General features: G+C 30.1%; 4 protein-coding genes across 6 annotated transcripts; all 4 read left to right on the forward strand.

The window, feature by feature from the left end:
• Positions 1–3,286: 3,286 nt before the first annotated feature.
• Positions 3,287–97,890, forward strand: Oatp30B (Organic anion transporting polypeptide 30B). Of its 3 annotated transcripts, none has more exons than XM_065501765.1 (12): positions 3,287–3,581; positions 18,876–19,207; positions 80,470–80,827; positions 84,556–85,208; positions 85,279–85,743; positions 85,878–85,978; positions 90,236–90,428; positions 90,497–91,042; positions 91,110–91,524; positions 91,590–91,741; positions 93,016–93,139; positions 93,209–97,890. In XM_065501765.1, exons 3-12 carry the CDS (start codon positions 80,547–80,549, stop codon positions 94,182–94,184), a joined length of 3,906 nt encoding a protein of 1,301 aa, XP_065357837.1. In that variant the 5' UTR covers positions 3,287–3,581; positions 18,876–19,207; positions 80,470–80,546; the 3' UTR covers positions 94,185–97,890. The 3 variants fall into 3 exon arrangements, with proteins under 3 accessions (XP_065357837.1, XP_065357836.1, XP_065357838.1); XM_065501764.1 differs by having other exon boundaries at positions 3,287–3,525; XM_065501766.1 differs by having other exon boundaries at positions 3,287–3,502.
• Positions 97,891–103,323: 5,433 nt separating this feature from the next.
• On the forward strand, positions 103,324–105,565 carry LOC135951061 (interaptin). The gene is made up of 5 exons (XM_065500631.1): positions 103,324–103,489; positions 103,555–103,860; positions 104,801–104,946; positions 105,048–105,335; positions 105,405–105,565. Exons 1-5 carry the CDS (start codon positions 103,441–103,443, stop codon positions 105,513–105,515), a joined length of 900 nt encoding a protein of 299 aa, XP_065356703.1. The 5' UTR covers positions 103,324–103,440; the 3' UTR covers positions 105,516–105,565.
• A 23,614-nt stretch (positions 105,566–129,179) lies between these two features.
• On the forward strand, positions 129,180–130,130 carry Cpr30B (Cuticular protein 30B). Its single transcript, XM_065500267.1, has 2 exons — positions 129,180–129,191; positions 129,669–130,130. Exons 1-2 carry the CDS (start codon positions 129,180–129,182, stop codon positions 130,128–130,130), a joined length of 474 nt encoding a protein of 157 aa, XP_065356339.1.
• Positions 130,131–140,888: 10,758 nt separating this feature from the next.
• Positions 140,889–142,143, forward strand: LOC135950735 (DNA-directed RNA polymerase II subunit RPB1). Its single transcript, XM_065500268.1, has 2 exons — positions 140,889–140,900; positions 140,974–142,143. Exons 1-2 carry the CDS (start codon positions 140,889–140,891, stop codon positions 142,141–142,143), a joined length of 1,182 nt encoding a protein of 393 aa, XP_065356340.1.
• The last annotated feature ends 2,036 nt before the right edge of the window (positions 142,144–144,179 follow it).

Genomic DNA, 144,179 nt, shown 5'->3' on the forward strand with positions numbered 1-144,179 from the left:
ATTATTGAATAGATAAGTTTCGTAATTGAAAACACATTTTTGTTATTTTTTGTGTTTCAATTACGAAAATTATCTATTCAATAATTTTTGCATTTGAAATTCAACCAAAGGATAAATGGATTTACCCCGAAAGGTCGCGCTTTGTTTAATACAATTTCTAAATTGAATTTGATTGTGCTCTCGAGCGGAGAACCAACATACTGGCCTACTGACCCAAGCAAAATACCCGATGTCATTGTTTTTGCAGTTACAAAAAATTTACCAATGGAACTAATGCAGTTTAAATCTTCATTAGAATTATCCTAGGATCACGCACCCACCTTCGTTACTCTATAGAACCCCCGTGAAATAGTATTCCCGACTGGTCACTCTGTAATATCATGTACGAAAATAAATTGGTTGAAATATAGAAAATATATTAGCACACACATTACAGAAAATATATAGCTAAGAACACCAGAAGATATCGATATCTCATTCAAAAATTTTAAACGATACTGAAAAGGGAAGCCTGTTTGTTAGTCATCTAAAGAATGTATTTTCCCCAAACGTGTCAAACGACATAATAGAGTTACCACCTACTTTACCCCATATTACTGCTGCTGAACCACTTCGCTTTAAGATTTCAGAGATTAACAAGGCTATTGTTGATTTAAACTCCAAAAAATCACCTGGTATTGATAAAATCAGTAACAAGATGCTCCTCGAGCTACCCTAAATTGCATTAAGAATAATCCTATTTATATTTAATGCTATATTACGCCTTGAATATTATCCAACAGAGTGGAAGGTTTCTTTAGTTACAATGATAGCTAAGCCGGGAAAAGATCACAGTAAAGTCGAATCATATAAACCCATTAGCCTATTGTCAAATATATCAAAGTTATTCGAAAAACTCTTAATGCACAAGTTAAAGCCGATGGTGAATCATTTTGATTATATTCCAACAATTCGGATTTCGAGAAAAACATAACACCATAGAACAAACTCACAGGCTGGTAGATATCATATCCAAGACATTTGAAGAAAAAAATATTGTTCTGCGCTCTTCATCGACGTTTCGCAAGCCTTCGAAAGTATGGCATGAAGGATTATCTATTAAAATAAAACAATATTTACCAGTAAACACACATGATCTTCTAGAAAGTTATTTAAGTCATCGAAAGTTCGTTCTTAAAGAGGGAGACTTCATATGTTCACCACAGCCTATTGAAGCAGACGTACCCCAAGGAAGTATACTGGGTCCCTTCCTATATTTGCTATATACTTGTGATATGCCTACAAACAGTCGAACCCACATATCAACTTTTGCTGATGACACAGCTATACTAGCCATTCATGAAAACCCCCAAGAAGCATCTGTAATTTTACAAGACCATATCCTCGACATAGAAAGGTGGTTAAAACAATGGAGAATAAAAGTAAACGAGCAAAAATGTATACATCTTACTTTCACATTATCCTAATAAATAATCATATAATTAATCCAGGTAAGACCGACGTCTTACCTGGAAAAAGCATATAGATACAAAATTGACTCAAATTAAGTTAAAATTACTACAAATTTACTGGCTAATTGGTAAAAACTCGAGATTGAGTTTAGATTGCAAACTGTTGCTGTACAGCTCAATAATAAAACCCATATGGTTCTATGGAATTCAATTATGGGGCACGGCCTCAGCTTCTAATATTGAAAAAATTCAAAGATTCCAAGATAAAATATTAAGAATGATAACAGCAGCACCCTGGTATGTGAGAAATATTAATATTCATAAGGACCTAGGTGTCTTCCTGGTGAAAAATGAAATAGAAAAACAAGCGGAGTCATATTAAAGTTAAAAGTTAGAAGTTTACCCTAACCCACTTGCACGAACATTAATGAGAAGTAATGGCTACATGCGACTAAGAAGAAGGAATCCAACAGACCTGCGCTGATGATAGGATCTATAAATTAAACATAATTTTTCGTCCAACTGTGGTGGGACGTAAATAAAAATTAATATTTAAATTTAAGATTTGAACAAATTATTGATAGTTCACATTATTTTGTAAAGATACAATAAATAAAATATGAAAAAAAAAAATTAAATAACGCATATTCATTGCAACGCAGACATTTGTAATGGTAGAATTGTTTTTAGAACCGAAAACTCTCATAGTGAAGGATTTATTAATCATTAGTAATGCCCCAAGTCAATCTCCCTTCGAATAATTAATAAAAACTAAAAAAGATGGACAAATTTTGGATCATGGTGTGCCTAATGTCACACAACTTAAAACATATTCGATACATTCGTACACAGTGTTATTATTCGCCAATCAACACCTCCGTATTGAAAATTGGAAAAATGTACTGTCGGATGAAACCAAAATAAATTTGTTTGGGTCTGATGGTAAAATGCTTGTACGAAGTCTAATAAATAAATAATTTGATTCGAGGTACACAAAAAAGACCGTCAACAAGGTGGAGGTTCCATACTGATTTGGGGTTGTTTTTCGCCATCTGGCGTCGGTCCAATTTTTTTGGATTATATATAAAATGTGTGCAGTAGATTGCGTAGAGATACTTAAGAATCAAATGCTGTCATTTGCCGAAGAGGAAATGTGCTTCTTGTGTGGGATGTTATGCAGGATAACGATCCGCAGGACTTCTCTAGGCTTGCTAAGTTATGGTTTCAAGAGAACAACGTGCATGTCCTAGATTGGTCCTCCCAGCCGCCGGACCTGAACTCCATTGAGCATTTGTAGGGTCATATAAGAGTAAAAACAAAGGTATTCTATACCCCCAGAAACCTGTGATAATTTTGTTGGATCTATGCAACGCAGATGTAAGGAGGTAATTAAAATGAATATAAGATTGAAAAATGAACGTATGTTATGGATTAATTTTTTTTTTAATAAACATTTAAGAAAAACTGAAAACTAAATGTCATTACATTTATTTTTTCCAACACTGTATCTTGGTATATAAAAGTGCTATGTATTTCATTACACTACTGGTACTAATTACAAGAATATTTAATATCATCACTGATTTTATAATATTATTATTACAGCATGTTTGTTTCACATCACACTGCTTTTGAGGATACACAAAAAAATCTTACCACCACTACAGTTGTAAACAGCTGTTATTTAATTTTTCTCTTACTACTCATATGCAATCTCTTTAAAAAAAAGTATAAAATTTTCTCTTAAATTGTGTTGTAAAATTTTTAGGTCTTCTGTCTCTTCGCATACGTTGGTTATTCGTTGAGCAACACCAAGTTGGAAATGAAACGAAACAATTCATGTCAATTCAGTTTATTGGTGTTAACTCAGTTATTCGGTCGCAAAATCGGGACAAGAAAACGAAAATAGATTAAATATAAAAAACTAAATACCTATACCTATGTATAGAAAAAAAACAAAGAAAAATCTGTATGAATTTGAATAAATTTTTTCATTTATGATTTTTTTATTTTTGGTGTGAGAAATACAAAAGAATCTAAAGTGAACTGCTGTGAGTAAATGTGTATCTTTAAGGTATAAAAAAGTCTAGGTACTAAATCCACATGTAGATACTGCACGGCTGAGAGAGTGTATGTGTTAAAGTCTGAAAAATTGCTATTTTGCATCCAACCATCTATAAATCAATTACAAACGCAAAAAAAAAATGGAAAAAAGAAGAGGAATAAATTCATATTAATTGTATGATTTGTGAAAAATTCTGTGCGTTCTGTAGCTAGTTATTAGTTGGTGCCACAACTAAAAGGTCAATCACCTGAATATTTTTGTGCGAGTGTTTTAAATTAGTATCTGTGTATTTAGGTACGTTTGTGTGTGTGTGTGCCTGTGTGAGTTGTTGTTGTGTATGTGTTTTTGTTTGAAAACAAGTGTATCTCTAGAATTTGCTGTAAAATGGCACAGAATTGAAATTGGCAAAAATGAACAAAACAAAAATCCAAAACCAATAAGAAAAAAATCAATAAATTGAAAATATACCACAACATGAATACAAAAGACAACAACAACATAATACAAATACTGCATTCACAAACATGTCCTCGTTTATTGAGTTTGAAACATGTTTTTATTGAAAATATAAAAAGAAAAATATAATAAACATTATGTGGTTTAGTTCTTTGTTTGGTAAATTATTTACACAAGTGAATTTCAAAGTGTTGCAGAATACATAATATGAAATTAAATAAAATAGGAAATAAAATTGTTTCATTCATTTCATTTATGTATTTATGTAGTATGTGTTCAATTTGTATTTAAAATTAACAACAACAAAATTATATGTAATAATAATTACAACAACAGCAACAACATCAATAAGCAACGCCAACATCACCAATAATTTCTTAATTCTTTGTTTTATTTCTAGTTTATTGTTATTAAGTTACACATTGGCTCTAAAACAGATAAACTTAACTAAACACATTCAAACATAAGTACATATAACAGAAATCAACCCATCGAGCGACCAAACACTCAACCTACCAACCACACCGATCCACAACCATCTATCCATTCATTCATTCATCCAACTAAACAAACTTAAAACACCATGCCTTTTGCTTTCCGTCCGTCTGTTGTCTGTCTATCTTTCCATCTCCCCATCTGACATTAACAAACATCAACTACAACAGCATTGGATGGCAAGCATCACTGGGATGGAAATACCATTAAATTTAATTAAAAATACCTTTTCATCATCGAAAAAAATATTAGTGCCTCGCTTTATATTTAGTATATTTTTACTAAATTGGCTTTTATAAAAATAATTAAAAAAAATGGTATTTTTTACAATTTTGCCCACAGGGTCCACATTTCCTTCGGGGCTGGGAAATGCTTTGGGGATAAATAGGGAACATATCAAGGTTTTTAAAGCTGCTTCCCATTTTTTGATCCCAGTTTTGGGATATTAGAACATGTGGCCCAAAGTTCAAATTTTTTATAAAAAATAGGTCACTTTCCGAAGGGCGTAGGGGCGACATACTCGAAAAATGGGACATGTTTTATATACCAAAATGTTCTTCGTAAAGATACGTTATAGTAAAATATAAAATTGTTATATGTTCATAAAGAAAGTTTATTTTTAATAAAAAAAGAGTTAAGTCACCTATTTTTTGAATATATAAATTGAAAATCGTTTATTTTTGGATCCATAATTGATATTGGTCTGACATATTTCGTATGTTATTCGTAATTTAGTTATCTAACCAACAAAAAAATTCGAGTCCATTCGGTCCAAAAGTCCGATCTATATTTTTTAAAAAGGGGACCAAGGTATGGCAAAATTTTAGAATTTCAATTTTGAAATGTCTGTAACTCGTATATTATAAATGATAAATAGCACACAAGCATCTTTTTTCAAGATCTAGCCGAGCGCTTTCCAAAAATATATATGAAATCGGATGTTAAACAAAAAAACTGTACGCGTTTAAAAATTTTACATGTCGAAGGTACCCTACTTTGAACCCCCATAGTGCCGCCCCTGGATTAAACTCGAATGCTTCTTGGCTACGCTCAAGTCAAATTTTATCCCGATCGGACCAGCCGTTTAGAAATGCCAGATTTATTTCCAAAACATTTTGATTCTGCCCCACTGTGCAGCATTGGATGGCAAGCATCACTGGGGTGGAAATACCATTAAATATAATTAAAGATACCTATTCAGCTTCGAAAAAAATATTAGTGCTTCGCATTATATATTGTATATTTTTACTAAATTGACTTTTTTAAATTACTCTTTAGTATTTTATGATGAAACTTGAAAGTTTTTAAAATAATATTCCGAAAAAGATAGAGTTCATACGGATCTTTGCGCTTGATTAAGTTACTCGATATGATAAGATGTATAAACTATCAAACAAATCTTATAAAGGGTGATTGATTCATCGTGAGGTTTAATTTTCAATATGTTTTTTTTACAGATCACGCGTGACTCATATCAAACTACTTTGTCATTTTTGTTCAGTATCGTTTGGCAAGTCATCATGGAAAAACTCATACCACAATAGCGTTCGGCTATATTACAAAAATCAGCGTTCTGTGCGAATTGAAAATTCGGTGTTTTATCGTGAAATTTTGTTCAGTGATGAAGCAGATTTCTGGCTCAATGGATACGTTATTTCCATTTGGGCTGACGAGCAACCCGAAGAGTAACAAGAGCTACCATTACATTCATTAAAAACAACGGTATGTTTTATGGGCTGGTGGAATCATTGGTCTTCAAAAATGAGAAAAATAAGAATATTACCGTCAATGGTAAACGTTATCGCACGATGTTAACGGACTATGTGCTTCCTGACATTCAAGCGCATAGTCTCGGTGAGCTCTGGTTTCAACAAGACGATGACCTTGTTGAGAAGTCATTTTGGTGAGCACTTAATTTTATGTTTTGCTACTGCAAATTCGCCACCTAGATCGTGCGATATCACACCTTTGGACTATTTTCTCGGGTGATATGTAAAGTCTGAGTTCTTCAGGAGTAAGCCAGCTACGATTAACGCTTTGGAAGCCAACTATGATATGATAGATGCTTTCGTTTCCTTTTTGGACGATTGGTCCACACTTAATCTTAAAATCAGTACCTTTCCTGTGTTTGGATAGTTGGGTTGATTTGCCTCTCGTGGTACAAAGTTGACATTATTGTTTGAAAACCAATCAATGGCAATTTTTTCCATAGTTGCATGATTCCAAATCGGGCCAGAAATATTAAGACATTCTGTGCTGTTTTAAAAAAAGTAAAAACCGTTTTTATAGACACTCCGTAATATATATTTCTGTGTTTATCATGACAGACTTCACAAATAATTGGCTTCTTTTGCCACAACTGCAAATGGCTGCATCTTCAAGAAACTTCTTGGGGATTTTTGTTTTTTTTTTGTACGGTATTGTTCTTGAACATTACCTCATCCATCAGCTATATACAAATCTTGACCCGGAAGTTGTGAAAAGTCTGCCAGTACATCATCCCTTTGGCTCCACCCACAAAAGAATTAGTGCATTTAACATTACGAGCTGCTTTTCTGATAGAAGTGTTCGGTGCTCTTCGAAAGAGTTGTTCGACTTCTTTTGACTTTTTTTGATTGTTTAAAAATTACAATATACTAACTTTTCTGATCCCAATTTTCGCATCTTTTTAAATAAATATTTAGTTATTTTCTAATGAGTAATCAATCGTTATTCTCTAATTTAAAATTCATGAAACAATGATTTTCTGATTATTTGTTTGAGTTTGTACGAGACTTACGATGCCGATCATGAGCAGCTCGATCAATTAGTTCTATGAATATCTTAAACTTCGTACTATCAGGAAGTTCATAAAGCATTTATGCCTGGCAACGGTTGTGTGGTAGGGGACATGGGCTCAAATAACTAGTATGATCTTCGGGTTATTAAATAACACTAATGCCCATATTGGCCTACAGAATCTGCCGATAGGTGGTTCCTTAGATGGTTTCTAGGCAGATTGATCTCAAATAGAGTTCTCTGCAAATTGATATTGGCCCAAATTTTTCAGGTCTATTTGCACGTGGGTTCTCTTTCACATCTTTCCTTTGCATTTTAAAGTATGTAGTTTGTGTGAGATCAGTTATTATCCCTCATAAGAAGAAAGCCAAGATCAAGTCAGAATTCATTGGAAATTATGGTGGTGCCGGCATTTCAATGTCCCCGTTATCAGAAACCCACGCGAGCATAACCAATGAATGTCTCGTGTGGTGGCAAAAGTTTGAACACTGTAAGGGTTTTACTGGATAAGGTTTATAACCTCATTTGCAATGAGAACCTATCATTTGCCAAAGGATAAAGATTGCAAATTGCTTACCGTCTGAAGCCGGTGACTTGGAGGCCAAATTTGAAATAGGTTTCGAATTGTGGGAATATTTTCCACAATTTTTCAGGCGGAAATTTATGTAATATTCCACTGGCATAAAATATGCTTGAGGTGAAGGTATATGTTTGAATTAAAACATGTTATGCCGAAATATTGTATAAGTAAGGGAAGGAATCGTAGAGAACTGATAGTGATTGATTAATGATTGGATCTTGGTTAGTTAGAACCAGTTCAAATTCTAATACTTTACATGAAAAGAACCTTTAACATTATAGCGGCTTAAGGATGGATAAGTTGCTTTGTTGCAGGTATCGGAACTAAAAGTTCCTTTACGCGATCATCACATTTTACGACACACATTTGGGGTAGTATCATATTAAAGTGTGTTTTTACAGCTTCAACAACGCAAGAGGGCATTGTTTTATGTTTATATGTGATAGGGATGGCTCTCTTCATTTTTTTCAGTTTTCAAAAAACCATTCTACAAGCGGATTGGATATGTATTACTCTGTCCCAAAAGTTTTATCGTCTAAAACTGCTATAAGCAATTTTTTCTGTATTTGGACACAAAATTGGAATACATGAAATTGATTTTCATCACAATTGGGTAAGTGGGATTTTCTTAAGACACGGGATTAATGTGTTTCAAACAATTGACACAAATTTCCCTCAGGGTTATGTTGGTATTCAGTACCATTTTAAAGTCTCAATTTCCCATCTCTGCACCATCGTGAGCAGAAAACAAACAGCTCTATTGTTGTCGCCACTATTGCACCTTTTCGTGTATTTGTAGTTGTACTAGTTATTGTTAAAGTATGATGTTACGTGTCTGATTTGCTCTGGTTACTCTACTCTTCTACTCTCTGTGGTTGCTCGTATTCGTTATTTGGTTCATTTCCATACCCTACACTATGTTTAATAAGTGTACAAAATAAAACTCACCACGAGTTTGCAACACCTACATGGCATTAAATGATTAAGTATTAAACTGGTTAAAGGAAATATGTCGCTAGGTCAACTAGGTGATAGATCAATATCAGACATTTTACGTATTCCATCTACATTAGACAGAATTTAAATCACAGAATACTAGAATATTGTATCCATACTCCATAAACTTTCTTTTAAACAACTTGCAAAGGAAATAGCATAATTAATTTGTATGTAATAAATCGCTCATCATATTTCGAGAAACACTCATTAAATAAATGTTATACATCTGTTAAATTTTGCAGATTTATTTAATTAAAACAAACAACGTTTTTTTATATAAATTAATAAATAAATAAACAAGTTTAAACAAAATATAGACTTCATATTAAAAAAAAACATGTGGATAGAGCGCAATGAAGTCGATTTGAATTGACTATAAATTATTTACTTGTTTCTTTTTCACATTTCTTTCCATGTTTTATTTCACGTATTTATTGTGATTTGTATTTTTTACATTTAAATTTATTTATATGAATATGTGTATACATTTGGCGTATATTTATTTAGCTATTTGAAAAAAAAGACACAAAATTATTTTGAAAAGTTATAACAGAAATGGTCTAAATATTGTATTTACCACTCACAATCACAACCTTAAGCAGGTCAACTTGAGTTTTAATGAATCGACACTTTTGTTAGTAAAAAAGCAAACCCACACAAATAAATCAATTCAGTTCAAAATCAATCTTCATGCTATAAGTAATTAATTTTGTCAAAACGACATTGAAACGTCAAAGAAAATGGAAAAATTTCTTTAAAATTTAGTTGTAGTTTGGTGCAAAATTTTTGAGTAATTTAAGATTTTCTATTTGTTTTTTAATCAAAATAGCGGAAGGTTGGTTTCTGAACTATAGCTCACTTGGGTCCAAACATACATATGTACATAGATTCCGTTGTGATACCTTGTACTTATCGCGACATTCTTGCCTCAAGTCCCAAAATTTTGTTTGTTTTCATTGTAATTTCTCTCTCCTTCCCTTCTATGTATGTATTTGTTCTATGGCAATGCGGCTTCTTAGTCGAGTTTGTTTTCCCATCTTTCGATAGCAATGAGATGTTTTGCCATCGTGAGAGGAATTTCAATATCACAACTGAACTAATACAAATCTTTGGTCGTGCCGTCTTTCGGAAGTGTATCAGCTCTGCAGTTTCCATCAATATTTCCATTTCCTGCAACCCATGTAGATATTCAGTCGAATATCCCGTGGTGCTAAATTTGTTTGCGAGACCATTTTTATAGTCACAATTTCTTTATGAATCACGCAACCATTATCCGAATCTATGCCACATCTAATACTTTCGTGTGATCTTGATCAGTCAGTGAATATTTGGATGATATTCTCTGTTATCATAGTGTCACATATACGGTATATTAGTCATTTAACCTGAATCAAAAAAAGGATTTATGTATTGCATGCCAACGGAAATCCATCCTACAATGTTGTCATGACCAAAGTTATTGTGTGTCCATGATTTTGTGACAGTCTTTGAACCTCTTATTTTAGCTAACATGTGTGCTGGTATCCAGGATAGTGAACAGTGCCTTAAATGGAGTAGTCCTAAGTGCAACGGTTTCATCAACAACCCATAATACGTTCGATTTTCTTTAGTGATTTTCCGTCTCCAATGCATTGCAATGCTTACAGAAAATACAGATGGTTTGAGACAAAATCGTAAGCTAACATACATATATTTTTAGGATTGATTACCCATTTTAGGCAATAGCCTTTTTATAGAACTATAATCCATTTGCCGCTTTAATAGTGCTAGATTGTACATTCAGGTTTCAATATTTGGAATTGCCGAATAAAGTTAGTGTAACTTCTTGTGATTCAGATTTCTCCATGGCTTTGTGTTGATGTTAAGATTACAAAACGTTGGAGTAGTCTAAAGGTAATACGTAACCACGAAATAAAATACATTTGAATTCTTTTATTCATTTGAAAAACTTATTTTACTTAAGATGATTCAAAAGAAAAAACTTAGTTTTATTTTATTTGATGCTGTTTGATCTTACAAAACACTTGTAAGAGTAAACACGTCAAACTAATTTGTGCTAAATAAAGTGGTTATGCTTTTTTGAGCAAATATTTGTCATGTGTGTGAGCCTACTTTAAGTGGTAAATTTCCAGTTATCTCTTAGTGTCAACAACGTTTTGACGATCAAGTCAACCTTTATATCCAGGAAGGCAACATAAGGGTATTCCTTATAGTTTAGGGATCTTTCTCCATAGCTAACTAATGAGTGTAGTACAGCTTAAGCCTTGGTTCTGAAGATCCACCGTATGCGATGAGGTATGATCCGTGCTCATTACAATCTTCATTTGTAAGTTCGTTTGGACCATGAAATTTTCAATAATTTTGAATGAGTCCAATTTTAATATTTAATATCCAATTTGTTGCATTTTTTTAATTCTTTTATGTGTCAATTAACCCATGTAATCAAATAAATATTATGCACAATTCACCTCAGGCTTATACCTCTAATATTCAGTAGAGTTCATGTTCTCGTGTAAACACCTTAGGCATCGCACAGTGGTTATTGACAAGCGGTCATAAATAATAAATCTCCAAAACTAAAAAGGCTAAAACTTAAAGTTTGCAAATTTTTAGAAAAAAATATAAACAACTGTAGCCACAGTAGCCATTTGATCTTTGAAAGGTTAATTGGCATATAGATTTCTTTTAAGAATTTTTGAAATAAATTATTTCAATATGAAAATTCGTTTGTTTTAAACAATTTGTGTTCCATTTTAATTCATTTGAAATATACATTGAAAAAAAAAAAATTAAAAAGTTATACAAAGTTATATAATGCGGTATTATTAAGTAATATAAGGTAATAAGGTAAAATAAGATATTAATATATCATTTATTAAGCAAATTTAAAACTCCTTGACTTACACTACTTGTTTTCTTTGTTGGTAAGTTTCGGGCTCCAGAAATAAACTTAAAATGAGCCTATTTAAATGATCTGTATTTGTAGCAATGCGCAATATTTTTCATGTATGTTGCAATCTAAACTGCTTTATATCCTTACTTTTCGGTTCAGCCGCTTCCTCCGACAAATCACCTATTGAAACTAGTGCTGGATCACCTCAGCTCCATTGATCAGAATTTTGTGTACCGATGGATGGAGGTAGTACGTAGGATACTCCTCAACAAGAATTCTGGCTGTTTCTACAGCATATTCCTCAAACTTTTCGGCATCACAATATTTTTTAACTTAAAGAGGGAACAAAATCTACAATTTGATGCATAAGAAGCAGTGGGCAAATGAGTGCCAAATATCAAAAAGTCTACGTGAAAAAGTAGTTTTTAAAAACGTGTGTTTTGGAAAGGTCAAAAAAGTATTCTTCAGGTATTTTTTAATGGGCTTATATTATTTAATTTGGTAGAAAATAGTTAAAATTTAATGTCTGTAGGGTTTTTGGAGACAATATCGCGAATAACTTATTAGATAAACTTAAGTTTTCTTTTATGAAAATATAAAAATTTTATATGCAATATAAACATACCTCAACTTTCAGAGGACACAAATATTAAATCTCGCAAAAAAAACAACAAAATTTGTTAGATTCATAAAATCTAGAGTGTTATCAATAAATTTAGTGCAATAAAGCTTAGAAAAAAAATTATTTTATTTTTGGCCACTGTGCTTCGGCTGCAATAAATGGATAATAAGAAATTAAGAAGATGATTTGAAAGAATTTATACTTCTCATGAGGTATTTGCTAATAAATCTAGAAAATTCTTTGCGATGACAACATACACTAATCTTTAATTCAAAGGAGAACCTAGAGCATATGAATAGAATATTTAATGCAACATTAAAATCATTATTTTGGCTGTTTGATTTAATAATCTAATTAGATTTTGTATCACTTCGCATAATCTTTATATACAAATCATACATGCAGACCAGAACTATATGTATGTATATAGTTATGGTCTGTATACATATATATTTTTTAATTTCATTTAAAATATTAATTTCTGTATAACTAAATATGTATGTATAAATAAAAAAAATACCTAAACTCACTAACATGACAATTCACTTGTTTCTATGGTCATGCACGCATACCAGGCGCCAAGTATAAAACTTTTATAAACTTTTTTTTTTTTGTTTTGTTTCCCCGATATTTTTTAGTTTGTTGTCGTTGTCACCCAACCTTAGAAAATTTCATATTTCAAAGTTTATGTGCCTGAGTATGTGTTTGCATGATATTTCATCTACTTATCGTGTATGATTTTGTTTTTTTTGTTTAATTTTTATTTCAAAAAAAAAAAATAGAAAAAACTTTTTCTATCATGTAGTCGCATACGGTCTGCTACTAATTATTTGTAGATTGTTGCAGTGCATGAACATGAGTACAATGCGGACTGAAAGAAACAACATCTTAAAAATGGATTAGCCTCAATTTTTAAAGAAAGAAAACCTAAATACTCTGTGTACTTACATGCAACACACAGCCAGATATGCAACATGCCTAGATACCCATAAAATACATGTACATACATTTACAAGTGTGTGTATGAATGTATGTATGGACTTGTATTGTACTTTAAAACATTGAGGTTTTGCTTTTTGTTGCCTTTTAATACAACAAGTTTATTTCTTTGTGCAGTCCCCATAGTCAAGCGAGGGAGGCGGTGGAGGAGCAAAAGGAACTAAATATGACAGATATTGATTCGTAGCAAATGATAGAAATTTTTATTTTCATATAATCACACTGATACCTCGTTAGAAGCGTTTACGAAATTTATTCATACTGCAACACATATTAGAAAAATAACAACCAGATATTCCATTAATATTTCCACGCGTTCAGAAGTGAAGCAATATTAAACGTTCGTTTTCTAAGCGAAAGAAATCAGATGTGACTTTCCTTAACTCTACTTCTATGCAAACTGAATTAAACGAACGTTTTTGATAAAGAGTAGGCTTCCTAATTTTCCGATCTCTTTCATTCCCGGGAATTAGGTTAGGTTCCTTAGAAACTGATTGTTGGACCAACTAGATTCTCTGTTGTAGTAATGGATGTGTTTTAGATTTATCCTCGACAACTCTTCTAAACACGAAAGTAAATGGTTTCCAAGTGTAGGCTCCCTCGTGTTGGCCAAATTCAGACATTGAAAGAATAGGTGGGCCACAGTCTTCCCCTCTTCTTCGTTAAACCGCTGGACCAAAGTCCTAGCATGTGTTCCAATTGTTGTTTGCGACGGAATGTAGTTTGTAGATTCATCCTGCCAGCATCTTATACGGTCCAAGTGGACCTCGCAATAACACAAGTGGATTCATTGGTCCGTCTGCTATGTGCAATATCATATAGTTTCTGACAATCCAGGAAAGGGGCCAATCGTCTCTGCTGAGAAGCTTTAAGGAAGTAAAATAAATGCAACTGCAACTTATGAATTCAAAACATTGTTAGCTGTGTAATTATTCGAAAAAAAACATTACTGACGCACAGTGGGGGATCTGAGAAAAAAGTGGAAATAAATCTATAACTTCTAAACGAATAGACCAATTTTAATAAAATTAAGAATTAAAAAAATTATAGAAGACTTTTTTTAAAAAATATGGGAATAAAAAATGGTAGCTGACTTTTTTTGAAAATTTAAATTTTTAAAATGCAATAAAAGTTTTGTTTATATATCGTTTTTAATGAAATTTTACACTTATATAGAAACTTTTGATCCAAATCCATAAATGAAAAACATATTTGCGAATTGTTAATGACAATCCCACAATTCCCAAACAATTTTCAAAAATGCCAAAATTGTGATTTTTTTGATTTTTCGATCTATTGAAGGCACCAAGTCCGCGGCTATGAAATCCCTTTGTGCAATATTGAAGAACATATTGGGACATACAAAACAGGTCTTAATTTTTTGAAAGCAGCTATGCGTTTAGAGACCATGTTGTCTAAAGTTGAAATTTACATAAAAAATAGGTCAACTTCGGAAGGGTTTGGACCACGAACGAATTTTGATATTATTTTCCTTTTATAATATTTCAAGAAATATATACACATTATTTATATTTTTCTTATTTTCTGTATAATTTAAAATTAATGTATGCACTTTTTTCGAAAAAAAAAATTGCGAAAAAACGACATTTTTATTTTTTGAAGTTTGAATACACATTACTTTTGACTCAGTTAAGGTTTTTAAAAAATTTTTTCTTACAATTATTAATAAATGTCTTGTTAATTCAAAAAAGGTACTTTAAGAAAATCGGAAAAGAATTGGATCCGTTATTAGCATAAAAGCTGACCAAGGTAGGTAAAAAACATAAAATTTTACTTTTCAAATGCTAATAACTCGTCTAGTAGATTCCATATACATATGGGGGATTTCATGTCAAGTGAACCAACTTTTGAAATCGATGTCTTCCGATCGGGATGAAATTTGCACCAAGGTTAGCTCTATTGGATAGTAACTCAGACACAATTTTTCAACAACATCGGTCGAGAACTCTCTGAGTTATAGGGGGTAAAATTTTGACAATTTGGTCAAACAGGGGTTTTTTCTTATCCATGTAACTTATTACCTATTGTTCTTAGCAAAATGTGTTCCAAATAGTATAGATAGCTATTTCTTCGATCTTTCGAAAAAAAATATTTAAAAAAAAAAATAAAAAATTTTTAATATTTTTTTTCCGAAATCAAAAACTTTTTTGACTTTTTTTAAAATACGCTATTTTTTTTATTTTTTTTTTTTTCTTAAAATAAAGTTTAGATATTTTCCTTGAACACCTACTTGGTCGCTTAGTGGGATGCGAGTGGGATATCTATCAAAATAAATATTTTGTAACTCAAAACATAAAATTTTTGACTTTTTTTGCAAAATCAAAAACTTTGTTGACTTTTTTTTTTCAAAATGGACCCTTTTTTAATCTTTTTTTTTAGGTCAAACAAAAGCTTAGATATTATCCTTGAAGACCCTTTTGGTCGCTTAGTGGGATGCGAGTGGGATATCTATCAAAATAAATATTTTTTAACTCAAGACTTACAATTTTTGACTTTTTTTTTTGCAAATACGATTTTTTTTCCAAATTTTTTAAAATTTTTTTTGTAGTCAAAAGAAAGCTTAGGTCCATTCCTTTAAGATATTTTTAGTCCCTTAGTGGGATGCGAGTGGGATATCTATCAAAATAAATATTTTGTAACGCAAGACATACAATTTTTTAATTTTTTTTTGCAAAATCAAAATTTTTTTCCAATATGGGCCCTTTTTTAATTTTTTTTTTTGCTCAAAAGAAAGCCTAGGTCAATTCCTTTAAGATATTTTTAGTCCCTTAGTGGGATGCGAGTGGGATATCTATCAAAATAAATATTTTGTAACAATTTTTTAATTTTTTTTTGCAAAATCGAAATTTTTTTCCAATATGGGACTTTTTTTTAAAAATTTTTTTTTGCTCAAAAGAAAGCTTAGGTCTTTTCCTTTAAGACCTATTTTGTCACTTAGGAAGATGTGAGTAGGATATCTATTAAAATAAAAATGTTGTAACTCAAGACATTCAATTATTGACTTTTTTTTTGCAAATTCGAAATTTTTTTCAAAATGGGCCCTTTTTTAAAAATTTTTTTTTAGTCAAAAGAAAGCTTAGGTCCATTCCTTTAAGATATTTTAGGTCCCTTAGTGGGATACGAGTGGGATATCTATCAAAATAAATATTTTGTAACTCAAGATATACAATTTTTGATTTTTTGGCAAAATCAAAAACTTTTTTGACTTTTTTTTAAAATGGGCCCTTTTTGTAATTTTTTTTTTTTGCTATAAAGAAAGCTTAGGCCTATTCCTTTAAGATGGTTTTGATCGCTTAGTGGGATGCGAGTGGGATATATATCAAAATAAATGTTTTGTAACTCAAGACATACAATTTTTGTGTTAAAACATTTATTTTGATAGATATCCCACTCGCATCCCACTAAGGGACTAAAAATATCTTAAAGGAATGGACCTAGGCTTTCTTTTGAGCAAAAAAAAAAATTAAAAAAGGGCCCATATTGGAAAAAAATTTTGATTTTGCAAAAAAAAATTAAAAAATTGTATGTCTTGCGTTACAAAATATTTATTTTGATAGATATCCTACTCGCATCCCACTAAGGGACTAAAAATATCTTAAAGGAATGGACCTAAGCTTTCTTTTGACTACAAAAAAAATTTTAAAAAAAGGGCCCATTTGGAAAAAAAATCGTATTTGCAAAAAAAAAAAGTCAAAAATTGTAAGTCTTGAGTTAAAAAATATTTATTTTGATAGATATCCCACTCGCATCCCACTAAGCGACCAAAAGGGTCTTCAAGGATAATATCTAAGCTTTTGTTTGACCTAAAAAAAAAGATTAAAAAAGGGTCCATTTTGAAAAAAAAAAGTCAACAAAGTTTTTGATTTTGCAAAAAAAGTCAAAAATTTTATGTTTTGAGTTACAAAATATTTATTTTGATAGATATCCCACTCGCATCCCACTAAGCGACCAAGTAGGTGTTCAAGGAAAATATCTAAACTTTATTTTAAGAAAAAAAAAAAATAAAAAAAAATAGCGTATTTTAAAAAAAAGTCAAAAAAGTTTTTGATTTCGGAAAAAAAATATTAAAAATTTTTTATTTTTTTTTTTAAATATTTTTTTTCGAAAGATCGAAGAAATAGCTATCTATACTATTTGGAACACATTTTGCTAAGAACAATAGGTAATAAGTTACATGGATAAGAAAAAACCCCTGTTTGACCAAATTGTCAAAATTTTACCCCCTATAACTCAGAGAGTTCTCGACCGATGTTGTTGAAAAATTGTGTCTGAGTTACTATCCAATAGAGCTAACCTTGGTGCAAATTTCATCCCGATCGGAAGACATCGATTTCAAAAGTTGGTTCACTTGACATGAAATCCCCCATATATAAAAATGTTTTAAATCAGATTTCAAAGAAAAATTTGGCATCATTTTTAATTTTTGATATACCCGAGGTGCCCCAATTTGGGGCATTGTGACTTGGCACCCCCTAGATGTTATAAGCCCAAATTCAAAACTTAAACTTATCAACACCTCCTCCTAGCTATAGGAATATTTATTAAGATCGGACTATTCGTTTAGAAGTTACAGATTTATTTCCACTTTTTTTTAGTTCGTGATTTTCTGCATTTTTTAAAAAAAATTTTAAATTCATACTGCTACCAATTCTATAACGTGTTATGTTGGGTAGTCTTCATAGTCTTCAGCTTGCATCGCATTTAAATACAGTCTGCAAGCCGCCTAATCCAATCGAGGCACATGCGGTTAATTTGCTCGACATTCAAAGGAAGTTCATATCTCTTTCTTGAATATAATTATGGTAGAACATGCTGGGAAGGGAATGAAATTCTGGACCAAATCTGGGACATATACACAAAGACACGGACATCACAACAAAGGACTGCGTATATGGCGAAATATATTCAAATTTATTTTTAAATTTCAAACAAAATGTGACCACATAAAAAAGGATTTCAAGTTGTATTCGGGTAGTTTTTCGTACTAAATATGGATCCTTCCCTTGATAATTCCATATTTTTGTTGTTGTTTGTTCTTCTCTCATTGTTATTGTTATGTCGAATACATACACATGGAAAATCGTCGAGTAGAGCAGAATGGTACAAAAATAAAAAAAAACAAGAAACACTCTTATATGGTAAATATTGCTGTGTATCTCGAACAAAAAAAGCATGTTAGTCAGTCCATAATTCATGTTGCTGAAGGTGGTTGGTTGGCTGGCTGCCTGGTTTTGGATTGTTGTTGGTTTAATATAAATATTTGGCAGTTTATGTTGTATTTTGTTCCTTGTGGAAAAATACATGTAAAAGAAAAATAACAAAAAAAAATTAAGAAAGAAAAAAATCAAGTTAAATAAAAGTGTTTCAGTGTGTTTATTGCTGTCGTTGTTCCTTTTTCGTTGTCTTTCCTTTTTTCACTTCAACTTTTGTGTTTATTTATCGTTATTACATAAAATATATTTATAAATTACCAGTATTTTATATATAATACATAAATTTGTTTCATCACCTTTTAGTAATTTTCTACGACGGTTGGTAAAATTATCACAAAAATAACAAAAAAAACTAAAGTGTTAAACAAAATATCAAATAAATAATAACAAAATCAATAAAAATATAAAAAATAATATACAAGAAAAAAAAATTAACCAACATAAAATTATTATTTAAAGAAAAAATAAGAAAAAGTGTGTTTGTTAGTTAATTTTAACATTTGACATTTAAAATTTGTGGAGAACGACACGAGCAAATACAAGTACAGCAGCAGCAGCAGAAATCTTTAATACAACAAAGAAGAATAGACCCCCTACACTTGCATCTCTTCTTCTAAAATCTTTAAAAAAACAAGGTAAGACATTTTATTGTTTCTGTTTTGTTCTTCAATTCAATTCATTTCTTTTTTTTAATTAAAATTTATTATTTCTGTTATTATTATAGGTATTTAAGTTTTATTTCATTATTAATTTACATATGTTTCTAATTAGAATTAAAGATTTCTTTTGTTTTTATTTGAGTTCCATCTTTAATTTTATTTGAAAATAGTCAGAGTTTAGTTGGATACCTGTCAAATTGAAAATATTTGCCAAAAATTAAGAAGAAATTAAATATTTGTATTTGTTGTTATTGTTATTGTTGTTTATTTTGTATTTTAAACTTATCCGTGAGTGTATCTGAGAATGTTTGCATATGAAATAAGGATGCCAGACTTTGAACACAATAATCACATTTGTGATTTATGTCTATATGAAAGTTATTTATGGTGAATTTTGTGTGTATACCAAAATTTTTAAGAGATTTATGCACGTTAAAGTAATTTTTGGAAGCGGGTCTATATGGGAGCTATGACTAATTATGGACCGATCGTAACAAAATTTGGTGAAATGAATTTCGTATATATAAAACTTATTTAAAGTGAAATTTGTGGAGTTACATATATAAATTAAACATTTATGACCGATAAAGTCCAATTTCGGGAGGACATTTGGGTGTTACAAACATCTGCACAAACACCACTATGGTGGTGTAGGGTATAAAAATATCTATTATTCCTTACTTCTGATGGGGTTAAATGTATTATGCCAATTTATTACATTTTAACACCGCATCGTATCTGCTCATTAGCTGTGGCAAAGTGGTGGTCGCCAGAGTTGGTGCACAACTGGGTACGTTGAAGAGTATTTTTCATCAATAATATAAACGACAGATAAGCACTTCCTTTTTTTTGTCCTCCTTTAGGGCTGTTGTGGTTGTGACTAGTTAAGTTATAACCTCAACCGAAATTAATTAGCATCAACCATTTTAATCATTTCGAATCTTTAGGAATATATCAATAGAAGACAAACCAAAAAATTTAAGAATGATTGTAGTTTGGAAAAAGGTCTATCGCACTCGTTTTCTATTGAAAATGTTTTATTATCTCGAAAAACCTAATGCTACGATACTATTTTTCGTACTAATCGTAGTATGAGTTGAAGTACGATTTTGTGATAGACGTTACTACAAATCGTACTATTTCCTTTGAAAAAAATGACAAGTAATAAAAATATCACAAAAATCAAAAATTTTTGATTTTCATACTTCGTTAGTACGACAACATACACGATACACGTTACTAATTTCATACTTATACGATTTATCGTACGACTTATCGTAACGTGTATACCTAGCATAAGTCATTCATGACAATGTATTGTCATGTATTTTATAATTGTATAACATATGGGCAATTCCACGAGAATGACCACCACGACCGAAAACCCAAAAACCCTTCAAACTTTTTTCAAGATGATTTGAATAGGAGAAAACACTAAAATATTACTATGTGTAGGTATTTAGAGCTTATTACAACATTTTATTGGCATAATAATAGTTTAAACTGACTATATTTAATTTTTTAATTTAATTGGCATGTTTTAGGCTAAAAATGTGGTTAAAACTAAGTTCCGAATTAGCATATACATACATAGTATGAAATGAATTTGACTCTGATTGTTTATTTGCTATTATAAAATTGTTTATTGAAACCGAATGTATATTTTTCATTATTTTTTTAGTTTTTGTATACATACATATATTTACAGAATATATATTGTTTTACTATAAGAGAAAAATCTGTCAAGTTCGGTATGTCACGTACGATATTAAATTTTATTTATTATAAAATCATCCAAAGATTGTTTTTATTTAAATATAACGGATTGTAAAGGAAAAATATTTCGTTTAGTGTAAGAAATTATAAGAGAACATAACGCCTTTTTTCAGATACTCTTATTTTTGCAAAATCTATTCCACTCTATAGGCGTACAAATGTCACGTACGATGATATGGAATTGTCCAATATGTAAAATGAAAACATTTCAGATTTTTAAAGATTAAATTTCTCTTTCCTTCCTTCCGTTCCGTATTGTAAAATGTCAAAATACAACTAGATATTACTATTTGACAACTGGCATTTGTTGCATACATGTAATTATCTGAGAATTTATTAAATTCAAATTTGGCCACATGAAACATCTCATCGTTCATCTGGCAGCCCTGTTCGCTATGTGTTTCAATTTCACAGGTACTTGAGGCATTTTAAGAGTCAGAGCAAATTATGTTCTCTTTGTAATGATTTAGTGGTGGCTCTCATTATTTTAAATATCTCTTTTGTATGCAGCAATATGCTAATGCAAATAAACTTGCAATATTCGTTAGTGTGCGAGAGTGAGTGATATAAATATTACGATAATATAAAATTTTCTATCTCTGTTTGCATTATGTTTCGTAAATATTTTTGTAATTGTTTACCGTTTTGTTTTTGTTTTGAAATCTCACAAACAAACTGATTGGTGACATGTGTTGTCAGCTGAAAAAAAAACAAAAAAACTTTTGGCTACAAGCTGCCCAAAACAAAGTTTGTGAACAGTGTAATAAATTTTTGTTCGAAAATAAGAAAAAATGAAATCGTTTTAACACTGACAATGAAAAACAAATCATTGTGTGTAAAGAAATGAGAAAAACTTAGTGATTATAAATAATTTTGATACGGTGATATAAATAAATTATGTAAAATATAAATACGTAATTGGATTTAATTTTAATTGGCACTTATTTATTTCAAATATGTATGTAGTTTTACCCCGTTATACATAATGAACATTTTGATTTATTAAAAGGTTTTTGATACAAATTTTGTATAGAAATTTTATTTCAAAAACCTTTAATAATATAAAATTGCATTATGTATTAAAGCTTTTAGTATCTAAACCAAAAAATTATTAAGTCATTTTAGGTACTTTTTCTTAAAGTAGAATCTTAAAATTTGATTTCAGATTTTTTAAGGTTACTACATTATTTCCGCCAATTTAACATTTCTTTTGTTTTATTTTTATATATTTTTTAATGATTCACACACAACTTTCACCTACAACCCAAAACGAAAGAAAATTCAAACAAAAACTAAAAGTTACACCTAAAATCAAAACCAAAATAATATTTAAATAAAACGGAATGGAATGACAATAAAAAATTCACATAAAATACCCACTATTTAGTAAATATTCTCACAATTTTTGTTATAAATATTTTTGTGTCTAAGAAATGTTTGAGTTTCCAAACACAACTCACACACATAGTGATTCTATTTTCGACATTGTTTACACTCAACGAAAACGTTTGTTCAAGTCTTGGATATTTATTTTCATATTAAGTAAATATGAATTTTATAATTTAAACAATAAACTCATTATCCAAATACATACATAAACATTTAAACTTCATGTTGCTACAGCGGCACACTTTTATTTATGTTTATTAAATTATATTGTCAAATTTAATAATGCGGATTTATTTTTATTTCCACTTCTTTATTTACTTATATAAACTAACTTTTGTTTAACTACTTTTAGGTTGTTTCTTTGTTTGGGCTTTTTTCGTAGTAAAAATTGAAAGTGTGCCATTTTGGTTTAAACATTTTTGTCAAGTCACGCACACCTATTTTTTATTAGTTGAATAACTGGACAAATTGTTCTTTTGGACAATTTTTTATATAAGGTTTGGAGAAACATTGAAATTAGTTTTAAATTTACATATTGGTTGGTATAAATGGAATTAAAGTGGTTAAATATTGCAAATTCAATGGGAACTTCTATTTCATTCATTCTCTCTTATAAAAACTGTTACAATACCTTGCTACGATGTTCTAATATAGCAAAACATCGGATACTTCAATGATCTTTGAAAAAGTAAAGATCAGAGAAAACCTTTAAATGAAAATCGTTTGGGTTGTGAAATTTAAATTAGAATATATTGCTGTGTTTTTTCTTAAAGCGACACGAAACTGCTCTGCTGAAAGCTAGCGTCACAGCTTACACAGCTGCGAAACAAATTACAGTTCTCAAAAAAGTAATATCAAATCGTATGGTTATTTTGACGTTCTATAATCTTTTTCTAATGGTTGTGGTTTGCAGAGCGAGAGAAAAAAATAAAAAAATTTCAATATACATTTATCATTTTAATATGATTGCAAATATTAGGAACAGTTTGATCCACATTTATTCCGAGCTATATTTTTTGTTAAGATAAATTAATTTTTGGTCCTTCAAAAATATTGCACTTTTTTATAAATTTTCTTAATATTTTATTTAACACAAGTCATTGGTTCTGACCCAGTCACATTAAGAAAATTTATACAAATTTTTTAGCATGAAAAAGTATTGTTACGTTTTAACCTTTTCAAAACGATGGTTTATTTCCTTTAAATAAACCGGATACTTTTGATTGCAAATAAAAGCCGTTTAGTAGTTTGAAAATGGTAACAACTCTTTATTTATTCAAATGTACAACAACAACAGAATTAAATTATCACTCAATGTTTTTTATACACGTTTATAACCCCCTGTATATACCTAATCAATTTCTATCATGATAAACGTCAAAATCGTTGTCATGATAAAAAATTATCCAGTATAGTCTTCATTTATTAGTATTATTGCTTCGTTATGACAAAATTGTTAGTGCTTTTGCACAGACAACTTTGTCTTGACAACAAACGTCATTAATTGTTATAATAAATATTTGTCAGGTATAGACAAGGGGTAAATTCTCAGAAATACAGACACAATTTATAATGTACACGAATTTACTTGAAAAATACAGCACACTTTAAGGCACTCAGTTGACGTTTATTCAAATAGCGTCTCTGATAAACTCACTCACGACTGCAATCTCTGCCACTATTTATAACACTGCATAACCATCTAGAAAGCTCTATTTCTACAATGTTCTTTAACTGATTATTCGAGTTCGAATATACGGTCGCAGCGTTGCCAACTTACGATCAATGGTCAACTGAAAGCTTTTATTTAATAATGCCCGCAGTTATGTTACAGTTTGCTATTGCAGCACTGTTATTTGAAAGCATTATGCTACTTTTAAATCAGCCCTTAAAATCGTTATATTTGAATTCAAGTACAATTACGTAACAGTATTTTTTAATTTTTTTAGCACAAAAAATATAGCTCGGAATAAATGTGGATCAAATTTTTCCTAATATTTGCAATCCTAGGGACATATTTGAAAAGTGGGATGTTTTTTATACCAAAATGTTCTCCATAAAGATACCTCACAGAAAACCATAAAATTGTTATATGTTCTTAAAGAAATTAGTTTTTAATAAAAAAAGAGGTAAGTCACCTTTTCGCCCAAAAAACAACAAAAATTTACTATTTTTTGGATCCATAATAGATATTGATCTCAAATCTTTTGTATATTGTTGGTAATTTAGCTGTCTAAATAACAAAAAAAATCGAGTCCATTCGGTACAAAATTACGACCTATATTTTTAAAATAGCGGTCCAACGTATAGCCAAATTTTAAAATTTTAATTTTTAAATGCCTATAACTCAAAAATTAGAAGAGTTAAATAGCACACGAAAGCGCTTTCCAAAAATATAAAAATGTTTGAAATCGGATGGGAAACAAATAAATGGCACGTGGTATCCTACTGTGATCCTCCATGGCGCCGCCCCTGGTCATTTGTTGGGCCCATTTTAATAACTTAAACTCGAATACTCCTTGGCTATGCCCACGTGCGTTGGTCATCGTATACAGATCTGGAAGGAAACAAATACTATCATTTATCAGTGATTCTTTATTTATATTTAGTAAATTCTTTATTATTATTATAGTAAAGTGCAGGTATAGTGTTCAAAAACGTAAACAATATCAACAAGAAACACAGTGCCACAAAATAAGTAAGATATTGACATCATGATGATGGGTAAAGGATGGATTAGTATTAGGATGGGTAAAAATTTTGAAAATTTAATTTTCATTTGCGAATATCTCCTTAGTTATAAGAGATAATTGATAGCTACTTATTGACAAAAATTTAACTTTGAACCTCGACAAAAGCCAAATTAGTTTTAACTATTTTGGAACGAACTTTAATGAGACTTTTGTTTTAGTTTTAAAATCTTTATTTAAATGTGGGTAGTACAAATGTTTGAATTGTTTCAATTGGAACAATAATATACAAATATAAATACCTAATACACACATGGAAACCATAAATGCGTGCAATATTTCAACATTCGTAAAAAAAATAAAACTTGATAAATATAATTTAATGATTTTTTGTGGTTGTTTCTTAAAACAACAGAAAAAGCACTGACAACAATATGTGTTAAAAAGTATTGAAGGTGGTGTGGTGTGTGCTCTTCAAGGTGTTTTATGGACAAAAATAATTTCAAAATTTTCTTAGAAATATCCGGCAGATTAAACAAAACTATGGCATAGTTCCAAAAATTATATTTGTAGCTGAAAGTTGTTACATTTTTTACATGGTAGAGTTAAGAAATTTATATATGTAAAATGGAAGAGAAGCAATATTAAGAAATTTTGTGGCATTTGCTATAAATTTGTACTTAAGAAGTCAGAATTTAATAATGAACCAAAATTCGAATATATTTAGTGCAAATTTGCTAAAACAAAATGTTGCATAAACCAAGAAAGAGTCTTATGTAATTGTGTGGCATTTATTGTTGTTGTGGTTGGTGTCGTCGTTTATTAATTTTTCAACGTTTTAGTATGTTTTTTTGTTAGTTGTGTATCTTAAAGATAAAAGTTAGAAAAAACAAAAAAAAATAAAGATATACATCCGTTTGCAAATAAATTTATTTACAATCGTAGACAGACTTGTAAAATATAATTTTATCTTGACTGTTGGTGGATGTTCTAGTCGACATTATTATTATTGTTGCTGCAGTTATTGCTTTCTGCTTCTGTTTCGTCTTCCTTTTCCTATTTCTTTGTTCTTTTTGCTTTTGACGTACACAGTTGTAGTTGAAATGATTTGTTATCAATTAAGAAGTTTGAAAAAAAAACACACTAAACTTTCAGTAAATAATGTTTTTTTAACAAAAACGAAAATATTTACTCTAACGTCCCTACGAGCGGTACAATGCACATTTAAATAATTTACGATTTTAAGAAAGATAGTGGGGTGATAGAGATACAGTCAGACAGACAGGGAACAAACAATGTATATGCGCATACACAAGGCTGTGAGATACGAGTAAGTTATGGGTCCAGATATCAATTTTTCAATAGTTTGTTTAAAATTTACGCTTTTGACCATAAATATCATTTTGTCTTAATATTTATTTAAGGGTACACATACATATTTCGCCTTTGACAACCTGCTGACATTTCGGGAAAAGCAAAGTATGGTTGTCAAATATTTATCTAAGCTGAAACAAACCCCATGTCTATACCTGATAAATTTTTATCGTGATAAACGTCAAAATCGTTGTCAAGATAAAAAATTAATTTATTAGTATTATTGCTTCGTTATGACAAAACTGTTAGAGCTTTTGCTCAGACAACTTTGTCTTGACAACAAACGTCATTAATTGTTATGATAAATATTTGTCAAGTATAGACAGGGGGTAATATTTAGGCTACTGTGTGATAAACCCATGAAAAATCATTTTTTATTTTCTTCTATAAAAACACTACAAAACAAAGTATAACAAGTAGTCCAACTCTTTGACAACAGTACCTAACTCTATACATGTGTTAGTAAAAAAGTACCTAACTCTAAACATGTGTGAGTAACAAAATTACACATGTGTTGGTAACTTTTAAATTTTCTACAGGCAACAGAGTTTTATAAATATGTTCTAAATTTGAATTTGTATGAATTTTTAATACCAAAAATTGTAACTCTGTCCTATAGTTTAAATTCTACAATAACAAAAAATTACATGTCAGAATTTCCAAAAATATTTTTTTCTTGATTTGTGCAAAATAGGAAGTTTTTAACAATGAAAGTGTGCTAAAAGTGTTTTAAAAAAATATAAAATTATATGTGTTAAAGTAATAATGTGTAATAGAACGTTATTTTATCAAAAATTAAAAGTTAATATTTCAAAACATTTCATTTGTTTACATTTCTCTGAGCTCACACGGTATCCGTATATGTGAGAGAGTAATTTGAAAAAAATGAGAGTTGGACTACTTGGTATACTTTGCTACAAAATATCGACTATTATTTAATGTGAATGACATACATTAAAAACTATATTTTTATTCTTTTCATTTGAGTGAATCTTATCTTTCTAGTCGCACTACTTGTAGTTTATGTTTTTGTTCCAATGTAATTAATTTGCGTTGCTTGTCATTGTTAAGATATTTTATCTTGGTTTCTTTGTGTTCACAAAGGAAAAGATATTGAATCATACACTTAACCCTTTAAGTGCTTCGTTTTCCTTTGTAAATGCTCACTGGCGTGATTATTCTTTTTTTTTATTATTATTTCTTTATTTTTGTTTAACGAGGACGTGCTTGTCATTAAGAATAAAAATGCTGTTAGGGTAAAATAGAAAACTAACAAAACTAGCACTTTTATATTTGACGTTGTTTTGTTTTTGTTCTAATATATCAAATTTTGCCTAACCGACAATCGGGTTAAAAAGGTGCCTATCATTTAAAAAAAATTATTAATATTTAATATTAAATTGCCAACTTTTTGTTATAATTGGACAAGTTAAGTGATTCGTCTTCACAGAGGACAATCACAGGACTAGATAGAACTTTTGCCAGCTTTCCGATATATCGGTATTTTGGCGATTTTTGATCATCATTTAATTAACCAATAGATATAATTAAATGGTTAATTAAATTCCTATCATATGATATCCATCCATATTGCATGTACTCGCAGAGAAAAAATATAGTTGCACATGTTTTTCATAACCATTTCAAAGTTTTTAAATGTTTTTCAACAATATTATGGTCTCTGTAATTATTTATATGATTGCTGCAAACATAATATGTTTTCCATTCACATGATTGTAGCAAACATATATATGAGTAATGTAGTTCTGGTAATTAAGTTTATGTTTGTTGCAACGAATTTTATGATTTTTCAGATTTTTTAATCAATTTAAAACAATTGAATCAATTTTATGATGATATTATATGACCAGATCATTACCATTTGATCATAACAAAGAGCCGTTGAAAGACATAAAGTGGCTTGGTGCACAGAAAAAATTATATTTCAATTCAAACATTTGTCACATATTGAACTGGTTTCAATTATTTCATAATTGAATCAAGTATTCATGTGCTCAAAAACAAAATTTTCTGATATTTTCTATTGAATTTTGAGTTTTGAATTTGATAATTTTGACAATTGAATATACAATTTTCGTTATTGGTTGAACTTTAAATTCAAAAAATTATTGAATAGATAATTTTTGTATTTAAATTTTAACCAATAACAAAAATTGTTGTCAAAATTATCAAATTCAAAACTCAAAATTCAATAGAAAATATCAGAAAATTTTGTTTTTGAGCACATGAATACTTGATTCAATTATAAAATAATTGAAACCAGTTCAATATGTGATATATATTTGAATTAAAACGGTTTAAGAAATAGTTTTTTCTGTGTGGCATTCCTGATAGTACTTAGCATGTGATGATTTCAGTTGAGGTTCTTGAAAATAATAATTACAGGTTATTAAGGCCCTAATTTTGTAAATCACGTCACCAAGGTGATATTTACATATGTGGATAGCAAAAACAAAATTTAAAACATTTTCAATTTGTTTTTTTGGTTTTTCATACAAAATTTTCAAATTATGAAAGGCAAATAAATCAATGCCTTAATTTTGTTGTGGTTGTCCGGCTCAGAATTTGTATATAAAAAAAAAACAAATTTTGAAGATTTTTTAAATTTTGTTTTAGCTATCCACATACATAAATATCACTTTAGTGACTTGATTTACAAAATTAGGGAATAAACCTCTTTCTAGAACTGATTGATCGCTTAATTACCGAGATAAATTTTTGAAATTTGCTACATTTGAAGCAGCGATCAAGAGGCTACTGAATCATTTCCGTTACCGTTTCGTCGTCATTCCCGGTAACTATATATAAAGTTTTGATAAACAGCGACAACATGTCAGTTAATAGATCTAACTTAATATCTCTACATGTCATCATTAGCATCGTTCAGTTTCGACTAATGTATTTCATGTGTAACACTTGTCCAATTGCGTCATATAAATATCGAAGATTTCCTGTATATCGATAAATGTACAAATGCTGGTGGAAAATTGGAAACGGTTTATTGAATTGAACGACCGATAGGTCTCCCTAATGAAAATAGTCTCATGGACCAAGTGATGTATAGGGGCTAAATTTATATAATGCCCATAAAACACATTCTTCCCTAAAGACCCTGTCGTCCAATCTCATACATATATCTGTTGGTCATCAAAGGTAACAATGAAGAATATGGAATGAATATGAAAAGTGAGTTTCCAAAAAGAATTCTCTTTCGACGACTCAGTGTACTTTCCGTCCCGACTCTTCAATGTATAGAACTATAACAATTTACATTGTTTTAAATTATTAAATTATTAATATAAGAAATTAGTTCGTTAACTTTCAAAATAATTTTGCAAATCTTTGACGGTAAATGAAACATAAACAATTTAATAAAAATTAAATAATAAACTTTTATCTCTTCCAGAAATTTTTACAAAATCCTCACAAATTATAACACGCATAAATTTCCATTAAATATCAGCAATCATGAATAAACATTTTTTTAACTTATTTCAAAAATGCATTAGTTGACTTTTTTAATGAGAGTAATTAAATATTGTAGTATTTAAGGAGGGCCTGAAAAGAATTATTTCTTTTTGTGACAACATTGCAATTATGTGTATTTATGAGTTAGTATAAAAATATTTTGCCTTAACCAGTTTGGAAATGTATTATTTCATGACGTTTTTATTTATTTGTCAGTGGGACAAACAGAAGTTATTAAATTAGAATAACTACAATTTGTTTTTATTTCATTCCTTTTAAACTCTGCATGCATGCAGAAAAGTCATTGTTTTATGACATTTGTGCAGTCACTGCACTAAATGTCATATACGGCAGTTGAATTTAAAACCATTTTAACATGTGAATCGCATGAAAATGCAATTGTGCTGATGTACACAATATATATATATATTATTACAAATGAGAAAAGTACTATAAAAATAATTTAAAAAGTTTAATTGCACATTTATTTCGTTTTGGTAACCTAAGATTATTTCTATAGTGATATTTATGTATACATGTATATGGGTGGCCCATATTTTGCACTTTTGCTCCCAAGGTCTAAAATTGTTCAATGTCGTCTAAAAACCATATGCTGACAATTTTACCAAACTCAGATAACATTTATGGGTGGAACATTTTTTTGAAGTTTCGTGTTTTGAGTCAAAGCAGAAATATTTTCCAAAAAATTCCAACTAAAAATTGTTTTTGTATTTGATTTACCTATATACGTTTAAATGTAGAATATTGTTACGAAATTGCACTAACAATTTTAATTTAGCGGTTTTAATGTCTGGTTTCCACATTCACCATCTTTTGTATATATTGTCATAAGTGGATACTTCTAGTTATCAGCTCAGTGCTGCCAACATTAACTGTTAAAGCTGCTAACATTAACATTAAGGCTGCTTGAAATAGAACATTCTAGTTTTGTCCGTTAGATAATTCATGAAAATTCTAGAAGATGGCAATGTGTATATAAATAGTAACAGTAAGTTATAGTTTATCATAGGCGCTGTTAGAATTAACATCAAATGCATTACTAATGTATCCTTGTACATTGAGTTTCCAAAAAGAGAGTGACTATCTAAATTACTGTGTATATTTCAATAAATAAAGAGTTGTTACAATTTTTACGGATCGCTTTTATTTTTGCAATTAAAAGAATAAGTTTTATTTAAAGAAAATAAACCACGTAACTATAGTTAGCCAGGATTATATTTATTAATTTGTCTCTGTACTCAGATGACAAAAATGTTATACTGCCTTCAGTAACACAATTTATTAAAATACACACTGTCTTGTTCCTCTTCTTAAAATGCTTCTTATGAAATTCTGATCGGGGTCCAATTTTTTTAATGGATGTAGATGCCTGCTTCTATAATAAACAATTATCCAATAATTATTATATATTCACTACATAGGTATATTTACAGCATTGGTAGGCGTTCATATTGTTGAGATTACGAACATTTTCGTGAATTTACACGTACAGAACCCGAAAGTAAGCAAAACACACAGCAAGAGCGTGAAAATACAAATAACTCATTTAGTTGCAAACAATAGAGTGTAATAATACAAATATTTCATTCTGTTGCTTGATGTTGTTGCGGATTTTTTATTTTTAAAAATCTGAACAAAACGTTCAATTGCGGATTTTTTATTTTTAAAAATCTGAACAAAAACGTCGCTAGTAGAAAGGATTAGGTTTTAATATGTTACGTTCAGAAAAACGTTTGCTTGGTCTATTACGAGCTGGGGCCTATTTCACTAAACTACAATTCTACAAGTTTACAAGTTACAATTACAAGTCTAATTCTTACAAGTGCTGATGAATTGTGTTTCATTAAGATTTTCACAACACTTGTAGCTTTTTGCACTTGTAAATTATAATTTCTACAATTACAAGTTCTTGCACATATATATTGTGATATTAATTTTACAATTCTTATTTATTATTACTCAAAATGCTAAAATATCCTATAAAAACGCAATATAACATATTTCAATAATATTTCTTATATAAAAAAAAAATTTTTAACCCGAATTTTTTTTTTCACCAAAAAAATTTTAAAATTTAAAAAAAAAATCTAAAAATATTTTTTTCCAAAAAATTAAATAAAACAACAAATTTTGTTTACCCAAAAATATTTAAAATTTGTACTTTGAAGTATAATTTGGTGAATGGTATATTATTGTTTATACCCAATCTATCGGAAAATATGCTATAAATACTTTTGCAATTTTGGGTACTAATTTAGAATTGTCTATATATGTTTAGATTTCCAAAGTGGCTATTCCCAAAAGCAAAAAAAAAAAAACAAGTAAAAAAGTATAGTCGTTGAAGACCGACCATATGATACCCTACATCAATCGCCTTAAAATTAGGTGGCATGACTTCTGTATATATGAAACCTATTTCAAAAAAAAAAATCGTTACTTTAATATAGAAAGGCCCTAAACGTGTTTTTTATAAGCCCAGATTTTCGATAAATGGTCCACTCATATATCATATTTAGCAAAAAAATCTAGACTTAAAAAAACACGAGTTAGGGCCTTTCAATATTAAGGTAACCAAATCCTAATTAATATTAAATTTTTTGGATTTTGTGTTTATTTTAACTAATTTTTATTAAAAAATAGTTAAAAATCAAATTTTATTTCAATTTATCATTCACTTGTAACTTGTACAATTTTTCCGAGGGTCTCCGTCGACCCTAAGTTTTTTTTTTATAATTCTACAAGTTTACAAGTGCAAATTTAGTTTAGTGAAACAAAACCACTTGAAGAAGTATGCCTTGTAGACTTGTGACTTGTAAAATTCACTTGTAGCTACAAACTTGTAATTGTATTTTGATGAAACACAATTATTCACAATTTTACAGGCAAAAACACTTGTAATTGTGAACTTGTAGCTTAGTGAAATAGGCCCCTGAACGTCGCGTAGTAAACAACAAAATAAACGTTCAGATATTGGATATTTGAATGCAACTTTAGAGGGGCGTAGTAAATGCGCCTAGTAGCATTCAGTTTGACTATTTCTAAATATTGCGTTCAGAAAATTTAATTTTTTGTGTGTATATAATAATTTTCCGAAGTAGATAACCCATTTTAATTAGTGCCTGCCTAATGTACATGTAGATAAAATATAGAATAAGTCATTTAAGTGTTAGTTATTTTTTTTAGATGAAAAATGCTTAAGGTGCTGGAATAAAAAATTACTTCGATCATAAACGTACAAATTTGTATCTACCATTAGAAGAAATAATAAAATGCTCCCCACTTTGGTACCATTAGAAGGATAAAAGTATCATTAAACCTCCCTATCCCTGATTTTTACTTCACTCAAAAGCCTGCCTTTTTCACTAATTTATAATTTCAGAATACTCCATTTTGTTGAACGTTTGTATGATATGTTTACAAAACCAAAGTTTTTATCGAATTGAAGCCGAAATAATAGCATATTTGTTAATATTTGCTAACTAGAATTTTTATCAAATTTGGCTCAATAATTTTTGAATACATTATAAAGGACTTTCCCATTTTTTCGCCTAATTGTGTATAGTTGTGTAATTGTTTTAATACTTAAACAAATTTGGAAAAAAATAACAGTTATTTATGTTACGATTTAATTCCAAAATTTAATTTTGTATTCAAGACAAATAGTTTTCTATAATCAACATTGCTTATTCATTATTATACTGGTAATTATGCAATATTTGAATCTTGATCTTAAAAAATGTACTTCCTTTACCCAAAAACGTTTGTAGATTCATATAATTTTTTAAAAATGTATTTAGTAAATATCTGCAATAAAATAAAAATATAATGCAAATGAAATAATCAATAAAAATAATGGAACGAAATTGGTTAAGTACTAAACATCGCTACCTTTTTATACGGATTGTTTAAAAACAAAATAATAATAATTTTGACAAAAAAGATCTGAAATATTTTGTTGATGATATTATATTCTCAAAAAACTTGAGAAAACAAATATAGAAAACAAAAATTTTAAATTTGATCAAGAAGTTACGGTCAAACAACATCAAATAAAATAAAACCAAATATTTAATGTGAGTTGTCTTTTGCAGTGCTTTTATAAAAAGTAGTAGAATATATATGAACATTTTATTCATGATTAATTTAATTCGGATTCCTACTTCGCAAAATCGAATTCATAGTTCGAAATCGTCCAACAAGAAATTATATTCCTCTTAAGCTCCAATATTTCCGTTGAAATTATGCCAACTTTGATACGATGCGTAAAATTTGTATTCAATTCTAAAGTTTATATCATTTGATTGATTTTTCGACTGATCCTAGTATCATTAAAAGGAGTATTCTGCATTTGTTAAACCAATAACTAGCTGTTTGCATTAACATTATTATTGTTTTTTTTTATATTATTATAGAGTAAATTTAATTTAATTAAGATTTAAGAACTATGCTAGCCTGTAACAAATTTGCGAATTAAATAAATAAAAATTATTGATTTGAATTGTTAAAATCATAGAGAAACATAGAGCGGAAACTAGAAAAAAACTCAAACAAAAAAATTACTCAGTTCTTTTTTTTGTTTTCACATAGTTTTTTCTACTACAGTAATTTTGACTTACCTGCACAACCAACTTTGCACGATATTTTGTGCAGGTAAGATAAAAATACAGTTAACCTCAATGCGCTTACCTGCTCATTGATGCTGGTAAGTGCATTTACAGTTTACTGTCCAAAAAAGCAGCTAACGGCAAATAATTTACATGAAGCTTTTTGATTTATCCGCCTAAAAATATCGTCAAATTGCTATTTTAGCTAATTTTAAAATTATCATGAAGTTTACAAAATATTTTTTTATTCAAAATCGTATTTTTCATATTTGTTTTGATTTAATTTTGTATTAGGCAGCTAAATTAATTTTTTTTCATGAAAACCAGTTATAGCTTCCAAACTTATCTTAAATGTGCAGGTATGAACAATGCACTTAAATTAACGAATTTATATGGAGTTTGGTAAATAAATATACAAAACACAAGTTTTGTGCACTTATATGTAAAATGCTCTTAAGTGAAAGGCAGGTAAGTCAAAACTACTGTAATACATTTTCACCACTTAGGTTTCTAACAACTGAGTTAGGTCTTTGATAGGAGAGTTTCCGCTCTATGTCTATTCTCTATGGTTAAAATAACTAAAAATACATATATAACTATTAAGACAAGCTAAAACAAATGTTAAACGAGTAATCAGTGTAATGAAATCAAAAAATTATTTTATTAAAAGACTGTTGAGAGCCGAAAGTTCTAAAGTAATTGCAAATAATCATACTTATATATATAATGTATATAAACAACACCTACCCAGCAGTTTTACAAGTAGTCAATATATTTTATTTGTAGACTATTTGGTACCGGTTATTTGATTGTCCTATTGTGTCTGGTATATTGGATGGTTTGTTGCTTTGTAACTAACACGTGAGTTCTCTGAGATAGAGTCAACTATTAAGAACAGACTATTAGACTTTTTCTTGGTAGCTGATAATGGGTTGGATTGAGTTCTAGGAGATGCATTTTAGACGATTTGGGGTCAATTAGCATCCGCCTATGATTGAAATAACTAGTTATGTTGCTATGCGTTGACTACTTTGGACCAGCTATCAGACAGTATATTTGTAATCTATGAAAGGTAATCTATTGACGACCACCTTACAACATAAAAAATTGCTTGTCACGTAGCTAATTATGTAAGCAGTGGCGACCCTAAACTATAGGTAAGGTAAATTCACTAGTTCAGGACAGTCACCCAGAACCGCTGGGTACATTCATATAGAACCATTTAAAAGTATGAATAACAAAAATAAACAAAATCTCTCATAGTTTACTCAACATTCATACAAATAAACATAGTAAATGTTGTTAGCAATAATTTTGTTTTATTTACTTACTTGCTTTTTGTACCCGGCGATGTACGGTGTTTCCTTCTTTTTTATTCTGATGATTATTTGGCATTTCACACACAGAAAACAGATTCGTGATAGCAACCGAATTTGTTTCCAATCGAATGATTCGGTTGTACACATAGAATTTTTCGGTTCTATCAACAGAAAGTCAGTTGATAAAGAAGAATTTCGGTTGAAGAAACCAATCTTTTGTTACTCCTTCTAAAATTTTGTAGCCACAACTGTAAAATTCGGTCACTAAGGCAGAATCTTTCGATTGGCAACAAATTCGGTTGCTATCACGAATCTGTTTTCTATGTGCACTTAATTAAAGTATAATAAGAATTTGATTTTGTAGCTTAAATTAAATATGTTATCTTTATTTTACAGATGTGTATAGTAGGAAGATGTGGGAATACCACTCAAACGATTAATATTGATGTTTGAATGAGGTTTTCATTTCCATACCAGCGAATGAAAATCAAGCTCTTGCAGTTCATTCTGTAGATGAAAAAAATTAAAAACTGCCTTCACAGGTTAAAATTGCATTCTACTAAATTACGAATCATTTCAGCCATAATTGAAGCAAATATCAAATGTTTACTTTCCTATTATAAAGCCAAATGTGTGTGAAAAATTTTGTAGATATTTTTTTTCATAAAAATTTAAAAAATTACGAAATACGTACATAAAAAAGGGACCATTGATATTGATATCAAGATTTCCAATCTCTGGTATGGAATTGATGACTGAATAAAATTTTGATTCTGAATTTTTCAAATTAATGTACATTAATAAATAAAATTTCTCGTTAGCATAATCATTAATTTAAAAGTATCTTTAATTTTTTATTTATTATACTTATTTACGACTAAGTACAAATCAAATACAATTATTTGATGTACTTAAAGTGAAAATGTACTTTTGCGCAATTAAATAAATTTATATTAAACTATCATACATATTTATCTTCATAAATTTTACCTTTTGTACCGCCTATACAAAGTACTTTTAAAATATACATTATTGTGAGTCTACGAAACTACAACTAAATTTTTATCAATTTCGAATAGAGTATTAAAAGTGTACCAAAAAATTACCATTGATATAATTGTTCCCCTTTTTGGTCATTAGTTTTAGATTTATACAACATATGTTTTTTTTCGAAACATATCGGTATTTAAAATTCAAAGTCTGTATATCATTTATTAAAAATAAACCCAAAATCGTTTATTAAAAATAAACCCATTTTTTATCCAACGAATAATCATTGTTTAACACCTTTCTGGTCCAAGCTTTGAAAAGATATATAGGCTATTGACTTTTAAGTAAGGATCTATCTTTGTTTTAAATTTCAAAAATATCAGTTCAGCCGTGATTGCGGAACAAACTTACAAAGCCATTTATAATAACCAGGGAAACCAAAATATGCAAATGCATGTTTTTTCTGGTGAGTCTAATGAGCACATGGATAAGATATTTACACGTTTCAGAACTATTTAAGAATTTTGGCATCGATTTCTTAGTGCATATTTTTGCATATTTTACCCTTAAATACATATTTTTGCATATATTTGTTTTAAGAGCATATTTATGTCATATTTTGCGTTTTTAGAGCATATTTTACTGTTTAATAGCATATTTTGAGTTTACCAAACACAAATTTTGTCTTACTTATTTTTCGCTGTTGTGTTACAGGTTTTTACTTCCTTTGTTTAAAAATCAAAATTGAAAAATATATGGCTTTTCACCAAAAAAAAAAATTTTAAAAAATTCACAAAATGAAAAAACTGAAAAAAAATTTTTGTTCACCTAAAAATATTTAAATTTTTTATTTTGAAGTATTAATTATATAAATGGTATATAAGATTCGGCACAGCCGAATATAGCTCTCTTACTTGTTTCAATATAAAATAAGCACTATTTTAATAATAGCTCCATCTAAATATAAAATTTTAGTTCTAATTCAAACTTAACCGTTCTAAGTGTTGAAAGAACATTTTCTATGTTTAAAAATGTTTTCAGATCCAATAGACAACGATTTTTATTTGAAAATTTAAGTAAATTTTGTTTGGTTAAAAATTATGTAAAAGTTTGTTTTTTTAAGAGCATATTTTTTAAATTTTAAGAGCATATTTTTTGAAGTTTTTACTGCATATTTAAAGCGCCTAAAACGCTTTTTTTAGAGCATATTTCCGGTTTCCCTGATAATAACTATGTACAATATATATGTACATACAAATGTATGATTGTTTATTTATATTTATATACAAACATATGTATTTATATAATGCCAAAAACCGGTTATATACATAAAAATGTGTATGTAAGAGACAAATGAATCGACATTTAGTGACTGTTTTAATGTTACGTCTTTGATTTGTTGTTTACACAAGTGACAAAAGATTATATTAATACGAATATGCACGCTACATCATTCATAAAAAAAATTGCATAAGTTTAATTTTAATATTTATATTTATAACAATGGACTCGAATCACTTTCTGAGACGATATAAAAACATTAAACAAACTAAAAATTTAGTCCTTCTATACTGATAGCACTATGATGATTCTGGAACGGATTTTTTGTTATTACAAGTCTTCTTTTATCACTGGTCGGCTCTCATAACCACCAGGGACACGAATGTCAACGAAGTTCATACAAATTTTCCAAAAAAAATAAAACTCACATAATCAATAGCTGGTCACATTACAAACGAGAATGAAATGATTACAGGATATTATAATTCATATTCCATGTTCTCTTTATGACGACCACTGGTTTATAGTTGTAAAATAACTCGGTCTATATAGTTTTATTAATTAAAATAAGAGCGTAATGAATGACTGTTATAAATTGCCGCACATATTTGAACAACATAATCCAGAATATGGAAATAATCTAGATTCTGGACTATCCGGATAATTTCAAAACAAATTATTTTTTACAACAAGACTTCGTATTTGTTAATAGGGTTGTCAATAAAAATTAGTCAAATAATCAAGAAAAAAGTTATTTTTATTTGAATGAATGCAATTTTTCAGTTTAGAATAAAAAATTATTCGATCAATAAAAGTCGAATAATAAATTTTTAAAAAAATTGTTTATATAAAAAGAGATTTTTGAATATCTCACAATTTATAATGTAAAAAAGATATTCATGATTAGAAATTTTATTAGAAACTAGTACCTACATTTATTTTTCATAGATTTCGGATTTAGATCTCAACATCAGAACATTATCCATCTTAACAAAAACAAGAAAACCTTATCGAAATTTTAAAGAATACGTGATGAAATTTCTGTTTTGCCCCTAGGACAAAGCCTATTGAAATCTCTTAATGATTTCACTAGCCCAATATTAACGTCCTTTCGGACATTCTTATAATCGAGAAAATTTAAAAAATTAATCGATCACTCGAATAATAAAACAAGTAAGAGAGCTATATTCGGCTATGCCGAATCTTATATACCCTTCACTAATTATGCTTCAAAATACAAATTTTAAATATTTTTGGGTCAACAAATTTTTTTTCCAAGGTTGTTTTTTTAATTTTTGGAAAAAATTGTTTTTCGAATTGTTATTTTAATTTTTTTGTTTAAATTTTAAAAAATACTTTTTTTAAAATTTTAAAATTTTTTTTTTGTTTTTTAAATTCGGGTTAAAAAATATTTGTTCCGATCTTGGATGGTCTTATGCCATGTTTCCACGGCAGTCTGAATTACTTAATTCGCGTTTTGAATTACGATTGCGAATCAACCTGTTTACACGACAACATTCGTAATTCAGTTTGACATTTATTTATTTCTTCTTCTTGTTTTTTCTTCTGTTTACATGTTTTGTTTTTTATTTATTTTGTTTGTTTGGTGCGAATTTTGAATTTGTAATTTGGCAATGGATAAAAATGGTAAGTAAAAACATAAAATTGTAGCATTATTAATTAAACAAAAATAATTTAATTATTATTTTCATTATTAGAAAAAAGAAAAAAGTGAAAGCAGGTGTGGGCTGAAAGAATGACAGAGCTGCTACTTTTACAAATGAATTTAACTTTAATCAGACCTTTTTTTCTTTTAATTTATTTATTTAATACAAAAATTTTTTTCTTTATTTTGTTTTGTTTTGACATTTTTGTTTGGACAGCTGATTTTGATACATAAATAATCGATAAAAATTAGAGATGACAGTCATTCGTTCGTAATTCATAAGGTAATTCAAACTGAATTACGTACGAACAAGGTAATTCGCACTTGAAATTTTGTATGGCGAATCATGTAATTCAGTTCGTAATTGGGAGTTGAATGACGAATGAGAGCGTGAATGACGAATAATGCCGTCGTGTGAACATGGTATTATATACGTCGTTGCAAAGTTCTTTGAAATATCTATCATTAGATATCCATATTGTCTATATTAATGACTTAGTAATCCAGATATAGGACAAAAATAGATCGAGGTCTATGTCCTGGTTTTATCCTCATATCTCAGCCATTTGTGGGCTGATTTTAAACAGGAAACTTCTCGAAAGCATGTCTGACAGAATTATTGAAGATTTGGATCCCGAAGATATCTATCTGGGGTCTTCAGAAAATTGATTTCAACAGACAGACGGACATGGCTTAATCGACTCCGCTATCTATAAGTATCCAGCAAATATATACTATATAGGGTCGGAAAATTATTTTGTGGAAATTACAAACGAAATGACAAACTTATATATACCCTTCTCACGAAGGTGAAGGGAATAGAAATTGCAAACTATTATTCGATCAAAATTAAACTCGAATAATTGACAACTCTATTCGTAAACATATAGTATAAACTACTTTTATAATTCGTCCAAATTTTAGCAATTGTAATAAAGCCTGTCACTTTTCGTTGTTTTATACAACACTAGAATTTATAAAATGTTTTAATGATCAAAATTAAATTCACATGCGTGTTGTGAAATTGTTATTAGAGTTATTAATTACTATTCAAACCAACAACAAATCAAACAAAACATCATAATTAAATTCTAAGTACAATTTACAATTCAATATTTCTGTGTATGTTTGTATGACAATATCTGTCACTTACTACTAAAATATCGATCATTTGCGACAAGAGTGCCATAACTCAGAATATGATTTCTAGTACTAACAAACATTACCCATTCTAAAATCTTTGAGATAGTTTTACTGTATTTACAAAAATGCCCGTTATTTTCGGAATAGGAGAGTTTTGTTTTGACACCTACATATTTTGGATACAAATTTGGTTTAAAATAATTCGTAAAGCAAACAAACAGAGAATATATGTATGTCGGGTTTTATCTATAAAAACAATCGAAATAACATCAGACCGTTACCGCTAAAATTACATATCTTTATTAGTATTTCCATTACCACTTAAACTTTTAGAATCGTTAGCCAACACGAAACAATATTTTTTTGAGTTATTACTCTTTGATTGCAATTTTAAAAATTATTATACCGTTTTACAATTTACAAAAAATGTTAGAATTTGTATTTAATTACTATTTTCCCATTACGTGAAATTAACAAGGAAATCAGGCTATGATAAAATTGCAAACATTTGTGACTACGTCATAAATATGTAGTAAGGACTGAGATCGAAAAATGTTTAACATACATATATGTTAATAAAAATGAAACCACTAAACTTACAGTTTTAAATCCTTTTTTATTTAATTGAAATTATTGTTACAATTTAAAAAAAAAATATTTTTATAGTTCTAATCACTAATGATAAAATTTTGATCTCCGTTTAAAATCTACCACACTTTTGGACACCTTTTTTGTGCTCTTCAATTCCCTTTTAACAAGAGCCCAATATATCTCCACTGGACTCAGCTCCAGCCTGTTTGGAGGAATTGCCTCTCTTGTTACAAATACCACATTATTGTTCTTGTACCACTCAAGACCTTTCTTACCATAGTGACAGATGCCAAATAAGGCCAAAAATAGGTGGACACATTAAGAAGTCTTATGAATGGAAACATCATTTTGTAAACATTCCTTTATGTAAATTTCGGTATTTATAGAGCTTTTTTGGGTCCTAAACATTTCTTCAACATAAAAAAATTGACCCAGAACTGCGAAAAATTTACATACGTACATTTCGTGATCCATTATGCAGCAGGTATATTTTTTCTATGAAATTTTACTTCAATTTCCGTGCTCTGTCTTTGGCCTCTAAATTTTTAGCAGAGTTCCTGTCAGGAAATTTTTGAGTCTGTATGTTTTTAAACCTGCATTGGCCTTAACTTTTCGTACCAAATAGTCCGAGTACTAACATAACCGGACTGCTTTCCTACCGGAGGTGTTGGAAGCTCGTTTGAAAATGCTTTCTATTTTTTTTTGGATTTAGAAACATCATGTGAACCATTCCTTTTACCTGTACCAGGTTTTATATCAACGGACAAGTTCTCCCGGTATTGTTTAATAACATTGGAAACAGTTTGATAGCAAACCTTTGATTGTTTGGCCAACTTTTTATAGGACCAAGTTGGGTTTTGTTGAAAATATTTAAAAATTTTAGTACGCACTTTTTTCTGTTCACTCATTTTAATCAGATTAACAACAAATGAACCTAATTGACATTAAACATAATAACTGACATGATTTGCAAAGGTAAATTGATCAAAAAAAAAAAAAAATCAAATAATACTTCGGTTAAAAGTTTTAATGAAAAACGTGTGTTAAGAATTTTGCGATCTCAGTCCTTATTAAAAAAACACTTTATGACGTACGTTCCAAAGTTTACAAATATGTTGAAATAATTAAATTGACTAACTGCTTTTTGTCAAATCAACTGGTATATATTTAGAATCAAACAACCACGGGACCAGTTCTGTGTCGGTTGATACCCCAAATAAGTATTTGCATATTTTTCAAGATTTTTTTATTTAAGTTCTTAGACATATACTATCCAAGTCTCAAAAGTGAGGAAACACCAGGGAATTATTTGATTTTTTTAAGATAATAATCATAAGATCCATTCATTGATTAAAATTGCGTTATATAAGTATGTGAGTTAATTATTTATCCGTTTCAGACAATTTTAAGAATTTTGGCATCGATTTGTTAGTGCATATTTTTGCATATTTTACTCTTTACTGCATATTTTAGCATATTTTTGCATATGTGACTCATAACTGCATATTTTTGTTGCATATTTTCTTTTTTTTCATTAGTTTGTTTTCTTAATACAATTTTATTGTTTTGTATTGTAATTTTTTATTTTTATATTTTATTATGTTGTTAAGGTACAATGACTACTTAAAGAAAAAATTAGAGTATCCATAATCGACTTATCTTAAATAAATTTTCGTTGACTTAAATGACAAAACTTCAGAATATTAAGATATACCGAAAATCTTGCGTTCATAGAACGTTGATAGATTTAGACAAATTGTAACAAAGATATTAAGAAATCAGAAAAAAACAAAAATATACATGGATATCGATAGACGAAACAATGGATGAGAAAGGAAGAAAAATGGGAAATGTCATGGTATTTTGAGTTTCAATCATAAAATTCCAACAAACATATTTCTTTAATTGTCACAGTTTTAACTAGAACAAATCATTCCACTATTTTAAGGCTTTTTTAAAATTCTATTTAAATTTTGGAAGCCGAATTAAAAAAAAATCTATTGCAATTTTTACCAACAACTTACACACGTTCTCCATAGAGTTTTTGAAGCATATTCAAATGATATAAAAGTGATTTTTAAAGCTTTATGTAGAATAGAAATATTTCGAGAAATTTATCCGAAACATCCGGAACATGGGCCACATGGATTGAGCAAGTAAAATATACCACTACTTACAAAAACAAAATTTGAAGTATAAGGCAGTTTAAAAGATGAGACAAATCAACTCTACGGAAACCTAAAAAAAGATTTAGTTTGAACATTTAAAACTTAAGAAAACATATAGTAATTTATTGTTAAATATAATAAAATGAATTGAATCAAACTTTCGTGTAGTGCAAAAGACAGGACAATCGAAATTTAATCCTATAATAAACAATTTTAATTAATCAGCTCAATATTTTATTTACTTCTTATATATTTTTTTAAAAAAAAGTAACCAACTATTTTTAAGTGCATATTTTTTATATTTTAAGAGCATATTTTTCGTTTATAAGTGCATATTTTATTTTTTATTTTAACACTTTTTTAGAGCATATTTTTGGTTGCCCTGCTAATAAGTATACTTATACCATATTTATATTTAATAAAATTTATCGCATTGTTTTTATTTTAATTAATTATTTTTCTTTATTTTTCTAGGTAATTTTCCAAGGATTTTGAATTTAAATGAAGTGTATGTATGTAAATTTTCATATTTTAACTTTAATATATAGTTCTGATCCAGAAGTTTAAACCCATTCAATTAGTTAACCTGTTTAGGCATAGATGACAACTATATACAGTGGTGGCCAGGAATTTAAGACAAAAATTGTTTGCTGAATTCCACGTGATTGTCAATTATTTTTTCAAATATTTCCACAAATATGTATGCATGAGGACTGTTTTAACACACAAGTGTGATTTATTCGACTGTGTCAATTCATACATATTCACCATGAACACATAAAATTTTTCTACAACTTGACCAAATTTTTTTTTTTTTTAATAAACATATTTTCTCACATTTATATCATTATATTTTTATTATTATAAAATATTCGGACCAAATTTCGTATTTTTAGTTCCATTAGTTTCGCTCATATCATGTTATTAACAGCGGATGTTCGCTGAGGTGGGTCAACGTATTTCCACATATCTTTGTCCATATATGTTTTACCGATTTTTCCAAACATTTTTCAGAAACTAGAAACATTAATAATAAATTTCATACCCTTAGAGGTCCTTTTATTTTGGCTCTATCGCACTTAAAAAAAAGTTGATGAAAAAAATTCAAGTATCTGTCTTAAATTGGTGGCCACCACTGTATGTAGGTAACTGAGTATCAATAACCTAAGTCGGTTTGTCAAAAACCTAATTGATAAGAATGTATTGTCATGTATTTCGTTATTGTATCTCACATCTATGATGGGATTTGTGGCGCAATTGTGCAATTTTTGGCACTATTACGTTTTGAATATTACGAAACTAACGATACTATTTTGTCATTTTTCAAAATATTACGAATAAAACTAAAAACCCTTGTGTTGAGGATTAATTTCGAAAATGAATATAAAAAATTATCATGTTCTCTTTGTAAAGTTATATTTTAAAAATTATTCTATGGTTTAGGTTCCTGAAAATACTAAAACTGTAACTATAGCCGAAACATTCTTCAAATAGTTGTCTTATACAAATTTAACTTAACTGCACAACTTTTGAGGCCAAAAATCAATTTCGGATACTCTGTTCCAAAATGAAGCGCATCCCAGAGACAGCGTTCTGTATCAATCGAAACAAATATTAGTCAACCACATTCTAAATACTTTTTAACAGGTATTGCAACATGTCGCCGAGCGATGTCATTATGGAATATTACGATTTCATGTCTGGCCGCATATTCTGGTAGTTTTTTGATGAATGCACACTTCAAATGAATCAGTTGCGTTCGGTACAGGTTTCAGCAGCTCATAATAGATAGGACACTTTAGCTCCCTCCAAATACAGAGACTTACCTTTGGTTGGCCAGGCATCACATACGATCTCGAGAAGTGTTACCATTTTGACGCTTTTTTGGTCCTTTTATTTTTACCAAAATATCCTTTTTTAGAAAGGGGTATTTTTTGACGTTTTTTTATATTTTGTGGCTTTTTTTGGTGCTTTTTGTTACAACCATGTGATTTTGTAACAAATCAAACTTATAAAAGATCTGGGGGCAAATTACCGCATTCGATCACGATCGAATGTATTCGAACGTGAGATTTTTTTTATTTTTGGGATTCTCTTATTCGATATCGAATAAAATGTATAGAAAATTATAATGATTGTGCTCGATAACGAACGAGTTACTCCAACGCTAATAAGAGTTCGAAATTTATTTCGATTATTGAATTGTTATCTTATTTTATGTCAATGCAACTGTTGTCCGCTTTGGGATGTATTCTGCCAATACTAACTTTTAGCCTTTAACCCGATAATTTGCTTTTAGTCCGGTACCATGACTTTCGAATTTTTTTCTATTATTGTTTATTTCTTGATTTTATAAGATTGTGTGTATGTTTTGTCAAGTAAATATTTGATCACTTAAATGAAACTGTATATGAAGTAATAATTTAACTAAACAAAAAAAAAAACCATTTGTGTAAACAAAAATTTTAAATATGAGTTTAAAAAAAAAAAAAAACAAAACAATGAAATAAAGTAGAAAAACAACATTAATGTATTTGAAATTCACTGATAAGACTGCGGGAATTAAGAAACATGTGTCAGTTTGGTATATTATTTATTTCACTTCGTTGTTTCTTTCAATCCTAAACCACAAACGTCAGATGAGCTAGAAATGTGGTTTAACATTTTACGGATGTGTTTGTGTTGTGTTTTGTTTATTTTTTTTTATTTGTAGAAATAATAAATAATTTCTATAATCACTGATAATAGTTAATGTCGTTTTAATGTTCTCAACAAAATGAAGAAAACAAAAAAAATAAATAAAAAAGATTTTTAATTTCAATAGAACAATGTAAATTTTATTTAATTATGTTTTATTATGGTCTGCTGCAGTATGACTATTAAACTTTAAAAATAAAAATTGCAAACAAAAGTCAATTAATTTAACAAATTTAATTAATCAAGTGACAATTAAAAATTCAAGACATGAACACTTATGACTCGCCTGACTAAACTGCATTCGGCTGTGAGTATCAAAATTATTCATAATTTCATTTGCTTTTTCTGCATTTTGTTGTCAACGTTGTTGGCCTTTCAACAAATTTATAAAAGGAGACAATGAATAATGAAGTTTTTGTTTTTAAAATCAACATATTATTTCGGGCAACAATGACTACATGTTTTATAAGTTTCTCTTTTCTTGGACGGGAAGACCTAAGTTAATGATTCATAAACGCACTTTTTTATAATTCAGCTGCAACAGAACGTTTCATTTATTTGCATCAATGATGCCAAATTCATTGTTGCTCGCAAGTTTAAATGATGTCTTGATTTAAATTAATGGAAAGTGGTAAATAAATTTTAGGATTTTATACTTCTTGGTTCTCATTATCCTTAGTCATCTCCTCCGTTCACTTTTTGTGATATTTGAAGGTAATATCCCAACAAAAATATTTGATTAAAATTTTGTCTCCTGAACGTATTACTTAGCTCTTAATATGGGATTAATCTGTTTATTTTAATTAAATCGTTGAAATAATGACTTGCTCTTTGTGAATCCCTTCAATGATGACAATAAATAGAATATATGTATCTCGCCAAAAACGAAAACGAAGAAAATTTTCTACCAAAGTTAGACTCATTTCTGACATTAAGCAGTTTTATTCCTCTGATAAAGCAAATTATATCTTCTTTCTTCCACTCAGTGATATCTTATAAATCATTGTGAAATCGTCATCCTGTATAATACAGTCTTAAAAAAACCAATTTGGACATACGGAATCCAATTATGTGGAACAGCAAGCAATACCAGTATAGATCTTATACAGAGGGCACAATCCAAAATTCTTAGAACAATGACGGGAGCTCCATGGTAAATAAGAAACGAGACAATCCACAGAGACTTAGATGTACCCTTGGTCAAAGATGAATTCAAAATTACATCATCATCCGAACCCGCTCACAAGGCTACTTACAGTAACTCAAGACAGCTCAAGGCTGCATAGAGCTGATTTACCACTCATCTAATTTTCCAAATGTGATTCTCCACTGAGAGAACAATAATTGTTTAGTTTTAAGATTTAATTACATATTGGAAGGCCTAGAAATTAAAGGCAGGCATAATATTATAATAAACGTAAAAAAAACTTAGAACCTCGCAATCGTGGCTGTAACAGATAATGTGCTCCATAATTTCCAACTTCTCTTCGCTCTCCACTCATCGTACAATAATCCGGAGTGTTATTGTCCTAAATACTAGTCCTAACTCAAATTGGGTAATGACCCTTAATCTAATCAATAATATATAAAACCTGTTATGTTCAACCTAGGCCCGAAGCCCTTGAAACTGTAGTTCCTCTGCCCGTCCAGGATTGGTTGGTGCTGTATATGATTTTCTCCATACTACCATGTGTTAATGGCAGAGTGGTGGTTTCCTAATTTCTGCTGTACTTTCAGGGATATCCACAAAGGTTGATGTGCAAGCTCATCCACAATTTCGTTGTCCTCTCTATCACAGTACCCTGGTAACCTACACAGTATTTCTATTGATTCATTAACACGCTCAGGGCAGCTTAGATTTCATCAAATGACTTTTTAAATACGTCCGGAAGTCTAAAAGTCATCATAATGTACGTCTCCACCATTTTGACACCAGAACGGCTACCTCAATCTTGAATCTGTCAGTGAATACTGCATAACCATCTTGAAGTGTCTCGCAACTTTTCCAGATATTTATTTCTGAGATGTCTTCTAATATGACTTTCGTAAATGAACTCTCAGAAATCAAGTTATCTAGGATTTCACGGTCACGAAAATCGACTTCGGAAATTTCAGAGCTGAATCGTACAGTCTGAGTAAACTTCTTTTTGTAATTACCAATATATACTCCATACCGTCTGTGGCAATGGTTATTCCAATCCAAGGCACATTTATATGCTTTGGACAGTAACTTTCTATTATACTCAGTTCCATTATACGGTGCATTCATTTGCTTAGAACCGGTCTTACAACCGATGTGTAGATCCAGTTCATCATAGTAGGAATTGAGTCATTTTTAAAGTAGGTCCTGTGGTAGGTTTGCTATCCAAGAAAACTCGTACTTGGCTTCACCAACTAGTGTAAATTCTTCTTCTCCGGATTTCGGAGATGTCAACAATCTTGACCTTTAAAGTGTTATATTTTCTTACACCCAAAGAGAGTTCTTAAAATGAAACTAAAAGCGCATCAGAAAGTGACAACACTTTGATTGTGGATTCCTTTATAGCCTTGAAATCTTGTGTATACTTGATATTAGACCACATCGCTGCATCGCTACATTTTGAGGATTCAGACAAACAGTTTTGACTCTCAATGAGTTAAAGAGAACATTTTTCAGTTTTGATGAATGTGAGACCACCGAAGTATTATTGTCTATCTCTCTCAGAGAGAATGAATATGGCACTCAGCGTTGCCGTTTTGGGCTTTTCCTACCAAATTTGGTAGGATTTTTTTCGTTTGGTAAGAAGGTAGTTTAAATTGATTTTTGGTAGGTTGGATCAAAAAGTATTTATTTACAAGATAGATTTATCGAATTATTAGAGATCACTAAGGCAGATGCAGTTTCAGTTTTCCAACTTATAACAGATTTCTTTTCAGCACATAACTAGGGTTTTTAATCTCCCGACCTTTTTTGATTCCCGGGAATCGGGAAATTTTTTTCTACATTCCCTGGTACCCGAAATATATAATGATACTGTAAATTAGGAATATTATAGCCAAATTTCATATAAAAACTTAGCGTTATAATTATTAAATACCAGAGCTTCGAATTAATTAATAAAATTTGAGCTTAATTCACTAAAATCTTAATCCGTAATTGAAAAATGTCAGCCTTTTATTCCATAAATCCATTCCTAATATTTAATTTTTTAGGTTCATTCTAAAGCCTTTGTTTAAACTGAATTAAATTTAAAGTTAATTAATAACAGAATTTATTCAAACTTTGAATGATTAAATTTTTGTTAAATCAAATCATTTACAAAATTAATTGAAAAAAATTTTCTTAAGCCTTTTTGTACTAGATTTGAATTGAAGAAAAATTTAATCAATTAATAAATTTGAGAAACTATTTTGTTATGGATTTGAAGAAGAAATTTAAAGAAATTAGAATGATTCAATAAGAAATAAATTCTATAAATAATGAATTCACTTTTTAAATTTTCATACGAAAAACCACTAATAAATAATAATAGTAAGCGATCTATTATTGCCGAGATATAAGCAAAAAACTGTAAAAAAAACTTGTCACTGTTTGTTGGCGAAAAAAATGGAGTTCTTAGTTGTTTTCAATGTATTTTCGTCAGTTTTTAATTCCCGGGATTCCCGACTAAAAATCCCGGGAATCGGGTAGTGAAAAATTGGCAAAATTCCCGGGAAATTTGTACCGGGATAAAAACCCTACACATAACGTTCCTTTAAAAAGCTTGATCGGATTGGTAACAGACGGTGCTAACGTTATGGCTGGTGACGTTACTTACTAATGAAACTGACTTGTTTTACATTAAATGCACATGTCACTCACTCCAACTCTGCTCCAGTTATGCATGTAACTTGTTGCCAAAAAATATTGAGCTTCTTTGTGGTAAAATACATCCTTTTTTCTCTCATAGTCCCAAAAGAATTAACGAGCTTAAAGAATTTCAGGAATACTGTTCTGTAAAATCTCATAAAATATTAGGTGTTTGCCAAACAAGATGGTTATCTTTAGAAGGTGTTATTGCAAGAATTATAGAACAATGGGACAGTTTAAAATTGTATTTTATATCACGTTTTTATGACGTAAATGGTATAAGAGCAGCAGAACTGGCAGAAAGTATGTCTGATAAAATCAAAACTTATTTTTTATTCTTGACATACATACATATGTATATGATTTTAAAAAAATGGTAGGTTTAAAACAATTTTGGTAGTTTTTTGACAAAAATTTGGTAGGAATAAGATTTGTTCAGTGGCAACGCTGATGGCACTACATATTTGCAAAGTTTTATTAAATTGAACCCTGTTTAGTTTTGTTCCATTAAATCTCCAGGGTCTAATGATAGAGACATTGATTTTCATAAGCAAGTCTGAATGAGGTGAAAGTTAAAAGAAGCAATTTCAGCAAGTCCCTGTTCAAGAGCTGGTCTAGAGCTGGTAGTCGCAAGTGTGGACTACGATACAATAATAGACTATGAGTTCTTAAAATGTATATAAATTGGAGGAACGAGTAGAGCACAATATTTTTATTATTATTTTTTTAATGCTCAAACTCCACTTTCCGACTATCCTTAATCACAATTTTCATTTCTATACAATGACTGATAATTAAAAACACTTCTTACCGAACATTTTTGCCACGTTAGTGTTCTTAGTTAAACAATCGAAATTGCTAATTTGTAAAAGATCCTTTACAGCCCTGAATGTTGCAATTGATTTCATCATGAAAACAATATTTTAATAAGAAAATTGACTTAAATGACATGTATTGATTTGTAAAAAAAACGTCAGACAAATCGATTTAAATTTGTGTTAAGTGTTTGTTATTGATTGTTATATAGAACACATTTAAACAAATGCACTAAATAACAATTCAATTGAAAATATTTACGAGTTTCAATGAACATACATATAATTTAAATGCATTCGGAATTTGAACTGCCATGGAAATATAGAAAACTATATTTTATTTATAAGCATTTTGATAAAAAATTGGTTAAGATTTATTGCAAATCATAGGACTCAATTAATCAATAATAAACCCTACAAAACATTAGTTGTCTCAATTAAAAATATGCAAAAAACTAAGGAAAAAGTTCGTTGTTACGACTGAGGCACTTGATTTTGAACTAATTCGGTTGTCATAACAAAGTTGTTTGCTAATATCAAAAATATTAATGTATGAAAACAACATAATAAATAGCATCCATGGAAACACATTTACAGAAAGCATTTTTATGTTTTAACAGCCCAAATAATGAAACTGAAATCTATTGATTTATGAACAACTCTTGTCAATATCTTACAAACGGAAGTGAACATTTATAAGTTATGATCGACATCTTATATAAATTGAATAAAACCAATTGGTTTTAATATGGGTGTTAAAACTTGAACATGTTTCTCTTTACTCACAATTACATATACCTATTTTTGTATATGGGCAATTCCATATCATCGTACGTGACATTTGTACGCCTATAGAGTGGAATTGATTTTGCAAATATAAGAGTATGTGAAAAATAATTTGATCTTTATGTTCCATTCAGAGGGTACTATATTTACAAAAAATTAATAAGTTCTTTCGAAACATTGTTGTCCAAAATATCGAGCGAAATAGGGGTATATGACATAAAACGGAAGTCATTTTGAGGTTCATGTAGAAATATGCGAAAATTTTCGAATCATTAGAGGCGTTATATTTTCTTTTAATTTCTTACACTAAACGAAATATTTTTCCTTCACAATCCGTCATATTTAAATAAAAACAATCTTTGGATGATTTTATAATAAATAAAATTTAATATCGTACGTGACAGATTTTTCTCTTATAATAAAACAATATACATATATTCTGAAAATATATGTATGCAAAAACTAAAAAAAATGAATAGAAAATATACATTTTTTAATAAACAATTTTATAATAGCAAATGAACAATCAGAGTCAAATTCATTTCATACTACTTATATGCTAATTCGGAACTTTGTTTTAACCGCAATTTTAGCCTAAAACATGCCAATTAAATTAAAAAAATCAATATAGTCAGTTTAAACTATTATTTGTGCCAATCAAATGTAAGCTCTAAATACTTACACATAGTAATATTTTAGTGTTTTCTCCTATTCAAATCATCTTGAAAAAAAGTTTCAAGGGTTTTCGGTCGTGGTAGTCATTTTCGTGGAATTGCCCATATACTATTTTTATTTTGTTAAAAATTAAGTTAAAACCGCTCACTCACTCACTAACTCATTTGTTCCGGTAGCAAAATCAAGCTTAATGGTTGGTATATTTATGAACAAAGTCTTGTTTTATTTATATAATAACGGATTCACTGGACCACGTCTTAAAAACAAGCTCAATGACCAAATACCTACCAAAATAACATTTAATTTCAATACACACAGAAAACAGATTTGTTGGAAATCGGTTATGATTATTAAAATTTAATAATATATATCGAATATTTATTGTAGTTATTAAATAACTACAAATTTAACTGAATTTCGGTAATAAGAATCGTAAAACCATAATTGCAATTGAAATATGGTTGAAGCAGCCTTAAAGCACCGGTTTGTGTCTTTACTAAACTTAATTTAATGAATTCGGAAAACACTACCGAATTATATTCAGCATATTGATGGTTGCAAACGAAAAATTCCATTATGATATACAAGTATACTAGTTTGTCAACCAATGGAACATTTTTTAAGTTTTTTGTCATTTCATAAAAAGAATTATTAAAATAAAATGAAAAATCAAAATAACTAAATTTATTGTACAAGAAGAAATAACCAGTAATAAATATAAACGAGAAGGTAAGTTCTACATTATTAATTAGGTCCAGCTAAATACATTTTTGTACATGTATGTATACATTTATGTACATAAATTTAAATTGTCTCTAAAGTTTTTTTTAACATTATTTCAGAGAAAAAATCGTGACTGTATCTTCAACACTTGTCATAAACGCAGAAATCAAACCCTTTGCTGCATCGCGCATAATGAAACCTGAACATGTCTCCACTTTTGGTACCTACTGTGATGGACGACTCATATATAGGACAAAAAATGAAATACGGGCCTGTTGCAACCTTCGCAAGATCCTCTTATTTTAAGAATTATTTTGTATTATTTGTGTTATGCTTAGATATAATTAGAGATGTAACATATTTACATGTAATTTTAGTATAAACGAATAAAGAATCACAAAAAATAATTAAAATATGTGTGTATGTATTTTGACAAAACAAAAAATATATTAATTGTTCCAACTGATACTTTCAGTCCTTACCACTGAATTATTATTTTCGAGCAGTTGTGTGTATCGTTAATTCAGCAAAGGAATATTGTATATACTAATATATTCAGTCATTGCAACCGAATAGAATGTTAGTACTTGCAACCGACAAAATTCGATTGGCGCCAAATTCGGTTGTGAACACGAATCTGTTTTCTCTGTGTACATTTCATTAAATAATATGAGAAAATACCAGTTTTATAGTACGAACATAATAAACTTTGCTTGTAACCAGTTGACTACTATTTACTTAAAATACAGCTTTTAATGACTCATGAAATATACATTTCTTAAATTTTTGTCTCGTGTGGCTCAAATGTATTGTGCAAAAACTTAAAGAAATAAATAATAATCGTAAAAAAACAATTGAGTCTTGCAAATAAATTTAAATTAATTATTTTTATCATAAAGCTAAATACATTTGAAATAAAGCAAATTTATTTGCGACACTTTTGAAATCTCTTAATTCTTATATAATTTAATTGATTCTATACGATGCAATTTCTAATATTTATGGCCTCTTTTTGGGCTGTCAAAGTTATGAATATTTATTTACTACTTGAAATAAGTTGGGATCAATCAAATCTGGGAAACTTTCGGGTGAATTCATTTTGTCAAAATTATAATTACGACGAAGTTTAGTTTTCAATTTATTATTATTTAATTTTTTATATATCTGTTTGATCCTACTTGTAACAAAATATGTATCTCATTTCCATCGTTGTAACGAAACATCAAACATATTCAGAAACAACTGCTATGCTCATTTAAAAACCACTCATATTTCAACATCCTCTCTCAATCGTTGACTCTTTAATGTTTGCTCGAAGGATTTGACCTCTAAGGCCATTGTAAACATATCAGCATCTTGATTTTTTATCGGATAGACTTAAGTTTTTCAACTATAAGTTCGATTAATCTTGAAAGTATTTGCATACCAATGCATACTTTATTGTTTTTATACCCACAATCAAAAAAATTGGCTGGTCGAAATATTGGTCGTAGAACCAAAAAGTATATATATTCTGGGTGCTCACAAGATTGTAAGACGATCTAGCCATATCCATCCATCTGTCTATCTGTTTAAAACACGATAGGGCCCAAACGAAAGGAGCTAGCTGGTTGAAATGTTCCACAAATACTCCCTGTTGATAAGGTTTGTTTGTTAATGTCGCGACATGTCGGTCCATGATTTCGCCTAGCCGCTATACAAATATTCCCCTGGAATACTGTTTGAGCAGCCATAAATATGTTGATTATAAAATTTTGCACAAATTGGTTCTAAGTACTCTTATATATTATAATTAATTATACTGTAAAGTATGGCGAAAATCGGGCAACATTTGTTCCTATACAAGGTCCGCCTCAGAAAATTACTTGAACATTCATAATTATATTATAATAATTAATATGGTGATAAAACAAGTTTTATATCAGAGCTGTAAATGAATAATTGTTTTTTGATTTAAATTCGTTATATGAATTAGCTAAATTTTTAATTAATTCATTTCACAACAAAAAAGAATTGAATGAAATTTGAATCAATTCAAACGAATTAGTAAAAAGGAGTTGCAATTCGTTTTCAATTCAAATGAATTTGTTAAAGTGAATTGCAATTCATATCCATTTTGAATTCATTCAAATGAATTAGAACAATGTATTGCAATTCAAATGAGTTGCAATCAGTCAAATTCAAGAGCAGATCTAGGGGGAATGAAAAATAAAAATTTAAGTTTCTTTTAGCAAATAAACAAAATTTTCCCATTTTGATAGGATTTTCGCCGATACCTAATAATTCAATTCCTATTCTGCCGCTACCTGGCAATTCCAGTATATCATGGGAATTTCAAATCTAAGATTTTTTTGTCTTTGGATTATACTAGGTGATATACAAAACGAGAGCAATGCTTGATGTCTTTTACATTAATTGAATAACAAAACGACATTTTTTCTAATTCATTTGAATTAATTCAAATGAATTGAACTCATTTGAGTTGGAAATGAATTGCAATTCATTCCACAAATTCATTTGAGTTGGAAATGAATTGCAATTCATTTGTGTTGTAAATAAATTGCAATTAATTTTTAACAAATTTATTTGAATAGACTGAAATTTCATTCAAATAATTTTTTTGTGTGAAAAGAATTAATTTAAAATTTGCTAATTCAGTGCATAAATAATTCGCGAATTAATAAAATAATTAATGATTCATTTACAGGTCTGTTGAGATATGAACGTAAATCTTTCTACTAAATTTTGTGAGGATCGGTCCATAATTGACCCTGACCCCCATATGACCCCTATATAAGAATCTTACATACCCAACCACATATTGATGGTGGGTATGCAAGATTCGGCATAGCCGAATATAACACTCTTACTTGTTTTATGTTGTGAAATTTTCATTTTTGATTTATCGTAAAACTTTCATCAAACCACATAACCATAAGGCTTATGAAATGGCTGAACTCAATGCTATATATTCATCCTCGCTTGAGGAAGATGTTACTATTTGTTGTTTCTTGGAAGATCATAAAACACAACATCCATAAACTTTGAACAAGTACCCTAATTCTATTAACAATTCAAAGAATATACTTGTATAATATTAAAATCGTCCTTGATTAATTCTTCTTCAAAATGCCATCAATTCATTCCATAAAACTATTCCTAACAAAATAAAATCTTTAGCCTCATTCAAGGGCTTTCATTTGAAGAGATGATTGAATAGAAAATGAATTCATAATAAAACTCATTCTACCTTTGAATCTAATCCAAATTGAATGCAAATATTTTTTCTTCATTCAATTGGTTTTTGCTATCTTTTTAATCATTTACAAAATGAATTGAAAAAATTGTCTTAAGCATATTTATAATATAGTTGAATTGAAGAAAAATTTAATCATTCAATAAATTTTATAAAGCAATTTTGAAATGGATTTGAATTGAAGAAAATGTTAATGAGTCAAAAAGTAATAAAGAATTAATTCGTAATGAATTATTTAATGGAATAGTTAAGAGACTGAATTTGATTTTGAAAAATTAATTACGAATTAATTCTTTCGACATTATATAAACTATCGTTTGTTAACTGTAAAACAAGTTTTGAATTAAACATGAACTAAACACTATCTTATGTTTAACTCTGAATAACTCAATAGATAAACTTAGGTTAAATCGACACCGCTTAACTCGCTCTTGGTAAATGTGTGTGAGTGGTTTAATAAGCACTTTTGCAAATAATGTTAAACAATATTTCAGTTTTAAGTACATACATATGTACGTAAGTATTTATGTAAATTTACTTAATAAATAACACGATACAATATTCTATAGTAAATTTATTTTAACTCGACTAGAGTTACTTCAGTCAGATGTGTACATATAAATATATATTTATATACATATTTATTACTAACTTACGACTAGTTCAATGAACTTTATCTTTATGCCATCTTCTTACTTTTATGTTGTCGCTTCTAATTCAAAATGAGGAAGCAAAAGAAATGTCTAAAACAAAATTTAGTTGGTAATATGCCCGTAGTGTTAGTCACTGTCTAATACAAAACAAGGAACATAAAAAGGAAACGAAACTGAATTTAACAAAGTTATAATCTCAAAAATAGGGGTAAAAGCTTAAGATTGTCATAAAAGAATGACAAATAGCCTTAAAGACAGACAGACAGACCGTCAGTCAGTTGGGTTTAATGTAATGTTTGACATTTGCTAAAAATAAATGCAGAAATATTTGTAATAAATACTTTGTGTACAAATTAAACGACTCTATTGTGTCTACTAAACAGTGATGACAATAAAATAAAACAAAAACTTCAAGACGATATTTCATTCCTTTAGCGACTATTCAAAAATAATAGCCCTAAATTCCACACGCACAGAAAAAATATAGTTGTGCATGTTTACTGTAACCATTTATATATTGTTACAATTTTTTTTTAACAATATTATAGTCACAGTAACTATTTACATGTTATGGTAACCACAATCATGTAAATAGTTATTGTGACTATAATATTGTTAAAAAAAATTTGTAACAATATAGAAATGGTTACAGAAAACATGCACAATTATATTTTTTCTCTGCGTGCAGATAGATTTCATTTGACAGACCCAAACCCTTATCAACTTTAATATAATGTATACTTCCTAAACATTTTATGTTCTGCTAGAAAACCAGACCTTTAAAAATATCGCTACTTTTTAATTTAATAACTTAAAGTAAAAACCTCTAAATTATCATCACTGACACAATATACAAGTGACATCCAATATACGAGTATCTTTACCTTTAAATGCTCTTCCATTCCGCATACAAATTGCATTTATCTATCCAGAATTATACACTCGTTTGTATCCATGTACAAGTTACAAGTATCAAATGTCGTTGTGCTCCAAGTGTTATTTGGGTAAAGTACTACTTGCATCAAGTAGTGTTACTTTTAACTAACTACGCAGACACAAACTCATTCTCCCGCATTTTACATTCAGAAATACATAGATAGGTATTCCTCATATTACTAAAGCTGGAAAAAATTTATATATATTTATTTATAGGATGACAATATTACACCCTATAGGGATGGAGTGATATAATACTTTCATCATGACAGTAGCAGCATTTCGAAAATCACATAATTATCTGCATAATAAATAATTGCTTTTTTTACTTAAACAATATTTTGGACGATTTTCATTTAATCTGTTTTAAAAAGGAAACTTCGATTGGTATATGTTTTTATCAGCTTAATCAAAAAATACATGGCATTTTAAAGAGTAATCTTTCCAACTCCCTTAAAAAAAATTAAAGTCGGACAAAAACTGACTGAGTTATAGGTCGATAAGTTGACGAATATCACTGAAAACGGTTTTTTAGAATAACTTCTGAATATCTGTAATGTACTTAGCAAGACCTATAACCCACGCTGGGTCGTTTTCCAAAATTTCAGTTCCAAATTGTATGTTTTCCTAAAATATTTGAAAATTCCACTTAAGTTGTTTTGTCAAAAGTCCATAGAAATATACACTGTTTGCTTAAACAATTTTTGTAATTATATCGTTTATTCTGTGGTATGGAAAAGTACTAAGTCCATTTTGTAAATTTTTGAAATTTGTTTGTCGAAATATACACGTAGTTTAACTACGTTATTGAACATATAATAGCGCCAAAATTATTCTAATTATAACACAGGGCAACAAAATCGAAAAAAATTTTGGAGGCTTTTTAAACCACTACACAATTTTGATGTATTGCGGTTCCAGTAGTACAAAAATGGTAAAATTTTTAAATTCTATGGAAAGATTTAAAAAAAATTTTTTTTTTCTAAAATTGTGAATTTTTTTAAATGTTTCTCCACATAATTTATGATAACTCAAATACGGTTTATAACCTAATCCGTTTATATATTGCATTTTAGTTCGGAGTTATAATAACAAATTGACAAATTTTTTACGTGAAAATAGAAAATTTTTGTGTTTTAAAAAAACTCAGGAAAAATCGAAAACGGCAGAACTTGTTCAGGGTTATTACTTTGTCGCAAAGACGCATATAATACCAACAAAATGAAATATCGAAGATAAAAATCGATTGATTCTTTTCGAATTTATTCACAATTAAGTGAGTTCGGTCATTTTCACAAAATTTAACTTTTTTGTTTATCATAAATTATGTGGAGAAACATATAAAAATTCACAATTGTAGAAAAACATTTTTTAAAAAAATCTATTCATAGAATTTTAAAATTTTACCATTTTTGTACTTTGGTAACCATGATGCATCAAATCTATAGTGAAACCTTTTTTTTGCTGTTGACCTGTGTAATTTGAACCAAAAAACATAAATCATAATTTTTTTAATTTTTTTGAAATTTATTATCATCTCGGAACGGAATTAGAACGATAAAAATAAAGAAATAAAAAAAAAATGTTAAGGACGAATCTCGTCTTCTTGATCGCAGATTCGATAGATTTCTAGGATTCTTAAACCTCGATCTAAATATAATAAATGATTTCCATGCAGTTGGCAGTCTACAAGTCCGACCGCTATAGCATTTTTAAGGCCAATTCGAAACTTTTTTTAATGTATTACTTATAAAATTTATTGCTCTAAATCTGAGAACGTATTTGAACTGCATCACAATCATGTGACAGTATTTAATCACTGGTTAACGGCTTAAACAATGAATACTTCCTATCCAAATTTACTATCGAAGGTAAAATAATAGAGATATGTATTACTGATTTTTAGTTAAATTTGAACTATTTTTTTTCATGCTAAATTTTTGGGGTACATTAAAATAAAATTCTTAATAAATGCGAAATTAACCCTAGGCTCTCTTTTGTTGTGTCTTATTTCTGACTTTTTGGTTGCATTTTCCGTTTTGGTGTATTCAGAGACTTATAGTAAAATTTCACGGATAATATTTTTTCGGAACATTTTAACCCCTTAAATCTCTGTTCTAATGTTTTTTTTGCTCTTTTTTAAAAGAAGGACAAAAAAGACCCATGCCTTGAGGATTTAGAAGGTTAACATATTCTACAAAAATATTCTCCGTAACATTTTACATACATTTGATGAACACATTTTATACCTAAAATGTAAGGATCACATCAAGGCGAATTTACTGTACAGGTGGCGTTAACAGCACAGCTGATCTACTTTTTTTTGTTCGCCTGTCAAAAATTGTTTACATAACGAATTTATTTTATGTCAAAACTTGTTTTGTTTACCTTTTTAGCTCCAAAAAAAGTTTATAAGATCTCTTAAAAGTACAACGGGTAGCTCCGGAGTTCATTCGATGAATCATAACCATTTGCCACGTGCATACATTTGGAGCATTAGCGCTACCATTTTCACCGCAAACTTTGCCACCATTACAGGAGCTTCCAGGAGGCACCCTTATTTTATCAGTTTTTTCATTTGCTTTATTATCTTTGGATGTTTTTTCTGGACCACGCAATTGCTGATCGATGTCCTCGCAAATAAATTTAGCGTTTATGTAAAATTAACGTTATTTTTATTGATTTTATTTTATTTTTTATTAAATTGATTTTATTATTGTTTTTTTTCACACATTTTTGTTTTGTTTTTTTGACACTTTTGTCCCCCAAGCAACAATAAAACACAATGTTGTTATTGCAATGTTGTACTTGAATCACATGGTTTCTTATGTCGATTAACAATCAGAATGTGCCAGAGTTGGGAAACTTTAACCCCCCTTCAAATGAAATTCAGATTTAAAATTTCAAAACGCCTTTCTATCAAAATTTATTGGTCGGACCTTGAAATTTTGGAAAAAATTTGAGTTTGTTTTATAGTGTAATTTACAACTAGGTCTTAATAAAATATTCACATGTCTATGTCAATACATAGAAAAACATGTTTTGATCCCTAAATTTTTCGATTTTTCAAAAAGTAACAAACTTATATTTGTTATTTTTAGATAAGTAAAGAATACGATTTGAAATTTATTTTCGTGTTTATTTGTTTAAAAGATACATAGTATAGGAAAGTACCAAAATATAGTTTTTAAACATTTTCTCTCCTAAAAGGTTAGAATTTCAAAAAAATACGCACCACCTTTCTGCTAATTAAGTATATTTGTTTGTATCTGTATTTGTTTAGAAGATATAGGGTTACCGAATTTTTCCCTTTTTACCCCCTAAACCCTCAAATGTCCAAAAATTCTTTTAATGGATCTACATATGGAGAGGGGAATCTATTGTCCAAATGTCATGTCTCTACCTTTTGGCATTTGGCCAGGGCGATGTCAATCAGTCACTCAGTAACGTTACATTTTGATATTAGTATGTTTATAGATAGATAGTTTTCCAGCAAACATTGTACAACCAATTTAAAATTGTGTTCATTTCTTACAACATATTAAATGGTGTCTGTTGTAATAAAAAAATAATTGAAATAATGTTTGTTTTCTTAATATTCTCCCTAGAAACTTTACATATTCATTAGTAAGTACTAGTATCTCCATATTCAAAATACCTATTATATGACCATCGGCCAGGAGTAAAACAAAAACAATAAAAAAATTGTTACTTTATATTAATAATAATGAAGGTTACTGCAAAATTGCCATTATTTGGTGCACTTACTCTTTCATATAGATTTTCATTTGTATTCGTATTGGGTTTGTGCAGTTTCACAATTGCCTGTCTGCCATGGAATTCTCATGGAATGTCATGGCTTCAGTTTATTTAGTTTATAATAGAAAATTATTTTATTATTATTTTGATTATCGTTTTTGTTGTTTTGGTCTTCTGCATTGGTTGGTTGTTTGGTGGGAAGCTGGTGCTTGTGAATGCAATGGAGAGAAAGCAAAAAATTAAAAATGCCAAAAAACAAAAAATTCAAATCAAATGTCCTTACGTGACCATGAAAATTCGTTATAGACATATTTAAAATGTATGAGTAGTTATCCTTGATGCATAATACTAGTGTGTAAAGACACTTGAAATACACACAAAGGACGGATTAGGATTAGCAATGTGTGAAATTATAGCACTTAAAAAATGGATTTAAAGTCAGCTGTTATTATTCTATTCAAATATTGTGTGCTAGTTTTTTGATCTTTAATGTAAATATTTGTAATGTTTGTTGATAATATTGCATTTCTTCTTTCGTTGTTTCATTTCACTTGGGAAAGTTTTTTAAGACCATGTGCACTCTCGCATTCACTCCGCTTACTGCATTGGCGTAAAGTTCAATTTGAAGGAATTTACTCAATAAAATCCAAATTATTTTTTTCTATTTAAGACAAGGACATTTATACTTTGCATGTTTTAAAACGAAAAAAAATACAATTTCAATATGTTTAAACCAGGGATAGAAAATAATGATTATTATTGAAATTTAAAACAAAAAAATCATATACAAGAAACAAGACGATCATAGATTTGAGTATACCAATTTCATTCTCAGCGGATGTAATATTACAAAACGTTATGATTTTTATTTCTTAAGTTTTATTTAAACAACTTAATTTAAATAATTATTTTTTAAGTTTTATTTATTACTCAAAAAATAATTATTATATTTTACACTGCCGCTCACTTGATTAGGTTCATACATTTTTTAATTTTTACTCCAATTTCTCTTAAAATATACCTCAAGAGAACAATTCATTTAAACTAAAATTGAGAGACCTATTGTATAATAATAATTTAGAATAAAAAAATTAACGGTAAAATTAACAGTTTTTGTTATTTTTTGCTTTTATATAAAAATGCAGTAAAAGCACATGTAAATTTTAGCTCACTTGATTAGGTTCATTACGAATAAAATCAGTTTACCTTTGACAATAGCTAAAATTAAAATTTTTTTTTTCGTGGTTGTCAATATTTGTAATATTAAAATAATAAAAAAAATTTAAATGGGACGCAAAAAGCCGTTAACTAAAGAAGAAAAATGCAAAATTAAGGCATTTATTGAATGTGGCTTAAGTCATAGGAATATTGCAAAAAAAATTGGTCGAAGTCAAAATGTTGTGAGTAATTTTATTAGAAACCAGTCTGATTACGGAAAAAACATGAAAGGACGTACGCATAGAGTCACAACAAAAGCGGACAGAAGAGCTATCATAAGAGCTGCCTCCAATTCTAGTAATTCTGCTGCAAAAATTAAGCAAAAAACGGGTGTTACAGCAAGTCTAGCAACTGTAAAACGTATTATACGAAGTGCTAAGCATTTAAAAAGATTAAAAATTAAGAAAAAGCCACCTCTAAATGCCACTCGTAGATCAAAACGACTTCAGTTTGCCCGTGAACACATGTCTTATAAAAAGGAATGGCAACGTATTGTGTTTTCGGATGAAAAGAAATTTCATTTGGAAGGTCCAGATGGTTATAATTATTATTTCCATGATTTGCGAAAAGAAGAACGTTATCTGAGTCGTCTGCATAGCTGTGAGGGTAGTGTGATGGTGTGGGGTGCAATTTCATACTATGGGACATGTGAGCTTCAATTTCTATCATCTCCCAGGAAAAATTTTGTGAATTTTTGTAATGACCACTAGTTATTTCATGCATTCTTTTGTAAGGAGTGGTGGTTACCCAGCACATTATTTTATTTACTAGAATAAGTACTTATTTTTATGCAGGCTGGTAATGAACTTTTGCATTTAGCACAGCTATCTAGTGTGTTTGACTGGAAAACGGGAGGTTAGTGGTTCGCCACCTGTCAAAGCCATTAATTTTTTTGTTCATGTCATATTCATTTATATGTTGATGTTAAAACTATTGTTAACTTACAATAAAATAACTCGTACATGGAGCAGTGAGTTAGCAGCTTGACTATCAAACACAAGCAAATAATGTGACTGTTCGATTCCCACACAAGGCAATATTTTTTGTGTTTTTTTTTTTTAGCTACATATTCTTGTTGTGAATTTACTACTTATTTCTCAACTGATTGTAAGTACATTTGTAAGCTTGACCCCTGAATTTTTTAAAAATCTCGAACAACGGTAAGTAGTGTTTCAGTCAAATAATAAGTAGTTATCGCTTTGCTCCAATTATACTTGCTGGCTTACTAAGTAAGCAAAGTTTTTGCTGGGCTAGAATGAACGCGAATAATTACAAATCCGTTCTTGAAAAGGCGTTTCCCCATTTTTCTTCAGTCTTTGGACCCATTCCATGGATATTTCAACAAGATAATGCCCCGATTCACTCTGCAAGAGTTGTAAAAGAATGGATACGAAGCCATAACGTTAATATTTTGGAGTGGCCACCATACTCTCCTGACCTGAATATTATAGAAAATGTTTGGGGATTACTTTCTCGCAAAGTGTATGAGTCGGGCAGACAATATGAAACTAAAGAAGCCTTAATTGAAGGAATAAAAAAATCATGGGCCGAAATTTCCTTACCATTAATAGAAACACTTTATAACTCCCTTCCAAGTCGTATTTTTGAAGTTATATCGAATAAAAGAGGATATACACATTATTAAATCTTTATAAAAATATTATAAAAAATCTTTAAAAATAAAAAAAATACATAAAAATTATTTGTTGTTGGTTTTTTTTTGAATTAATGACGATGAACCTATTCAAATGAGCCAAAAAAATGAGGTTACAAAACGTAGTATTTTGAAAAAAAATATATAAAAAAAACTAGTTATTTGTTATTGCTGCCATTTTTACTGTTTAATTTATATATATTGCAATACTTTAAAATTTATAAATACAATACTCCCAATTACTTTATTATTTTTATGGAAAAAATTAGTTTGAATGTGAAACAAGTTGTGAACCTATTCTAGTGAGCGGCAGTGTAAGTTTCATTTTTTGTTCAAAAATATAAAATTATTTTTAGTTTTATTTTTTTCATTGGAAAATAAATAAAACTTAATATGAATGAGGAATTTCTATGTTTGAAACAGATTTATTGAAGGATTCTTAGCTTTAAATCATAATAATATAGATAATACCAATTAAAATTTTGTGTTTACTTAATATGGTCTTATATTTGATGAACTTTTCTTAAAATGGGACATCGGCCAACCTTGGAGGTGATTCTAAAAGGATGAGTTAAATAAATATATACTGGGTAAATAAATGACTAAATATCGTGATGAAAGACATTGTACAAAAAATTATTATAAATATCCATCTTGATGCTCAGTGTAAAGCCGTGTGTCCACTACCAAGTTTTCTTGCGGAAGTAGCTTCCAGAAGTGATTTTTAATATCTTGTTCAAATCGTGGTTGAACCCTTATTTGGGTGCTTGATAATTCTATAATTTGTGATTATATAAACATATGTATGTTATTTTTGACGTATGTATTTTGTTATATTTGTATAAGCGTAAAGGTTTTGTAATTCTATACAATATATCCATCTTTAGAAATAAGTTTTATTTTTGAACAATAAAATAAAACTTATGAAATAATTATTATTTTTTTAATAATAAATAAAACTCAGAAAATAATTTTTATTTTATGAACAAAAAATAAAACTCAAGAAATAAGTTATAGTTTTTAAACTGAAAATAAAACTCATCGTTAATTTTTATTTCCTAAGGAAAAAAATTTCACTTGAAAAATAATTATTAAAATTTAAGTTTTATAATATAACTTAGTCTGCTTTTACACACAGCAAGTTTACTTGAAGCAAGTCTCTTCGATTCCCTTTTAAACTTGCTCGACTGTTTACACACAGCAAGTCTGTGTTCAATTTTGTATGTCAAAACCTAATAGACGCCATAATGAAAATGAGAAAACTAAAGAGAATTGAAGAGACTTGCCAGTACAAGCAAGTGTGTACCCCTCTTCTTTCTTCTTGCCTCTCTCTCCTATAAACTCTAGACTTGCGCAAGAAAACTTGCCCTGTGTAAAAGCAGACTTACAGTCGTTACGGTCTCTGGTTTAAACTACTGGGATAATATAGACGCGGGTAGGTTGAAAAGTCAAATAATTTTTATTTTAACAAATTTTATAACACAAAATTTTTAAAAAACAATTTAAAATAAGCGTTTGTTTCAGCATTTGCTGTTAAGGGTGCACCGTTAAACTGCGGTGTACTGTTAGTAATTTAACATAGAAAGTACTTTAGATACTGTTTATACGCTGGGTGTAAATAAAGAATAATGGAACCAGGTCCACTGTACAGCAGTGGTACTCCAAGAGGTGGAATTGTGGAATAACTAAAATATGCTGGTTTAAGTTCAGGAGCTCATTTCGGATAAGTGGATATCTTATTTATGATACTAAAGGAACCCAGAGTGATCTTTGTGAATATTGTTTTAAAGAAAATAAAATGAAACTCCATCAGTATGTCAAACAAATATGATGAAAAGATTAATTCAATCTCGGGCAATCGTATATTAATCTTAAGTACTAATTCGTGCCTAAATCAGGTTCAGAATTCTTGAATCAAGCGCATTGTAGATTTAAATCAATCTCAGACATTCTTAAATCAGTCATATTTTTGAATGACATAAAGTATGAATTCGTGCTTAAATCATGTTTAGAATTTTTGAAACAAGCTCATTATAAGATTAATTCAATTTAGGTCGTACTTAAATTTTTCTTATGTAGAGCTTCAATTGAGATTTTTGTGTTTGATGAATCCGTACTTGAATCCAGAATTTTGTACTTCATTTAAGAAAATCCATACTTACCGTACTATTGACACTGCTCCGGATAGTTTTAGGTGCGGATTACTCATTTGTATACCCATCACTTTCGTGAGAAGGGTATATATAAGTTTGTCATTCCGTTTGTAATTTTCACAATATAATTTTCCGACCCTATAAAGTATATACATATATTCTGGATCCTTATAGATAGTCGACATGCTTTCCAGAAGATTCTTATTTAAAATCAGCAAAATCGGTCCACAAATGGCTGAGATATAAAAAAAAAAACCTGGACAACCTCGATTTTTGACCTACATATATCTGGATTACTAAGTCATTAATATAGACAATATGGATATCTAATGATAGATATTTCAAAGACCTTTGCAACGACGTATCTAAGACCATAGTAAGTTGGACCTACAATGGGTCAAAATCGGAAAAAATATTTTTTAAACCAAATTTTTTTTCATCATAAAAACAAATTTAAAAAACAAAAAAAATGTTTAAATTTAAAGAAAAAATAGCTTACCGAAAATAATCCTTTAAAGGTTTGTGTTGCTCTAGAGTTGTTTCTACTCATGATTTAAGTGATCTTGTTACTGTTTGACAAATTTGATGGTGGTAGCAGCAGGGCTGAAAAGTTACGAAATTTGGTGAACTTCGACTATTGCCCTCATATTTTACATGCATATATGCACTTAAATTTAAATACTAACTTGTTTACCTTACACTGCCATCATTAACACCATGTTTACTTTACATATCTACTACAAATCGTACACAAATGTAACTAAATATTCGTACAAATATTTGCTATCGTAATACTAATTTACAAAAATTCTCTATATTCACTGCAAAAATAAATCATTATGATAAAATCTAAATATTTGTTTGTTCTTTTACTTTCGTGGCCATTGAAAATAATATAAAGGATTCACGGAATTCAACGGAGTAGTCAGTCAGTCAAAACAATAACAGACAGATGAAATAATATATTATTTTCTCTTTTCATTATATTTTCCATGATTTTATGGCGTTTTATCGCCAAATCTTATTTATGACAATCAATACAAGAATGTTTAATTTACTATTCAAAAGGAATATTAACTTTTCTATACGATATTTTTACTTTCAAGTTATTTGTTGTTGGAAAATTAATTTATTTAATAAGGAATTTAGTTTATAAGATTTTAATGGTTTTACTTTTATAACTTTAACAACTTGGATGAGAAGTGTTTTTTTTTTTGGGGTCCATATGTTCATACATTAGACTTCAATAATAATTTACATCTTTTGAAGTGGCTTCAAACTAAGAACTGTTGTAAAAAATTTATATACTATTTTTGTAGTAAATTTTTTTGTTTAATAAACACTCATGATCCATTTTTATAAAATCAATTTTAATTACAATTTAGCACGAAAAGAAAATTTTTAATAAACTAAAAAAACCACAAAATTTCACACAATTCGTTTGTGAAATAGGGTGTAACAAATAAACAATGTGTGGATGCGTTCGTTTATCAATTCATGTCTACATATTTACAAACATTTTTACTTAAGTTTTTCTCCATTTGATTTTTGCAAAATGTCTAGATTCGCATGTCTGTCTGTTTCAGTATATTAATACCAGAAGTTCAACATGAAAAAATGTTGGCGTGAATGTGTTGGGTTTTCTACTAAATACTTCAGTTGTACGGAATGAATGAATGAATGAAGGTGCTTGAAAATTATGAAAAGAAAATAATTTTACCGCATGTATCATACGCTCTAATTAATAAACTAAATGCAAGATACTTGCATACCCAACACTATTAAATTATTTTATTATTAATAAAATTAAAAAGCTTTAGCAAATATTACTTTAGACAAATTGCAATGAATATGATGAGCAGCCTGTGTTAGAAAGGGAAGAATATAAGTTAACCCAGCAAACATATGTACATACATACTTATATAAATTAAAAAGTTTGTGATTTTTTGTTTAACAAGTTTTTAGGGACACTTTTTCATTTAAAAATCATGTAAATTCAGAATTCAAAATCAGAGTTTCTTATGTAACAAATCAAAATATATGTGCCAATTTAAGCTCCGGTCGCTGCTGGTAGCTCTTACTTGCAAGTGACTTAAATATCGAATTTAACATACACCTGTCATTGCAAGGGGATCAGAATCACTTTCGCAATTTTAAAGATATTTTGATCACATTCGTTTCTGCCCATGGACGAAGCCCATTGAAACTTGCTGAAATCGTTCCATTATTTCACCTAGCCGCCATACAAATCGACAGAAATAAGTTAAATATAGACATAAATCACAAAACCTAATTTCATGGCGATCGGTCCATAATTAGTCATATCTCCCATATTCCGAAAATCATTCACGAAAATAAATTATTGAAATTAGAAAAAAAATATGTTTTTGCTCATTTACTCAGTGTAGGGTATTATATGCTTGACCGACCTTTCTTTCTTAATTGTTTTTTCTTGTTGTTGCAAAAAAGTAAAACTATAGAATTTTTTACTGCTACTTCAACTGACTTGGTCCATAAATCCATTGGACAAAGTCAGGCGCTGATCCAGCGGGTGAAAAAAGAAAATTTCTCCCAAAAACAAAGAAAAATGTAAAATAAATTTTAATTTAATTCCCCCCTCCAAATGATTGACCTGGATTAAGTGATAAAATGTTGGATAGGCCGTTGGGACCAGTACGACATTCATGATATACGTGTAGGTGGTCTCTATGAATGTTGTTCAAAACAACCGTATACAAATTACTATCCAATGAATCCTGCACATACCTTTGTATGTGCTCCCGCATACAAGAAGGTCCTACTGGGCTTTATTCTCGGATGATCCTGCAGTGTGATGTTAAAGGTAGTATGACTCCTCCGATGACATCCCATAAGGAACAGTTTCGGCAACATGACGTTGAGTTTTTTCACTGTGAGAATCATCGCTTGCTCATTAAGATGATATTCCGAGGTTTGCATTATGACAGCTTTGAAGATTTCTCCACTCAACGAAGTTGACCACACTGGAGCAGTGCAATTGTCCACTGACCGACCAGTTGTCTTGTAGGTAACCAACAAGCGGTAGCGCTTTGAGAATTTGAGGCTGTCAAAAGTGACCCTATCAAAGTCGGAATATGTACTCCATCGACCATGACACCAAGGTTGAGCTTTCCCTCCTTCGTTCAGTTGGTGAAGAGTATTGCATAAGACTTCTTTGGTGATAGTTGCAGGTTACGCAAAGTAATGAAGTTGTGTATTTCTCTGAGATAACCATTCACTCTTTCACATAGGTCATCAATGTTGTGGCCCGTCGCCTTAATGCTGTTGGCGATCCTGTGGAGGTGCGTGTTAAAGTTAAATATAAATTGCGATAGGACCCCGCTGATGAACTCTACGGGGTGATGAGCGTTTGTCTCTAAACTCTACGAACGACTAACTGCCACACAGATAGTTTAAGACCCATCTCATCATTAACTACTGCAAGATATCATCGTAGAGAATGACGTGTCTGACGGTATCGAAGGCCTTCGATAGTTCTAAGTGGCAATGGCGGTTAATGCTTTTGTTGTGTTGTGCATTTTACTGAAATCATGTTTGTAACACGCTGCTGATAGGTAACGGGTCAGCTGGGGCAAGAGCATCTAGAGCTTTTGCGACAGTCACGTTATATCCATTCCAGGTTTGAGAATATGAATGAGTTTACCATTTTTCGCTGCACTATGTATAACCAGGCTCCTCATTGGCATGCTAAATATCGTTGTCATTTACTCGAATCCCTGCTCCACAAGGATATACCTTCTGAAGTAATCGCCTTAGATTGTTTGGTTGCATTGATGGCCTCTGCAACTTCAGTTAGTGTAAAAAGCTGTGGTGTGTCCGAGACTGGAAAATTATGCAGTGTGCAAACAATACTTCGTTTTTCCTAGTCTTTCTCAAGTGCACATAAGCACTGTTCAGGGTCGGATATGGTGGTATCCACAAACTTAATTGCGACTATGTCTTGCTTCTTCGTGTTGTTAGAGAGACCGAGCTTTAGACCACTGTTTCTTCTAATTTATTTTTGAGGCCAGTAAACAAATTGACACTATCTGCATAACTAATAACAATGATCATAGTAAGTTCGATAAGAAGTCCGTAGACAGTGCAAAATTATATAATCAACATATCTATGTATACTTGTATTTATATTCAATACCATAATTTGTGAATATACATTTTTTCATCATCTAACGTACATAATTTGTAAATTAATCTTGAAATTCCCAATTTTGTAACTTTAATGTTTTTGCTATTTTTTAATAGTTAATTTTTTATTTGTGTTATTTTCGCGACAACAACATAACAAAACATCTTTAATAGATGATTTAAATTCGAAACGCAATTTCATTCTAAACGACACAAATAAATAAATTTAAAGTTTGATAATAGACGAAGAAAAATACCTAAACCGACAAAGTCATACGATGTTTCAAACTAAAATTATTGGAATATTTTTTATACGTGTACGGGCCATAAAAATGTTTATCTGATAAAATCAATGTGAATCAATTTTAAAATAGGCAACAGACTCAATTGGTGGAAGTTATTTAAGATTTTAGAAACTTCAGGTTGTTTTAATACTATTTTGTTGCATGTTTAGTTATTATTTTTTACTATCTTTGTAGTTATTTTTTAAAGATAGAAAATAAAACATTAATTTTTATTAATTACTAAAATTCTTGCGATAAAACTTTGTGTTTTGTTTCTTATATAGCGCACAGAGCTGTAAATGAATCACTCATTTTTGAATTAATTCGCGAATCATTCACACAAAAAAATGAATTGAATGTAATTTGAGTCAATTCAAATGAATTTGGTAAAAATGAATTGCAATTCGTTTCCAATTCAAATGAATTGAATTGATTTTGAATTAATTCAAATGAATTTGGTAAAAATGAATTGTAATTCGTTTCCAATTCAAATGAATTGAATTGATTTTGAATTAATTCAATTCATTTACAATTCATTTGAATTGAATTGATTTTGAATTAATTCAAACGAATTAGAAAAAAAATTAGCAATTCATTTCCAACTCCGAAGCGAAATTCGCAGCATATTTAGCAGATTCTTCAATGTCATTAAGTATGCAGTATAATTAATCGACGGTTAAAAAGTCTTCCTTTAAATATAATGCGCCGTTACCATCGTCAGCTGGTGTTGAAAGATTATTTTCGTACGCCTCTATTCTAAACGTGGATTTCTTTCAGATGATAATTTTGAAAAGCTATTGTTGTTTAAGATGAATGATGCATTCTAATTAAATCTAATTAGCCTTATTTATGAAACTCAATTGTGTTTTGAACGACATACATTGTTATTTTTCCTGATTTTTGATTATTTTTGGAAGATAGTTTTATTTTTTTGAAATAAATATAATATAAATATTAGCAAAAAGTTTATTGTTGGGTGGTCGTGGGTCAAAAAATATCAAAAATTATTAATTGCTTCGTGAATATTAAATATGTTTTGTCGTTCAGTGTATTTCAAAATGAAAATCAGTTCTTCTTGAAGAAATAAACTCCAAACAATATGTTTTCATTGATCAGGCGCGTATACAGGACAAGGCTTTTCAATTTTTGTACTGGATATTTTCATTTTGGTAGGAGAAATCTTTCATTCCCCCTAGAGATCTGCTCTTGAATTTGATTGATTGCAACTCATTTTTGAATCATTCATTTGAATTGCTAATTCTTTTTTCTAATTCATTTGAATTAATTCAAAATCAATTCAATTCAAATGAATTGTAAATGAATTGCAACTCATTTTTACAAATTCATTTGAATTGGAAATGAATTGAAATTCATTTCTGCCTAATTCGTTTGAATTGATTCAAATTTCATTAAATTCATTTCTTCAATTCAATGAATTAATTCAAAATTTAGCTAATTCATAATGAATTAAAATCAAAAAAGAATGATTCATTTACAGCTCTGATAGCGCATAATATTATTATAAAAACATTTATGAATTTATATATACTTACATACGTGCGAGTATAAATACACTCAAAATATTATGTAGGTAAATTCAACAGATAAATTCATTAATAATAACTATAAATTTATTCAAAAAACGACCGCTTACATTTCATTTAAATCAAAACAAAATTTTCATTTATTTTTAAATGTTAGTTTTTTAACCAACAAGTTCGGTAAAAATAATAAGATTTTTCTTTAGTATTAACTCACAAAAAACCAACTAAAAAGCATTAAAAACTACTGATTTATCAGTTGTTCGACAGTTTCGAATCTCCATTTTCAAATTTTTAAAAATTTTGTTAAACTAATTTCAGAATTTTTTGATCAATACATTGGGATTTATTGAGATCATAATAGGGAATAAAAATATGAAAAAATTATGTCAATACCTCTTACAGTTTTTCCGTACCTGCGATTAAAATTTTGAACTTTGACCTCGATGCGCGTCCAGAAATCGTTGTCCGATTTGGCTCAAATTTTCAGCACTTAACTTTTAGGCCTAGTGTCACAATATTCCACCCGGCACTCTTTGAAATCTAAAAAAATCGGCTGTCACCCTAATGTATATATATAAAAGTGTTTCACAAAATCAATTTGATTCCGCAATTGTTGGTCTTTAAATGGCTTAATGGTGTCAATTGTCATCCTTCTAATCTGAAAATAGAAAAGGTTTTAATATTTTTTAACATTACTCATTACTCTCAATATCCATATTACTTTGGTTTAACTGAGTCCATTTCTCCATGGCTTAGTTACAAAATTGTTGGTGAAAAACTGTTTGATCCTTGGAAGGGAGTTTAAAAATCAATAGAAATCTGTAAATAAAAATAGAGGGTGGAGAAAATATCAGACGGATATAAAATGCCACCTTATTTAACAACTAGGATTCTATAGCTGAAACAAAAAGTCGACCTTTCGACTTTTTCCGTTTTTTAAAAAGTCGACTTTTCGAACTTTCGACTTTTATTGACTATTTTCGACTTTTATCGACTATTTTCGACTATTCGACTTTTGAGACAACATAATCGACTGTTCGACATTTTTCCGACCAAAAAGTCGATTTCGACTTTTCGACTTTTTGCAGGAAATAGTCGATTGTTCGAACAATCGACTTTAGGGTTCTATAAGTCGATTGTTCGAACAATCGACTTTTTGTTGAAAAAAGTCGAAAAGTCGAAATCGACTTTTTGATCGGAAAAAAGTAGAACAATCGATTATGTTATCTCAAAAGTCGAAAAAAGTCGAATAGTCGATAAAAGTCGAAAAAAGTCGAATAGTCGATAAAAGTCGAAAATAGTCGATAAAAGTCGAATAGTCGATAAAAGTCGTTTTTTTTAGATTGTTAAAAAAATATTTAATTGCAACATTATACTAAAACTATTGCAATTTCGTACACTTGCATTTTTTGTAGTGTATGCTAATATAAATAATAAATAAATGTTTATAAAATAAAGCTTTTCTTCCAACATTCTTCTTGGTAAATTTCATATTTATTGCTAAACATTACAAAAGGCTCATCAATAAATGTAGAAACTCTGTATTTTTTAAAAGAAATTGTAAAAAAAGTTGAAAATAGTCGGAAAGTCGAAAATAGTCTAAAAAAGTCGAAAATAGTCGAAAAAAGTCGAAAAGTCGATTTAACTATAAAGTCGAATGTTCGAAAAGTCGACCTTTTATAAATTACCAAAAGTCGAAAGTTCGAAAAGTCGAATTTTTAAAAAACGGAAAAAGTCGAAAGGTCGAAAAGTCGACTTTTTGTTTCAGCTATAGAACCCTAATCGACTTATAGAACCCTATTAACAACAACTACAATATTTAGTATAATTTGCAAAAAACTTACATGGTTTTGGTAAAATCCTTTGAAGAATAGCGAATTTTTTTTTTATTTTGTAAACACAAAAAAATAGTTTTGAGTTTATTTTGACAATTAAAACTTTTCAGTATTTTTTAATATTAATTTTATATAAATACATATCTAAATAAAAATAACTGAAAATATTAACTGTACAGATAAACAGTTTTTTATTGCAGTTTGTTTTTTACATACAACAAAAAGTTAATAACTAAATTTCTTTGTAAAATAACTACGTAAATTTTTATTAATTTTTAACTTAACGGAGAACTTTTCAAACAAACTACAATCAGTTACTGTAAAATATTTTTGAGTGTACGTACAATTCAGTATAATTAGGAAATGTATTTAATTATTCCTGTTTTAGGCAAGTTTTGCGTGATTTCTACACATTATTCATTAATAAAACGTAAACTACTTAAAATACAGTCAAAATATATACATAATATGTATTCGCATACAAGTATGTTTTAAACTGAAACATAATACATATGAATTTATTTTACTATTTTTTTATAAACAACTACAAAGATTTTGTCATTTCATTTGCAAAACATGTATGTGGTGTGGCTAATAAATCCCGATATTCCGTCACTAAAATTAGCTTAAAAAATGTTAATGTTTTTATACCCACCTGCAAAAGGATGAGGTTGAGTTTGTATTTCCGTTTATAGAACCAAAAAGTATATATATTATGGAACCTTTCAAAAATTATATGGCGATCTAGATATGTCTGTCCGTCTAGGGCCTATACGGAAGAACTTATGAGGGTAATATCGGTAAAGTAGAACCAGAGTTATGGATAAAATTATGAGGCAAAAAAGTTTAGCTATTTTCTTTGAATATATTACAGATAATGAAATTTTGAACGTTGGACTTATTGGGCTTTTTTGTAAACATCTATTATATAAAAATACAAGGTCTGACTCATTCATTCACTCACTCACTCACTTATGAGTCAGTGAATGAGTGAGTGAATGGAAGAGTCAGGCCTTGTATTTTTAAATATATAGATGTTTAAAAAAAGCCCAATAAGTCGATCGTATGTATACTTTTATAACGGTGTGTACTTCCTATGTTAGATTTATACGTTCTGTAGAAAAAAATAAGAATCGGTCCATGATTTCTCTCAGCCTTCTATAAATTTTTAATAATTGTATATATTTTTGAAAAGAAGACAGAATTTCGGTGATATATAATATGTATATCTTATAGTTTCCACTAGTCAAATTTATGGATTCAAACACTGCATTGCCGACTCTTGCAGTACTAAACATATGAGAACACTGCAAGATCTAGCTAATTACTACGAGTTATGTAGTTTATTAAAATATTAGGGGATATTTTTTTAATCTTTTGTGAATAAAATCAAAAGTTGAGGACACCATTAACCATTTAGGGCTTGTTTTGTTTGGAACATTGTTTTTTTTCCAAAAAAAATTATATCGCTCATATGCTGAAAACGACTTTGAATGTTTTATGACATTTTACTATAAATGTCATAAATTTTTAATAAATCATGCGATTTCTGAAATAAAATCTGATTTAAATAGTAGATATCTTTCTAATCTGTATTTAACCCAAATTTTTACTTGTCAAATATACGAGAAAACACGAATTTTAATTTTGACGTTTACCACAAAAAAACACTCTCATACAAAAAATACATGACTTTTTTTAAAACTTATAATTCATAACTATATGAAAGACTAAAGAACGCAGCATATTTTGTATTACTCAGTTCAAAACACACGGATTTTGAGTTATGACGTTGTTTCAGCAAATGAGCGATATATCAAATCGACTGCGCAGATAAAAAAGTTTTAGTCTTTCTTAAAGGTAATTTTATTTCCGAAATAATTTTTTTAAGTTTATTCAATAAACTAAACTGTTTTTGAGTTACGCGAATATACAGTATATATTTACTTATTCTAAATTTTATTAATATCTTAAGTTAGACCAAAACTACCGTTACCGAAATAATTCAGAATACCGTTACCTCTAAATCACTGTTACCGAAATAACCATATTACTGCATTACTTTTCTCTTTACTGCATTATACAATGATCGGGTTCTGCGAGCAGATTTTTATGAATCTCGGTATTAAAGTATTATTTCAGTCACTGATAATTCCGTATTATTGAACGAAATATTTAACATTATAAATGAAATGTACGTTTTCAAATAAGTTTATTATACCCTACACCACAATAGTGAGAAGGGTATTATGCGATTGTGCAGATGTTTGTAACGCCCAAAAATATTAGTCTAACACCCACCTTAAAGCATACCGATCGACTCAGAATCACTTTCTGAGTCGATTAAACGATGTCCGTCTGGCTGGCTGGCTGTCCTCTCGAAATTGGACTTTATCGGTCATAAATGTTGAATTTTTATATGTACCTCCACAAATTTATGTCGCCAAATTTTGTTACGATCGGTCTATAATTAGTCACAGCTCCCATATAAGGCCCACTTCCGAAAATAACTTTAACGATCAAAAATCTTTTAAAACTGTTGGTATACACATAAAATTCAATACAAATTATTTTCATATAGTCATAAATGACATGATCTAATTTCATGGCGATCGGTCCATAATTATTCATAGCTCCCATATAAAGCGTTCTTCCGAAAACCATTCCCGAAAATAAATTATTGAAATTTTAAAAGAAAAATTTATTTGCTCATTTACTCTTATTATATAGTCGGGCTTGACCGACCATACTTTCTTACTTGTTTTTCTTTTAATTTCCTACACAAAAACTAAACTATACCCCAAGGATATATGTACTTGAACAAGATGTGTTAGGGTATCCCCTGATATTTATTCTATATATCGTTAGCTCAAATTGCAAAAAGCGTAAGTAACATAAACATAATTTTACAGGAGAAGCTATATATGTATATTAGAGTGCTCCAAGATTGTATGGACGAAAAAAACTTTCTAGGTACAGGCCGTCCCCCCCTCTAGAATTGTTCTATGTATTGTAGAAACACGTTGTGTAAAATATTAGGATGATAGGATACCGTGAACTGGTGGCGCAACGACGCTGAAGTTTTGAGGTGCATTTACAAGGGGAAAATATGCAATTTTTTCAATTTTTGTAAAAATTTTGCCATTAAATAATGACTTTTACAATTTAATTTAAAAGAATCGAAATGTGTACGTAATTGTCGTTATAATAAGATATAAAAGACAAAAAATGGTGAAAAAATGTTAAAGTTATTAAAAAATCGCCAGGCCATTAACGTGTCTCAGGCCACTAGAACAAGAAATTTATGAACAAAATTAACATATTTTGAGAAATATTAAAATAAAAGCTTATTTTTACTTAAAATATATCCATATTTACTTGTATATGAATTTTTGTCCTCGTAGGATACCGTTAACCTATTCGCAGGTATGACCAAAAAAATTAAATTTTTTTAACGGCAGTTTCAAAACTCCAATTTCAAATTTTTAAAAATTTTGTTAAACAAATTTCAGAATTTTTTGATCATCACATGGGGATTTATTGACAACATAATAGGGAATAAAAAGGTGAAAAAAGTATGTCAATACCTCCTATAGTTTTTCCGTACCTGCGATATAAATTTTGCGATTTTCGAGAAAAACTAATTTTTTGGCCATATTTTGGGGAATGACCACAATTTCCTTACTGTAATGATTTTTAAGTAAAAGCTATTCAGAATAATATAGTCCAGGTAATTTTAAATATAGTCTGAAAGTTTTACTAAAATCGGAAAACTTTAACCCTTAAATCGTGATGGTCAAAGGTCAATTTTTGCAATATTTGGAATTTCTCATGGAAAGATAGCGAAATATTATATATTTTTGGGCCGATTTTGAAGAATCTTACGAAAAATATAAAATGAAGTCTAGTATTCACAATAACAGTACAAAAATGGAAATTAACCCTTAATAGCACTTGGGGTCCAAATGACCCTCAACTTTTAAAATCACGAAAAACACAGTCATTTTGGCCTAAAGTACTCTTAAGGGTTAATTTCCATTTTTGTACTGTTATTTTGAATACTAGACTCCATTTTATATTTTTCGTAAGTTTCATCAAAATCGGCCCAAAAATATATAATATTTCGCTATCTTCCACGAGAAATTCCAAATATTGAAAAAATTTACTTTTGACCTTCACGATTTAAGGGTTAAAGTTTTCCGATTTTAGTAAAACTTTCAGACTATATTTAAAATTACCTGGACTATATTATTCTGAATAGCTTTTACTTAAAAATCATTACAGTAAGGAAATTCTGGTCATTCCCCAAAATATGGCCAAAAAATTAGTTTTTCTCGAAAATCGCAAAATTTATATCGCAGGTACGGAAAAACTATAGGAGGTATTGACATACTTTTTTCACCTTTGTATTCCCTATTATGTTGTCAATAAATCCCCATGTGATGATCAAAAAATTCTGAAATTTGTTTAACAAAATTTTTAAAAATTTGAAATTGGAGTTTTGAAACTGCCGTTAAAAAAATTTAATTTTTTTGGTCATACCTGCGAATAGGTTAACGGTATCCTACGAGGACAAAAACTCATATACAAGTAAATATGGATATATTTTAAGTAAAAATAAGCTTTTATTTTAATATTTCTCAAAATATGTTAATTTTGTTCATAAATGTCTTGTTCTAGTGGCCTGAGACACTTTAATGGCCTGGCGATTTTTTAATAACTTTAACATTTTTTCACCATTTTTTGTCTTTTATATCTTATTATAACGACAATTACGTACACATTTCGATTCTTTTAAATTAAATTGTAAAAGTCATTATTTAATGCCAAATTTTTACAAAAACTGAAAAAATTGCATATTTTCCCCTTGTAAATGCACCTCAAAACTTCAGCGTCGTTGCGCCACCAGTTAACGTTATCCTATCATCCTAATATTTTACACAATGTGTTTCTACAATACATAGAACAATTCTAGAGGGAGGGACGGTCAAAATTCGCAATTTTATTTTTTTGGAGCACTCTAATGTATATACATGTTTAACTGACAAAATTTTGATCGAAGAAGTGTAAAATTTTGCCAAGACATGCAGTTTAATGGCATTTATAATAATCAATCAAAAATTCGATTTTGAATTTTTTGTTAATAAAGCCTTTTTGCATTTTAGCTAACGATATGTATTTAAATTATGAATTGTCATCATTGAAACATATTTTTAAATTGAATATATTCTAGCTAACTTATTTCTTATAATTACTTGAAATTTTCCAATTAGGTAATTTTAAAGGTAAAACCTAATAATTGCACTATTTATACAGACATGTACATATGTATGTATATTTTTTTGTAGACATCCAACAGTTTTTTCCATTTTTATTACAATAAACTTAAACAAAAAAAAAAAGAGAATTAGTTTTAATTGTTATTACCTGGTATTTAATATTATAGTTTGTATTATCTGTCGACAATCTCAGTCAGCGTAGTCGCATTTAAATTGTCTTGTAAAATGGGACACAACACATGTGAAAAATAAAATCAAAAACAACTAAATCGCAACAGCAATAACAAACTCGACAGATGTTACATCAGAACATTTTCATTAAATGGAATAATAATTAGATACATGCAAAATTTTAACTTAATTGTTCATGTTTTTGGTTTTATCTAAATGCATATTTATAATAATATATACATATATTTAAAAATATATTTAAACATCTTTATAATTTCCAGTCTATTTTTTTTGTACACTTTCAGCAACAGATGCAGTAGTAGTTAGTAGATGCCACAACAATATTTAAAAAATAGAATTGCAAACTGCGAATGAGTTAATAATGACTGGAAAGAAACCGGAAAAGTCCGGTCATTGTAGCTGCTCAACGGATCAACAGTATGTGAATCCCTCTTTTGAACAGGATGGTAATGTTGGCAGTGTTGCTGGCGCCATTGGTAGTCTTCCTTCGACATACAACAATAGGCGTCCTAGTGGAAATTTTGCCCATTCACTAGATGGCGGAACTGGAGGTGTCAATACAAAGGATTGTACCTCAAACGACAGCGGATGTTGTGCAATGCATAACAATTCAAATAGTACTACACATCGCAAGGGTCACAGGTATGTACTCACTCTCTATTTCTTTCTTTATATCTATTGTATGAAGAATATACATCCGTGTTTTAAGTTATTGATTGTTATTCAGTTTACAAGTACTTACGATTTAACAAACACTAAAATACACAGTTACACAGGACATCAGGAATTTAGAGAATTAAAAAATAGACTTAAAAGTGATTATTATAGTGTCTAGAACGATTTCATTAGCATTGCCAAGTTTTAGATGTCGCAATCGAGAAACAATTTTGTTCAGACCACTTTAGAATAATTTATCTTATTCTAATTTCAGCGTTCTTTTTGCAAGTATAAAAATAAACTTACATACTTTGGCATCACGAATTTCGCTCAATCACTTCGTAGATTTTACTTTTGGCTGGTCAACTTTACTACGTGGCGGATCAGCTTAAGATCTAGCTATCTTAATAATCTCGTTCTGATGACCCTTAATATATCAGGCTGGATAATATGCTGTCATCTTCTTCGAATCCAACTCTTTGGACACCTTCTATAGTACTTTGGACAAGTTGATTCGGGGACTTGTCTGTTTAGGCTTCCCCAGTTAATGGATAGTCTGTGACTGAGGCCGCCATTACTCTGCTGAGTATGATTTGAAGCAGCGAAAACATTCACATGTTCATCATAAATTATTTCGAATTTCGCAATACTCTTCCTGAGCTTTTCCTCTTGCCTTGAACATCGTAGACTGCAACAGATCTATTTTATCGTTACCGTTAAAAACTAAGGAGTTTTATCGAAAAGAAAATTTGAAAATCATTTTAAATTAGTCTTTCAAAACGTAATTTTAAAGACAATCATTTAATCCTTCCACTGTTTTTAATTTCCTGTTAACCAGTGTTGAACTCAACCTAAAAGTGATAAAATGTATGAATATACAATCAGTCGAAAACAAGAAACAATAAGACAAACACACATTATTGCATTTTTTATACTCCATGAATAATTGATTTGATATCAAAGTATGAAAGTTGGTATGTAAACCCAACTACTAAAATCAATATAATGTTTTATATTACCTATAGTATGTACTTGGCAAGTACTATTTTTTTTTTTGGTCAACGAAATACGTACGAATAATAATTTCATTTAGTTCTGCCACATACCGTCAGTATTATAAACGTGTCAGGATAAACATGCCACCGAGCATGTAAAACCATAAAACAACCTCTCCTCCTACTCCCGCTACTCGTCTACGGCGTGTTGCAAGTACGAAAGTAGTTGTGGCCCAGTTGATTATTGGAAAAGTGAAGAAGAAGTGTACGAGAGTTATATTTTGGGTTCATGCCATTTCTAATTTCAATATTTCGTGTTTATATATTTTTTTTGTTTTTGTCAATAGTATTTAAACGCTTCAAAAAGTCGCCCCATTTAAATTTTACAAACCTAAATTTTTGCTGCGAAAAGGCTCAGAAAACAGAGTCATAAATTAAAAAAAAAACTATTTACTTCCTTGTCCAGTAGACTTGAGGAGAGCAAACGTAAGAAGACGTTGTTACGTTGTACGCGTAGGAAGAATTACGATTATTTAAAAATTGTTATTCTATTAATTACAGTTTTTATAGTGTTATGTTGTACGAGGGGTGACCTGAAAGTGGTGATAGTGTATATCAACTATATATTTGTATTTAACCTATTAATCCTCCAAAGATGAATAAATAAAATAAATATTTGTTTTCGTTTCTGAGTAATATATACAAGTGAGTGTGGCTGTAATACTGTGAAGTGTTAAAATTTTAAAAATTATATCCATGCTTTTGGATTTTATACACAAATACCGTTTATTTTGCAGGAATCAGTGAAGCATTTAACGGTATGGGTTACATTGTCCCACAATTAACATGATCTGTCAAAGTTTTGTGTAGAAGAGTACGAATGGGATCATCTGAACGTAATTTGTAGTAAAATCATTTGAAATTGACAGAAAATTAGGATGAAAATTTGGGTTTCTTCAGTTTTAAAAATTTAATCATCCTTACCAAGGAATTCGTTCCTAGAAAACTTTGTAGAGGTACTTACTTTAGATTCACAAGAGTGTTAAAAGGGGGTATCTAGCGATATCACTAATTCCTAGGTTCCTAGTTTTTAAATTTTGAAAAGTATTCGATTAGATTTGAATTAATACTTTCTTTTCTCTGATAAATTCTACTGGATTGAAGTATACTATAGAATTTTACAAGCTTTTAATCTAAATTCCTTGAATAATGTCTTTTTTCCATTACTTCTCTTGGGAGCATATGGTTTCCACAAAGCATCTCCATCTTACTCGATTTGTTGCAGTTGTTTTCGCATATTCCCATGTAAGATTGCACTGTCTTAGATCTTGGAGTATAGTGCGTCTCCATGTATTCGTTGGTCGACCACGGCTTGTTGAACCTTGAGGATTTCATTCTAGCGCCATCCTTGTTATACTGTCAGGATTCTTTCTGATAGTATGGCCGATCCACCTCCATTTCCTACGTTTTATTTGATTTAGTATGGGTTCCTCGTTGGTGAGGTGCCAGAGATCCGTATTGCTGATGTTGCTAGGCCAGAATATTCTGCATAAGATTCTGAGGCACTATTTAATGAATACCTTTAGTTTTTGCGTGATCGTGTTCGATACTAACCAAGTTTCACTTCCGTACAACAGAGTAGACTTTACACATGCGTTGAATATTCTAAGCTTGGTACGTCTGGATATTTGTGAGTTTCTCCATACAGTCTTCCTAATGCCGCTCTCGCTTTATTGAGCCTGTTATTTACGTCTGTTTCAGCCGCCATTTGTTGATACTGTACTGCCTAGATAGCAGAAGCTTTCTACGTATTCAACTGGTTGGTCTTGTAGCATGATGTTATCGGTGCTAACGTTGTTGATTCTCATAGCTTTGGTTTTCTTGATATTTATCTCAAGTCCAACATTGCGTGCTAATCATTCCAAATCATCTATATTTGCTTGCATGTTGGATATATTATGCGAGAGTAGAGAAATATCATCCGCATAATCCAATTCCTCGAGTTGGCGTGAGAGGCTCCATGTTATTCCTCTTCTCTTTGAACAGACTTCGCTCATGATGTCATCCAGCACTATAGTGAATAGCAGAGGTGATAGGGGACATCCTTGTGTTACTACAGCGTTTGTGTGAAATGGTTGACTTATATTCCCGATGTAAAGAACAGATAGTTCTGCATCCTCGTAAATAACTCTGATGATTCGAGTTATTTTCTGCGGCACTCCTTTTCTTCTCAATGCTTTCCATATGGCAGTCCGTCTGATGGTATCGAAGGCTATCTTGAAACAGTAGGTACAGGGGAGTACGCCATTCTATAGATTGTTCTATTATAATGCGTAGAGTGTTGGCCTGGTCTTCGCAGCTCCTGTTTGGCCGGATACCTGCCTGTTCATCATGTAGAATGTTCTCCATTTTAATTTGAAGCCTTCCTTTATAGTTGTATAGTAATACCAGATTAATGTCGTAATTTTATTCGCCCTAGATTCCAGGTCTACATAGGTGGTAATGGATTCCATATCTGTTTGGTTTAACGACTGAATAATATTTGAAACTTTTAAAGGAATTAATAAAAATATGTAATAATAACTTACTAGCGTACGACGTTTCAAGACTTTAAGTATGTAGGCGTAGAGCATCATTCTTATTATTATTCATAGATACCTCAATATTATATGTAATAAAACTCCTTTTTTATTTTAATTAATTTCATAATTTTTGCAGACGTCAAGAGTCAATGTATCAGATGACTGGTCTCTACTCGGAAACAAATAGTGGTGATGACAGCAGCATCGATTTAGCTGAAGATCACTTAGGAAATACAAATGCAATTGGCAGTACAGCGACAACGACGACGACGACGAAATCGTCGACGATGCCGTCAACCAATGCAACTGTGCTTGCAAATAATGCCCGCAATTTACATGCTAAGACGTCCTCCTGCTCTGATACCGTTATCAAGTGCCACAGCCGTCAGTCGTCGGCTGTACTTGGTAATACACAGCATAATCATAGCAATTTGCATGGTGGTCAACACAATGCAACCAGCAATAACCCTACATGTGGCCTTAATGATGACGACGACGATGACTTGTGTTCACAAGACTGTGGCATATTGGGATGTCGTCCAGGGGGCATACAGAAATTTGCCCGCATTAAAATATTCGTTCTATTGCTATCCATGTTGGTCATGCTGCAACAGGCTCTAAGTTCGGGTTATATTAATTCCGTGATAACAACAATTGAGAAACGTTTCGAAATACCCTCCAGTTATTCGGGACTAATAGCGTCCAGCTATGAAATTGGTAATGTCATCACCGTGATATTTGTCAGTTATTTGGGTAGTCGTCGTCATATACCGGTATGGATTGGCATTGGTAAGTTTTGAAAATAATTACTCTACTATTCTTCAGATAAGCATAATTTTTATTGAAATTTCTTAAAAAGGTGCCGTTATTATGGGTATTGGATCATTGGTGTTTATGGTGCCACATTTCACAAGCGAACCCAATCCGGGTGTTTCCATTGCCAATGAAACCAGTGACAATATATGCCGCAGTGCTTTAGTGCGTAATCAAGATATGGATTTGGGCAGACTTTCGAGTGGTCTATCAAATCCTCCTTTGGCACCACACACTCTGCGCGAGGATAATTGTCTCGAGGGCAAACTATCAACATTTGGCCCAGTGCTGTTGTTTGTCATTGCCCAATTGTTGTTGGGTTGTGGTGGCAGTCCTTTATTTACTTTGGGCACGACATATGTTGACGACCATGTCAAGACGGAGAGTTCTTCCATGTACATTGGTTGCATGTATAGTATGGCGGCTTTTGGTCCCGTTGTTGGTTTTCTACTAGGTGCATATTTATTATCATTTCACATGGATTCGCTTTCCTCTTCTATAATTTCCATTGGTAAGTAAACCACAATCTACACTACTGGCAGTGAATGAGACATGTAAATTGCAGACGTGTTTACTTGTCCTCGTATTATGCACATTAATTAGTTATATTTTTACCATGTTTTTCTATTTTTTTTTCTATTTCAGATCAAGGAGATCGTCGTTGGGTTGGCATGTGGTGGGGTGGCTTTCTATTGTGTGGTGTTTTGCTGCTAATTGTTGCAATACCATTCTTCTCATTCCCCAAGGTAAATATTCAGTAAATCTATAACATGATTCCTTTAATCGTTGTTTCACATGAACCCACTGCTTTTACGATTACATAGTACATGTAAGTTGGATGACAAAAAAAAAACCAAAGTATGTTTACGAGTACATCTTCTTAGAATTAAATTAATAATCCGTAAATAAACTTTTTCAACTTTGTAATCTCCACCATAAATGCAGTGGGAAGAAACCACCACATTTCTTTCACGTACTTCAATATATTTTTTTGAAGATGTCCAAAGTCATTGGAGATTGAGACAATAAGTACATTTTAATAGAAATTACAGTTGAACATATAAAAATGAGCAATATTTTTATTGATTTATGGAATTATCCATGATATCATTACTCCCAATTATTGACCAAAACCATTACGTTATATCAGGGATATTGAAAACAGTAGAGTTTCCAAAAAACCAAAGAATATGTATACCTCGGATTTGGTTTTATAAAAAGTTTAAAGAAATTCATTAATATTTTTACATCGAATTGACCTTAGAGAAACTCATTAGGATCTAAAATTCTATTATTTACTGTTAGGCCACTTTTTGCCATTTGTATGGAAATATTGTTTTTTATTTCAAAATTCTGAATTTTTTTAAATTTCAAAAAAAAAAATTAAAACCGAAGAATAATTCTCGGTTATACATACGCCTTGAAAAATAAATTGGGTGTCGGTCCAAATTTCTATCTCGTTTTATATGTCGTTGGAAAGGTCTTTTAAAAACGTCTATTATTATATACAGTGATGTGAAAAATAATAGTGTCCTTATTATAACAATATGTGATGATAAATTAAGTAAAATGAGATAATTGCCGATAGATAACTGCACTAATTTTTAGGTAATTTAGTACAAAAACGAATTACGATTTTATTAAATTGTTGTTTTTATTTTGTTTATTTAAATAAATTATCCTTAAAATACAGATTCACCCTGTGAAAAAAAAATAAGGACACCTCATGTTATCTTCAAAATAGTAATAAAAAAAATTAAATTCATAATAAAGAAGTGGCCACTTAAAATCCGTACGTATTAAAGCGAGCATAACTTTTAAATGAAACATCGTATGTTAACATTTTATACATGAAATTAAAGGTAATTTATTAAGCTTTTAAAAAAATATAACTGTAGATTTATGTGTCTTTATTGCGAATAAATTTTCTGGATTTTCTTCTTATGCCTCCCATTAATAGCTGCACAACTTTTCTTCCCACTTCTTCCGCCATTCCAGCATATTTATTCCACTTTGTTCTCATCAAAATCTGGTTATTTACTGTACCTGCACTCTTTCTCACTTTACGTTTAACAATTGCCCAATATATCTCGATTGGACGAAGATTTGGGCAATTTGTGTAATTGATGTGTTTTGGTAGAACATCAATATTATTCTCATTATACCACATCATAGTTGTATTTAAGTAATGACAACTTGTCGTTGAGTAATGACAACTTGGCTAAAACTTTGTATCAGATGTGTGATGTCTTTTAAATGACAGCAATCGCTTTTCCAAACTCTCCTTTTATATATAATTCTGAAAATTCTTTAAAAACATGTCTGAAAAGCTTGGCTCTTATTAATATTTTTTTTCAATTTTACGTCGTCATATTTAAAGGCCACACAACCTCGACCTACCGAGACTTAAAAATTTTGACCTGATATCTGCCGAAAATCAGATTTTGGCTATCTTTTAACCCGACAAAGTCGGATTTTCTAGATATTTGTGCACAATTTTATCTCTAGCTTCATTTTCCATTGTGTCTACACCTTTTAAATCTAAACAATTCTTGCAATTCTTTGTTGAATAATGGTAGATTTGTTGTTAAAAACGTATGGAAATATTTTTCCATTTTGATAACAGGGGGCGTTGTTATGATTACTATAGTGGCCACTTCTTTAGATTTGCACTAACTTTAGTTCTAATATGGTGCTAGAGTTTCTAATATTTTGTTGATGCGCCATTGTTGCTTAAAACTGCTTGACATCATCTGGGCATAGAATCGACAAGTTTTTGACAGACTGATACCGGTATATCATTCCACACAGCCTGAATTAATTCCCAGAGCTCATCGCAATTTATAGGACACTTTCATCTGATTGATGTTCTTAGTGTACTTCTTAGTACACTTTGCGTTGTATTTGGGGTCATTATCCTGTTGGAATACCCATCGAAGTGGCTTATTTTCTTCGGCATATGGTAGCATATAATTTTGGAGGATTTCGACATAACCAGTTGCTTTCATAATGCCCTGTGTATACGATATAGTGGCCCAACACCATAGTAGAAAAATTATCCCCAGACAACGATATTACCACCGCCGTGCTTCACCGTCTTAAGAGTGTACTTGGAGTTGTATGCTGTATTAATTGGTCTTCTTATAGTATGAAGACCTCGATCTGAATTAAATAAATTAATTTTAGTCTCAACCGACCAAAGAATATTTCGCCATTTCTCTTGAGACCAGCCAGAATGGAATTCAGCAAATGGTAACCTTTGTTGGACGTTCTTTTTAGACAAGATTGGTACATTTCTAGCACTGCGAGCTTTTAGGTTCTCTTTTTCGAATTGTTGGTGAGTCGATGTTAATGTTTAAATCATTTTTTATTTGTTTAGACGAAATAATTGGATGCTTTTTAACACATCAAATGATCTTTCCTTTTACTGCTGGTGTAACTTTCGGGTTTCTATCACGCATTTATTTAGCAGGAATACATTTGACAGGAACATTGACAACAACTTTTTGATATCTTGCCGTACTTCTGGGTCACAAATGCTTAGATTTTCTATTTTTCACTAATTGGCTTAAACAAAAGTAATTATTTTTATATTGGAATGTAATTTAGAACACTCTTCTTACTTTTTATACACAAAATATAACTTTTATAATATGTTTATTTTCAAATTGAAGCGATGACTTTATTATTTCTCACAACTTAAAACAACCGCTCATCAATTAAAAATTTGTTATTATCAAATGCATGTAAATTTTAAAAAAAATTTTAACATAATTTGTTTTTGTAATATCTTATCTAAAAATAAGAACCGTTATTTTTCAGCAATTCTCAAATTTTAATCACTTTCTCACCAAATAATAATGTACCACATTAGTGTCCTTATTATTTTTCACATCACTGTATGTATCTATATTATCGATATATGTTAATGACTTAGTAATCTAGATACATATATGTAGATCAACAATCGAGGTAGTTTTTCGGTTTAGCCTGTATCTCAGCCATTTGTGGGCCGATTTTCCCTAATTTAACCGGGATTATAACGGATATATTGATGTATCAATCATGTATGTAATTTATTTGGGAGCTTCGAAAATTTGATTGCAAAATACATACAGAACTTAACATTTAAATTTATATTAACGTTTCTGTATTTGTCACACAGTTTTCGTTGTGATAACCGAATATATTCCTTATCAACTGATTCAGTCTAAATGAAAACATTTTTCAGTTGTAGCAGATAACGAAAATTCGGTTATTTAAATCGTAATTCTTCTATGTCAACTAGAGTATCCAAAACCGACACCTAAAACAGTCAACCGGTTTTTTTTTCATCTTTGTAAACTCCACCGGTTTCGGTTTATTTAACTTTTCGGTTTTTTGACAAACCCGTTTTTGTAAGACGGTTAAGCGGTTTTAAAGAAATATATTTTCTAAAGATCATTCAGACATATTTATGAAAAACTTTGATACCATTTTTAAAATTATATTTTCTATGTTATATAAAATTATAGCATTTGACAATATTTCGCAAAATTTCGATATAAAATAATTGCATAAAGATAGAGCCTTATGAACTCATAAATGCTAAATTTTCGAAGATTTAGTACACAATTCTTAAAACATTTCCTGTTATATTTCACAAATAAAAATAAATTTAGGGAGACCTTTTTCATATTAAATAAAAAAAATTAATATAACCCGGTTAACCGGTTTTTTTGAAGACAAAAACCGAAACCATTTAACCGGTTTATTATTAACAGTGTTGCCTTTTACCTTATTGTAAAACTGATTTTCTATTGCTAGTATCGAAACAAATCTGTGGATATAATCGAATCATTCGATTAGCAAAAACTCACAAAGAATTTGTTTTATTTGTGCAGAAATAATTTCAGAAATATTCCGGGAATTCTCGGTAAAATTTTATTAACAGTGTTTCCTTTTACCTTATTGTAAAAAATATTTTATTTTTAATAATTTACTATTAATCAAAAATGTTACAGGTCTTAACACATGAAAAGAAGAAAATGCGCAAAGCTTCTGTGGTAATACAGCCAGCTGTACCCAATAATTCCAACAGCTTGCCTCGCAATACCGATGAAACGGGTAAAATTAAAAAGGAAATCGTTTCCGTGGCCACAAAAGAAGAACCCGAGAAACCTAAAGTAGATACAGGCTATGGAAAGGACATTAAAGGTATAAATTCGTATAAATAATAAAATAAAAATAAACAAAAATATTAACATTCATAATTTAATTTGCAGATATACCACAATCTATGCTACGTCTCGTCACGAATCCTATTTACATTGTAACGTGTCTGGGTGCCTGTATGGAACTAATGATTGTTTCCGGTTTTGTGGTATTCTTGCCGAAATATTTGGAAACCCAATTTAGTTTGGGCAAAAGTCAGGCTAGTGTTTTTACCGGATCCATTGCTATACCGGGAGCCTGTATTGGCATCTTTGTTGGCGGCTGTATACTTAAACGGTTTCAATTGAAACCCAAGGGAGCGGTGACATTTGTTCTCATTTCGAATGTCATTTGTTTGTGTCTCTTTGCCATGTTGTTCTTTTTGGGCTGTGACAATTTGAAAATGGCCGGCACTACCATGCCGTATTATAATAGTTCCAAACCGGGATCGCTGGAACCATTCCAAGTCAATTTGACAGCAGCTTGTAATTTTGGTTGCGAGTGTTTGACAAGTGATGTGGAACCAGTGTGTGGAAATAATGGTCTCACCTATTTCAGTCCCTGTCATGCGGGATGTACGGCTTTCTCGTCCAGCTCAAATTATACAAATTGTGCATGTAAGTGTTGCATTATTTAAAATTTTAATTTATTAATTTAATTCTTTGTATTTGTTAAATTTTCCAGGTGTTCATGCTAATATCTCCAGTAGCATTTATTTGGGAGCCGGAGGTAGCCAGGCTCAAGCCCTTAATGCCAATGAAAATTTCGCTGAAGTTACTGTAGTTCCTGTTGCCACTGCCGGTCCTTGTGCCAATCCCTGCCGTAATATCTATCCATTCCTTATATTGCTCTTCTTCATGACCTTCATTGTGGCTGCCACTCAAATGCCTCTACTCATGATTGTCCTACGTTCTGTGTCCGAAGAAGAGCGCTCATTCGCTTTAGGCATGCAATTTGTTATATTCCGTCTATTTGGTTATATACCAGCACCCATACTTTTTGGTAACCTCATCGATTCCACCTGTTTGTTGTGGAAGTCATCGTGTGGTCAGAAAGGTGGTCGTTGCTTAATTTATGACATTGAAAAGTTTCGTTACAAGTAAGTCAATCTGGAATACATGTGATTTATATGAATGCTAAGTTTTTTTTTTTGTTCAATTTCAGATATGTGGGACTTTGTGCTTCAGTGAAAATTATAGCATTGGCCATATTTATGGTAGATTGGTGGTTGGTTAGACGCCGTAAGCAATTGGATAAAATGAAGCCATTGAATGCAAGCGATCCTGTAATAGGATCCATAATAAGTTTAGACAAACGTGAGTATTTTACTTCGGACGGGTTTTTGACTTGAAGATCAAATGCGAATTTAGGTATTTGCAGATGAGAGTACTGTCAATATATCATTCTGAAAAATACATTTGTTGTTTACACGATTCAAACAGCATTCAAACATTTTTTTTGTTGTTAATTGTTAATGTTTATCTTAATTATATAAGAATTTATTTATTATAAGAGTATTCATTTAAAAAAAATGGAAAATTACACTCTGATTTTTTTACATTTGGTTACAAGAAACAGCAAATGACAGATGTCAAAAAGTTTTCAGTGGTTGCGATTTGCAGAGCGAGTGAAAAAGTGTAAAATATATTTGACCCTCTTTCAAACCACAACCATTTTGACATTTTCTATTGAAACCAGCTGATTCATATCTGTATAATTTGTGCCCGATACATATGAAAACAAAAAAGTTTTTCCATTGTTTTAAAACATTTATGAATACCGTCCATAGATAAATACACATAGATCTGAAACTCACTTGTCAAAGACCTAACTCAGTTGTCAAAAAATCGATTTTGTAATTTTTTTGTTTGAGTTTTTTCTAGTTTCCGTAAAACATAAAAATCATTTGTATTATTTGAAAATTTAATACAATTTTTGTTTAGACGATGAAATTGTATTATGATACATATGTTTTTGAGAAATATTAATACTCAGTATTTTCGTCTGTAAATACATTTGATAATCAGATTAGTTAATCTAAAAATAAATTTAATCTAACGTTAATCCACTTTGAAGTTTTTAGGTTCTAGTTTAAACAATTTTGCTATCAAAATAAGTACTTTATGACTAAGAAGAAGATTGTATTCTTAAAACAAAATAATATATGACCCAAAAACAATATTCGTAGATTAAACTTAATTTAAACATATAAAATACTAGCAGGTTATGCTAAACCTGAAACAAATTCTGTCGGGCTTTAAACAATGATTGAGATTTTCACTAATGGATTTAGAACTGTCAATTTTGTTAGCATTGCCGTATTGTTCAATCAAATCACATGTGGCATTGCTCAAAATTGTTCACATAAATATAAGATAATCTACATCTTTATCCCAAAACCTAGCTCTAAGGGGTACTCACATATTTGTGTGGAATCATGTTTTAAATAATATTTTTTACCTGTAATAATCTAGAAATTGTTTCCGAATTCAAAACAACCTTTTAAATGTATTGTTATCTTTTGACTAGTAGATTCATAAATAAATATGAAAACACAGTTTAAGATTTTAATTTCAATCTGTCTTTTTAGTTTTTGAAGAAAAGCTGTCCGGTCATGACAACAATCCCAACTACGATGATGGTGAATTGGCTTTGAAATCGGATAATTATCGTCATTCTCGTAATAATTCTCGCACAGTTCAACTTGAATATGGGTAAGTTTTTTAAACACCTCATTTACCAGTTTAATAACTAGAAATTTGTAATTTCTTTTCGCCCCCCAGCTATGATAAATGCAACAATGCCATGATGGCAAATACCCAAGCAGTTCCTCAAACCAAATCAAAGAAACATTTCCGTAGTGCTTCGTGTGATGTGAAAATGATACGTAGCTTTGCCAAGGATCATAATACGAATCCAGCCATGGATGTTTGTGAGACTTCGAAATTCAAGAATCTGAAAAAACTTCATACACATTCCCGCAACAATTCAAGTGACCTTAATACTGAATTCCGACACAAATTGGTGGCTCACTCCAATTCCTGTTCCCGAGATGATCCCAATTTCAGTATACGCTTTATACAAAATCAACTGAAGCCCCATGAAGATGAAGAAGACGAAGATGAGCTGACCACCGGTTGTGGTCATTTCGTACGCAAACATTCACGCAATCATTCATACGATCAGATCTATATGCCCAATAATATTCGTTTCGATCCAGAATTCTTCCGTGGTCATAACAATCACCACCACAATAATCATCATCTTCATCACAACAACAACAATAAGAAAAATGTTAATTTGCTCAAAAATGTGGTGGAAAGTAAATTGAAAAATTCAAACGAGACTAACGAATCCGGCTCACGCGGCCATTCACGCAACAATTCTAAGGACTTGAATATAAAGGTTTCACAAACAAATACTAATGCCGGTGCCAGCAATAATACCGGCCCCACTAGTACCGCTTTAATAGCTGAATCGGCTTTAAGTATATTAAGACATCGCCGTACAAATTCTAAAGACTTAAATCACGTAGCTAACGCTAGTAGCACCAGTGATCATCCGATAGCTACCGGTGTTGTAGCCGTTGGCTCGGGTGCCCTGAGTAACAATAGCAACAAAAAACATTCTCGCAACTCTTCTCATCAGAAAATCCAAATAGATGACGATCGCAGTGGTCTGATAGACAATGACAACAACGAAAACGATGACGACGATGATGAGGCAGTGGAGCAGCAACAAGAAATTGTCAATATCTAAAGGAGACTTTATTTAGTTTAGCTTTTTTTATTATTTTGTTTCTTTTTATTTCAAATGTGCAATACATTCCCTCTTAATAATTTGCTAAAGACAAAAGGATTTACATTTTGCTCTTTATTCTTATTTGGGAAGAGTGATCAAAAATTTAAATTTAATAGTAATGAATAGTGTTTAGATTACTTTCTTAAACGAATTGTGGATTTTGGTGCGGATATTTTTGTTTTAATTGAATGAGTTTCTTGACTCTGTTTTTTGAATCTCCGACTAATATTATCATGTTGGCAACATGTTTTTACAGAACAGAAGAACTTTTATTAACTGCAGAGCAGTTAGAAAAACTCAGATAGTCCGATTTCAATGAAATTATACCACACATACATGTGTTCAGCAATGTATTCGCTTTTTGACAGGAAACCTTAAAATATGTTTTACTTTAATATTTATTGCATTGTTGTTGTTCTATAGCTCAATGATCAATTATTGGAGTACAAAGTTCAATGCAATATACATAACTCAAAAAAACTACCCCTTTTATTGGAAATAAAAAAAAATTCCAATAAAATTATTCGAATAAAAGTATTCGCATGAAATTATTCGAATAAAACTATTCGGATAAAATTATTTGATTAAAATTATTCGGAAGTTTCATGATTCATGAAAAATTTATCAGCATTCGTATGAAAATATTCGAATAAATTTAAATTAGATAATTTTATTCCAACAAACTTATCCGAATAATATTCGCTTGAAATTATTCGAATAAAACTTAAATTATGCGAAAAAAAATTATTCATACTTCATACATTTTAATTCATAATTTGTAAATTAGGTTGAAACCTTGCTTGTTAAAATATCAAATTTTTTTGACATTTATATAATAACTGTGTTAAATATCATTGAAATCTGAAAAGTCAAATGCATCTGTTTTCCACGTTCAGATGGATCCTAACTTGTACGAATTTAATTATATTTAACTTAGAGTTTTAAGTTTTTATTCAATTTTAGATAATTCAATTTATAGATAAATACACATAGATCGGAAACTCTCCTGTCAAATACCTAAATCAGTTGTCAAAAACCAAGTGATGAGAATGTATTAGTAAAACAAATATGTTAAAATAAAAACAACACTCGTAAGTGTGACGTTTTTGAGTAATTTGTTTTCTAGTTTCCGCTATGACTTTTACCATAGAGAAACATCCCATCAGTTCTAGGAGACAGTACCGAACTAGTGATTTTACCCATCATTGGGAGCTAGTTACTTCAATAGCCACGTGACTAGTCATTTTAACACGGGCATGTCCTAGGCAGGGGGTCAATTGTCTCTTTTTGATTACAATGGGACTGTCTAATAGCTGGTCCAAAGTAGGCAACGCATTGGCTTCACATACTGGTTACATAGCGTCAGTTGTCTTACTAGCTTTGTAACTGGTTACTTGATCAGCTACTTGACTAGTTATTTTAACACGTGCATGTCCTAAGCAGGGGCTCAATTGACCCTTTTGATTACAATGGGACTATCTGATAGCTGATCGAAAATAGTCAACGCTTCTGGTGGGTAAAATAAAGTGCAGTACAAAAAAAAGTTTGAAGTGACTTCACCATAGGTTACTAAGAGACACTAAAGTGACTATTGACTTCAAGATATGTTACATGTGATATCAGTATACTTAAGCAAAAATAAAAATAAACTGTATGAGAATTATATCAACACAATTTGTAAAAAACCAGTTTGTACGAATTACTCACAAAACATTTAAAGTGACTACACTCCAGATTACTTAGAGACACTTAAGTGTCAATTGTCTTCACGCTAGATTACTTGGGATGTATAAAGTAACCAATTGACTATGAAGTGCACACACGTGTCAAATGACCAAATATATAAAATGGTGTCAGCCAAGTGATAAGATATTTGTGACAATTACTGTTTTTAAGGGATACATTGACTACTTGATTAACTGCTGGGATAGTTGTTTTACTAATACATTCTCACCACTTAAGTTTTTGACAATTGAGTTAGGTATTTGACAGGAGAGTTTCCGATCTATGTGTATTTATCTTTACCGTAATTGCTAACCGCATTGGCCATGAAATTTAGAAAACAAATGAATTCATTCAAAATGTGTAGCGATTCTATGGAAAATACATTAAAATAAATATGAAAAATACATAGAGTTCAATATTTTGATTTTAATCCTTTTTCTTCCAATATTTGATCACTCTTCCAATTGTTCAATTGATTTGTACTTAATTTTAAATGTTTCTTCCTTTTTGTTTAACAAATTTTATTTTGCAATTTCTTTGGCTTAAACACCGACATGGCGACAAAGTCAGCTCTACACATTCAACTTGGAATCCATTCCATTTCAGAATGTGTATGAGAGCGAGCGAGTGTTCCGTTCGCTCGCGTTAGAGGAGAATGTGTAGTAAAAACAATAATTATAAAATAATTAATTCACAATAATTAAGTCTAGCAATTATTAGCAATTAGTTGTAATGAAGAAATATTATTAATATGTAATAATAAGTAATATCTAATACTTATTATAAATAGTTTTATTTTATAGCTTTTAAGTAGATGGATACTGTCTGTATGTGTGTGATATGAATGAAACTGAAGCAAATTAAATTAATCTCGTAATACAAACAAAAATTAAACCATAAATTCTTAAATTTTACATTAGAAAGAAAGTAAATGATAAAAAAAGCAAGATTGAAATTTCATCATACAACTATTTAAATATTTAGAAAATTCAACTTAAACATAATTTTACACCCATTATTTATATGAAAGAGTAAATAATTAAGAGAAACCTTAAAGATAATTCAAATTGTACTACTATTTAAATATTTACATACATCCCATAAGTAGTAAATATTTAGTGAATAAATATGTTTTAACAAAACTATAAACAAATATACAAAATATAAAATATTGCAATTTAAAAAAAAGCAAAAAACTCAAACAAACACATTCATTTCCAATGTCAATGTTAAAGGAAATCTAGTAAGAGAAATGGTACACAACTTGATTTAAAAAAAAAACACATTACATTACAAAGAAAACGTTTTAAATAGCAAAAATTTTGGTTTTAGTTTATAAATTCAAAAGTTATTGGAAAATAAAACTAACTAAATTACTGAATTAACTAAAAGAATTAATAAATAATTAAATGCAAACATGAATAATTAATAACAATTGTCAATGAAATAAAGTGCTGTGAACAGATATCTGAGTAAAATCAGTTTAACCAGTAGTAAAACAAATAATTACATACATAAATAAATAATACCTACATACATATAATAATTAATTAATAATCTAAACAAATAAATAAATAAACTGATTTTATTAAACAAATGAAAACATTTTAAAAGTAAGCAAACAAACAAATAATACAATAAAATACAATTCAATATCAACCTGATTTATAACGATGCATGATATCTGAATCAATCGTTTGTAAATGATTATTTTATTAGTTTTGTCCAAAATTATTCAACAAAAATCAATTTTAAAAAGAAGGTTATAAACAAAATGTATAAAAAAAATTTTAAATTTTTTTAAATGAAAAGAGAATTTAAATTTTACACAATATGAATATTTTGTAATTAGTTGAAAATTATGCCTTAATTAAAACTAATTTATATAAATTATTATAAAAAAAATAAAGTATTTTAAGCAAAATATTAGCCAAAAAAATGATTATCTTTTATTTGTTGATCGCTGAAAAGAGTTATTTTGGAAAGTGAATATAACATAGTTTGGTTGGTTATCATGGTAGTTCACTATGCGCAACAGTCGAGTAGAGTAGACCACACCACTGACGGATGTAGTGTTCTTTACATAATGATGAATGTTAGTGGGGCAGGTACTAAATCCAACATGTAGTCATGAGATAACTTAGTAGGTTAATGAGTCTGGGTACAGACTCATTAAGAGTAGTAAATATTTAGTTGGCCAGGAATCTGCGTGTCTTTACAGTTAGGGACAGACATTCGCAGAGAAGGTGGAAAACCGTTTCCTCCTTTTGCCTTGCTCTTGCAACTGTGACAGTGATGCTTACCTAGCACACAGTAGCTCGTTAATGCTGCCAGCATCCTCAATATACATATTTCTTCTGTAACGGTTCACAGGTAGCATATTACGATTTTCATCAAAATATAGCCACTTCAACTTGACAATCCTACATACATATGTATATCTAAATTACTCCATCTATCTTTGGAGAAAGTGTCTGAAGATACTGGTTTTAATAATGATCGCCGGAATTGCAACTGAAACCGAGTTGGAGATATTCAAATTATATGTCATTCTGGCTAATTCGTATGCCTGTTTATTGTCATTGTAGTCTCTATGGACAGGAACCAAACTAAAGTAATGTCAGATAGACGAGAAAAAAAAAAATTATCCACAAAAATACCAATAATGACACTATAGTAAATTGCAAGCTACCACAATTGCAAATATTTCAGTTTCAAATACTCTACATTCATTCGGAAGACGGTGAAAGATACCTATATCAGATAATGCACCAGATTTAACAACACAGTCAGAGTCAAAATTTAGTATACAGCACGCATTTTCACCTATGAAGCTAAATATTTTAATTATAGAAAGACAAATTTAAGTTTGATTAAACTTTAAATTAAATTTAGAACTTAATATTTTATTAATTTAAAAAACTTTGTAAATTAAAATTGATTTTGTGGAAATTTAAGAGAAAAAAGAAAAGTACCTACAAACAACAGTCAAAATTTAGTATGCAGTTGATGGATACGCTCTATTTTATATCACCAAAGGCCGAAAATTAAAAGTTTATAAATTTTTGGTGCCCATTCAGCTTAATTACGGCCTCTAGTTGCCTTTTTATAGAGTTTCCAGATATTCAGTTATATCTTTAGTAATTTTCCCCCCTCTCTTCCGTTAAAGAGGGTTCGGAGTTCGTCCTTAGATGAAATGCTTCGTTTTCCAATATTCTGGTCTAAAATTTCCCACAGGAGCTTATATGTACACTGAATCAATTAAGTCTCCGTACACACATACTCATAATATAAACTAGCAATTTATGGTCACTTTTCAATACATATTTAAACCTTTTTTAATTAATTTTATAAAAAATCTTATAAACTAGAAATCAACATAAAAAAACTACAAACATTTTCATTAAAAACATAAAAATTTACATAAATTAAATAATTGTACGAAAAGTATCACCAAAAAAGTCTCCGTACAGTTAACAGTTTTAAGGCAAGGAATCCCAATATTAATCTTGATTGAATTTAATATGTAATAAGTCCTCCTTTCTGAGCAATTGCTTCATTTTAATGGCTGTGCATGGAATGGACCAGCTTTGATGTTGTCAGGGAACTTGCAAAATTAAGGAAAAAATCTAACCGAAATCAAGGATATTGTAAAAAGACCACGTTCTTCCATTCAGTACGTTATTCAACAGTTCAAAAAAACCGGAACAATGGCAAATAAACAAAGTACTGACCATCTAAGAAAAATAGACTACCACTTAGAGAGAAGATACGATTTGTAGAAGGTAATCCAAAAATTAACGCATGTGTAATTGCGGGAAACTTGAAAACTAGTGATGAATTAACGGTAAACCCCCAAACTGTAAGAAACGCTCTTAAACTAAATGGATACAATGGTCGAGTAAGCCATAAGAAGCCCCTTGTTCGAAAACTGAACATGAAAAAGAGATTGGATTACGCTATCGAGCATATTGATAAAGATTTTTTATTTTGGGATCGAATTATTTTTAGCGATGAAAGTAAATTGAATGTTTTTGGTTCTGATGGAAGAGAAATGTTATGGAAAAAGCCAAATACTGAAATGAATCCGTTATTGTTTGGGGTTGCATGGCTTCATCTGGGGTGGGAAATCTTATTTTTGTTGAAAACACGATTGATAAATATGCATACCTTAATATATTAAAAGAAAACTTAAAACAAAGTGATGCAACAATTATGGTTGGGACGTTTGTATTGTTTCCAACAAGACAACGATCCCAAACACACCTCTAGATTAGTAAAGGAATGTCTTATTTATAATGTTTCTAAGCACTTAAATTGCTCAGCTAAGTCAACTGATCTCAACCCGATTGAGCATATATCGGATCACTTGGAAAGAAAGATTCGTCAGCACAATATATAACGAGTAAAGATCAGCTAAAAGCCGTTATAATGGAAGAGTGGTATAAAATAGATTCCCTGGCAACAACAAAGCTGGTCCATTCCATGCACAGCCATTAAAATGAAGCAATTGCTCAGAAAGGAGGACCTATTACATATTAAATTCAATTAAGATTAATATTGGGATTCCTTGCCTTAAAACGGTTAACTGTACTTAGACTTTTTTGGTGATACTGTTCGTACAATTATTGAATTTATGTAAATTTTAATGTTTTTAATGAAAATGTTTGTAGTTTTTTATGTTGATTTCTAGTTTATAAGATTTTTTATAAAATGAATTAAAAGAAGGTTTAAATATTATTGAAAAGTGACCATAAATAGCTAGTTTATATTATGAGTATGTCCCCAGCAGTTTGAAAAGTGCCAATTGGAAACCTTGCACTAGCTATATTACTGCTTCTACAACTAACTAGTTCGATGTGGCTGCTAAAGTGGTAGTTAAATGGTTATCATTTGCACTACATTTCACCAGCATATTCAGTAATAAACAATAGTCAGATATTTGTCTTTAGTTTTTGAAAATAAATTCAAGAAAAATAAAATCTTCTAAAATATACCACTTCGATGGCCACATGTAATGCTGAATGTGGCCGTTTGTGTTTTCATTCTCAGTGATGATGTAGAAAATGCAAAAATAGAGAGTAGACTCACATGTTATTCTTAATAACAATTAGAGAGCAGTACAAATAAGAGCTCTGTGGTTTAGTGGTTACAGCATTTGACTAGAAAACGAGAGGTTATGTGTTCAACCCCGCTCTCGGACAAATTTATTTTTTATTTTTTTCTCAAATGCTGGAGTATTTTCACTATTGAATTTAATAGTGAAGTGTTATGTAGAGTGTGCCAATCGGCCACTTGCAATGACATCCCCGTGTTAAATTCACCAGTCAATAACGTTGCGAGTGGGTTGAAAATTCACTAGTAGTAGTTCTTAGTGGCCAACGAATTCGACGTAGCGGAACTAGTGCAATGAACTGCAGGGTCTGTACGGAGACTTAATTGATTCAGTGTATATACCAAACGTAACAAAACACCAAAAAAGAAAAAACAAAATACGCAAAGCAATGAAACCAACACACGTCCAAATATACGTATTGTGACATTTTTTGTCAAAAAAAAAACAAAAACAAAATACGCAATGCAATGAAACCAACACACATCCAAACATACATACATACATACGTTTTGTTACTTTTTTGTCAAAGCATTCAATAAATTGTCTTTTTTTATCATAACCCGTTATTTATGGACGGATTTTGCTGATTTTAAATAGCAAACTTCTCGAAAGCATGTCTGACAGAATTATTGAAGATTTCGATCCCGAAAATATCTGGGGTCTTCAGAAAATTGATTTCAACTAACAGATGGACAGACAGACATGGCTTAATCGACTCCGCTATCTATAAGGATCCAGAATATATATACTTTATAGGGTCGGAAAATTATATTGTGGAAATTACAAACGGAATGACAAACTTATACATACCCTTCTCACTAAGGTAAAGGGTATAATAAATAAATAAATAAACCTAAATAACTCTTAACCTAAAAGTGATAACTGGCATGTGTATGAACGCTTTTTGTAGATCTTCTCTAGGGCTATTTACATTTTAAATATAAACTCATTCGGATCACAAATAGATTTTTGGCGATTTTTTAAAAAAAAATGTAAGACCTAAGATGGAGCGTAATTTTGCTAATTAAGAGCTTTATTTACATCTTTGGTGACCCCCACTGAAATTTTCCGGCAAAAATTTTCGTCGAATATTTTAATCCATAAATGTCCTGTTTGAAAGGACTTTTTGGATTTTCTCAAAATAAGGGTCAAATTGACCCCTAAGGAGAGGAGCTAGAGGGTTAAGATCTTCCACAAAAATGATCCCCATAAAAATCCACAATATATGTAACTCTGACAATAAGAATTCTCATAGGCATTAACTTACATTTTTTTCAGTTAGTATACTGCTCACTGTAAAAAAATTCAGACCAGCTGGACTATAAGTTTGTTCAACAAAAATTATCTACTCAACATGCTCTTTCAGAATTATAGGGTCGCTATTCTGTTCCAATCAAGAATTATTTATTTCATTTACCTCGAAAACGCCTTCTCCTACATACAGTAATATAAGGGAAAAAACGATCCATTTGTGGATTAAAACTAAACACACACAAGCCTGCTTCCAAGTCAGAAATCACCATAAAAACTACTCCATCTAAGAAGCAATTTTATTGTAGTCAGTTTTAAAAATATAATCACCCTTATTAATGATTATATGTAACCCGTTTCTCTAATCTAGTACGAAATTGATGGCTTAAAACGGGGTGACTGACTGGCTGTCCATGTAAACCTTGTGCGCAAAGTACAGGACGCAATTTTGGTCGCAGTTCAAGAACGAAGCTTATTGAAACTGGCTAAAATAGGTTCATTATTTCACATAGCCCCATTCAAATGTCCTTCCGAAATTGAACTTTATCGGTCATAAATGTTGAATTTATATAGGTATCTACACAAATTTCGCTCCAAATAAGTTTTATATATGGGGCATTTCACGTCAAGTGAACCAACTTTTAAAATCGATGTCTTCCGATCGGGATAAAATTTGCACCGAGTTGGTCATGACGTATTTTCCCAGAATTTCTTAATGTTATTTTAATAATTTTTTTGATTTGACCTGAAATATTTTATATAAATATGAGGTGTAGCTTTAGTTATTTGGCCAACACTGTAAATTTTTAGTTATAAATATCTTATTTACCATTATGGTTTGGATATTAGCTAAATACTGTGCAGTGGTGAGAAAAACCCCACTACACCTGTGATTCATTTGAGTTATTTTCTCATACAAAGCATTGTTTACCCATAAATTCTTATCGAATAACAACAGAATTGATAATAGAAAACAGAAATTGAGTTTATTGGTTCATTATTATTTGATAAACACAAAGTCAACTATTTTCCAGTCAATTCCACATTTGGACACAACAAGTAAAATATAATAAAATACACACTATTTAGTAATTGAAACGGCATAAATACTAAAGATAGAACATGAATAGAACATCGAATATGGACTTTCTACAGGCTCAATTGGATGTTGGTAGGAAGACAAGAATTTATTGTTATTTTAAGAAAATCAAGTTTTCTTTTATATTTGGTATTTAGCAAATGCCCAAAACGTGCGATTGAATCAAGAGAATGCTTCATTACGCGAAAAGCTGCAAGTTTTAACCAATGCAGAACATTCCAACTCCACTGTACACATAGAGGCCAAATTAAAAGCATTCAAATTTGAGGAAGAACGTGATCGTATGTATGAAAAATTGGAGAAGATCAAACGTAAATATAATCAACTGCATGAAGCTTATTTGCAAAAGGTTAAGCGCTGTAAAGCGTTTGAAGATGTTTTCAATCGTCAAAAGACCCTCAATGGTCTTGTCATGAAATCATCCGTAGATCAAAGACAAAAAGGTAAAAATTGTGTTAAAATATATTTGTTTTATCAGAATACTCGATGTTTGTATGTATTACATACATATGTATGTGTTAAGAATATATTTTTAAACAACAAACAACTTTAACTAAATCCGATCAAAATTATTTTTTGATAACACTGTCCAACAAATTTAGACTTTTTTATTGGAACATAATGTTGAATAGATCATTTTTGTGGAATGAACAGTGGGTCAAAGTTTTAATATTTTGATCGAAGAGAACATTATACTAACTGAAACAAATGTCTGAGATAATTCTTATTGTCAGAGTTATATTGTGGAAGTTTATGATAATTTTTGTGGAAAATCTTAACTATCTCCTCTCTTTAGCAGTCAATTTGACCATTTTTTCGGGATTAAAATATTTTACGAGAATATTTGCCGGAAAATTTCATTAGGGGTCACTAAAGATACCAAAGTTGTAAATAAAGCTCGTTACGCTTAATTAGCAAAATTGCACGATACCTCGGTTCTCACATTTTTTAAAAAAATCGCCAAAAATCCAAGTATGATCCGAAAGTGCTGAAATTTAAAATATAAATAGCCCTTAAGGAGATCTACATAAAACATGCATACATATGTAAGTTATCTCTTTTAGTTCAATTTTTTAGATACGGAGGTTCGAAATTATTTTTTAAATATCATCTATATCAATAAATGCTCTTTCAAAATTATAGGGTGGCTATTTTGTTCCAAAAATGCTATTAGACAGTGTAATTAAAAATAGATTTTTTTGTGATAACTATATCTAAAGCAACAGAAATTCTATTAAAATGCTACCGCTATGTGACGAAATCAACAAAATTTTTTTTTTGAATAATCGCAATCACTGATCAGCATACTGTGTCCAATAAAAATAAAATCATTGTTCAATGATTAACTTTAAATTATTTAATATGTTCTGACTTTCTTTTCAGAACAAGATGTTGCTCTTGATAGACGACACTCAAAGAACATCGAAAAGAATACTATAGAGAGTTTAGAGGCCCAGGTGGCAAAATTAAAAACGGCCATGGATGAGGCCTACGATATAATTGATGAACTTGAATTTGAATTGGAAAGTGTAAGTTGTTGAAACCATAAATGTGCTCAATGCTTCAAAGACTACGACAGCTAGTTTATGATGTGTTTTGCTTTGCTCTATTTTCGTTGCTTCCAATACAGGTGGATTTTCTTGAAGTGGAAAATCAACGTTTGCGAAACGAGTTGGAGTCATACAAAAAAGATAAACAGAAATTGAGAAGAGCCATTAATAGCAGTCATCCCATGGAATATGTGCAACCAGCAGAAAGAGAAGCAGTACAAGACAACTATGACGAACTACCCGAATACAGGTACAGTGATGACCAGGCATCGAGGTATGATACCGACTCAAATGCCTCATCCTTAGCTGACTCTATAGTGGGTGATATAGATCCAGCGACCATGGAAAGAGCAGTCTTAACAGAAAGTGTAAGTATTTTTAAATGTTATTATTCATATACTCTAGTAACATAAAAATTAATCATTCATTAATTGCAGTTGGTAAAAACAGCGGAAAGTGAGAGCAATTGTTTAAGACGTGAACTATTACGATCACGTCTACGTAAAACATTTCGACCCCCTATTAGGCCAACCAGTAGTGATGTTTAGAGTTCATGCTTTAATTGAAAATAAACATGATATGTATCGGAATTTGCAGTTTTATTTAATTTATCTAGATCATTTAAAATAAAAGCATTTATTTGTTTGGAAAAATTAAAAAAAAAAACTGTTGACAATTTATTAATTTTTCTCTTCCAACTTTGCACGGCCATCAAGCTGCTATTGCTAAATTTGATTTAAAGAACAAATGTCCATATTCAGCATTTAATATTTAACCCAAAATAAAAACTCGAAATCAGCCTGAATTTTTTGTTCAATAATTCTATAGGTAATTGGGTTTAGAACGAATTAATGTTCTAATTAAAATTGAGTTTCTTTCGTATGCAGAAAAATACATATGTGAAGTAATTGGATCTATATACATATAACTATTATTATGTATATGAGCACACAGAGTGAAGCAAAATAAATCGTACATAATTTATAATTTCATTAAAATTTCTTAGGAGCCAATGTCTTGCAGATACCTAATAATTATAGACAACAATACTGAGTATTAATACTTTTAAAATTGAAAATATTATTAAATCCATCCGGTTTTTTCAAGAAATCATTTCGAACATTCGGCTGTGAATCTTCTATACCCACCATCAATATGTGACAATTAAATATGGGGTTATATGAGCCGATCCTCAAAAAAAATGGTGGAAAGATTTAGGTTCATATAAAACTTGTTTATGTCTAATTTCATTTTGATATTAATTATTTTACGGCAGTTAAGAATGTTCAATTCATTTTCTGAGGGGGTCCTTTTCACAATACTTAACAGTATAATTACAGAGTACTTAGAACTAATTTGTGCAAAATTTAATCAGGATTACCTCATAATCAATATCAACATTTGGCAGCTAGGTGAAATCATGGACCGATATGGCCCTTTTTGAGTACCAAACCTTATCAACAGAGAGTATTTATGGAAAATTTCAGTAAGCTTTCATTTGGGCCATATCGTGTTTTCAACAGACAGACAGGCAGACGGACGGATATAACTAGATCGTCTTAGAATGTTATGAGCACTCAGAATATACAGTTAGAGTTAAAATTTAGTATAGCAAAATATTTTAATTAGAGAAGGAAATATATAAGTTTGAATAAACTTCAAATTAAAGTTAGAGTTTAATCTATTATTACACAGTACAACACATGATTTTGGGACTCAATTCTGACAATTGCACGTGAAAGTAGCCCCAAAAATAAGAACTTCTGCATCATTAGTTTTGTCAAGTTGGCTGCCGTAATAATTTAATGGCCATAAGATTTTTTTTCCTCAAGGTGGATTTTTATCACTTTTTCTATATTTTAGCACGGTATACCATACGGAATATCTCTTTTCTGGCTGAAGCAAAGTTGTAGATATTGAATAGTAGAAAAAAAGTACAGAACATCCCGAATTGTCAGAATTGAGTCCCAAAGCAATTAACTGAAAAAGGTTGTACTGTGTTATTTTAAAAAATGTTTAAAATTTAAATTGATTTCGTGGAAAATTTATGGGAAAAATAAAAAAGTACTTAATTACCAAAATCCATATTAGTCCTCTATTTAGCTTAATTACGGCTTCTAGTCGCTTTTTAATGGAGTTTACAAGATGTTCAGTTATATATTTAGTCATTTAACGGCATCCTACTTTGTTCCTACATTTATTGTTCTAATGGCCTTGGGAAATTTTTATAACATTCACATATTTTAACAAATTCTTGTCTTTTATATCTCATTAGAACGAATATTATATACACGTTTCTATTCTTTCAAATTAATGTGCTGTTCTTCTATAGCGAACGAGTTATTGTATCAAAAACAAAATACATGTAAAACGTCCACTCAAAGCACTCGTTCGCTATATAAAAACAGCACATAAATTGCAAAAGTCATTTTTTAATGGCAAAAATTTTACAAAAACTCGAATTTAGCTCCGAGTGACTATTTCTTGTTTCCAACCCTGAAGAAATGTCTCGGCGAAAAGAGATTTGCCTTAAAAATATCTATTTTGATGACCTCGACAAATCTAATTTTTTGGAAGGGATGAACAAATTGGAGAAACGTTGGACAAAGTACACAGAAAAAATAAATTCATAATCGGAATGAATTTTGTAATAAATATTATTAATCGAACATGACTTTTTTTCCCAAACTTTTTTCATTCAGCTTAAGAACATGTTCATAAATATTATTAATTTGTACATGATGCATATTTTTGCTTTTTTAAATAAATTTAATAAATTGTATTGTGTATTGAATTAGTCAAACAGTGTTTGCATAATAGCAATATATTGGCCAATATTTCAAGATGAATCAACAATATCTAAAATTTTAAAAATATCATTAAACATGATGAAAAAATAAAATATGAAAAATCATACTATTTAAGAAAGTATTAATAAATGTTATGAATTGAAATCTATGAAATCAAATCATAATATTTATGTTGAAACTTTTTTCTGAGCTATGAATATAGTAGCTGAAAATAGACTATGTTGAAAATTAAAATTAGTTTTTATCCAAAAAGCTCTGCTTCCTTAAATCAAGCTGTTTGAAATTAATATATTATCTTAAATACAATAGTAAGTTAAATAGATGATATTTACAATAGACCTTCATAATAAAGATTGTTGATGACGTCCTTGGTAGGTAAAAAATGCTTTCCAATTTTCCAATTGTCTAAAATTAAAAATTTACCTTCTAATTATATAAAGGATTTTAATCAAAACTTGTTGAGGCCATTGGAATAAAAAACAAAAACGTTGTCGATGTTCCCAACTCAAATTAATGTTTGCGTTGATTTAAACAAAATGTTTATAAAAGTTGAACTGGACCATAGGACAAACATTTTTCAATTTTTAATATGAAACCAATTCCCGAGTAAGTCCAATTATATAGAATTATATATTTTTACCATTATTTTCTATATTATTAACTTGAAAGTCGTCTATTTCGAAATTTTATTTAATTTTTCATTATGAATATTCTGCTCAATAAATGCTAATTATATATTCAATCGATATATAATAATCTATAGCTCTTCTTCCTAAATTTAAATAAATTAGGCTGAACTAGAATAAATATAGTTTACTGTATACATTAATTTTCTTTAATCAAAATCCTGGAAAGGACTTTTTTATCCCATGATCCAGCTAACCAACGGATAGTTCTAGAACAAAATTTGTGAAAGAAAAACTTTAATTTTAGTTAGAAGCAGCGACTATATTTGGCCCTCCTGGAAATTATACATGCCTTCAATTACACATTAGCTACACATTCAAGTAAAAATTATACACGATACAGTGAGCCTCAATAGTGAGTATACACCAATTATTTTTTAAGATAACGAAAATTCTAAAATTTATCCATCGATTAAAATTTTAAAGTTTCGGTTTGTTGGAGATTGGGTTGAATAATAGATTCGGTTGTGAAAAAAAAGATTTAAGTCGGACTATAATGATTTTCATGATCTTCACATATGATAAGGAAAATCACTCTAAAGGTCACACTCGGCAAATATTTACTCAAAAAAGCGTAACCACTGTTTCTAGCTTTGTAGTCCTTTGTAGTGCTTTGTAAGATCAAATAGAATCAAATAAAATAAAACTAATTTTTTTGTTATGAATCATCCTAAGTAAAATTAGTTTTTGAAATAAATAAAAGAATTTAAGTATATTTTGTTTAGTGGATACGTCTTTTTCGTCAAATATTTGTCATGTGTGACCCTACCTTAAGGCACACATTTGTATTACTGAAATGAATAAATTTATAAAATTCACATCAAATAAGTATTCCAGTACACCCAACAAACCAAAAATTTATACAAGTATAAATTATATACTTTAGAATAATATTTCACTTCAAATATTAAAAGTCAAATATGTTAGCAAATTATTGATTAAGATGACCATTTCCAGAAAATTCTTTATAATACGACCTATTCGTTTATACAAATTTTTATATGAACAATTAAACAAGTTTTAGTTAATAACTGAGTTTGACAACTGTCAACTCTATTTTGGTGGTATTATTTGTGTGTTAATCACATTATTGTATAATAAATCTTGTGGTATTTAACAAATCATTGAATGATTTTATGGATTTACACATTTTAAGTTTATATTTTTTGTTGTTTTGTAACAAGTTTTACCCAAAGTCGGGTGGGTTAAAATCCCCTTGATTAAGTTAGTCTTGTAGTCAGGGTCATATATGTAGTACATATGTATTATACTTTCCACTTAATTTGATTTGAGGACATATTAAAATTATGTAGTATAAACAAATATGCGTATAATACATAGTATGTCAATTTAGGTATATTATGAATTACACTTCAATTTAACACTGTGCTACTCGAAAATCTCAACAAGCTGGATAAATTTGGATGTAAAATGATTATGAGTCTAACGGTATACTTTAAGGTGGGTATTGGGCGTAAAAAACTTCATCACTAACGCAATATCCCTACCCATTATGGTGGTGAACGCTATAAATATCAACATTTCAAATCAAAATATATAAAAAACTAGCAACTGGTTGTTGATAAATAACAGTGTCAGATTCGAGCACAGTGTAATTAATTTGCGTGCTTAAATTATTAATCGAATATGTAGTTTGTATGTACACTAGGGTGGCCCCGTTTGTATGAATGAAGAATAAGGTGTAGATATTCCCAACTAAAATGAAAGTATAGTTTGTTTGAGGAGACCATTGTTTGTCCTTGGTTCCGTATTTGGTGAGCTGGATCTGGATAAACATTTCCTTTTTTTAAGATTATTATGATTATTTCATATTTCTCGCAAGGAAAACATATGGAATATTATTATCATGTGAAAGGTCTTAGATTTTAGGATTTTCATTATCTTAAAAAAATCAAATAATTTGTGGTGTTTACTCATTTTTGAGGCTGTGTGTATTTCAATTGGGAACATCCACAACTTTTTGGAACTACCCTAATGTGCATATTATTTAAACTTTGGTAAATGCAATAAATGATTGAATATGGATTACAGCATTAATCAGATATTATGAATTAAATACACCAAGTCATTCAACAATAATGGAAAACCTTCAATGAATTTATTAAATGATTGATATACAAGTTTGAATATAATAATATATACGAATACATATCTGTAATCAAATATGAAATTATTCATAATAATTAAATACCTTTGGGTCGATTATCGATAGCAAGCAAACCTCAGTGGTGCCAAAAATATATTACAGGTCTAGCAATTGTCAACTGTTAACTTCAGTTGTCAAAATTAAAAGAATGATTTCGGGTTATATGGAAAATATTCGGTGCGAATCGCGTGATCGAACCAATATATTCAAAGGATTTATGCTCCCGCTTTAGAACCCCTGCCGACTAGTTTTTGCTCCTGTTTATCTACTACCTCTCTAAACTCCCACTGCCCCCACAAGGCGTGGATATAATCTCATATGCGGACGACTGCACTATATTGGTAACAGGTCATAACGTTGATGATCTTTGCGGTATGGTAAATGATTATCTCAATGAAATCCACAATTTCTTCACTGCAGATAACCTGCAGTTACCTCCAACGAAGTCATCGGCAACACTCTTCACCACCTAGACGAATGAGGTAAAACTGAACTTAGGCATCATGGTCAACGGCCTACAAATTCCGACAGTAAACCACCCAAAAATCTTGGTCAATTCACACAGCGTCATGTTGACGCAACAGTTTCGCCGCTCGTATACGACAGCTTTGAACGACATCAATTCCGCGGTAGCAGGATACCGTATGAATGTCGTACTTGGTGGTGGCCCAACACCGATAGCAGACGCCAAGAAGATTCTGCCGCGTAGAACAAGAGTCGTTCTGGTACAACTTAGATCAGGATGGAGCAACAGACTTAATGCCCAGCATGTGGTCAGCGTCCTCATGACACCCTCCACATATTTAACTGTTCAGCCAACCCTACTTCACTCAGTCCTATGAATTTATGGACTCATCCTGTTGAAGTAGCTCAATTTCTTGGACTTGAACAATATGCAGAACCCCCAGAACATCCAGATTGATTATTGTAAAATTTTTCATTCTGCTACAACAACAACAATTACCAGTAATTTGATAACAAGGTTTACATGAACGGACGGATCAGATTGGTATACTTTAAGGTTCTACAACCATTATTTCAATGTGTTACATGTGAGATTATAAAATCAATAAATGGTGGTGGAGATACAAATTATAATTTGTCTGCTATTTATTTTTAATCTAGAAAGTGACTTTTTCAACTTGCAAAATAATTGAAAATGTTATTTAGACAATAATTGTTTTGTGTTATATTGGATTTGAATTTATTCCACATACGAACACTATGACTAAAGGTCGAATTTTCTCTGCAATGTGTTTAATGAACTCTTTTGAATGAAAGCGAATTGAGTAAACAATATCTTTGTAGTATCGATTGAAGAGCGAAAAACAACTCACACTGCATCGCAAAGTGCGAAATTTTGGTAAAATTGGCACACGCGCTCGCCCACCGCCCATATATATAATGAACAAATTTTGGTAAAATAATATGCGTTGTTTGTTTCTGATACCCTCCAATTCAAAAGTGTTGAAATATTATTTATTTATATTTGTCATTTCGTGTGTAATACTAAAAATATTCATCTAGGACTCCATTAATTACATATTTTCTTGATCCATATTCAATTTTAAACGAATATATCAATGTCAGTATTTTTGTCTGTGTAAAACACTCTAACGCCCAAAATTCACAACAAAAAATAACTTGATCTACACAAAAAAGTTTATAATTATCCTAAGCCGTATGGTATTGATCAGAATCATTGATCAAAATCGTTCAAGTTGAAGCAGAGTTATGGACCAAAATCTCAGGTGACCTTTATATTTTGTTTAAATATATTGTAGTTAATGCAATGGTATTTTACATACGTTATTGCTATGATAAAGTGGCAAACTTTGTTGATAGTTATAAGAATCGATCGATGATTTCTCTAAGCCTCCATATAAATTTATTCCTGGAATATGGCTCTATGGTATATAAATGCCTACACCCAGCGAAAAAATTAACACAACCGTGTACAATTTGACACCATTCGTTGTCAATAGTGTATCAACCCCGTATATGTACAAATTGTACACGAACGGTATCAATTTGACAATGAAAAAATTACACCATTCCGTTGCCGAATTGGTGTCAATTGTCGATTTGACAACGTTCGTGTACGATTTTATAACAGACCGTTGACAATTTGTCATCAGACCATTGTCAATTTGACACCATAAGTTGTCGACTTGATACCGTTCGTGTACGATTTGACACCTGACAATATTTCCTTTCTATTTTTTTGGTAATTAATATAAATACATATGTAACAATTTCTTTATTTTTTACATTTTTTTAATACAATACTTATAAATACTTAAATATCGAGGGTTTATATTCAAATAGTGCTTGAACAAAAATTAAAATAAGATTTAATGTAAACTTTGAGGTTTTATATAAGTAATAGGGCTCACACACAACACCATCAATGGTGTGCCATCAAGTGATTGTGCAATTAAGCTGGACACTCACACTACAACCAGCATGCTGGTACAAAATAATTTTTTTTACCAAAAATTGTGTGGAAAAGATTGTAATGAATAACGATAAAATTTGTAATGCATTTATTATTGATATTATCCTAAAACGAAAAAGGACTAAAAAAACGCGTTAGGATAAATAAATTGCTAGAAAACAAAGGAAAGCTAGATTCAATCATACTGGTACAATCAAAAAAATATCAAACTATGGTTGTGTTCGTAAATTCAGTATGATTGCATCACTGCAGCAAATTAAAAGTTTAGCGTTCGAAAAAGCTTATTTGCGATTATTGCTTTACGTCAAACGTTTTTTAATGCAAATTGTTGGCAGTGATGCCCCAAATTTGTGCAACCAATGCATCATTAAGTTATATGTTGCAAAAGTTTGAAGGTCGTGGCATCAGTGATGCACAAATTTACTGCATTTACGAACACACCCTATTTTTGATAAAGCACCAGCAGCTGGTGCAATCACACTACAAGCTCATACAGGGCCAATCAGCTGGCACAATCACTCGATTGCACATTCATGATGGTGTAGCGTATGGGCCATATAACACGAGTTTTTAATATTTGCTTAGTTGAATAGGACATAGTTTTACATGCATGAAGAACTTCGTAGTTGTAAAAAAGTTTATACATAAAGCTAATCAGCTTCATAGAATTTTCTACAGAATTTCTTTTTGTAGGAAGCTGTACTACGTGGGTCTTTAAAAAAATTTGCTTACTTACTCAGGACATACTCCAAAACGTTTCAAATGTAGGCTGTAGGGAATTTATTTTGTTGGTTGATCGGGCTTGCCCGACTATACCATTTTACTTGTTTATTAACGGTTTTTGTTATAGTTTTTCGAATGAAATATTAAAATAAAATATAAAAAAATCAAATAAGTCAAATTTAAAATATTATTTAACACTTAAGTAGTGAAGATAGAAGAATGAAATTGTGGCATGTGGTAATCAATATTTGGACCTTTACTCACTATTTTTTTGAAAAAAAAATTATTGGAAATCTAAAAGAATATTCAAGGATAAACATTTGAAAGGAAATTTTTAACATCTTTTGATCCTGACAGGATAAAATAAAAATAATACAAAATATTTTACAACCCTTCTTGATCATGTGACATCAAATTTGATATAATAGGATGATCAGAAGTATTTTAAAACATGTTTTCAAAAATTTAGTCCTCTGAAAATTTGAAGTCCTTTTAAAGGGAAACAGGATCACGAAATGCAAAACTGAAAACGCAGTTAATTTCTAGTTTTAGACGTATATCATCCGGTTCGTGTCTAATATTGAGTGTCGTACGGTGTAATATATATTTGGTCAATTCACAAGGTCTCTTATCATGTCATATTGTCATAATGTCCTAATATTTCACAATGGTTTTTATTGTTTTTCAAGTAAAAAGTGTCCTAAAATAATAGTACTCTGTATGCTATGTTTATTGTGTTATCGTAACCAACCAGTAGAGACCTTCGCCGAATGCCTAAGTGTCGGTTAAGCCGAGCTGCCGAGTTGAATTGACCAATTATATTTTATAAAAAACTCTTTTAATATTTTATTATATACACGAATATTTCATATGCATACAGCACTCTTTTACTAACAAAATAAATTGCTATCTAACACAATACAAATTTTATGAAAAAAACCATAGGAAATATTTTTTTTTTAAATTTAAATGACAGATGACAAATGCTATAAAAAACTCATTTTCGAGAAAATGTCGTATAGCACTATTTTAATATAAACCCTCGATATAAAATAAATATAAAAACTATAAGTTTCCATTTGGAGTTGTATGTCGTCACTGGATTCGGTAGTCTTCTCTGCCTGGATCTTCATCTGCATCAACACAAATTCGCAATCAAACATAATTACAATTTCTTTTATATTTTGGTTTTTTAACCATTTCTTTGCATCACTATTACCCTTTATTATTTATTAAAATATTTTAAATTCTTTAATGTAAATAAAATTAAAACACACCTATAAAAGGCAACTCACGTTGAAATGCGTCGCGAATAATTTAACAACATTGCGTTGTCGATTCGTACCCGTTTGTTTACAAATTGTAAACGTACGGTGTCGAAAAAAAGAGACACAGTATGGTGTCAAAATGACACCAACAGTTGTCGATTTTGCAACGTCGTTTTTCCCTCAGTGTACACGTTCAATATATATTGTGCTATTTGGATCACGTAAAATTAGGTTATTCTGCGATTTGGATCGCGATCCATCAATACTGCATGCTACACGTGCAATAAATATCGCGATACTGGATCGCGGTCAATATATATTGAACGTGTAGCAGTGCCAAAATCCATTTAAATTTTATGGGATTTTCAAATACAATACTGAATTTGTCTCTGTTTATAGAAATGGTCTTTGTGTAAAAACAACCATTTTTTAAATTAAAATAAAATAACGTATCTAAACGGTTAGATTTTGTTCTACTCGAAAATCCATGCCAACAAGATTTCGAGTGGATGTGTAAATGTGGTATTAAGCCTAATCGGATTGTTAGTGAAACTAGGTCGATCGGAAACGGAAATCATGACGAAATAAACAAATGTCAACCAAAAACTAATTTTTCTAGTCTCTAAACATGATGAAAATGTGGTTGTTTTCGAGGTCACAGTGACGATATGAATTCATTTCACAAGACCAAAATCCCGTTTTTTGCCAAAGTAAAAGATTTATCATCCTAATCCTTGAAAATGTGGAGCAATAATTGTGAAATTATGTAAATTTCGAGTTATATTTTCTTCATTTGCATTAACTTTGTTGCAATTAAATCTAGTCTGTCTGGTCTACATACGAGTGAGTGCTCTAGTCACAAGACGCATAAATTACAAATTCATTAATGCAATCGCTTACAAACAAAATTCAACTGACATAAATACAAAAATCATTTTAATATTTTCCAAAACGCAAAAAAAAAACAAACTAGAAATTTAACAAAAAATTGCATTTACAGGTATTTGTTAATTTCATGTACAATTTTATTTTAGTTCAGTTTCTTTTTGTTGAAACGCTAATTAAAAATAATTTTATTTTTTTTTAATGTCTACACGCATTTTTATGCAGAAATACTAGTAGTGGCGAAAAAAGTATTTATTTGAATATTTATTAAAAAATAATATGTATAAGTAAGACAAGATTAACGATTATTTATTATTTTTTTTTAAAAAAAAAAAATTAAACAAAATTTTTAAATTATTTTGTCAATATTTGTGGCTGTTTAATGCATTTTTCTCTGGTTTTTCATTTTAGTAAAATGCTTCAGTTTTCTTTTTTTATATAAATTTAACCCAGATTTGTTGGGACAAGTTACACTAAACCAGAACGAGAAAATCCACTTACAATTTCATTTGATTTGATATCAAAACTGATCGCTTAGACCGTTTGCAATAAACGTAAATGATAAAGACACACAAAGATAACCACCGCATGCGAGGGTAAACCAAAATAATTCTTACAATGCACGATGGGGCCAATGACCAGTTTTTGAGGCAATAAATCACAGGAAACAGCTAGACCTTTCAAATTTCGTACAGATGATAATAATGAGCTTTTAAGTCTTCAGTAAGAAAATTAAGCCAATCGGGCTGTGCCACGCCCATTTCCAGTAGGTGGAATAAAGTACTACTGCGGTTGATGATCACCGGGAAATACAAAGTTTCTGAGTTTCAAATAGGTCACATAAATGCTCACCTAAGACTTTAGTAATCATTTCAAGTCAATCCGCCTACTGCCACACCCACCTCTAGTGACAGGAAATATATGCATGGCTATAGGCGGATCTTGAAATTAAGCGATAATTGAATCAGTCTGTTCAAGATACATTTATTTAGAAACTTACATTAAATAAACAAAATAGTTCATATTAATACATTTAAGAAAATTACTTATTTTATTATTTTTTTTTAAATGGTTGACTTTAAAAAAGTACTTTTTGCATCAAAAACCTGTCATTGGCCCCATCGTGGATCGTTATAAAAGTGATTTTCGGAAGTGGGCCTTATATGGGAGCTATGTCTAATTAAAGGCCGATCGACAATTTGCTGGTGCGATTTCGGCTTATATAAAACTTATTTGTGCTGAATTTGGTTTGGATATCTATATAAATAAGATTTTTATGAGAGCTTAACTATTTTCAGATAGGGCAATCGTATGGGGGCTAGGAGAAATAATGGACCGATTCTAACCAAATTCAACAGGCTTTGTTCCTTGGACAAGAGAAAAGCTTGTACCAAATATTGTCGAATTTTCTTTAAAATTGGAACCTGTAGTTTGATTAAAAGGTTTACATTGACAGAAGGACAGACGGACGGACGGACGAACATCGCTTAATCAACTCAGAAAGTGATCCTGAGCAGATTGGTACACCATAAGGTGGGTGTGGAACAATATTTTTGCTCGTTATAAACATCAGCACTATCCCAATATACCCTCCCCACTATGGAGGTTTAGGGTATAAATATCCAAATTTTTAAGTTATACGCTATCTGGAAATAAATTTTTATAAACAGCGGCAGATGGTTTTTCCAAAAAATTAAAGTACACATTATTACCTTTCCCCACACATATATTTTTTCACGGATACGCTCGGATAAACAAAGCTCTATTCCAAAGAATATATGGACGACAGCAAAACTTCACAAAAAAGACAACACAAGTTGACACAAAAAATTATTTACTACATCTAACTTTTTTTTGAAATTTTTAATAACATTTTAATTTACACACCTTTATAAGTGTTTTCCATTTTACAAAATTTTTATAATCTTAAAAGTTTTTGTTTGACGACTAAAATTCCTTTGTTGTTTCATTATGATTGAATGTCGGAAAATGTAGCAAAGCAAAACTTGGCAACTTTGGCAGCTCGGCATGTCGCCATGAGTTGCCACCTGACTTTAATTTTTTAATATTTGAGTGTTTCAAAGTGTTAAATATAAAATTCCGTTATTATTTTTTTTAAATGGTTGACTTGAAAAAAGTACTTTTTGCCTCAAAACCTGTCATTGGCCCCATCGTGCAATGTAAAGCTACGTGTACACTGTACACTAGAGTGCTCAAAGATTGTATGGACGATAAAAATTTTCTAGGTACAGGCCGGCCCCCCTCTTAAATGGTTCTATGTATTATAGAAACTCGTTGTGTAAAATATTAGGATGATAGGATAACTTTAACTGGTGCCGCAACGACGCTGAAATTTTGAGGTGCATTTACAAGGGGAAAAAATGCAATTTTTTCAGTTTTTGTAAAAATTTTGGCATTAAATAATTACTTTTGCAATTTAGTTTAAAAGAATCGAAATGTACACGTAATTGTTGTTCTAATAAGATATAAAAGACAAAAATTGGTTAAAAAATGTTAAAGTTATTAAAAAATCGCCAGGCCATTAACGTGTCTCAGGCCATAAGAACAAGAAATGTAGAACAAAATTAACATATTTTGAGAAATATTTAAATAAAAGCACATTTTTACTTAAAATATATCCATATTTACTTGTATATGAGTTTTTGTCTTCGTAGGATATCGTTAACCTATTCGCAGGTTCGCAGAACATAATGGGGAATAAAAATATGAAAAAAGTATGAAAATACCTCCTATAGTTTTTCCGTACCTGCGATTTAAATTTTGAGATTTTCGAGAAAAACTATTTTTTTGGCCATATTTTGGCGAATGAGCCGAATTTCTTTACTGTTATGATTTTTAAACAAAAGCTATTCAGAATATTATATTCCAGGTAATTCTAAATATAGTCTGAAAGTTTTACTAAAATCGGAAAACGTTAACCCTTAAATCGTGAAGGTCAAAAGTCAATTTTTTCAATATTTGGAATTTCTCATGGAAAGATAGCGAATTGTTATATATTTTCCGGCCGATTTTGATGAAACTTAAGAATAATATAACATGAGGTCTAGTATGTATAATAACATCACAAAAATTAAAATTAACCCTTAATAGCACTTGGGGTTAAAATGACCCTCAACTTTTAAAATCACGAAAAACACATTCAATATGGATGGCTAACTTTAATGTTTTTCAGAATTAAATAAACCGAATTATTCGAGTTAATCTAATAAATATAATAAATCAAAAGTACACTAAAGGGTTAAAGTCAATTTTTATTCAAAAATCCTCAATAAAATATTTAATACTTTATTAAAGCAAAAATCAGGTATAAAAACAATATTTTTCCGTTTGAAAAATGTGTGGTCAAAATTGAACAAAAATGTGAACATTTCTCAAAATGGCTTAGTAATACTATTTTCTAATACACAATACAATATTTTTAAGTTTGTTTCCTATAAAAAACAATTTTTGATCCGGTTTTAGAAGTTTGGGGCAATTTTAACCCCAAGTGCTATTAAGGGTTAATTTTAATTTCTCTGCTGTTTTTGTAAATACTAGAATTTGTGTTATATTTTTTTTAGGTTTCATCAAAATCGGCCCAAAAATATATAACATTTCGCTATATTTCCATGAGAAATTCCAAATATTGAAAAAATTTACCTTTGACCTTCACGAATTAAGGGTTAACGTTTTCCGATTTTAGTAAAACTTTCAGACTATATTTAGAATTACCTGGAATATAATATTCTGAATAGCTTTTGTTTAAAAATCATAACAGTAAGGAAATTTGGCTCATTCGCCAAAATATGGCCAAAAAAATAGTTTTTCTCGAAAATCGCAAAATTTAAATCGCAGGTATGGAAAAACTATAGGAGGTATTGTCATACATTTTTCACATTTTTATTCCCTATTATATTGTCAATAAATCCCCATGTGATGATCAAAAAATTCTAAAATTTGTTTAACAAAATTTTTAAAAATTTAAAAAAAGAGTTTTTAAAGTGCCGTTAAACAAAAAATATTTTTTTTTGTCATACCTGCGAATAGGTTAACGGTTTTCTACGAATACAAAAACTCATATACAAGAAAATATGGATATATTTTAAGTAAAAATTAGCTTTTATTTTAATTTTTCTCGAAATATATTATTTTTTTTCCCTAAAATTCTTGTTCAAGTGGCCTGAGACACGTTATTGGTGTGGCGAATTTGTAATAACTTTAACATTTTTTAACCAAATTTTGTCATTTATATCTCATTACAATGATAATTACGTAAACATTTCGATTATTTTGCATTCACTTGCAAAAGTATTTATTTAGCAGCAAAATTTTTACATAAACTGAAAAATTTGCGATAATACAGTTTTTGGGTAATTTTGACCCAAAGGAGATACAGAGTTAATTGCCAAAAAAAATATTTAATGTAATATTCATTAATATAAATAAATCAACATATTTCATATAAATAGTAAAATTTTGCATATATCTGAACTTTGACCTCGATGCGCGTCCAGAAATCGTTGTGCGATTTGGCTCAAATTTTCAGCACTTAACTTTTTGGCCTAGTGTCACAATGTTCCACCCGGCAATCTTTGAAATGTAAAAAAAACCGGCTGCCACTCTAGTGTACACGTAGTTAAATTCAGTGAGGATCGGTAATGAAATTAGGTCTATATTCTCATTTGTATATAGAAAACTGCTGTCGATAACTATTAGTTAGACTCTCGTATATAATTATGTAAATTTTTACATACATTTCTACATAATTGATACTCCCATATAAAATGTTTGATTGCAAAAAGCACATGCCAAATACACGAGTAACATTTATAAATAATGTAATGTACTGATAATGTGAGTTTTTATTACTTTTTCATACATATTTATGAAATATGTATGGGAAGTAAAAGGGGAAGTTGTGGACAATAAACAAAGAAGTAAAAAAGTCTGTCTACGCATTTAATAAACAAACAGTGGGTTCTCGAATGGATTATGAAGGTGTCCATAAGTGTAACACTTCTCAGTAGTTAAACAATGTATCCCTTATAGACAGTAATTGTCACTAATATCTGTTCACTTGGCTGACTATCGACTCCAATTCATATATTTTGGGTTATTTGACACGTATGTAATCTTTGTATTATTGGTTATTTTATACATCCCATGTAATCTAGCATGAAGATAATTGTCACTTAAGTGTCCCTAAGTAATTCAGAGTGTAGTCGTACAAACTGGTTTTATAAAAATTGTGTTGATATAATTCTCATACAGTTTATTTTCTTTTTGCTGACAGTATACTGGCATACCATGTAATCTAGCATGAAGTCACTTTATCACTTTAGTGTCTCTAGGTAACCTAGAGTATAGTCACTTTAAACGTTTATTTTGTACTGCACTTTAAAAAGTAGATATTTTATCCACCAGAAGTAATCTATTGGAGAGTTGTCGGAGGAACGTACATGTTAAAACAACTAGCTGTGTAGCTGATCAAGTATCCAATGAGGTAGCTAGTAAAGTAATTGACTCTATATAACCGGTATGTGAAACCAGTGCATTGATAACTTTTTACAAACCATCAGACAGTCTCATGTAATTGTCATGAATTAGGTTCTTGACACACAATTTTAAATGAGTATGTAAATAAAATTATTTGACCTTCGTGTTAGATTATACTAAAGAGATCAGTCATCGGTCTTTTAGTGGTACCTTATAAGATCCTAATATGATCGTATTTATGTTGGGTAAATTATGTTCTTTTCCAGGGGTTCTCACAAGATTTTGCTTCACGATCACCTGACCCATTTCATTGAAAGCACGGCCCACTTTTTGTCATATTCTTATATACAAAATCCAAAAAACACAATTTTTTTTAATAATTCTTTTAAAAAATAAGAACTCAAGATTATTTTATTTTTTGAATCAAGCTAACTATAAAACCAATTGAAAATGAGAAATCCAAATTAATATTGGGAAAATACAAATTGAGGATGAGATATCCAATTTAATAATGAGAAAATAGACATTTTAATTTAGAAATATAAGTTAATGTTGAGTAAAAACAAATTGAAAATCAGAAATCAAAATTGAGAAAATACAAATTAATTTCAATTTGTAATATCTCAATATTAATTTTGATTTTTTAATTTCAATTGGTGATTTTGTAATGTTAATTTACTATTCTGAATTTTAATTCAATATTAATTTTGATTCACATAAAGTGAACAAAAGAACATGATTTTAATGGAGAAAATATTAATAATTTTAATATATAGGTAGTTTCACACAAATATGAACTAGTTAAATTAATTTGTTGAACTTTCAAGGAGTGTCCAAAATGATCCTTTTAAGCCATACGTAACCATCCTATCACTGATTCATGCAGAAGTGCAGAGCGAACGGAAACATTAGCTATCCCGATTATCAAACTTAAATATAAACTGAATGAGAATTATAAGTACAACTTCTGTTGTTTGTTATATATACTGGCATTTAAGTTATGTATAATAGCACTAAAACTATCCATAAATAATGAAAATTGTGTATGGCCGCTTTTGTTAAAATGTTGGTTAACTCTCCTTACTCGGATTTTTTTTTAATAGGGAAAGTTTATTTCGGAGTTAAGTTCAGTCCAGCATTATTTGGTAACCTTTACTTTAGTTATTAAATATTTACATATTTAATTTAACTTTAGAATCTAGCGATCTGTACTACAAATTATTAAAATAAGATAATGTAGGGTATAACATTTCCATACATATAGTATTCTAAGTCGTAATATAATTGTATGCATTTTAATTAAATAATTGTACGTTCACTCCCAAATAAAAAAAATACATTTTTAAGAACACCCAAAAAACCCACATCTTCTTCGTCTGGCCACCTTGTGAACAAACAGACCAACAAGATAGTAATTTTAATGTTTGTGGCAGTGCGTTTGGCACGAGTCAAATTCTTGCACCAGCATTAAGAAAACAAAATAAATCAAATTAAAGTGTCTATAATTTTGTCATTCAAAAAAAAAAAAAATATGTATATAAATTATGGCCATTTTGACGAATGAAAATGCTAGCGAACAAAAAAAAAGAATGATTGAAAAAATTAAGCAAAATGCTCCAAACAGTCCGTAATGACAAATTTCTGACAATTACGATGTCATGCACGGACATACAGACACCAATAGACACAACAGTCAGCGACGTTGTTCGTTACTTGTCAACCCCAGAATCATTTACAAGATGTTGAACTGTGGTCGTCTGGTTAATCTGGACTACACAAGCATAGTGTCATACACAAATTCCACACTACAGACAGACATCCAGATAGAGACGCAAATAAATATATAAATGTATGTATATTTAATCTGCAATAATTTTGTAATTGTAATGAAAACAAAATTGAAACTGAGCTACAAACATTAAAATGAATACTTCTGAACATACAGAATAGATGTTTAGAAAATAATCACATACATAAGTATACAAAAGCATACTTAACTGTGCTGGTATAGTTAGTACTTTTGTGGTACTTTTTTCATAACTGAAAACTACATAGTAATACATTTAGTACTTTTTCTTCAATTATTACATTTCAATGTAGTAGCTCACTACATTTAGGTTTTTATCCCGGAAATTCCCGATACAAATTTCTCGGGAATTTTACCAATTTTCACTACCCGATTCATGGGATTTTTTTTCGGAAATCTCTGCAATTCAAAACTGATGAAAATACAGAGAAAACTAGTTGAACGCTAATTTTCTCACAAAAAAATATGAAGAGGTATTCTTTACTGTTTTTCGCTTATATTCTCGACTATAATGGACCGCTTATTACACAGTGCAACAGTGCAAAAAACACACGATCATGACAGTATACGTTCGACTCTACTACCAAAGGGTAGTAAAACCCAATACTCAGTTTGTCCATTTTGGTGTCCAATTTTTTTTTATGAGCCCTCACAGATTTTGAAAATTAGTGGGCCCTCAAAAAATTGTGTCATCAACACTTAACTTTATATGGCAATAACGCTTAACTTTATATGACAATAATATAGCTAGTTATCCTAATTTTTCACTAACAATATTTAGCAAAGTTGTAGCTACGGTAATGCTGAATAACTCTTGTGAACATAAAGAAGTGGCCACTTAAAATCCGTACGCACTATAGTAATCATAACAACGCCCCCTATTATCAAAATGGAAAAAGATTTACATATGTTTTTAACAACAAATCTACCATTATTCTACAATGAATTGCAAGTCATTTTTAGTTTAGTTTTAAAAACTGTAGACACAATTGAAAATCAAGCTAGAGATAAAATTGTGCACAAATATCTAGAAAATCCGACTTTGTCGCGTTAAAATATAGCCAAAATCTGATTTTCGGAAGATATCAGGTCAAATTTTTTACGTCTCGGCAGCTCGAGGTTGTGTGGCCTTTAAATATGAATACGTAAAATTGAACAAAAATATTAATTTGGCAGGCAATCCGCAGCTGCGGTTTGAAGAGTCAAACTTTTCAGACATGTTTTTAAATAATTTTCAGAATTATATATAAAAGGAGAGTTTGGAAAAGCGATTGCTGTCATTTATAAGACATCACACATCTGATACAAAGTTTTAGCCAAGTTGTCATTACTCAAATACAACTATGAAGTGGTATAATGAGAATAATATTGATGTTATACCAAAACACATCAATTAAACAAATTGCCCAAATATTCGTCCAATCGAGATATATTATTGTCATATAAAGTTAAGCGGTATCACCAATTTTAAATTAACTGTGGGCCAAAAACTGATGACACCATTTTTTGAGGGCCCACTGATTTTCAGAATCTTTGTGGGCCCTTAAAAAAAATTGGTCACCAAAATGGACAAACTGAGCATAGGGTTTTACTACCCTTTGTTAGTAGAGTCGAACCTATACTGTCATGATCGTGTGTTTTTCCAAAAGTCTTCATTTGTTGCATAGTGTTTTTAGTTATTTGGCGTTTTTGGAATTTTAATCTAAACAAACATATCAACTTTGCTAAATAAAAATTGTTGAAGTTTCAAAGTGCTATGTATAACCTTACCATTCATGGTAAAGGTTAAAAAGTCGTTTGAATTGAAAGCACTTGTTTGATCATACACATATCGCTCATTTGAAATCAGTAAAATTTAGTAAAACTCAGGCGTTACTTTTTTTGAAAAGGAGATAGATTGTAGAAGGAAAGTTGGTGAAAGGGGGAGAAAAGCTTTTATTTGACAACTGTGCAATTGCGCGTAATGTCTGTTATTAGTACAGATTGCAGCTGCTATGGTGGTAAGATTTCACATTATTCAAGCCAATAATCTTTATTTATTTTACTTAGGTGGCGTTTCAATGTTCGACACGCATGTTCACAGTCAATTTGAGTTTTTTGACATGTTTTAACAAAACGGACGACTTCAAACATGCATTAAGTTCATCGGCTGGCGTTGACCTGCCAACAGAATCATCGCTTTGATTGTTCGTAAATCTTGCAACGTTTTATCTAATGCCTCCAAAGACTTCTTATGCGCCATTGTACACTCATTCCACTCATTGCTGCAAAACTTTGGCCATCGCACTGTTCTTGGAAATGTTGCATGTTTGATTTTCATTGATTTGCTCTATCAATGGCAACTTTAGTGCTGTATGAGCACTACAACCGCCATCCAACAACAAAAGTATTTCCCGGTCCATCAGGAGCGTTGATTCAGCAGTGGAACGTTTGTTCGAACTGATTCCATCAAGGCATCACAACCATATTGTTTTTCGAGTCGCAACTCTAAATTATTGTTGTTTGTAGGCATTGTGAAAGTGTATCTAGGCGTTTTCTAATAGTTTTACACATCATGCAAACAAGTTTCATAATTTGGCTCGCTTCTCTTTATAGAATATCCTCATAATAGAATGGTTTTCCACTTTCTCTGCAAATACACGGACCTAACTGTCAATAGACACAGATTTCTGGGGAACAACATACTCACTAGGGTATTCAATCGATTAACCGTTAATCGGTTAACCGATTAATTTTTGTCGGTTAACTGTTCGAATAATTTAAAATTGACGATTTTCAAATAACGAATAATCCGATTAATTTGTGTCGATTAACCGATTAACCGAAATGTCTCTTTTTTGCACTTTATACAGAATTATTTTTTAAAATTTAATTTCTTAACTCGTGAACATTCCCTTCTAGCAATAGTTATTTGAAGTATAGTACGGAAACTGAAACTAAGGAATTTGGAAATGACATTTTTTCTAAAATATTCTATGATGAACTTTGTGATAATGAGTTGAAGGACGACATGGTAATAGACGAAACTAAAGACATTACTGAAACGAGTCTTTAATCAGAACTTAACGAAACTATTAAAGTATTCAAAATCTAAAAAAATATGCTTAGAAAAAACTAAAAAAAGAACTGAGAAATTGGATACTTTTTATCGTGCCTTATTTTCTATTTTTCCAAATCTACAATCAGTGAGGTAGTTTTTACAAGTCAAGTTTAATTAAAACTAACAAAAATCGTTTAAAATTTAAGCTTTTAAATTACATTCTTTTTTTAAAAGATTATTTTAGAAGATCTCCTTAAAATCTAAAAAAGGAACTCACATGTGTATATTATTATTTATTGTTTTGTTGAATTATTATGTTTTGTTTGTTTTTTATGTTTTTGTTCTTTTTAGTAAAAAAATGCTTATATAAGTAAACAAAATTCGTGTTTATCTTTTCAATTTAAAATTAAAATAGAAATTATTCGGTTAATCGAATAATTTAATATTAACCGATTAAATCTAAAGTGCTAAGTCCATTTATTTTGTAAAAATTTCAAAATTATTATCTCAGTCAAATGGAAATGAGTATAAATATGTTACTAAATATAAAATACTTGTTTTAATTATTGGTTTATTCATTAAATTTCAACCAAAAAATGTAAATCACTTTTTTAATTTAATATTTGATAACTTTGAAATTTATTTTCACCTCTACTTTCTTAAACTATGAAAGACTTAAATAAACTATGAAAGACAAAATGTTCCAAGTCCCAAAAAAGGACCTATAAGATGTAGACGCACTTCCTCTTAGCTGTGATTATTTGTTATTATAAAATTGTCAGATTCAGATTTCATAAATATTTCAAATAATGAATTTTAGAACGTTTTTTGTCTCTCCTGTAATATTTCGGAAAAGCTAACGAAATGATTAATAAATTAAAATTTTAAGAACAAAATACACTAATGAAGTCAAATTTATTGAAGGAAGGTATGTACATCGAATTCAATTTAACGTTTGGTAAGATCACTAAGTTTTTAATGAATCATTAGTAAGATTTAGCCTAAACTTATAGAATTATGCGGAATTTAATTTTAATTTTTAATAGTTTCATTATGTGCAAAAAAGTTTTTAAGTATACTCATCGTCCTCTATTATTTAGAATCATTGTAATTCTTAAAAATATTCATCTAAAGAGGTTTGTATTGTAAATCAGCAGTTTAGGTTTCAAATCAGACCAATAATGTGTATACAATGAATATTAAAAATGCACAAAAACGTGAGATTTATCAATTTTAGTCCTAAATTTTAAAAACCGGTTAACCGAGTGATAAAAACCGGATAAACCGGTTAACCGAAAATCAACATTTTAAATTAACTGGTTCGCAAAAAACCGAGATTTGGAAGAAAACCCGGTTTTTCGGTTAACCGGTTTATAAACACTACTTTTTATACACTATTTTTCTTTGAAATTATATTCAGAGTAACAACTAATTAAAACACCATACCTGCACTTACCCGATTGTTAATGACAAATTTCAGACACGCAATTATACGCTAATATTTCAATTGATCTTTTGACCCACTTTGTGGAAGTAGATTTTTATGCAATAAAAAAATAATGGTGTACATGCGTATACACTATTGTTTTATTGAGGGAACTATATAATGACTAATCAATCGTAGTCTTCCTATATGGTGGAGAATAATACATTATTAAGGGTCCCTACAATATCCAGAAGGGCCACTAATGCATACTCAATATGCATGTTAGGCCTCAAGAGTGCCTAACGTCTTTTAGTCACCCCTTACGGATGAAGGTATGCAAGGCTGCAGATACAAATCGATTATCCTTTCCAAGTCTTTCAAGAAGAAATATAAGGCTAATGGGTTTAAAGTACTTTGGTTTAGTGTGAGAGGTCTTTGCGTATTTTTTGTAAAAGTACTTTCATGTCTAAAAAAGTACTCTAAGGTTTAAATTCACAATTTCCCATCCCCGTTACGTTAAGCAGATAAGTGGAGTAGTATCTGTGTATGTTGCATGTAACCAAATTTAGAGTATGTATGTAAAATATTCAATCAATACAAATGTGGTCTATGGCAAGAGGTTCTACCAGTATCATGTGGTAAGATTTCTTGACTTCAATGTACTAAAAAAATGTGTATTTCATAAACCAGTGAGTGTCACAAATTAGAGTAGAATTGCATCAGATGCCATCCACTAACATCAAAAGTTTATTTATTTATTTCTTTATTAATACACGCATGTTGCACAAATCTACACAAACACAGTCATACTTCTTCAGATACAAATAAAATCGCACGCTTACTGGCGGCAATGCATTGCAATGGTTGCATGCCGCACTGCATTGCTCTCTATGTAGTAATAAGATGTATGAATTTATGAATTCAATTTTAAGTTCTGCATGTTGTATAAGAGTATGACAGGGTGAGTGCATATACGACGATTACTTACTACTCATGCACTTGTATCTATGTGTCTCTAAGCAAATCGCATTTAAATATTTATTATCAAACAACCACTTGTTGCCACTACTTTACTTACTTCTACATTACGTACAACAGACAACATTGCAATGCATATTGGTCTAAATCACTTTAAATTGAAAATTAAAAAAAAAAAAAAACAAAAAAAAACACAGTTTAAATGAGTTTTCCGAACGCCTTCTTCATTTCTACCACAAACGATGCTTTTGGGGTTGAAGTCATCTACAAATCACACTAATTTTTGTTCACTTGCCTACTAAGTCTATGACGAATTCGACTATATAAACGTGTACAGGATTTGATTTTAATTATAAACATTTAAACACTTGTTCTGTCAACACATTCAGTGGCAAACACACCAAAGGACTCAAAGAAATAAATTAAATTTTCTGATTTAATATTTTGGATAAAATAGAACTAACTATAATGGCTCTGAAGGTAAGCATTTAAACAGAATCCTTAGCAAAATTGTTTCTTCAATCAATCAAAATATTGGTCCTTCGAGCTGAACTAAATGTGATTAAACTAAAAATGAACACACTTAAGTGTTTATTTTAAACATTTGATATGATTTAGTAATATCAACTGAAGATTTTCTTTTGTTCGGATTAAAGTGGATAATATTATATACAAAGAAAGTGATTATTTAAAAAATTAATATGTTAAATCATCTCAGTTGTAAGTCTCTTTAATAAATCACTACTGATATCCTGGCTTAAATATCAAAAATACAACATTATAAATACATATATCAAAGAATCAAGTACTTCGAAATTGAAAATTTATTAAAAATATGAGATATGAGAAATTTCACCACGATATTCTAATTAAACCAAGAGTTTTGCTATAATACCAATATAATCTTTTTAAATTGACATATATAATTTATTTACTTGTAAAATTTTTTCTTAACAGATTGTTATCTGCTTAATGGCTATTGCCCACATTGCTGTCGGCATTGAACTTAAAGCTGAACCCGACTATGGCCCAGTTGCCTATGAGTTCCACTATTCCGTCCATGATCCACATACCGGTGATATCAAGAGTCAAAAGGAGGTACGCAAAGACGATAAAGTCGAGGGCAGCTACGAATTGATTGATTCCGATGGTCATCGTCGTTTAGTTAAATACAAGGCCGACGACCATAACGGTTTTGAGGCCATCGTTTTGCGAGAACCAACCGATATTAAGATTCCCATTCCTGAACCTCATCATGTGGGTAAAATATTGACCGCTACAAAAATTTTGGCACCAGCTCCTTTGGTACATTACGCCGCTCCTAAGCATGTGCTGTTGGCCAAAACAGCATTATCTCATGCTCCCGAATATGGCAATTTCGTTTCATTCTCAGGACCCTCACACAATTATAAATATTAAATCAAAAGCCAGTCATAAGAAAAAGAAGAATATTAAGACAACAAACAAGCTACCAAAATCCAGTAAATTGAATGCAATTGATAAAATGACCAGACTTTAATAAGAAAATAATCATCTGAATTACAAATACATACAAACATGCATATGTAAATTAGGATGAAGTGTTTTACATTAAAATAATCTCATTTACCTAAGATACATACATTCAAACTCACTCAATCACACAACTCAAGTATACTTTCTGTTTTTTTTTTTTATTATTTTTATTATTTTACATACAAGCACCTTCCATTCCATTTATCCATCCTTCTGATTAACCTGATGCATCCATCCTTCTATAATATCCTCCATCATCCTCATAATCAAACTCAAACATCCACTTCTTGACTCATTTGTATCATCGACAAATCTGATGGCCAACTACACTGTGAAAAATACAATTTACACTTTAGTAAATAGTTTTCTACTTGTATGAATGTGAAAATAATGAATTTATATTTTATTGATAAGAAACAAAAATTATTTGTAAATAAAGAACTGCAATGGAACTGCATCGTCTAATGTGCATTGTTCTACATAAGAACGCAAATAGTTTTGTTTAATTTTTGGTCAACAATGGTAATACTTATGCCTACCAACATGTCCAAAACTTGAAATATGAATAGAGGAATATATATACATACATACATATATTCATGGGAATTTGGTATTGAAAATAAGCAAAATTGGCCTATAAATGGCTGAGATATAAGCAATAAACCACCATCGATTTTATTTATACAAAAAATAAAGATCTGTCAGAAATATTTTATAAATTACACAGGGCAACAAAATCGAATAATTTTGGAGGCTTTTTAAACCACTACACAATTTTGATGTATTGTGGTTGGAGTAGTACAAAAATGGTAAAAATTTTAAATTCTGTGGATAGATTTTTTTTTAAATTTTTTTTTCTAAAATTGTGAATTTTTTTAAATAATTCTCCACACAATTTATGATAACTCAAAAACGGTTAGTCCGTTTGAAGTAAACTTAGAAATGTTCAAATTTACATAACCTATATATCCGGTTATATATTGCGTTTTAATCGGCTCAGTAGTTTCGCAGTTATAATAACAAATTGAAGCAAAAAATATATTTTTTATGTAAAAATATCCAATTTTTTTTGTTTTAAAAAAATCACAATTAAGTGAATTCGCTTATTTTCAGAAAATTGTGTGTGCGTACAATCGTGTACTTTGAGTGTTCATTTTACATGTGTTTTGTTTTTGTTAAAATTTTTGTTACAATAACAAAACACATGTAAACATAAGTGGTCCCATAGCTCCTTCCAGAAATATATAAATACTACTAGAAGTTACAATTCTAAACACAAGTCTTTCAGAAAGTTTAATTCAATTCAAGTCCTAACAAATGAAAACCTTTTGATTGATTTTGTTTAATTGCCTAAGACCACTTCATTAAGCAAAGATTCGGCAACGCACAGTGGTATGAGAATAAAAAAAGAGGGAAATAAATCTGTAACTTCTAAACCCTTACTCGGATTTGAATGAAATTTCACATGCCCAAAGAGGAAGTGTAGTCGAGTTTAAATTTTGAATTTGGACCTCATGAGCCCACCAGGAGCGGGACTAGGTGTTCCCAAATTATGACACCTCGGGTATGTTCAATTTTTAAAATGATCCTATTTCTTCGTCTGTGTTCCGATTTTAAAAAAAATTACACGTATAGATTATCAATTATCTCTTATAGCTTAGGAGATATTCGCATTTGAAAATTTATTTTCAACATTTTTACCCACCCTACTCCAGGTGGGAATTTTTCAATACTTTTTTGGGAATTGCGGGATTCCTGATTATAAATTTCAAAATTTTTTTTTTATTTTTCCATTTTCAATAAAAAAATCTATAAAAGTGTAAAATTTCATTAAAAAATATTCATAAATCAAAATTATATTTCAATTTGAAAAATTTGTATCTATGCAAAAACTCAATAAAAAGCATTTTTTGTCATATTTTTCAAAAAAGTATTCCATGAATTTTTTAATTGTCAAAAGTTATATACATTTTTGAAAAGAAGACAAAATTCCCTATCCATTGATATATAATATGTCTACAACGTTGCAACCAGGGCACACTTAAAAAGGTGACTGCGATGAAACAGCTGATTATTTTTTTTATTCAGTTTGAATTGTCAATTCACTTGTGGTTGTTGTGGCGAAAAATACAACAAACCCAAAAGAAAAAACAACAACAAGCAACTTTGACAGTTCACCTACTTTTTAACAAAAACAAAGTAACTGTTGTTTTTGTATTGTTGTAGTGATGTAGTCACCTTTTTAAGTGTGCCCTGGTTGCAACGTTGATATAGCTTGAGGGTATAGTACAATTTGTTATAAATAATATATAAAAAGTTAATAATTCATTTACTAATGAATTAGTTACATTTTAAAACCCGAATTAATGAACGACATAAAAAAGTTCTTAATACTTTTATATTGTACTTGAATTCAGGATCATGTCCAACTAGCTAAACATTTTTAAAGCATAGCTCCAAAACGGAAACTAAAGACTTTCCTAGTCAATTGTTTTGTCGATTGTTCACGAGGGAATCCGATCAGAATATTTCTGATGAAAATTAATTGATAGACTTTGTTTTCGGATGTTTTTTAACATATCAAAACGGATTTGACATCTTCGATTTTAATGAAATTTACCACACATAGGGTTACCGAAATCACTGATTTTTTTCATCGAAAACAGTTTCAAAGGTATGGGGGATTATGTGTATATAATTTTAGACAATGTTAACAAATTTTTAAATTTTCAAATCGCGATTTTTTTACTTTGGAATGAGTTTCCATTGAAAAAGTCACTGATATGAGAAACATATTTGATATATTATGTATGTGGTAAATTTCATTAAAATCGGAGATGGTAAATCCGACTGCTGTCTGCTTTCACATGGATCATCCCCATTATCAATACTTGAATTGTTAGCTTTAACGTAATTTTCTGTCATTCCTTAACAATAAAATATTAAAAAATTCATTCTTTACTTTTATAAAAAATTTTAATTATTCGAATATTTGATTATTTTTAAACGTGTGATCGAATTATTCGAACAAGTTAAAATCTCTTATTCGTTTTATTCGAACAAGAGAAAAATCGAATAATTTGAATACCCTAGTGGTTACTAAGTTCTATATGTAGAAAACAGAGCTGCAAATGAATGATACATATTTGAGTTTTCAATTTACCTAAATTAAACATATTTGTATTCGTTTCACATACAATTTTGTTAAAATGACCGAATTCACTTATTTGTGAATAAATTCGAAAAGAATCCATTGATTTTTATAATCGACATCTCATTTTGTTTCTATTAAATGTGGTTTGCGATAAAATAATAAACCTGAACAATTTCTGCCGTTTTCGATTTTTTCATGATTTTTTTGCTTCAGTTTGTTATTATAACTCCAAAACTACTGAGCCGATTAAATCGCAATATATAAACAGATTAAAGGTTATGTAAATTTATTTTAATAATATCGGAGTAACCGTTTTTAGTTATCATTAATTATGTGGAAAACGTCTAAAAAAATTCACAATTTTACTTAAAATTTTTTTTTTAAAAAAACTCTCCATATAATTTAAAATTTGGACCATATTTGTACAACTGGAACAACAATACATCAATATTGTGTAGTGGTTTAAAAAGCCTCTAAAATTTTTTCGATTTTGTTGACCTGTGTAGTTGTTTAGTTATAATAAATATCAAAAATAGCCTTTCTTTTGTCGAAAAACTCTTTGAAAAATTAAAAAATAAAGTCATTCGAAAATAATTGAGTGGCTTGATTATGAAATAGCGTAGAATACCGATGGAGGAAAATTTTATAAAAGAAACGGAGTTTATTTTTTGAAAAGTGAATTAAAGCGAAAGTCAATAATAAAATTAATTTATTGACATTTTATTTCGATTAATTTGTATTGACTGTTTGTTTGTAAATATAGGGCATAACATAGTCGTTGTATATGCTTTACAGCATGTTTCTGATTTATTTATCAATCATGACTGAAAACGATGTTCTTCATCAATGGTTTATAAACACATGCATTCACAGCGACAAAAAAAGATAGTGTAAAAATTATTGTTGCATCACACGAAGAAAACTCATGGCTATAAAACCGGAAAAAACTCACGCTTCAAATTTAGAAGTCTTTACCCAGTGCTCAAGTTAAAAACAAACAAATAAACAATTCCGCATTCAACGCCAAAGAAAGAAAAAAACAGAAAACAAAGAAGAATGAAATTAAAATCTCTAACTCAACATTTAAAAAGAATTATTTGTGTTTTTGCTATTTTGAATACAAAATTGACCTTATGCCAGGCCTACCATGCGCCACTAACATCACAACATCTACAACAGCATTATCCGGATCAGCGGTATCATCAGCATCAGTTTCATTTACAAAACGAGAATGGTAATTTACAAAGGAATGAAGAGCTAGCTGCAAAGGAATCTGAAAGTCTTAAACATAATATTTACTATAGTAGATATGCAGCTAATGATCGCTACCACAGCCACCATAGTCATCATAATCATCAGCAACATTTTAACGATCTACATTTAAAGGAATTGGCAGAGTCGGCCAAGGATCCCAAAAACTTAAGGAATGGTATTTACCACGATGGTGCCGTTACCTACGATTTGGGTTTACCGAATTATGAAATCTTAAACCCACACGATCCACCAGAAATTATTACACCCGATCATCCACACTACGAAGAGCAGTTGAATCACATCAAAAAGACCAACAATTTTACAATTGAAGATTTTGATGTAACTCCAATGCCAGACAGCGATACAATTGCTGAAACCACATCTTTCGCAAGTATCTCTACCACCGATGACACTATTACCACAACCGAAATGCCAGAAACAACAACAACCACAAACAAACGATTGTTAGCAACTGCTACAACATCAACACCAACAACAGCAACAACACCATCACCAATGAAAAAATACAAAAACATGAAAAGTGACATTGAAAAACATTTGAGTAAAACCAAAGAAAAACTACGAATTTTAAGTGATGAAATGGATTTGAAAAATAAAAAGCAAAAAATCTTCACAACAACTCCTGCTAACAATGCAAAGGGTTTGAAATTCGTTATTGTAAGAAAAAATAATAAGGTAGCAAAAAACCAAATACCTACACCATTTAGATCCTCCCAACCCAATAACTTTAACTATTCAACCCTTAAAAAAGAGTTTACCGAAGAGGCATTAAACGAAAATCATTCTCAACAACAATCGACATTTGATACAGATTCGAAATTTATGAAACAATTCTATGGACAATCAGTTCTACTGCCGGCCGAACGTGTTCGTTCTCCTAGTTTTTCGTATGGTATGGGAAATCTGATATCCCCTACTCCATATTACAACCGCCACTTTGTATACCCACCATCCGTCCCTACTAATTATCTGACATCGGCGAACCCACATAATGTTATATCTTACAGAACTCCTAGTAACCTGGATAGTATGTATCGGTCGCCTTCATTAAACTCTTCTACAGAAATTAACTCAAGACCTTCGGATTCAATACCATCCACACCATTAATACAACGAAGTCGGTGATCAAAATAATTAGTTTTAGTTTTTGTATTTAATTTTAATTTTGTTATTGAATTTATTGTTATTAAGACTAGATTTTATAATTTGATAGAAATTACAAATATAAAAAAAAACACGGGAATCCTAGAAATTCCCGAAACTGAAGAAATGTTTTAATCACAGACCGAAAATAATAATTGTTGATGTAATTTTAATCTTTAAAAATCAATATGAAGGAAACATTTTCAATAGCTCTATAAGTTTGTTCAAAAACTATAGAAACATAGATGACAACTAGATAGGTAACTGAAAGCCAAAAACCTATGTCTGTTGTCAAAAACCTAATTCATGAGCAGTGTGACCAGGTCTCAAAAATTTTTGCAGCTAAATCCTATCCAAAATAATGCTAAATAGATTTTTAAATGCCAAAAAAAATGCTTAATTTTTTTTAATAATTTATGAAGAAATTCTTCACTATTTGTACCATTGTTTCTACAAATTATGTTTGATTATATAAATAAAACAACATCGATCTCAAAAACAAAAAAAATTATTTATTCTCTTCAAGAATCGTAAATTAAAATTATTAAACAAAAATTAAAACCATATATTTTTCAGTCTTTATACATACGTATTTTGATATTTAATAGCATTTGTACTTCACAAATAAATTAGTTTAATCATATATAATAACTTTTGGCTGCATATTAAATACTTCATCAAAAGTGTATTCTTCACTTTCTGAGGGCTCTGTTATAATATATGTATATATTCACGTCAAGTGAACCAACTTTTAAAATCGATGTCTTCCGATCGGGATCAAATTTACACCAAGGTTAGACCTATTGGATAGTAATTCAGACACAATTTTCCAACAAGATCGGTCCAGAACTCTCTGAGTTAGAGGGGGTAAAAATTTTACATTTTGGCCAAACATGTGATTTTTCTCATCCATGTAACTTATTACCTATTGTTCTTAGCAAAATGTGTTCCAAATAGTTTAGATAAAAATTTTTATTATCTTTTTCCGAAATCAAAAACTTTTTCAACTTTTTTTCAAAATGGGTCCTTTTTTAAAATTTTTTTTGCTCAAAAGAAAGCTTAGGTCTGTTCCTTTAAGAGCTTTTTGGTCTCGTAGTGGGATGCGATTGGGATAGTATCAAAATAAATGTTCTAACACAAAAATTGTATGTCTTGACTTACAAAATATTTATTTTGATAGATATTCCACTCGCATCCCACTACGAGACCAAAAAGATCTTAAAGGAATAGACCTAAGCTTTCTTTTGAGCAAAAAAAAATTTAAAAAAGGGCCCCTTTTGAAAAAAAGTTCGATTTTGCCGAAAAAAAATCAAAAATTGTATATCTTCAGTTACAAAACATTTATTTTGCTATATCTATCTAAACTATTTGGAACACATTTTGACAAGAACAATAGGTAATAAGTTACATGGATGAGAAAAATCACATGTTTGGCCAAAATGTCAAATTTTGACCCCCTCTAACTCAGAGAGTTCTGGACCGATCTTGTTGAAAAATTGTGTCTGAATAATTATCCAATAGGTCTAACATTGGTGTAAATTTCATCAAGATCGGAAGACATCGATTTTAAAAGTTGGTTCACTTGACATGAAATCCCCCTCCCCATATTCATTTATATAATAATCAGTAAATAAGTAAGAAGGCACATTCCGCATATATTATTACTTTACCATCAGCTGTAGTAAGTTTTGCTTTGAGTCTAAACGTATTTATCATTTTATTCAATGTTACAACAGCCCGGGAATAATGATAATTTAGATATAAACACATATAACCAACCACATCACAAATCCGCCAAGACCGAGATTTAAAGTGTTATTTCACTATATAATACTTATCAGGTCAAAAGACATTAATAATGTCACATTATTGAATTTAAAAAAGAACAGCTTTACGGTTATTAAAATTACATGCATAATTGATGTTATGAGGAGATACAGATAGTATATTATAGATCGAACAAATGTTCATAATAGGAGCAGTGAGATTATGTGATCCACTAATCATAATATCAGCTCTATTAATTCTTCTTCCAATTCAGAAAATTGTTCAGTGCTTGTTGCAGTCAACAATTTTTTGATTTCATATCCATGAAACAAGTTGCAATTTCTGATTTGAAACTAGCAACTGTATCAGCTAATTCTTGAGAAATTCATCTTTGTTTAAGCAGAATGCGAATCATTGTTACAGGAGTAGGATATAGACTTGCATTTATCATTTAAACCCGCACAATTGCATTGGATTCTAGATTGAGGGCTGCAAATATTCACACTTATTTTCGCCATGTTCACACAAATTCCAATTTGTATATTGTGCCATCGATTTTTCGATAGTTTTTGGCATGAGGAATAAAAAATTCCACTTCGACATATCAAAAAAATAATTTTCGAGGCGCCCAAATTTCAGTAAAAGAAAAAAATTTTGACTCGCAAACATGAATTTATTGTCCATTTGATGAAACTTTTGTGTAACTTTGGCATTGTGTATGAAAATATTAACCAACAGCTAGAACATAAATAAAATCTTCCTAAATATGTATGTTTACCATTCTTTAGAAATTTTTAAAATTTTAATTTATCTTGTTATATTTTACATAAATTTACTGAACACATTTTATACCTAAAATGTAAGTATCACATGGTTTCTTATGCCGATTAACAATAAGAATGTGCCAGAGTGGAAAGAGGGAAATTTTAACCCCCCTCAAATGAAATTCAGATGTAAACTTTCAAAACGCCGATACACATGTCTTTTTTTTTTGTCTCCTCTATCAAAATTTATTGGTCGGACCTTGTAATTTTTTTGGTGTTGTACAGTGTTACTTTTTGATTTTATCATTATGTGTAATTGATTCTGGAAACATTTTATTTTATTTCCGGTTAACCGGTTTATAAATACTACATTAAACCTGTTGAAAACCCGACTCGATCACTCTGTGTAATATGATACATATATGATATGTATCATACCATACTGTCTTACTCGTTTTAATATTAATTTTGTGATTGAAGTAGTTCTTAATATTATTAAATCATTCTATAAATAAGTCAGTTTCATTTAATTTTATACAATAGATTTCTTATCTGTTGACCTCTTTTATTCAAGTTTACATGTGTCATCTGTTTGAAAGGCATCTCACATGGATAAAACTCTAAACTACAGTGAGAGCGGTAATTTTAACCCTAGGAGGTATAACCAGGTCTGTGCAGACCTTTTGCATAAACAAGTGTGTATAACTATTGTTTTTCGTGTTAGAGACAAATCCTTTCATGAATTCCTGGAGCCACATTCTCCGGACACAATGAGCAAAAAATCAAACCGATTTTGGATCCGGGTTCGACTTAATCCAGAATAATAATGTGCAGAATAATGAATAATTTGAACGTTAAGAAAAATTAATAAAGGAAACTATACATATTAGGCCGAGTCGAATTGTATGGACGATAAAAAAAAATAAAAAATCGTATAGCAGAAACGCAATCTACGGAAAATTCAAAGAAAATTTCCTCAAGAAACCATAGGTCTAAAATGAAATCCTATCTTGCGAATTTCGACTTTTATTCAATGATATTTCAGGATTTGATTTTAAACATATGGTTGCTTGGGGAAAATTTCTTAGAATTAGAATGCGTTTCTGCTATACGATTTTTTATGAAAAATATCGAGCGACCCTAATACATATGGTAGCTCTTTTCTATGTATAATGTATGTACATTAGGGATATAACTATTGACAATTTTTGCAAATATGCAAATTGGCATAGCATAGTCGAATAGAGCATTAAAAAATATAAAAAATCACGGTATTATTTTTTCGCGCAATAAAGTTTTGCATTAAATATTTTCAATTATTTTGAAATATAATATATTTTATTTTAATAATAACTGCGGACATACTTCAAAATATAATTTTTAAATAAGGGAAGTATCCCTCACATTTGCAAAAAAAATTATGAAATTATTTATATAATTTTTCGGAGAAAAAAAAGTTTGTTTTATTTTAGAAATTGGTGTTGGTGCGTGATGTTTTTGATTCCAAATGACCTACAAAAATGATTTTCATTACTTATACAACATTGGCCATCACGTGGTGGTATGCCAAAAATTTCACCAAAATTAGTTATATGCCTAATAATGCGTGTATATAATTGTGGTTTCATTGCATGTAATGCCAAACAAAAAAATTTACGCATACTTTAAGGAGATCTGACTATGTACTTCCATACAAATCCCATATAGGTCTGAACAGATATGGTTATACCGTTTAGCGCTAAATAACCCCTATACCTCCAAGGGTTAAATAACTAATAAGCTATTAACATCGCTGATAAAGAAAATGATTTTATTACACAGTGTGACGGAAGTTGTGTAATACTAATCAGAACAACCGATCAATTCTGCACGTTTTTTCAGCTGTGGATTTTGCTTAAAAAGAACGTCTGCCAACAAATCAATGATCAAAACTATAAAAATGTCTGAAGACTTTAAAGCTCCCTCAGAAACTATAAACATTCCAGTTAAACTAAAAAGAAAACAAATTAAAATTTAACTAAGATACATATGTCCCAGTAAAATGTGTCAACGATTGCAATTGCTAGAATCAATCATGCAGCTTCTTTTAATATTTATTGCGGGAGTTGTGCAACAACCATTTATACTGATCTCATAATTTCCAAGTAACAACCAGACAATAATTTAATGTATGTATCTCAAACAATCGTACGTGTTAAATGAATAAACTTCCGTTCTTAATTGTTGATCTGCAATGCGCCACAATATTTTCGCATTTTTTCGCAGATGAACTTTTAACAGAAGAAAAAAATAACAGAAAAATAAGACAAAAACTCTAACGTATTCGTTATAAAAAGTCTGTATTGGTCATAAGCTTAACTTAGAATAGTGTGGCTGACGTCTTGTTAACAACTCTGCACAACAACTACTACTACCACCGCCATCACCTCAATTACCGTGACCACGACCACTACCACCATTACTTTGTTGTCATACTCTATTAATTTAATTGGTAATTAATTAAATAGTTGCGATTTGCTTAAATTTTTGGCATTTCTTGTGCTTTATGGAACGTGCAAAATGCAATTAAAGGTGAGATTTTGAATTTTATTTTAGCTCGGAGAGGAATGTGAAAGATAATATTGTGTACTTGAATTTCTTACAGGTAACTGTGCATTTCATTTTGTTCACATGCCTGGTGTCGTCTCTGAGGGGCAAGGCATTACATCCTAAAGGATGTTATGAGTGCGAAGAAGAAGTATGGGAAGAAGTTCCTTGTGATGAAATACCATCGAATAGTACAACCGTATCAACCCCATATTACTCTTCTACGCCAACTTACAAACCAACCACACCCAGTCCAAAACCCACAACGTCCAAACCAACTATAGCACCAACCACCCCAAAGAAGTACTCAACTACCACTCGCTACCCGCCAACCAAAGCGCCGTATTCAACTACAATTAATCCTGAATACACAACACCAAAAGATCCCTACAAAAAATGTTACTGTGAATGTAAACTTGGTTGCAAGGAATTCTGCCGAAAAGTCGTCATCAATTCCCCAGACAAACAAATCGTTCAAGTATCGAAAATATCAGAGCCTGTGGCAAAGGGTCGCATTGAATCTACTCACTTTCTTCAACGAGAACTTATACCTAAAAGCGATGATTATGCACCATCTTATGATAATAATGATGATGAACCAGATAACGACAAATACTCCAATTACGAAGGATCAACTCCACCATCTATACCTTTGCCAACATTGCCCAGTTATGAAGAGGAACTTGATCCTGCTGTCTATGCAGCTTATCATGGCAAGCCGAATGTTCCTTCTATAGCTTACTATTCCAGACCGATTGCTCATCCAATTGAACCTATATATCATGGTCCATACGCGACAGCTGAAGCGGGTGTTAACAACTTTCGTTCCTATGCATCATATCCACCAAATCCGTCACATACTCCCTACTATAGTCCTCCAAGTTCTGGTACTTACAACTTCCCCATTCCCTTCGAAAACATGTTTTCAAGGGTCTCAAAAACTCTGCTTGATCCTGTGGAAAGCGTACAAATATCATTAGATGCCTCTAGTAGAAAAATTGGGAGTTCTGCGTACACCAAGTGTCCTAGCTATTCCACACCCTCATATTCATCACCAACACCAGTGAAAGACTCCCAATTGGAAACTCGTGGCTCTTTGGGCAACGCCCTAAACTTTGATGATTCGTTCGATTCACTTATTAAGGAATTCTTGAGTAATAATCCTTCGAATGAAGCCTCTTATCAAGCGTATGACAAACCATTCTATTCAGTGTCGTATAGTAGATAATAATCTTTATTGGGCATATTCCATTTGGGATTAACCGGTTTTGTTTATTTATTAAATTAATATTTATTTTTAAGAGTCGATCGAACAGATGCTATGCATTGTTCAGCTACATATATTATTGTTATTAAAGCTTTTTTAAAAATCTCAATGTTTTTTAGATGTTTTCTTTAACTTTTACTGGGGGTAAGCCAATTTAAAGGAATTTTTAGATAAACGAAAATCACTCTCAAAATTTAAGTTACACAATTCTACAAAAATTAGTCATATGAACCTAAATAAGTAAGAACAGGCAAATGTCGACTTAGTGGTAACTTTTGTATGCTTAAATATTGTAAAAATCGTGTTTCAGAAAAATAACTATTATGCAAGATTGGATACTCCATTATTTTAGGAGTTTTAATTGTTTTTCAGGAGGTTAGTTGTTTTAATTATTGTTACAATATAAACTAAATTATAATTACTTATACCCTTCACCTTCGTAAGTTTGTCATTCCGTTTGTAATATCCACAATATAATTTTCCGACCCTATAAAGTATATTCTGGATCCTTATAGATAGCGGAGTCGATTAAGCCATCTCCGTCTGTCTGTCCGTCTGTTGAAATCAATTTTCTGAAGACCCCAGATATCTTCGGGATCCAGATCTTCAATAATTCTGTCAGACATGCTTTCGAGAAGTTTACCTATTTTTGATCTATATCTGGATTACAAAGTCATTAATATAGACAATATGTATATCTAATGATTGATATTTCAAAGTCCATTGCAAAGATGTAGATAAGGCTATTATAGTAAGTTTCACCTACAATGGGTCAAAATGTGGAAAAATATTTTTTAACCCGAATTTTTTTATTTTTTTTTTTGGAAAACAATTTTAAAAACTAAAAAAAAAAATACAAACATTTTTTTTAAAAAACAATTTCGAAAAAAAAAAAAATTTGAAAACAATTTTAAAAAAAATTAAATGTTGTATACCTTTGGTGAAGGGTATATAAGATTCGGCACAGCCGAATATAGCTCTCTTAGTTGTTATAAAATTAATTGTTTGATTATATATAAAAATAAAGAAGGTACTGTAGTGTTAGAGGTTGGATTTATGTATTGTCTGAGCACTTCTAAAGAGAACCAAAGACATAATAATAAAAACAAAACAAAAAAAGAACATTGAATGACAAATATCAAAACAAATTTAATTAAGAAGTAGGTGACCTAGTTTTAGTAAAAGTAGAGAATAGGAAAAAGAATCAAAGTCCATACAAAGGACCCCACAAAATAATTAATAGAGATGGTGTAAACACCACAATAGACTATAATGGTATAGAAAAAACTTACCACAACAATAATTTATAACCTTTTCCAACAATAATTTAAAAAAAAAAATTATAAAATAAATTTATATTATACATTTTAACATAATTTTATAACTATTTTAAGTAATACACAAAAAAAAATATATATTAATAAAAACAAACATTTGTAACGGTTCTATGGAGGTAGAAAAATGACTTCCATAATTTTTCTCTTAAGGGGGAGGGTGTAGTGCACCACACATGTCTACCATACTCACACATAGTAGTGTACCTCACATGTGCACTATGCACATACATTTGGGCAATCATAAACGAATGCAAGTATCGAACACAATTGAGTGGTGTCAAATACACAATGCATACTTGACACTGTATGACACCTATAACAAGTAAGTAAGTATGGTCGGTCAAGCCCGACCATATAATACCCTACACCAAGTAAATGAGTAAAAATGTTTTTCTTTTAAAATATCAATAATTTATATTCATGAGTGATTTTCGGAAGTGGGCCTTATATGGGAGCTATGACTAATTATGGACCGATCGTAACAAAATTTGGTGACATGAGTTTTGTATATATAAAACTTATTTGGAGCGAAATTTGTGTAGATACATAGATAAATTAAACATTTATGACCGATAAAGTCCAATTTCGAGGGGACTTGTCCAATTTCGAGGGGCTAGGTGAAATAATGGACCAATTTCAGCCAGTTTCAATAGGCTTGGT

The sequence above is a fragment of the Calliphora vicina genome, chromosome 2 (genome assembly GCF_958450345.1).
Source record: "Calliphora vicina chromosome 2, idCalVici1.1, whole genome shotgun sequence".
In the NCBI taxonomy this organism is placed as follows: Eukaryota; Metazoa; Arthropoda; class Insecta; order Diptera; family Calliphoridae; genus Calliphora; species Calliphora vicina.

What these genes read in the sequence shown, in the direction of transcription:
- LOC135951061 (XM_065500631.1), top strand. Translation starts at nt 103,441, where the DNA reads ATGAATAGAACATCGAATATGGACTTTCTACAGGCTCAATTGGATGTT. An exon ending in TTGAATTTGAATTGGAAAGT is followed by an intron (nt 104,947 to 105,047) that starts GTAAGTTGTTGA and finishes CTTCCAATACAG; the next exon opens with GTGGATTTTCTTGAAGTGGA. An exon ending in GAGCAGTCTTAACAGAAAGT is followed by an intron (nt 105,336 to 105,404) that starts GTAAGTATTTTT and finishes CATTAATTGCAG; the next exon opens with TTGGTAAAAACAGCGGAAAG.
- Oatp30B (XM_065501765.1), top strand. Translation starts at nt 80,547, where the DNA reads ATGACTGGAAAGAAACCGGAAAAGTCCGGTCATTGTAGCTGCTCAACG. An exon ending in CATTCTTCTCATTCCCCAAG is followed by an intron (nt 85,979 to 90,235) that starts GTAAATATTCAG and finishes AAAATGTTACAG; the next exon opens with GTCTTAACACATGAAAAGAA. An exon ending in CTATGGAAAGGACATTAAAG is followed by an intron (nt 90,429 to 90,496) that starts GTATAAATTCGT and finishes TTTAATTTGCAG; the next exon opens with ATATACCACAATCTATGCTA.